We start from the raw sequence: 116,092 nt of genomic DNA, 5'->3' as shown, positions 1-116,092 counted from the left end.
AAGTCTGTGGTGATAAGTTACATGTCATAACCTTCAACATGTACATTCAGGTAAAAAGGTGCAGTAAGATTTCTTGTTAGCTGGCAATTCTGAGAAGAATTTAGGATGTAAGGTACTATTCTCTATCAAGGTCAGTCCTAAGGTTAGATCTGGTTGTTCAGGATATTTGTTTAAATGAATTCAAGTAGGATATTAAATGGTCTTCCTCAAGCATTTAAATAAGTAGGGGGGATGCTTACAGATTAGATGTTGCTTACAAAAACTATTTCCCTGAAGGCCTGGAAGTTTCATAATCTGTCACTTTTCAGTGTTTTGTCTTAACTTGGATACTTCCCAATTTTGAAAATTTATCTCTTTAAGAAAAATAATTAAGAACTAGCTTGTTAAGTACCTCTTAACTCAAATGTTTCCTAGGTTGAATCATAGTATCATTGTACTTCTCCCATTTCCAAACTTTACTCTCTCCTATGTAACCCTCCCAGCTTGCCATCTGTGGGCAGTTTATTTTGGTGAGGTGGAAGGAAGCTGTTAGCAGCTCTGAGAACCGGTGCTGGCACAATCATGTGTCACTGTACTCAGAAAATGCATGATTAATGGTGTGATAACGTCCAGTGCAGCACTTTCCCAGCCTACTTTCACAGCTCTGTCCTCCCAGTGCTTCTTTCAGTGTCTTTGTTCTGGAAAACAGCAATTTTCTCTGATGGCTGAAGTTCACCACTGTAAACACTTGGAGGGGATAACCTGTGCCTCAGAGATTTCTGATTCAGGGCACCAAATAGATCAGAACAGTATTAACTTTTTAGCATTAAAGCATTCATTTGGAAAATGTAAACGGTTATAAGAAGGAAGCATGTATTATATCTTTTATTCTGGAGACAGTTAAATTAAGGATGCTTTAGAGCAGTAGGTTGTGATGTCCTTTTTTTCAGGTGCAGTATAAAAAGTTGAGAGATGGATTTAGTCCAGCTTCTTTCCAACCTGGCTCTTGAAAACAGGCACAGGAACTGCAGAACTCTTCACCAGGTAGAGTTAGTCTCTTTTGGGAATTGTCCAAATGTATCACCTGCACAGCGACTGGTGCAGTTCTTCATACATTATTTGATCCTAACAGTGCCAAGAGAAGAAGAAAAATATCTCAGACAGTGATAAAAAATTACACAACATTTAAAAGTGACTTTGTGTATTATTTAAGCAAGTGAAACAAACCAGCTCGATGAGTCACTAGCTGCATTTTAAAACATTTACAAACAAAAACCTAAATAAGGTTAAGCCCGCTACCCTGGCTCATAAATGAGGTTCTGCAGGGAGAGTCACCGATGGTGTGTGCTGCCCAGAGGCCTCAGGCAGAGTCCTTACAGTTCCTGTTGCCATGCTAGATTAGGTGGCACCTTCACTAAGAAGGCTCTGCCCTCTTCACCACAGGAGCTGCTGAACTGACATTTTCCTCCCCCATCCAGTTCTGCACAATGAACTGACAAGATCATCCTTTGCGTCTGACTTAACTGTTCCTTAACCCTTTTCTCTCAAAAGGAGAGTCTGAGGAACAGAACACTTCCACTGAAATAACTGGCTTCAGAAAGTGATGTTTGTCCACAGCTTTAGGAATTGTTTTTGTTTATCTTGGGTCAACCAGTTAAACCAGAGATGTATATTGGATAGGAGAGGTAGATGCACTAGATCAGAAAGATGCAGCTCTTTTATCCTCTTTTTTTAATTTTTCAGTATTCATAGTAAGGTCTGTAGAGTTTTTGTCAGACTGAATTTGTCGAGCAGATAGGAAGTAGCATCTGGAAATGGAAGATGAGTATCTTGCACTGCAAAAGGCATTTCAAAATACCTAACTGAAACGTCTTCAGATGAATATAACTGAAATACAGGAGTCTCAGACATATGATATTTAAGCTGCCTTTGAGATGCAGAATAATATTTTTTGCTAATCAGGAGAAATATGTTCTAATACTTAACAGTCTTTGCTACCTTAGTGGAGATGTTTTAAATTTTTGTGGCTGTTTGCTTAGTGATTAGCAAAGGGAAAACAACCACCAATATCATCTTTAAAGGTTCCTGAAGGCACAGATCACCTTTAAATTTTATGAAAGGTCACTGACTATTAAAATACAATAATAATGAAAGGAAATAATTTACTAACTTCTCTCTGGCTAGTGTTACATGTGAGTACATTAATGTGTTCTGGCTGCAGTACACTCTTGGCAACACATGGAGACCTAGACTCAAGCTCTGCAATAATAGCAATTCCTATATATTAACTTCAAAATTATAGCTATTAAGATGATTGAACAGTTTTCCTTTCAGTCATCAAAAGGAACAAGGCATAAGGAAACATTTACAACAAACTTCCTCGACAAATCCAAATAATGAAAAAAGTGACAGGAAATAACTAAGATAATGAAGTGTGTTTTATGTCCCATCTCAAATTTACATCTCTTGAACATCAACAGAAGGGGCTGAGTATCTGTGTGTGTCACCATCACGAGGCAGGAAAGGCTGTGGCAGGATGTGTTGCACTCTAAAGGCCTTTGACTTCTAACTGAAAACTCAGCAGACATAAGAGCTTAGGGACAGGTTAATAATCAATTTGGGAATCTCAGTGAAGTCCAAGGCACCACACTAAACAATGACCTTGGTATGTTGGTAAGCCATCTACGTGCAGTGCATCATCTGCAGCTGAAAAGGGAGGCTTTAATTTCTGACCTTAACACAAACAGCAGGTTTGTTTAATGCAGAAACAGGTAGTGTCAGTTTGAAATCCATCTGAGTATGCTGCAACCTTAAACATTCCCACCAGTCTCCAGCATCAGAAGATTGTCCTTCCCAAGGGAGTAATGAGCCTTACATACCTGAATATTATCTTACCTGTTTGGACACTGAAGACTTCACTTTCCTGAAAGCTTCTTCAAAGTGTTTACGAGAAATCTTGATTTCTCCTTAAAGAACAAAGCATAGTAAATCACTAAAATTGCAGACAACTGACACTCAAATGACTGTTGCAGGTATCTCAAGGCAGCATTCATGAAACCTAACTAACTGAATTCCTTTAACGTTTCTGGAAGTGAATCCCTCAAATACTGCTGCTTCCAGTTCTGGACTTTTTTTTTTTAAACATAAATTCAATATTAAACTTCCCTGTTATTAGGAAGTGCCTAGAAAATATTTTGCTATCATTCCAGTTCTACTCAATTTCTAAATAATTGGCTTCATATCATTGCCTTCTCTGGCATTACCCAGAATGAAAGCTTTCACTGCCACAACTCCCTGCGTTTAAGTTTATGCAAATTGCCTTTTTGACCTTAATGCAACTATCCACAGTAATTATTCCTAATAATAACCTTTAGAACAGGTTTTTGTAGTATGTTAAAACATAAGCATACCCCAAATAAATAATGGATTCCGTTGCTCTCACAAGGAAGTAGCTTGTCTAATCTGGATTTAAGAATCCCAAGATGCCAGTAGTATAAAAGGTTCATTACAAGCTAACACTATGCACAGGTGTCAGATATGACAGAAATACAAACTGTAGTCTTGTTTGGTGCATTCTTTTCATCTCTTTCATTAGGATGATTATTGCTTTTATTTCCACCTCTGCCATATGAAATAGGATGTGCCAACATAAAAAAACTTAAAAATTTATGTATTTTGAGTCTGAGTTGAACAAAAATCTTCTGCTGATACAGTAAAAGACTAAATAGCAAATGGAAGATACTAAATTAAAAATGAAATATGCCTTGTCTAAGGTATAAAGCAGAAGAGCAAATAGCCTACAATTATTATTACCTGTTTTAGAAATAAAGATGAAGATTAAAGTTCACTGAACTAAACATACAACCTCACTGCTCTCTCATCTCCCTTCTCTGGAGCTCATGGTCAACATTCCTATTACCAAATAAAGTTAAACCTGGAAAATCTGAAGATGCAAGTTTAAAATAGCAGGAATTTAACCTACTTCCTCCAGGAAATGCTATTTACAGTAAGGAAAAGGTTAAAATTGGGACTTTCCCAGAAGACAGACTACTTTTAGACTGAGTCATTAAAACTCCATAAAACAATAAAAAGAAGCTACGAGAATTTAATGTTGCTTTCACTTTTGTTTTAAGGATGTAATTTTTAATCAAACTGTGATAATGCTATAGGGAGGCAGAAAATCTCCTGCTAGGGAGTTGACCTCTCATTGCAAATAAGTTAGACTGCTTTATGCTTATTATGTGATAAAAGCTTGCCCAAAGCTTGATCATGTAGAAAATGTAGCTGTGAGTAATCTAGACTGTGGCTACTTCCGTTAACATACTTTGCCTCGATTTCTGATGACAAAACCATTTAGTCTGAATAAGTAGGTACAAATACTTTATTGTTTAAAACCATTTATATTGCTGAATTAAAATAATGGAGTATATCAACACGTGGAATCTTTTAAAAATAAGACAATACACTGAAAACTCTAAATATGAAATAGGTGTTTTCCTGTTTACATAGATGAGTGAGGGATAGGTGGTTCCTATCAAACAAGGACCAGATCTTGCTTTTCAAATTCAACTGCAAAGAAGCAAAACTTTATTCTCACTTCTTAAACCACACTTGCTCTTAACTGCTCTAAGAAAAAGTCTCATAGATTCTCTGCTTAGGATCAGCCTTACAGACTGCAGGTCTGGGACCACTGGCTATCTTTCATAAAAATGTACAAAAAGGGCCATAGTTCAGAAGGTCTGTATTAGTCACTGCAGCTGAAAAAGGAGTAAGACTCTTTCCTATTATTTCTCATATCCTGTACATTCTGTGTAACTAGATCTCTTTGAAATAAATATACAAGATTAAGCTAAACAGGCGAGTTAAGATGTCAATGGGAAGAAGTCACAAGGAGCACACGGTTCCAAAGTTTCTGAGGAACATGACCGGGAAACTGCCCAACTGCTGCAGTAGGGTGGGTCCCACTCTGGCAGTGGTGCTGAAACCACTTTTATTCAGCATCTTCAGTGGTTTGGAAAAGGGAGGCAGAAGTGAAACTCCAAGTTTGCAAATGTCAGTGAACCTTTCTGGGCAGTCAATGCTGGCCCAATGATGAGGAAATCCAGGGGCACTTCATAGAAGTGGAAATCTGCCCAATTGTTAGGAATTCCCCCTACAAACTTCTGTATCTGGCAATTCTCAGACCATAGTGACTAACATGATCAGCTTGCCTAGGCCTGTTCAGGTTGGCAGGAGAATTTCTGAATTCTGCTAAGAAATATCACACAGAGGATACCTTTCCATTTCACTTTCTGAAAGTAGCTTCAAGCAAACCACTGCTGAGCCTTAAAAAAACCACACCCCTGAATTTATTTCAGAGGGAAACTATCAGGTGTAACAAGAAGTTGCAACAGTTTCTCCAGAACAGAATGGAGCAGCCCTGATTCCAAAGGACTGACTGAGGAGGACACTCAGCAGCCATCTGCAGCCAAGCAGAGCGTGGGAGGGGAGGCAGCTGAGCATGTCCTGCTGAACTCTGAGGGAAGAAAATCCCCAGTCCTATCTTGGCGATAAAAGTGAACAGGGTCTCAAATCAGGAAACTCCTCACATGTTTTCATACCAATCAGGGCTGAAATCTTGAAAACCCAAGGACAGTTCAAGCAAACAGTTCCTATAAACATGCAAATCAAATTGTATATATACTATGGACTTGCTGGCTGCTTACACATTCACACAGTGAGTGCTTAGGCTGCAATTCTAACTATGAAGGCAGAATTCAAGGGATGAACAGCTCTGAATAAAACCTGTTGTATTCTGAGCAATTATAAAAATGACCAGGATAAACTCAGATACTTCTGCCCCAACTCAAGAGTTTTATCCAGCTACAGCAAGCAAAATGGGTGACCAAGTCTTAGAACAGGGAAGGTTTTTATAGCTCGGGTTTTTTTCCCCCTCTAGTTGAACGTGCTTGTTGCCTCAGAACAGGGAATACAAACACTGTGCTCTGGAAACCTACTGTTGCTAAAAACCAGACAAGACTGGATAGGTACTAGATCAAAAAGAATCATTCAAAGCCATTAAAATACCAGTGTTGCTCTTAGAAATCATAATGAAAGCCTACGATATTTTCCAAGGACACAATCTGAAACGTCACAATTCCATCTTAGCTTTGCATTTTGACTCAAGGGTAAAATAACAAACAAAATTACTGGGAAAAAATTTAAACAGACAGACATTTTATATAAAAGTTTCAATCTATAATTTAAAAATCCCTAGGAAAATACAACTTAAACCAGCAGTTCAGACAGATAATGAAAGGGCAGAGATTGTACTTTACATCAATTTATAACTCCCTGTTAAAGTCCTGGCAAGAGGCACTGATGAGCTAAGCATCAAAGATCAAAAGTGGCACTGAGATTTTTCCCAGCTCTCTCAGTGCTGGATGTACCTGTTCAGTTACACAACACAGCAGGGTGCCAAAGGTGGGAAATCAGGGAAGGTGCAGTTTACAACCCTCCTCCAAATACATCACCGTAATTAGTCTTTGGTAGTGACAGGGAAAATTGGCAAAGGGTAATTAGTCTAGAAAATAATCAGTTTACATAACCATTTAACAGAAACTTTTCTTCAAGGTTGCAACCTTCAATTCTTTAAAAATAAGAATTATGCTGACTTCTAGCATAACCATTTTTCCTGTACCCTCCCTTACCCCCCCTTATGTAACTTTATTTTTGTTTGGCTCAGAAGTCAATCAGTCAATGATGTACAGCTTTCACAGCGTTATGCTTGTCTTCAACTACTTTAAATACTTTATGTTCCATTTATCTTGTCACTGTTCAGTTAAGATTTTCTTTTTAAAGCTTTCTTACCCTTCTTGCTTTGACTGTTCTGCAGGGCCATTTCCTGTCTCAAGGCACAAACGGAAGCCTCACGCACGAGGGCTGAAAGGTCTGCCCCTCTAGGGATACAAACAGCAGGTTATTTGGGGGTACATTTTTCTTTTGCTGATGGCATGTAGAAAGACAAGACACTAAGAATGACATTAAAATTTGGTTGTGCTGTCACAAAATTTCATCTTAAGAGCCCTGGAAAGAGGTCTGATGATTCCGCAGTCTGCAACCTTCATTATGGAGTGACGCCCTTCAGATTTTAGCCACAAATTAAGATCAAATTAATGAGAAACAAGGAAAGTGGCAAAACCCCCAGCCAGCATTTTTGAAAATGCCAAAGGGTTGATCAATACTGTGCCCCTTCCCAGGAACGTAACTTCTTTTTTTTATAAATCTTGTGAAAGATTCAAATGAAATCCTTCACTATAACAAAAAGGAGCTGCTCAAAGCTGCATCAATAATAAAGTTAACAAGCTTTTAAAATAATAGTATCCACAAAACATGGTCAGATCAGTTTAAGTATTGCTTTCCAGTTTCCTGGAAATGGAACAGCTGGAACTTTTCACGTTTTTCAGCTGGTGAAGGTCATTGAACAAGAATAAATTTTCAAAATTAACTCCCCATGCTTCATTTGGGGCTTCTATAAAAATCAAAAATTAAACCCAACCAGATAAAAGAAAAACCCCAAACCAACCAAAACCCACAACAAAAACCCAAACACACACACACACACACACACACAAAATGCCCAAAGTCAAATTACAGATAAACCCAAGCATCAAAAAACCCACAACCAAACAACAAAACAATAAACAAAAAACCTCCCCAAAACTCCACAACAAAAAACCAAACCAAAACCCCCACACACTGAACAAAAAAACCACTGGACTATAAACCAGATAGTGAAAGGTATAGAAAGAAAAATTACTCATCTTTTCCAAGTAATACTGTGGCAAGCAGCCTGTCATAAACTTTATCTTCAGTGAACTCCATAAAAACATTGAGTATTATTAAATTATTGAATAGCTTAAAGATTTTTAAGTTTTATGGACCATAATTGCAAATTATTCTGACGGGTATGGCCATCAAGCTTTCCCTAAAGCCACACCTTGCCATTCCCAAAGCACATGCTGAAATAGGCCCTCATTACATTGTCAAACAAATTGCTCTCAGCTCTGTGACAGAACAAGTTAGTTATGGCTGTTTAACCAATTTGCTTTATCACCATTGCGTACGGGCCCACAACTTTAAAAGGGCTCTTTGGTTCTCAGATGGTGCAAGAATTATAAATAAAACCAAAGAAAACCCAAAGGGCCTCCACTGTTCTGTATTTGCAACATGAAGACTATTCCAGATGAAGAAGACTTTAGCATCCATCTATTCCTACCAACTTCTTGGAAAAAAGCACGAGGGAAAGTAAGAAAAATACCCTAAGGGAAAGGTTTATAAAGTTAAGAAGCCCATTTAATAATACCAGCAAAACACAGCTGACCATGCATCAAAGACTGCAGGCACTGCACATAAGCATGTAAGTCAAAACTGGAAGATACTCACGTGTAACAGTCACAGTGCTGACTGTGAGCAATTTCCTCCAGGCTCACATCACTGTCTAGGGGAGGCCGGGTGCCATCCTAAAGGAGTTAAGGAAAAAGAGGAGGTAAGAAAACATTAATTTTTTTTTCATCTACCATTTCTGAAGTGATTCAGTTTCTTTAATCAGGAATCATATAGGGGTCTGACAAGTTTCCTGCAATATCCACAAATACTAATATTTTTAATCTCGAACTGGCAAGAAGGATAATCAGCCTTAAAACCATTTAATTAGAAAATGTTAAGCAGCACTAAATTTTAACTTGCCACCCACTGATTCGGATTTTCTCTAAGGAAATGATGGCCAGCCTGCCCCAGGGCATTGGAACACCAACACTATCGCCATATGTAGGCTTATTTTTAATAACAGTTGGTTGCTTCAGCAGCTTCATTTAGCTGAACTTCCTCTAGTTGTATTACTGTGTGTTGAAATCAAACAGCTAAGCAATAGGCATGTCAGTTTAGTCTGATCACCTTTAAGACTAAATTAATTGTATATCTTTTATACTGTGGATATATAGTTTTTCATTTAGATTTCATAGGAGTTTAGATGTACTGTAGATTTTTGGACACTATTTTTCCATATTATTACTGCTTCCTCCACAAAGATCCCAGAAGTGGTTTCTTTTATTATTGTCTTTGCATCTTGAACAGCAAAAGTTTTAATGACATAAATTGTATTTGAAACTAGCCAAGAAAATTTCCAAACACTGTAAGCTTGGAGATCCTCCTGTTATCCTTAGACAACAGTAAAGTATTATCATGATAGTACAGAGATTCAAGATGTCTCTTTGATGAAACAATACCTGAGTTTTGACAGGAAAGAACACTTTTAATTCAGGAGTCAGAATTATTTTCTGACTCCTTCAGAGGAATTAATATACTGTATACCTACAATACCTTCAAGACAAAAAAAAAAAAAAAAGTATAGTAACTCGCTAGTTAAAACACTTGAATACTTAACAGACAGTGGAACAGTCAAGGACTAGGCAGAGTAAGGAAACAATCTTGAATGAATCTTCAACAGTTAGAAAAGAAAAAAATCCAGAACACCAAAACAAAAAGATAAAGGAGCAGCCTGATTTAAAAACATTTTGAAAAGGGAGACTTTAACCTGGAAACAAGGAAGCTTAATACAATTTCATATGGGATACTCTAGCAATTCTTACAGGAAAATTGCAAGCCAGAGAGATGCCTCTTCTGCTAAAAAGAAATTTTTACCTATTGCTTTGTGGAACAAATACATTGGGCATTTTTTGCTGTCCCTGCTCTGGTGCCAAGCTCTGTGCAGCAGAGGAGCTTGATGCAGCTTGCAGGAATGTTTAATTACAGTAGTAACTGAAACATGTAAAGACAGGCTTCTCTTGCATAATATGCACAGTTGGGAATGACTGATTTGTACAAGTTAACTGAAATAAAAGTCTTTCACAACGAAGTACATTTGTACTGTCTGTCTGTCTTGCTGACAACCTGTTCCTCCCCCAAGACCCTTTTCTACCCCTCATGCTGCCTTTCTAAGCATCCATGTTTTGATTCAGCAACAATTCTGCTTCCACATGCTGTGCATGTATCCCTTGGAGATTTCTGGGAACGCATGCCATCATCCAGAAGCCACTCACATCTGCACCAAACATTTTGTTTTCCCTGGCCTTGAGCAAATGTGTTCTCAAATTTTTTAGACTTCCTCACCTAGAATGCATGGATGAAATCTGATAAAAAATAAAGCATTTCAATTAATTTAACACATTGTCCCCTCTTCCTACTCCATGTTCTTCTCTCATATAACTCCTACACATCTTAAAAGATTTAACTCCTCACTCACCACAAGTCAGACTAGTGTGAATTAAGCAAGCATGAAAGCATCTTGCATTCTGAAAAGCATTACAAGCAACATGGTAACCAGTGGCAGGATCCACAGAAACCAAGCTGAAAAACACTCTGCAATGTATTCCTGCTCTCAAGAAGGCCTATAAGCAGATAAGGTCACATCAAAGTTGATTTGTCAGCAGAAGACAAAAATATTTGGCAGGGGGATAATAATAGGGTTACCACATCCCATTGCCACTCCTCTTGGTGTTATCCCAACAGGAAGATAAGACTGTGGGCACAAAGATTCCCAGCAGAAGGGAGCAAAGATGCTTTTCAGTGACCTCACCCAAGGTTTATAGCAGTAAACACAATTCTGAACTTGATTCCTGATGGAAAACTGCAAACAGTTCTCCCTAACAACCAGCTGGTCATTGACAGACACGAGGAAGCCAAAACAAGAAGTGAGTACAGTTCCTTGTCCTCAGTGTTGCCCAGGAGTGATCCTGGGCAGGTCGGTTCCTGTATCTTGGTGCTTATGTGTGGCTGTGAGAGTGTGAGCAAAGGAAATCTGTGAGAGTGAGAGAAATCAGCTCTGTTTAATGCCACCTCTGCTCCAGTGAAGGGAGCAAAGCACCAAGCTCTGCTGCACTACTCCCCTACACCCCTAATTACCTTTAAAAATAAATTTGGTAAAATAAAAATCATGATTCCTTACAGTATTCACAGATGTTACACTCAAATCCTCTCAACATCTCATGAAGAACATTAAGAACAGGGATGTAAAAAGTATTAACTGAAGTATTTCTGTAAAACTTACAAACAAGAAACTGGTCAACTGCAAATAGCAAATGGGGGAATACTTAATCTATTTTCATCCATGAAGCAATGCACAGAACAAATGAAGGAAAGTCTAACATCTTGAATTTGTAATGAGAGGTCACCCTCTGAACATCCATTTTGGCATGAAAGAACAGGCTGCAACAAGTTCTCACCTTCTGAATCAGCTATTGCCTATACACCACAACTTTTAAGGTTGCACAAGTCTGGATTATCTTTTATTACAAACACACTAAACAATCTTTGCCAGACTTCTCATAATGCTATCTTTCCTCCATAGTAAAGACTTTGTCTGCTTTGCAGCTCAAAAAAAGACCTGCTAGTACACCTGGTCTTAACAATCAAGGTTGATCTACTGGAAAAAAGTAGGAAATATCCAAGTAATTCAGAATGCATTTTATGTTCTTTTTTCAAGGCCTTGGTTCCTGCTGTGCCATACTTGGAGAAACACACACACACAATTCTATAACCCAAGCCTCTGAAGTGGCAGATTGTGCTGTCCACCACAGGGAGGACCCATGAAAGCACAGATTTTACATTTTCACATTTGCTTTAACCTACACCCTCAATCATCACAAGCTTCTTTAAATCCTAAAGCCAATTAGGTGTCACAACTACTGTTGGGCAAATAGAGATGGAGCTTGTGAATCATTCTGCTGAATGTCTGGAACCCCCCAAAAAAAGCTTACAAAACACTTCTAGGCCCATTACTGACTCAGATAGGAATCTTATAATTAAATCTGTTCAAACTGTGACTATAAAGTCAGCAACCTCCATGTTTAACAGGTTTGCTTTCTCAAGATTCATCAGCCCCTTGCAGTCCCAGAGCAAATTTAACAGCAGATGAACTAAGGGATTATTTTTATGACCTCATGGAACAGCTGAAAGTGCTTCATGAGACAGGATCCTGCAATTGTCTGTAACATTTAATTTGTCTTACATCACTCCACCAAGCTTCAATATCAAGTATATTTCCAAATACTCACTTTGGTGATGGTCTTTAAAATAGCAAGTCGATCTTCAGGTGGTGGCAAACCCACATAGAGTGTTTTATCCAGCCTACCAGGACGCAGGATAGCTGGATCAATTATATCTTAGGGAGGGGAAAAATAGAAAAGAATTAATCCAGAAATGAGATGCACCCTTAGGAATATCTGCACATGAGAAGGAATACATGCATATTTGTACCAAGACTCAAAGAAGTATTTGTGCCATGACTGAAGCTCTGAGCATTAAAAGAGCTGATTTTAAAAGTTTAATTTTTGTCCACAAGTCTTTAACATCCAGTACAATTAAGCCACATCTGATCAATGATGGCTCATAAATACCAGTTTCATATCTTCAGATAAGAAGACAACTCTATATTTGGCAATACAGAATTAGAACATTTTTTTGCTGAAGAATTCCACATTAATTATTAGCAGTTTGTTCTACTGGAAGGAACTCTATCCAAAGGGACAATGGTAAGTCAAGCACACAGGGTAAATCACAACCATCCACACTCAAACTTAATTTTGTTGGTCATTTGCATTTCTGCTATATAATGGTTATCTGCATGGTAAAACAGGAAACCCAGGAAAACACCAAAGATAGCTACAAAGTAAAGAATTTGTTTTGCAGGGAGAACTACAGACTCCAAATTTATTACGTGTGGAGAAGTAAGAAAACAAAAAGGATCATATATGTTTCTAGAAAACCATTTCAAGCTTAAATGTAACAGAAATGTGTAGCAGCCTTTTAGCACCACAGGCTTTGATACCAAACGTACACAAAATAAGTCAGGATATAAATACTGACTATTGGTATAACAAGAGATACAGACAGGGCATATAACCTGGAAAAGGCCTCAATTCCTGTCTGTATTTCAGCACAAACTGCCTGCATGATGTTTCTTAATGCTTCTTGATGCCCTATTTCCCCATCTACCAAAACCCAATAATGGCATTAATTGCTCTGTTTCACTAAGGGATTCTCTGGAGTCACCATCCCTGGAGGTACCAAAAAGACCCGTACATGTGGCACTCGGGGACACGGTTTAGTGGTGGACTTGGCAGTGCTGGGTTAACAGGTGGACTCCACGGTCTTTGAGGTCTTTTCCAACCCAAATGATTTTATGGTTCTCTGATACCCTACATGCCACAGTAATGTGAGCAGTAAAGTCACAAAAGCACTCACAGAAGATACAAAGAAATCTATACTGTTACTATAACAGACTATTTTAAAGTATATAAATTACATGAATGTGTGAGGTAGCTGCTGCAAGAACCTCTCCTAAAAGTGGCAGATGATAGTTCTACCTAGGTCTAAAGCTGGAAATTATCAAGGTCTCCCAATGAAGCTGCCAATACCCTGCATTGGCTCTGCCCTCCTGACAAAACAAGCCAACAGACAAACTACTGCATTCCTGTACATTAAAGGTGAAAGACTGGAAAAAGTGGAACTGCTTATCTTTACTGTACAGATGTTTTAAAGAAAACAGGCACCACCCAAACCCTTAAACAGTAGTAGGGAAGTAAAATTATTGCTTTTTTGCAAATGAAAAAAGTTTGCTTAACTCGGTCAACACTTAAACTACCTGATACTACCACAGTATGGTCTTGATCCACTTTTTAAAGATGCTCATGGTTTTGTACAAGTCGCTTTCTCAGTTATGCTTAAAGAACAACTCCATTATCTTTTTCTTGGACAAAAGTATTTTTTTCCCCTAGGATACAGCAGCCATGGGCAGAAGCATCTATGGAAGAAAAATCAGCTACTGCAAATGTGATGTGAATGGTGAGAGGGAAAAAAATGAATTACTTGTTTTATTAATTTAATCCAGACCAGATAAAACAAGGATTAAACAGAATCCCTGCCATGGCAGGCACAGACAAAACCACATTACTTATACATCTGTGCATTGTTCCAGATGACACTTTGTCTTGCTTTTGACACAAGTGCACTTTCCTGTTTCTGTGTTTCTTGTCCCATTATTAATAGGAGATGACAAAGTTCACTCAAAGGATCTGTTACAAACACCAAACCAAATACTCTCAATAGGGTCTGCATTACAACACCAGGCACTTGCTGATTTCCCCATTCTAATCTTCCAAAAATAAAGTATTAAATAATATTTTAAAATATTAAGCTTGCTATGGAAAATACTGTTTCCACCTTGTATGCTGAGAACACGGTACTTGCTATTTGTCCAACAATATGAAGACAGCAAATGTGGTCTGAAGTTGCATTCATCTTTTTGTATGGAAATGATCACACTGCCTGCATTCAAAAAGTTACCACAACTGACAGAACAAGATAAACTGCAGTAATGGTGGTTTACAGCAACAAGACCACACCAAAGTCTGAAACATGGATGTACACTCCCCATCTCCTTATGAGTCAACTCACTTTATTCTTCTGGTTCAGACCTGGGCCTGAAGTTCTTGAAAACTCAAAACACATAACCCAGAAAATTAGTATTTACTCGTTGGACAAACTCACTCATTAGATGCACTTCATATCCATTTAAAAGAATGGAATGAGGTACCCCTTTAAGGAATTTCAAAGCATGGTAAATCTTAACACTCTCTCCATATCTATTATCTTAAAACTTATCTAAACAGAAGAGAGTCAACTCATTTTAGATGCATTTACCATTTTAAAGAAATTAAGGTAATTATTGCAGATACCTCTTTCAAAGCCTATTATTATCCCCCAAGTTGGAAGGAAGGTGAAGCATGGAAATGTGATAAAACACAGCACTCCTTTTCCAAGCAGTTGTCTCACAGACAGAATATACTTCTGTTGGGAGAAATGTCCAGTTAATAATTTCCTGCCTTTCTGAGGTGGACAGTGGTGTTGACTGCCATTAGAAGACAGTAGTATAATTTTCCAAATAATTTTCCAAAATTACATGAGAAGATATTTACAGTACATCCATTTCTTGCTTTGTTTTTAAGGGTTCAAACAGGCACTAACCTCTAGAGAATTATGTCACATTTCAGTTTGCCACACTACTCTTCAAACTACTGCAAATTTTTACAGAATCATTATGTTCCATTGAAAGTATCCGTGCATGAATTCCTATACAGTGACCTTCTCCTGTTCTATAATAGAACCCCTTAGTCTCACATGCATTTCCAGTTGATTATTCACGTCTTATCTCAACTGTACAGGAGCCAAGCACACTTACAGAAGGTCAGTGCATACCAGCAATGACAGCTGTTGTGTGAGTCCATCAAATTTCTCCCACGTTCTCACTCCAGCTTTCAAAAATATATTTGACATTCACAAGATCTAGGCCCTCCCATTTGTGATGTTCTGAAATGCAGGCTCAGAAGCCCTGAGAGGTCTTCTGAGACTCCGGATGAACACTGCACTTAACAACAGAAGTTACTGTGAAAGATACACAACACTAAAGGGCTGCTGAAATGCAGAATATAATTTGTGTGAACTAGAACTATTACGAAAGAAATTGTTCCATGCCTCAAATATCAAGTGCTTTTCTTAGATCTTATCTTGCCTTTAATTCAGCAACATGTATAAACAGGTGAAAACATAAACAATGCCCAAATCCAAACTGTAACTATTGTTAAAGACTGGTGATTATTTTTTTATTGTGTTTCAAAACATGTGGTTCAGGTGAATAGCTCTAAAAAAATGAAAATAAACTTGCTAACAAAAATAGAACTCACGGAAACTAGGACTGTGCGCAAAGGTAACAGCAGAAGAAGGGTTTTGCAAGAATTAATTTAATAAAGGTAGAGAAAGAGGCCATGAATGAAAGCAAGACATCATCACAATTTATGTCCAGTTTAAAAATCACTGTCTTGTCTGTTTCCTCACGTTACACAGTTCCCTATATCCCAGGGGAAATCCTGCTGATGCCTTGGTCAACATTTCTCTCAGGAGTTAATAAATGTTCAAAGCCTGGGGAAGTAAGAGAAGAGTAGAAAGCAGCAGTATCCCATCCTGAAATTCAAACTGGTAGCTAGAAAATTGTGGGAAATTATAAATTTCATTCAACAGTAGTGTTTGGCAGTTGTGTAGCATTTACTCTTGAATTTGGGGAAGGAAGCAGGCTGGAAAAGAATATAATTATTCTAACCCATAAAGGTGCTAACAAGACATGACATTTCTGCCTCTGTTTTTTTCTCTCTCTCTCTAACAATATTGAGTGCTTTAAAAGTTTAATCCTCTTCAGACAAAGTCTGACATTGATTCTGCATTTAGGTGGAAAGAGATTGAGTTGGGAATACTGCATCCCTGCTAATTTAGAGACGTCAAGAAGTATCTGCAGAGGACGTTCAAAGTCATTGAGTAAGTGCAAAAAACACTCAAATATCTTGCTTCTTAGGGCACATCAAAGGCTTTTTTCATCACTGCCAGAAGAAGAATTACCACTTGCAGATTGTAGATGGTAAACAAAGGAACCAATCTATTGTGCCAACCCTTTTGCCAAAATGGGAATTAAAGCCTTCCAAGTGTTTGAAGGCTATATAAAACAGACTATGGCAGTTCTTCAGCCATGGGGTATAAACTACCACCATTTCACAGTAATACCTTATCCCAGGTGCCAACACCTCACCGGAACAACTGTGCCAGCAACATACCTTGATGCCAAAAGTGGTTGAGCCACTGCTATCCTAACTGCACCTACTCCTAAATAATAACAATAATAACAGCAATAATAATAACAACAGTAATAATAATTTATGAGAGAAGACTCTTCCTATTGCACAATTTCAGGCTACAAGGCTGACAACAAACACAACAGTCATGTACAGTACAAGCAACCAACATCAAAGCTACCAGGCATGCAATCACTCTAAAAAAATAAGCACATTGAAAAGAAGCATCTTGAAAATTATACTAACATGGATTAAAAACCATGAGATCTCACACTTCACAGCACTGGCTCAGTGGAAGACTGCAGAAGTTCTGCTGGGACACATATGTTATTTAGATTTACATTCCACAACTCCTCTCCCCAGCAGCACCTTTACTCACCACAACTATGACAGAAAAACTTTTCTTACAAAGATTCAAAAACCTTTTCAGGCACCACAACTTTAATTGTTTAGGGGAACTACTTCAGTATAGTAGCCAGACTCAGCTATGCCTGTCCTACAGGTCTCTGCTTGGGCTTTGCATTCTTAAGGTGGTTTACTAGCACAGACTCCGCTGCTCTCTGCCTGCACTCTGCTCCTTTCAACTAGCCAGACCACACCAGCAAAACTCCATTTGGTGAACATTGCCTCCTCCTAGGCCTCATGAACAGTGAATAAATTACAGGAGAGAAAAATCAGTTTCCCCAACTTAACCACAACTTCAGTAGAAATTGCTCTGATGAAACTCTGTTTCCTCATACTGACAAATGCAGATATCACAGGAAAAATTTATGGTCTAAACCTCTCCAAAATGTTATGCATACACATAGTCCTTCTGAAGCAAGACATCCATCCTATCCAAACTACATCTTCCAGCCGAAAAAAAATCATTTTATTAATGCTGGCAAAACAACTCCTTGTATCTTTATCAAGAAAAAATCATCAAATTGAAGGATATAAATTCATCTACAAATTCAATAAATAGAAATTAATTGTATTTGATATCCCCGCCTTCGCATTTTCTTTACATTTGGCATTTTTACCTCAAATCCCCTTTTTTCAATGTCACTGACTAATAACACATTGCTGATTTCATGCCTTACACATTTCCCAGCTGCCCTCCAATATGAGCCCAAACCTCATTACTTGGTAAAATTTTGTCATTTTAACTATTCCTGTATGGCCAAACAGTACATCTGCCACTGCAGCTGAAAAAGGCAATAGTGACTTTTTAAAACTGAAGAAAAAAAAAAAGGAAAAAAAAAAGAAAAAAAAGATCCTCAAGCCATTCCAGAGGTACTTTCTAACCACATAAGGGTAAAAATGCACCCAGTATAAGGCTTATAGAGAGGAGAATTAACAATTGTACAGGTGTCTATTTCACACATGCATGAAAAGCAGACCTGCAAGCAAGCACAGAATCAGTGCAAATCTAAATCAAGGAATTAGGACAAACCTGCTACATGTAAATATTTATATTTTGAAATTAACAGCTGAGCAATATTTACCCTAACCTGGCCCTGGTGAAGCTGCTGGAGTGCTTGCACTCAGCTGCCTCCAGGAGAGGAATCCTTAGCTCAGAATAGTGACACAGAGCAGCCCAAAAAAGGATCAGCCCTGTGCCCAACCAGCTGAGGAGGCACTGCAGGAAGTACAGCTGGATGTGTCCTCACTTCAAAAGTGCTGGAATTCCCAGCCCAAGCTACCAGACAGAGATAATGACAAGTCAGTAATTAGATATGACGCTCCTGAGAAACACTTCCAAATAGGGCTGCTTGATACAAATGCTTGCAACAGCACAACTAATGTAGGGAGAGATCTCTTTCCTAAGGCAACCTGATGACACTCCCACCAACACTCTCGGTACATCCACCTGCACATACACACAGTATAACATTATTTTCTATTCTGCATTGCATTAGCAAGCCACGCCAGGAAAACCTGCCATTTTAAGCCAAAGAATTTCTACAAGCAGGTAGAGATTTAAGCCTCTACTGCTCACACTTCACCACATGGAAGGCTTGAAAGTCTGTCATGGTGCAAAAAATTTCAGACACTGGAAGATATTCCTCCAAATCTTTGAAGCTTTTGACCATTGGAATTAAAACCACCTCATAGTTGCCTATTATAGATGATTTCTGACCAAACTTTCCTTAATTTATAGAACACAACCAATATCAAGTATTTTAACTTTCTCATCTTCCAAATTATATGCAAAATAGCTACGCTACTATTTTTCCTGTTAAGCATTTTTTCAGCAAAACTCTACATCTTAATATATGCAGGTAAGAAACAACTATCTCACTGTAAGTAGGAACTTGCCAAATACCTGTTCTAGGTGCAAAAGTTCTTTCCAGAATTTAGGTACCCACACCAGTATGGTTTTACCAAGACAGACTTGTAACCCTGTATTTCATTTCAGTTAAAACATCCAGAAAAATGCTCATAACCGAGAAAGTGCAACACCTTCACGCTTGTTTGTTTCTAAATTGACAACAAATTCCTTTATTTACAACCCACAGCTTCCTCGTGGAATTCCAATTCAAGAAAGACAAGTTTCTTACTATGTATAAAACACAAGACTCCTCCATAATACTAAACAAACAAAAAACAGACAGAGACAGAAAGTTGCCAGTAAAAAACACCATGTTTGTAAAGCAGACATCAGTGTTTAGCTTATTAAACGAGAAGATGCTGCTGGAATTGCAAGAGCTACCAAAAACTGAAGAGCCAGCGAGGGAGAAAAGACAGCTGTTGATATCCAAGCTGGACGGAACATAAGAAACAGGAGAGTAACTGTTCCAAACAAAATCTAGTATGGAACACAGAGCCAAGGAAGCAAAACATAAGCAAATGGAAGAATGACTTAACATGAGACAGATGTCTTAAGGCAAAAAAAAAAAAAAAAAAAGATAGCAGAAAACTAAAAGGCTGTTTTGGGTAGAAAATCAATTTAAACAGTTAAAAAGAAAAAAAAATACATTTTAGGCTTCTTTTCTGCTTTTACATTGCAAGGAGATAACCCACAGCAGTCAAAGGTCTATCAAAGCATTTTAACAGCAAGGGTATCAGATGCTAAGTGAAACACATTTTAAAGAGATTGCTTTATCCACATGAACATGGAACAGATCAAAAAAGCTTTGGATTTGAGCAGACGCAGTAATTTTAAATACAGAACAGGCTTAGTTACAGAGTTCAAATATTTAGGAACACGTGATTTTGGTAGGAGAGAACCAAGGAGGTCTGACTTCTTGTTCCTGACTTCTGGGTCCTTACCTGGCCGGTTTGTGGCAGCCATGATGAACACCTGCTGCCGATTCTCCAGCCCGTCCATCTCTGTCAGGAGCTGGTTCACTACCCGCACACTGGCGCCTGACTTTGGAAGGAGAAATTTGGCAACAAAATCAAAGAAACAGTGGGAACGTGAGTATTTCAAGGTAAAAGAAACACAAGATCTACTAATTCCATGCACTGAAATATTACTCAAAGAAAAAGTTTCTTTTTCACACTTTCAATATAGATTGTAGATCCTTCTCTCATATTCTTAATACGTCTCCATCCCAAATTCATGCTATCTACACACTTCCCACTTATTTTAACACGTGGCAAACCTTTTCTTTCCCATCAAAACTAAAGGATCCACATAAAGGATTACATATAAATGTTAGTAGTAGTTGTTCTGATATCTACCTCAACAAGAACACACAAAATTTCTCAATATTCAGTTTTTTGAGAGAAAAGAGTTCTTGAATACTGAACCTCTGAAACAACACTTTAAGCAGGTGAGATACTGAGAGGTAAATAGTAATTCCATAGCAATGACATCCTATAACTAAACTCAAAACCTTAACCTAATTTTCTCTGGATATTTCTCTATATAAGCATATGAAAAAAGGTATTAAGCTTTATAAAACTTGACCAACATATTTCCCTCAAACAAAAGGCTAGCGGACTGCATTTCTTGGGAGACACTCTTCTGGATACTTCTGTTACCTGCAGCATCCCAAAAGCTGTAACTGAGAGCATTTATTTGTGGAGATATCTCAAGGCCCACTCACCTCACGGTCAGACCTCCGAGGGCACAAAGCATCCACTTCATCAAAGAAGATAACACAGGGGGCTGAATTCCTGGCACGCTGGAATACCTGACGCACAGCACGTTCACTTTCACCAACATACTAAAAAAACAATAATGAAACAACGTAAGACACTAAGATTTTGCTTGGAAAACAAAATCAATAGTTTTAAACAGTATTTAAGGTACTTTGCAAGGGAGAAATGCAATCTACTAATCTGTTTTTTTCTGACAACATTCTTTTATCTCTGTTTCCTTACTGATCTTAATTTACATGGGAACTGTCACTCACTGAATTTTGACAAATTGCAGTACATTCAGAGTTTAATAGAATTCCTTTTTTCCTGGGCAATAACTCTAACATGCCCTCATTTTGGTGATGAGAATTAACAAATACAGTCTTAATTAAGGACCCTGTTGTTCAGCTGTTCATAAACAAACCCAGTGAGCAATGTGAACGCAATGAACATCTGAAGTTCACAGAGTTGTTGCCTGAAGACAGGCACTTGGTGGTAGGGAACAGAAAAGTCACCCAGAATTTCACTTTGAAGGCTGAATTGTAGGAATAGGGGCTGTGAAGTTGTAAATGCAAACACTTAATTTTTTCCAAACATGTTTTGACACAATTTATATGTTAACACAGTCTCTGAACCACAGCCAACCATTTTCTCTGTATTCCCCAAGGAAGTTGGGCTCCTCATTAATTTAAGTGTTGTTATTTCCTGCCTGTATCAGTACTTGAAGCAGACATATAAAAATGTTTGGGAAGAGATCAATCAAACCCAGTATGTGAGTTTCAGCTTCCACATTACTGATAATGGCCTCCCCAGATGGAAACTGCAGCCACCTTGCTCAGTTCAACACATTCTCTTGACTCTAAAAGAGACTGAAGTTACATCACAGCACTTCCGAGTCCAGTGCTTCAAAAATTTGAATTACAGCACTTTTACCTGTTGACATTTAAAATCTCCATGCTACAGAAACGCAGTGATGTATGTAGCTGGTCATTTAGAAACCCTACTTCAAGTCAAGAAGGCTCCACCTGCCAGGTAATTTGAACTAAGATAAATATTTAAGCTACACAGGTGACTTTTTTCTTTTCATATGAACAACTTCACTACTAAAAACTTTAAGGAGAGGTTAAATAAGGCAGTTTCAGCTGCACCAGTACCAGTTGTGTAATTATCAGGAATTTTGCTTGCCCCACATTTTGGACAAGAATTCCATAAATAACAAAAGCCCCATGATTAGCACATACCATATTTAGCAGCTCAGGACCTTTCACAGAGATGAAGTTCAGTCCAGACTCATTAGCCACGGCCTGTGAAAAAGGTAAAGCCAGATGGATATAGATATATATAAAACACACATTTCTCATGTGTCTGCTTGGCTTCTGCCCATGGACTGATAAACAAATACAAGGGAAGGAACACAGTTAGCAACTGTTTGCAAAATACAGAAAACAGTACAAAGCATAATTATACGCAATTAAGAGTGGGAGGGGCATGGCGAATTTAGCAATGTACTCTCTCTCTCTCTCTCTGATGAGGCAGTTCCAGATTCACACCCCACCCCCCACACCAGCTGAAGAATGTCCAATAACTATGGGAGTTAAAGAGATAATCAACTCCATAAGAGCACCTGAAGACAAAAAGAGAAACAATCTGAAATTTGCACAATTGTCTGCATTTACGTGGAGATGCAGTAAGAACTGAAATGCTCAAGAAGCAAAACAGAAGTATTTTCAGTAAGAGCTGCAGAGTACTCCCAAACATATAATTTAGTTGCAGTAAAATATCCCACAGAGTGGTTATCCAATAGTTTCTACTTGTCTTTGCTACTTTTTCCTTAACCAACTTCATTCCTTCAAGTTTCGCAGGAATTCCCTCTCCATTCAAGCAAAGTTGTAACTTTATGCAAGAAAAATCAAATCACTTCAGCACAAAGGCCTACATTTAATTTTCTGATGAGATGTGGTACAAAAAGCCAACTTCTTGCACTATGATCCAGACTCATCCTACAAAAACATCCATCTCAAGAAGATTCTTCAGTGTTTTTAATGATGTTTAGAAAATGCATTACCTTTGCTAACAGTGTTTTGCCACACCCTGGAGGCCCTGCAAGCAGGACACCAGCTGGAGTAGTCAGGCCCAGAGCTTTAAACTGCTCTGGGTTTCTCACAGGTGCCTAAAAAGAAATCATCGTTGTTATCTCTGGCATAAAGAAAACATGAAACTTTTCATTTTAGTTTCAGCTGGATGAAAAATCGTTCATAACAATTTCTTAATTCCAACTTTTTATAGACTAAAAGAATAAATATTTGATCAGCACCCTAGTATCTTGCCCTGCTAATTACCCCTAAATGGGAGAAATATCCTTATTCAGAGGTAAAGATTTTATTCACCGAAGTTACCTAAAGGTGTTAATGTTATGTTTCCCTCCGTCTGGCAGCAAGATTGCTAGGCTTCCAGCTAAGTAGTCCCCAGTTCTTTGTGTGGCAGTTGCATAACCAAGGTTATAGGTACATAACTTTTAGAATACTTAAAGATTAGCAATACAAACATGCTGAAAGCATGAATACAAAAGGAAAATATTAAATACAAATGCCAGACTTGAAACAAATTCAGAAGTGAATTATACAAGCTTGACTGTTTTAAATAAAGATATTACAAAATACCCCTGCACCTTAAATAAATATTGAAAACAGTTTTATTTCCTGCATAGGGGGAGTGCAAAAGCTCTTTGGAAGTAAGGTTAGGACATACCAATATTGCCATGGTCAGCTCCTCCCGAACATCCTCCAGGGCTCCGATGTCTGCCCATGTCACATCAGGGATTGTGACAAAGCCTTCTCTCTTGGCAGAGGGCTGTACTGATGACAGTGCAACAATAAAATCATTCATCTCAATGCACAGCTTCTGCAGCTGCTCCTCAGGCAAGGGGGCTTGCTCCTTCAGCAAATCCAAAAGTCTCTGCAATTCATCCTTAAGGTACGTGGAAAGGGAGAGAAAAGATTATGCAACTGGGTTAGACTTCCAGACTCTTTTCAGGGATTTTCCAAAGCCACACTTCAACTATCAATCAGATTATTACTTACAGTACACATAAATTATATAAATTACTATTAATGACAAAAATGTTTCAGGGAAGCTCCGTGTACATTTAACAGGTTTGAAAGCACCAAGCTGAGCCTAAAATCTTGATTTAGATTCTACAGAAAATGAGCTAGCACTTGTATTTTGCCTTTCAGTTATTCCTACTGTTTCTCTCACATTGACGAGAAGAAAGGTATTTCCATGCTGAAATTTCCAAAATATGTATTATTTATATGTATTAATTCTGCTTTAACAAGAAACTGTTTTCAAGAGAAAGTCAAAAACTGCTGGACAGCACAATTCCAACGATTCGCAGATTATTCAGTTTTGTATAAACTGTTAAAGCTCTCAACACACTTCTGGAATATACACTTTGATTTAACACCATCTAATTTCAAGGCAACTCATTTCCTCAGCCTGGTTAGACATGGTTCTGCAATCAGGCCCTGATAAAGTCTGGGCAAACAGGACAGAGATGCAGAGTAATGCTTTGCTGCACTGCCCCATGCTGCAGGCCCCAGTGACCAAGGGAGGTACATTCCAATTTCTACAATCAGTTCAATATTGGGAACTGAGAAAATATTTCATCAAAGAACTTTAGATCGTCACAACATAAATGCAGCCCCATTCTAATACAGAAAAGCAGTATCAAAGCAAACTGGTACTGCTGCTGTTTTACTACAAGTAAAACTATCAGGATTTTCATTGTAAGACTGAGGGAGAAAAAATAAATGTACAAACTCTTATGTTTCAACGTTTTCCCTACTGGAGTATAAAGGAAAAGTATCACTTCCTATCAATTTCAGCTAGGATAGCTCTAGAACTGACCACAAAGAAATACAAGTGCTTAGAATGCCTGATATTCCTTTTAAGTCCTCTCTCCTCTTCTTAACAGAGCCATTGAGAGAAACTCTGAAATAGCCAAGACCACTGGGTTTGTTTACTCGAATTGTGTGAATGATTTTTAAAGGTTTTGTATGTTTATTTTTCCATTATAAACATAATACAAGGGTTTTAATGACAATACCCTGTATTAGACTATGTCAACCTCCTGCCAGCTATCAAAACATGGCTTTGTTAGCATTAGACTTCCTCATTCTCAATGACCCCTTTGATCATGGTGATGCTGATAAAAGCTGCAACTACCTGCCCCTCCCCACTTTCTTTTGGCTATAGCAGGCCTCAGGAAGCACTGGGAGGTATAAGCACCATGCTTATGTTACACTAATACAAAGGCTTACTACAGCTTTTTACACTGATTTTTGTCATCACAGCAACAGTGCTCTTTGACAGCCCTCTTAAAAACAGAATTTGAGCACAATGTGCATTTAAGCCCACTTATCTCCAGACAAATCTTTAGGAGGCCTGCAGATAATGAAGGCATATACAGACTCCAAATTTTGAGAAGCAAGACCAAGGATTTCTTTATAAAAGTTGTTCTGCTTCACTAACCTTCATGTTATTTAGGCCAGAGAATAATTCTAGCACTTGAAATACTATTTTCTGCACCAGCCTTCCAGTTGTGCTGCACATTAACAGCTCCTCCTTTCCTCAAACCTGCTACAGGTACTAGGCACCACGTGTGATTTACCTCAAGTAATCACATAGCTGGAAGGCAAACAAAGGCTGCATAAATACTTCTAGACTTTGGCTTACTGTAACTCTACCAGGCCAGGGAAGAGCCTCAGGCATCATCACAGACATTTCACCGAGGGCACAGCAAACAGCTGGTGCAAAATATTCAGTGCCAAGTCTGATACTTTTAAATTCTGTTACAGTCAATACACTTTTGAAGAGAGATACAGACACTCTTTGAAGCTCTGCTCTGCTAGAAGACAAAACAACACAGCACAAACAAACCAAAAAATCCCAGGGAGAAAACACACCTTGTATAAAACATGAACATAATTTTTAGGAGGACGGGATTTGGGATCCACTTTTCCAGACCCATTATATGGGTCATTAGGAGTTACACTCCTGCCTTAGAAGCTGCCATTTCTAATTCTAAATTTAATATTGGGGTGGCTGTGGATGTTTGAGAACTTATGAGTAATGACTTTCACAACTCTAAAGCAACTCTCCAGATGTCAAAAACACACACTTCAAGGAACACAGACCTTAGGTGGAAGCTCCGGTTGGTTGGTGCCCTCCTCCACCAGGATGTGTGTTCCCGTCCCCAGGCTTCCTTCAGCTGTGTTCCCCCCAGAGAGTGTGCGACTCCTGCCGTGCTCCTCAGATGTTATCAGGACCCTGTTGACCGTGCCCATGGCCGCCTCCCGGCACAGGGCCATCAGATCAGCCCCCACATAGCCCGGGGTCAGCCGCGCTAAATGGCCGAACTCAAACGACTCAGGGAGCTTCAGTTTTCGACACAAAGTCTGAAGAATCCTAATCAAGTAAGGGGGAAAAAAGAGAAAAGATAAAGCTGGAGAAAAAACTATTACTATTTTTTTTCACATGAAAATAAACAGCATTTAATGTCTTCTTCAGTCCACATGGACTGAAGTAGCACAGTGGGAAGTTTCTGCTCAAGTAGGAAGTAACCAACACTGAAACCCACAGAACTGTGCTGTAAACTTCCTGTCTCTTCTTAAACAAAAACCAACAGCCTCAACCAGGCACTGCTAATCCATGGTCTTGGTGACTCAAGTATTACAGGTCACCTTTCAACCCTAATTTATACCCAAAACTGACAGGCTAGGTTTCAGTGTACCACGGAGATGCACACAAGTTATCCACTGATACATTTAACCTTGTATTGCTAACAACCTAAGCTTGCACTGCCTGTTCCACGCCACTTTTAATTTTTTTTTTACTGGAGAACATACACAACTAGCTATTCTGCAAGAAGCAAATAAAATTAGACTGTGTGAGGAGCTCTGGTTTAATCTTCAGTATTTTTCCCTGACCACTGAAAGCAGAATACAATACAACGGCAAAATATCACTTCATTGGGAAAATATTTTTAAAAGGCAGCACAAACCAAGGAAGTCCAGATCAGTAACATACTTCTAGTTCAAATAAAAACTAGTTCAAATTATTTCTAGATCAAATAATATAGCTACAGAAAAGTTATGAAAAAACCAAGTGATTAAACTCTTCAAAACTCTAAAATTATAATATATTTCATCTGTTTCCCTCCGCACTAGCATGTTCCATCATCTCTCCTTTTGATCTTTATTAGGGATAATAGCCTGTTTCTCAAGATTTTTTCAACCTGTCTGACAAGAGCTGTAGTTAATCAATTGAGTCCAAGTGTAAACAGTTCAGCACTACAAATGGCTCAGTCTGAATTTTCACAAGAAAACACCAGGTAAAGCAAGATCTCCAGGTACACTTTCTCATCTCACTCTACTCCTTAAGGCTGCAGAACCACAACTAAGCAGTTCAAATCTTGCCTTCAGCAAGACTCAGCCTGTAAATCAGCACACCATGAAGACTCAGGCCTATGCAACCCTTTCATTTTAAAATAAAGGAACAAAGCAACACCACCATACCTTCCACAAAACAAAACAGAAAACAGGAGGAGGGAAGAATTTGAAAAAGAAAATCATCAGTCCCTGTAAGTCGACACGTGTAGGAACACAAATACAAATAAACAATAATATGAATGTCTGTGACTCCACTCGAACCTGTGAACGATCACTACACACCACAATGGCTCTGCCATTCACAACTCCGGTCCTTCAACACTGTGCTATTTCTGGGAATATCAGCATTTTAACGTGTTCCTAGGAACTGTCAGAGATCACAACTCTCCTCAGGTGACTCCTTAGGTCTCTAACCATCTGCATGTCTCGCCCACAGCCAAGAGAACACAATTACTCCAGGGCACTAAACCTGGAGGAAGAAGGAAGGAAAGAGAAAAAACATAAAAGGAGGTATGGCCAAAAGGGGGGAAAAATCCCTAGGGTGGAATAATGGCCTGAGTGCTGACAACACAAAGTGGGCAATACTGCAAGCAGAAGTGCTGGCCTCTTCAACTTAGAAATATAATTATTTGAGAATAAGAAGAAACTTGCCCTTCGACCTTTCTTTCCTTTTCATAACAAGTTAAGCTGTAAGTTTTTCAAACTTCCCGTCCTGTGTTTTTTGCTGTTGAGGAAATGAGTAGCAGTTCTTTTTTAATTAAAAATGCAAAAATGGACTTCTAACTTAGTCTGATAGTCATAGATCTTTGGAGAAAAAAGGGACAGTTACACAACACAGGATGACTGCAGCTCAGCTTAATGCTTGGACTGGTGTATTTCCATGAGGAACAGAATGGAGGAATCCAGGCCTGTTGCCTAAGGTACAAACAGGCTTCACTTAATTTATGTTCCTAATATAACAGTTACACAGAAGCACCAAAGAAAGAACGTTAACTTCCTGAACATGAGGAAAGATACATTTGACTCCACCATCTATACTGTCAGGCACTTGGAAAGCCATTAACATAATATTAAAAGCAGATCTGCACTCAAGAAAGAAAATTACTCCCAGTTTAGGCACAGCTACCAAGACAAATAGTCTTAATGTCTTCTGTGACTTTTCAGTGTGTGCTGACCCTCAGGTGTGTACAGGTACAAACAGAACTAAACACAATAAAGTACTTGTCCTTAATTTGTATGTTAACTTATGCATGGTTTTCTTACTTATCAATGTATCAAAAAGCAAGTTTAACTTCACAACACGTACTTCTCTCTTGCCCCTTCATCTGGGATCCCTAAACAGATTTCTCTGTCAAATCTCCCAGCTCTCCTCAGTGCAGGGTCAAGGGAGTCGGGTCTGTTTGTTGCTCCAATAACAAGGACCTGGGTGGTGGCAGCCACATTATTCAAGTCTAAGGGAAAGAAGGAAGGAAGTCAGTACTCATACTTACTGTCCAAACTTTGTTCCCATATCTGTGGGACTCTGCAGCACATGATAGTAGTCAACAGAGATAAACTAATCAACAGTCAGACCGAACTGCTGCTCTTCTCTACTACTTAAAACTTACATTTTGCAGAATCAAGCAAAAATTTAAAAATTAACAGATTCATTAATTATTAATAAATTTAACAGGTTCCCCCATTATTTCTGTTTGTACAACAGACAGGCTTATATAATGCTGTACAGACCACTGTGAAAATATTGTAGCATTATGATCTTCCCACCACTCCCCAGGCAAACTGTGCCAAAACAAGATAAATTATTGCCACTATCTCCTCTGAAGTAGGCACAAGTCACTACTGAAGGGAAGCAGACAGTGAGCCTGACAATTATAATCTGGTTTTAGCACAGCTGCTCCTGAAACCCACCATCCATACAGGTCAGGAACTGAGCTACAATCCTCCTCTCCATGTCCTTGGATGCGACTTCTCTCTTTGGGGTGATGGCATCGATCTCGTCAATGAAAAGGACACATGGAGCACTGGACTGGGGAGCAAGAAAGACTCACAATTACAAAACCATACTGACAGAGTGTATTACAAGAAAGAAACGTTCCAGGTTTTCTGATTTGTAACTCTTACAGTAAATCTGCTGTACAATCAAGCCCTGGAACAATTCTGTTGTTCTTGCTGACAATCTGGAGAGTAACCAGACTGTGAAACTTCACTGATCTGAAGCTACAGAATAATTAAGGCATGAGATTTAAAATGTCTCTACACGCTGTCTAAAACTTAAATATACCTCTGTGTTGCCGTATGTTTTCCCTAAATATTCGATTGTGACTGCCTGCTGAAGTCCATAAATGAAAATCACACAAGAAAGGTCTGGTTTGGTTTGTTGTTTGTTTTGTTAGTGACATTAGAGCTGTGGAATTTCAAGAGTAGCATTACTGACACACAGAACTAAACAAAAGGAGCAGCAGGTGGTCATGGAGCTTCAGGACTACTACAGGGCCTGGCCATGTTCAAAGAGTAAAACAGAGCAGTGAGAAACTCCCACAAGTGTTCTAAAATGCCATGAACTTCATCAAAAGCCAACAAAAACACAGATTAATAATCAGTGTAACTAATAAAACGATGCTTAGCTGATTTAAGATCATTAATACTCCTGAAAAGCACTAGTAGTGCAAAGGAATACTTGAAAACACTGGAATCTTGTTCCAAGAAAGTCCCAGGTAAAAAACCCACGTCGTCCAGGCGCTGCACTGGGTGTTCCCAGGCAGCGGCTGCGCCATCTCGTGGTCATTCCCTTTCCCGCTGTGCCATTGGGGGAAAGGCCGTACACAACCCACAGCGCCCAAATAACGAGGAATCGCTGTCTTTTCCTCTGCACAAAAACTGCTGCGAAAACTAAGGGGAGAAACTACTTAAGAGAATGTAAGAGACTAGCAGAAAGGCAAGAGATTTTATTGTAGACATACTTCATGCAATAGATGTTATTTCTGTAACAGTAATTTAGAGCAACCTCCTCTTGATCACAACATACACAAAACATATGTAATTTCTAAAAACTCCTTGCCGTAATCTATGTAATTTTATGCTAAAAAACTTCTTAACAAGGCTCTCTAAAAATTAAAATTTAGTATGAACAGGAAACATAAGCAACAGCTTCGCAGTCAACTTTTTTGCCCTTGTTTAGGGGCATACTTTAAATACCTACATACAGTAGAGGAGAGTAGAAACATGAAATAAAGTCAAAAAACCAGAACATTCTCAAAGATCAGGAACAGAAAGCTGACCTCAAGAAATAAAACATCATCCCCACACTAAAATCCAGAAACATCTGCATTTCTTTAAAATAAAATTGTCTCAACCTCTCTCGTTCTCTTTGTTTCCTACTACATCCAGAGGTCACACCAAAGCAAGACTTTAACTTTTTTCCTGCTCTTATCACGTCTGTTCCAAATTTCCTGCTTTCTACCTAGACTGCCAAAGCCTAAAATCTACATTCACTCAAATTCCATGCCATACAAAACTAGCAAAAGCCCCTTTGTAATAAAAAAGCACAACGAACTACTCCTATTTTTTTTCTTTTATATATCAAGCCAAGCAGATCCAAATATACAAATAATTTATGTTGCTCTCTACATTGCTATGATGAACCACCTTTTGTCGAGGCTTCAGAATAGTAAGCTTTGTGCTCTCTGACATCATGACAAGTACAATGGAATTCTGCTCCCAGAAGGGGAGACCAGTCATGTGTGTAGCAGGATAAAGATTCACTCACTCACATTTACTCAAATTCAAACCACAGCAACAAAGTATGAATCTTTACAAAGAAAAAGACAAACAATTCACAGAGCTATTTCCAGTGGATGTCTTACCACAGCCTGCTCAAACAGCTCCCTCAGTTTCTGCTCAGATTCCCCCGACACTCCAGACACAATCTCTGTTGCTGCCACCTTCAACATCGGGAGTTCAAGCTCCTGGAAGGAACAAGGAACATTTTATGATATATCCAGGGGTTAGAAATGCTGGCTGCCCTTGAGGACAAATATTTTTTAATATGACATCTTTCAAACCTACAATTGACATATTCAAGACTAAATCTTTAGGAATTTTAAAAAAAGAGAGGGAGCATACTCCAACTCAAAATGAGTAACAAAGCATTGCTTAGGAGTGTGGAAGGTATTTCCCACCAGATTTGGTTCCCAGAGTCCTGTTCCAGAAATATCTATGCAGGACTGTACAGTAAGACACTTGAAAAGCTCACACTCAAAGTTTTCTGCTATTAAAAATACTGCAACTTTAATAGACTGTAGCACAGTATTGCTACAGGTTGTTGCAGTCTATTTCAAGCTCTTGGAATTACATATAAAAGAAAGCTATCCCTAATTTAACATATAGAAGAAAATTAACCCTAATTTATGCAACTCAAGGCCACCAGAGACCCTATGGTGTTCAAAGAAGATACTTTGCCTAAAAGAGCATCACTGAAAATCTCTTACTTAAGAAAAAAAAATATTAAAAAGAAGTCATTAAATTTAATTAATCTCAAAGTTTTTCACTTGTGACATGCTTCTTTCCTCAAATGTAGTACCCTTCCAGCATACAAATACTTATTGAAGCATTAAATGTCTTAAATTATTTGAAGGGTTCAATTTTACAATAAGGCATTAGAAAGAAAACATCCAAATCTTCTTAATTAAAACTTTGGAAACAATGTCAGAAGGGTGTTACCTACATTTCAGGAATAAATATCAGTATTTTCTTTATCTGCACTACAAAAGTCAGTAGTTTACATACATTTAAATTTAAGCTTACAATCAGTAACATTTAAGGAGCAACTGTATTAAAGGAAATGTCCATGGTTACCACTGAGAGCCCTTAAAAGTCCTTAGATTTATATTCGAAACAGGAACAGTGGCACAGCAGCTTCACCATCACCCCAAACTATTAACACCAGTAGTGCCATGTGCTCTGAAAACATCAGTATGACACAGGAAAGGCAAGATTCAGTTTTGGAATTCAGAAATCAGCTGTTTAACAGATACCACCCAACAGAATCAATGTAATGCCTCATAAAGGTGGTATAGTTGGGTCTAGACTTAGAACAGTATGGTAAATCTAACCAAAATTATCTTTCATTTATACCCTTCTCAAAACACCTGTGCCTATGTTGTTTTGTTCTGGGAATGCCCAAAACAGTTGTATCATACATAAAACCTTGTCACTATGACTCTTTATGTATGAGGTTCTATCAAGTAAAGATTCAGATGGAATTTGAACAAAGGAAGTCAAGATCAACATACATCAGACTATCATAGGATGGCTAAAATGCAAAGTTTTAGTCTGTTCTAAAAGAAGATTATTCTCTTTTCCTCTAAAAGTATCTCAGAAAAAGAGGAAGCTGTAAATGTGAGGCCATCTCACCCCAGCAATTGCCTGTGCCAGCAGTGTCTTCCCACATCCTGGTGGCCCATGTAAAAGAAAGCCCCGGGGTGGAACCACTCCTAAGTGGGTGTAGACTTCAGGATGGCGGATGTGAAGGAGCATCTTGCAGATTTCCTGGTAAGAGCAAGAGAAATCTCCATTCAAATTGCAGAAATTAGTATTTGCTGTTCTTATAGGCAGGGCAAAATAAAGCAAGTTCTGTTTAACAATCTGAATTCAATGACTGCTTACAGAAAGATTAATCAGAGAAAAACCAACAGCCTCGTTGCTGTTGGTATAAGCAGCTTTGTTCAGTGCCATGCAGATGAACTCTGCAATCTTTCTTCTCTGTCATTTTTCATGTCACATTTTATTCAGTGCATCCTGTAGCCCACCAACAAAATTTTAACTAACCTTTAAAGTTTCATCATTGCCTCCTACATCCTCAAACTTCACTGAAGGGTAGTAAAGCTCTGACCCCTTATTTCTCACTGTTAAGGAGGAAAGACACATTTAATCATGGTATAAATGTATTTGCTAATACTGAACAAAACGTACTCAGCCTAAACAAACAGCTAAGCACACAGAGTAATATTTTTTTTTATTAGTAGTAGACACAGGACTGAAATATTTTTTTAGTACAACATTTTTTTTAAGGCTAAATTTCTTTTTAAAACTGCCTGGGGTCACTTCTCCGCACATTAGAAAATACTTCTTTGGTAACAGATTCCATGGTCTGATATTATCTCTTTGTTTGGAGTAACACACCAATAACACAAAAATAACTTCTCACCTTTCTTAAGTAACATGGATTCAATTTCTCCATCTACATCTGGAAATTCTCCTTTTTTTCTTTTTGCTCTCCTGCCCTTTGTCTTCTTTCTTTCACTCTCCAAGACAGAAAATTCTGTTGATTTCTAAGACATAAAAGCAGAATTATATCCACAAGACCTTCCAAGTCAGTGAACTTCTGCAAAAACTTAAAAGAACAAAATGCGTGTCTATGATGCTTAACTTACACAAATTAAATAAATAAAGACAAACAAGGCAGGAACCTACACCTTCTTTTAGTAGAAACTCTTTTTCGTACTTTGAATTTGCCTTATTTTTAAATGGGTTAATTACAATAGTCACTTTTTTTTGTTAAGAGAACACAGTAATGAGCAAAAAAAACCAAGCCAAAACCAACCGAACACCCTCAAAACTACTAACCAAGATCAGACACCAGTTGTTTGCATGCCATGGAGGAATCCACTTTGGGGATGAATACAACCATACGAATGTATTTACCCCATTGGAAACAATTTTTATTTCTAGTAAGACACAAGGGAGTGTAAGAAAATGTTATTCAGTGCTAAGACAAGTTAAATGCATGTGAGAGAAGGACTATTACAGGATAAAAGGAATAAAAAGAAGTTTCCTGTTTCCCCCAGGGTCACTAAGACTTTACCACTGGCTAAGGAAGACCACCTGCTGTGGCTGCAGCACGCCACAGGCCAGGTAGGCTGGCCACTGGCACATGCAATACACAACAGCTATGTTCCACTCATCTTTCTCTCATTATGGGCACTAATCTGGGGTTCCTTCATACCAAGAACTACATTTTCCTCAAACAAATCTGGAAGAAACTCATTATTTGGTGACTTTCTACCTTCTGTACAAACAGGCTTGAAATGGACCAGTTCTGTTCAGGCATCTACTGAGAACACCTTTGGTTTGTGAAACATAAAGTACCTCAGAAATCAGTTTCTTTTCCTCTCCTTCTCCATCTTCAGAAAGGTCAATGAAGAAGTCTTTCCCATCAGGAGTTTTATCAATGAACCAGCCACCATCAGAGATTCGTCTTTCACCTCTGGATTCTGGTGTGAGGGTGCTTGTTTGAGGTGCTGCTCTCACACGAGGAGAGGTCTCCACTGGGTCATTTTTTGGGGTGGGTGGAACAGAATCAGGATTTCCTTTCTTGTATAAGCTCAGCAGGGAACTGTTCATCTGATTTGCCGACTGCAGATTTACGTATTTGTAAAGGAAATACGTGGGACAGGTTTTAACTTGGATTATTTATATTTAGAGGTCAATGAAATCTATTTTATAAACACAATTCAGCATTATCCCTGCCAGAGAAAATAGGAAACGCATTTTCCAATCCACTCCTCTGCAAACCAAATGACTGCATATAAACCTGCATGTGCTGGCTGAAGGGGCAGCAGCCTTTGCAATTTCCGCTGGAATGACTCCTGTTAATGGGCAGGCACCTCTTTTGACAGTAGCTGGAGATGTCACTTCCTTCAATCACTTCATCCATTTGATAGCCAAGTCCTTCAGGCTCTCATGGTCCCTTCCCAAAAGTGATTCCCCACCACAAGTTCCTCTTTTCCCTTCAGAAAACAGCCTCCTTCCAGCTCCACAGATTCTCACCTGGAATTGCTAACTCTGGCTAGACCTCATCTCTATCTCCCCTTTTGAACTCTTCTAGTGCAATTTCAAAACATAGAATCATATATTATACAAATACAAACACAATAAAATACAACTTACTAGGTCTCCTGGATAATCATCATAGTCAGAGTCATCTGTGCCACTTCCACTAGTCCTTAACAGGGAGGGAAGACAAAAACTATTAATTTATCAGAGCACAACTGCAAGTAAGACATCTGTAAAATAAACCAAAAGCGATTTCCACAATGTGGTTCCCCAAAATCATGGTATGTAGCCTAATGCTGGAGAGAAATTCCTGACTCCCATGCTCTCAATCTTCTACTATGAATAGTTTAAAAATGCATCCTTTCCAAGTGTGTGATGATTTGGATCAACTTGCTAACCTGTCTGAAAGACATATATAAAATTGATGTAGGTTCATTCTGATTCAGTTCACTAAGAGAAACAGGAGCAAATCACTGCTGAACCAGACCAATCCTTCTGACAACTGCGTCCTACTTTCCCGTGAGATCCTCAATATCTATCCCAGGTTAGAGAAAACAGAACACTCCATGAGATTATGGACAGGGTTGGGAGTCAGGAAATCTTCATTCCAACCTCACGCCCACTGGTGGTTTACTCTGAACAGTCTGTCTGGTAGTTTCATCTCTCAGATGTGGCCAGTATCTCTCACACCCAAGAATGATTCAGAACAAAACAAAAGAACTGAAACACATGAGGAACAGGGCATTATGTGGAAAACTATCAAGGAAGCCATAAGGTTGTCCACTAATTCAGGGCTGTGTGTTCCCCACAGCAGAGAAATCACGATTGGCTCAAATATCTGCTTGTCTTCAGCACCAAAAAAGTTTCCAGTAACTACAGCTAACTCCTGAAGAAGACAAGCCTATGTGAAATCAAGGATCCACCTGCAACCTTGAAACAGCCAAAATAAACCAAAACCAGAAAGCCTTAAAGAAACGGTAACAGCAATGGCATTATTAATCTAGTGCTAAAAATTCTTCTTACTCATTTTTCTCTTGTTGTCTTGCTCTTTTGGCCACATGTTCAGATTCCAAAACTGCCAAATCTTCACGTTCTTTTTCATTACTGATTATTTCAAACACTGAAAGAAAAAGTTCAGCCATGGTAAGAATTAACAGCCAAAGCACAATCAAAGAATTTGTCATCTTGGACACAATATTAAAAGATCTACCTTTTGCAACTTGTATTCTAAAGGCGTTTCTTTTTCTTCGTCCATAATCTACACTGAAAAAACCCAAAACAAACAGGTTATACCAACTGATTTTTCCCTCAACACAATGTCACTGTCATTCCCAGTGGAAAAAGTACATGGGCAGTTGATTCCCAAGCTTCCACAGAGGTTCTAATTAAAAACTACCGGGGTGAAAATGTGTTTGTCCTGCTAAGCAACCGAGCAAGGTAATAGTGTATTACTGGATCCTCCATCTCCTCCCCATGTCTGCACTAAAAGTGTTATTTTCCCTCATACTTTAAACTCACTGAAGTAAACCCCTACATGCTGCAACGAACCTCCAGCTTTTTATTCAAAACAGAAAAAAAATCAACCCATCAAAATCGAATCCACAACTAGATCTGGTAATGCCAGTGCATTAATAAATGAGTCATTTAATGTATCAGCAGAGGGAAGGAATTTTATTGCTTCAATCAACCTCAACAAACAACTGGTAATGAGGGTAACATAAAGAAAATTGTAACTTTCATAATGAATCCAAGTGAACAAATATTCTAATTTATTCTACTTTATTTATTCTAATATATTCTACATTTTGAACACAGGATGTAAGAAGACAACTCTTGGCTCACCTGTAGGTTTTCTGCAAATCAGATGCTAGAATTCCAATGTCAACATACTCCCCACATTTACTGCTTGCAAGATACTGAAATGAAGAATTTTAAGCAGGGAATAAAATCTTTGTCAATCACTTCACCAGAACAGCCCCACCAAATATGCCTATTTTAAATTCTGCCCTCCTTAAAAGTTGAAATGAAAGTCAGAATCAGCTTTTCACTGCCTTGCAACCAACACCCCAGACAGTATTTCCCAATGAAATGGGAAATGCTAATTAAAGCACAGATTACTGGGCAGCTGTGCTTCCTGGGGAAAGGCAGCACCCTACATCTGGGGGCTTTGATGACTTCTGCTGGGTCAACTCTGTTACTTTTATTTAGCAAGAAAGAGCTGACTTTGTAGCCCCCATACCATCTTATTGCTCTGGTCCTCTCAGTTACACTCTTTTTGGTTTAGATCTCCCACCCTAAAAATGAAACCATTTCTATGAATCAGAATGGATACTCTCATAAGAACAGCTTTAATCTTTACAGGATGCTTTAGGGAATATTATAGAGAACTATGTTAAAGAAGTGAATTCCATCAAGTCTTTTTATTGCTCTGACAGCAGCTAATCCAACCCATTTTCAAGCCCAATTATGAAAGTGTGAGAAAATGTACTAAATTCCATGTACAACTGTACTCAATTTGCTTTCTTCCCCCACTCTCCAAATCAGCAGTGAGAACTTTTGATAACGTAAAGATGGGTTCCTTCTTAAAAAAGAGGAAGAAAATCCAGAATCATCCACAAGTGTCACAGCAAGGAGGATTTCAAACCCTCATTTAAATCAGTAACTCTATACAAAACAGTCAAATAGAATACATATTTAGCTTTTAAAATTATGTTGCACTTCAGATCACCCATGCACAGCTCCTGCCCTGCACGAAACATCAAGGCTACCATAAACCCATCTGAGTTTTCCACTCTGGAATAGCCAAGACACGCTCAATGTGATCTTGTGAATTAAACCAAGCAAGTTCCCTTGAGCAGTCACTGCCTCATTTTAAGGAATTAGAAGTGGATTACATTTATACACAGGCTCAGAGACCTGGTGTTCATGGTGCGAAGTCATTATAAAGTATCATAAGATGTGACATAGCACTGAAGGAATCACAGTCGTTCCCACATGTATTTGGTAAATAATCCCATTTCCCCCTTTTCTCAGCTATTCAAGAAAACCACTGTATATGTTTCCAAGTACAAACAGCATCAGCCATTATCACAGAATTGCGTGATCATTTAGGCTGGAAAGACCTCAGAGATGATCAAGTCCAACCCATGACTGATCACCACCACGTCCAGCAGACCACGCACCGAGTGCCACATCCAGTCCTTCCTTACACACCTCCAGGGACGGTGACCCCACCACCTCCTGAGCAGCCCGTTCCAATGTTTAACCACCCGTTCTGTGAAGAACTTCTTCCTAAGGTCCAAATACACACACACACACACACACATATACACATGCATTTACATACACACACCATATACCACGTGTATACCATACACCATATACCACACAGATTCACACCGTGTGTGCGTATATATATACACACATATACATATAGATATATATAGATATAGATATATAGATATATAGATATAAGAAAACTTGAGTATATGCCTTTCGCCCTACTCATTTCTCATGTGAAGCAGCAGCAGCCAGCCTCAAGACCAGAACTACTAAAGAGGACAGAAGAAAGACAGAAAAAAAACACCCCGATTTTACAGAAAATTAAAATAAATAAAGTAAACCAATACACCTTTCTAAAGCCTTTTTAAGCCCTTTCTAAAGCCCTCAGAGGCAGGGCCGGGGTTTGGCCCTCTCCTGAGCAGGCCGGATGCTCAAGGCCCCTCAGCCAGAGGGGGACAGACGAGCCCCCCGCCGGCTGCCGGTGTCGGTGGTACCGGGGGTGCCGAGGGTGCCCCGGCGGGCGAGCGGTACCTGTTTGATGCGCTGCTTCAGCCGGGGATCCGAGACGCGGCCGGGCCGGCAGCGCATGGCCGCCACCCCGCCTAAGAGGGGACTCCATTTCCCAGCGTGCCGCGCTGCGCGGGCCCGCCCGGGCGGGGCGGTGCCTACGGCGGCCGGGAGGGCCCGAGCGTGGCGGGCGCGGCGGCGGGATGGAGTCGGTGGTCTTCATCTTCTCGCTGATCGACTGCTGCGCCCTCATCTTCCTCTCCGTCTACTTCGTATCCTGCTCCTCCGGCGCGGGGGCCGCGGCGTGGGCCCAGAGGGGCACCGGGGCGGGCCGGGCCCGCTGAGGCGCCGGCGGGGCCGGTGGGCTGAGGGCGGCGGGGCCGGGGGGCTGCGCTGGGCGGTGGCCGCGGGGCCCGGCGGCGGCGGGGCGGGTTCGCGCCCGGAGCGCTCGCTCGGCGGGGCCGCGGCTCCGGGGGCGGGCGGCGCGGCTGAGGAGAGACAGGCGCGGCACAAGGAGCGAGCGGTGCTCGGGGGCCACAGGGGCCTAAAAGTGCGGCCAGCAGTGCGTTCATTGCAAGGACGCCGTGCTCTGTGTTTGCTGTGGGGCTCCGAGTCCCTCGGCAAGCTGGTTTGCCGTGCTCTTTTGTTAGAGGCTGGTCCGCAGTCTGTGCTGGCTGGCGTTGTTGCAGTGCAAAGGCACAGATTTGACTTCTCCTTACTTTTCTAAATAAAAGGGAACGGGCTTTCACATTCTTTCAATCCTGATGGGATTCTTCAGGGTACACCCAGTTCTTCTAGCAAAACCACTCGAAAAAAAATTCATCCTAGAGGGATAAATTGTTTGTTGAAAAAAGAACGGCCTTTGCGCATTTTTTAGGGATAGGAAAAAGATCTCTTAGTGTTCATTTCCTTGGAGAAAAGAACCATGAGCTCTACAGGAGACAGCATGGCGAGGTGCATACGTGCATCCCAAGCCTTTTTTGAGAGGATTTTTCTGTCTGAAAGATTCATATTTCAGTCTGAAAGTTCATTTAGTAATGATGGTACTCTATCATTTCCTAGTAAAGTATTGATTAATTCAGTACTGTTGTAAATGTTGGGGGGAGGGAGGGGAGGGAGATAGTAGATTCACTGTTTAAAACTGCACAGTTTTGTGAGGAGAGTTTAAGTACATTAACTTGTCCTACCCATTAGTTTGGTTTCAAGAGTTGTAGTAATAGTTTTGATACTAAAAGCACTGAGTTTGCCTCCCTGGCCTGTTTTAAGGGCTGAACTGAACTTTAGCACTTGTGTAACTGTTGCCTTTGGGAATGTATAATAAAATCACTTGGCCTGATGATAAAATGTAGCCAAGCCTTCTATCTAAAATAGCAGTGAATTGTAACTAATTGAAATATGCCTTGGACAGGGCAAGGTAGAGCAAGGCAGTGAATGCTGAGAGCAGAGGGGTCTCTCCAGTTTGTTGGCTGAAAGTAAAGCTTTGTGTAGTCTGAATTACCAAACACTGTTTCCTTATCCCGAACTTCAGATAATCACATTATCAGATCTGGAATGTGACTACATCAACGCTAGATCGTGCTGCTCCAAGCTCAATAAAGTAAATTGTTCTTCTTTGCATTTGCTGTGGTTTGAGAAAACCGTATCCTTCATCTGAGCATTGCAAACAGCTGGGGGGTGATGGGTATCTGAGGAGCCTTGTCTGGCAGTATTTTGCATGTATCCCTTACTTCACCCTGCTTGTCTTTTTTTGGATGTCGATCTTTCAGCAAATTCCATCACAAAAGTACCATTTAAAAGGAATCTGCTTAAAACTTTTAGCATTAATTCAATGTGGCCTCTCTGTGTGTGTGTTCATTTTGATTTAGAGGTATTTTACCTTAATGTGAGAGAGAGTGGTACAGGATCCTGCCAAGCTAAGAACGTGTAATTGCCAGGGGCTGACCCAGTTTAACAATGCCAGTTTTTATATTGATCAGCTTTCTTATCTGTTCCAAGCCTGGGGCTGTTTGTGCACGTTTTAATTATCTGAATTCCTAAACCCACTCTTCTCTGCAGTGATTTCAGATGAGCTCTGCATACTTTCTCAGTTCTCCTTCTTGAATGCTTGTGTAGTGTATTTGTGTTCAGGCTGTGCTGCTCTCTAGAAATGTTTGTAATGCTTGGGAAAAGCACCTCTGTTACAATATCTCAGGGCTTGATTTCTGCTTGCTTGTGTGGAATCTGCCTGGAGGTATTAATTTGTCCATGCTGTGATGGAACCACATGCCTCTGCTGTCAGTTTTTCAGATTTTACGTGGTTATAATCAGATTATAATCCCAAATAGATGTCATTTTCATAAAGGAATTTACATTTGTGCATGTAACTCTTTCCTCTTTCCCCTTTTTGCAGTGGGTGGTGCCTGAGCTGATTGGCCATGCTGTTGTTACAGTTTTAATGCTCATTTCATTGCACTGGTTCATCTTTCTCCTTAACCTGCCAGTGGCCACATGGAATATATATAGGTAAGTGCCCAAGGATTTGTGGGGTTTCTTTCTAGCACTGTTTCTAGTTTAGCTTTAAGTGCAGTACAAAGATGAACAATATGTGATGGAGAGATGTTTCAGCTCTGCTCTTGAGCTGCTAACAGTCTTCATTGATCAAACTGACGTAATTTCTTGTCATTGAAATGACAAGGAACCCAACAGTGTAAAGGACATGAAACGTTTGGCCTTTGCTTGCATTCTCTTGAGTGCCCAGGAATCTGCATTTGTGGATATGAATTCCCAAATTCATAGGAAATAATAGCAGATTAATTTGGATTATGAAATAGTACTGAAAAGAGAGTTAATAATGTTCTCATGCTGTTCCTGATAGTGCTATCAGTGTGAAACTGCTTAGGTTGGCATGGCTGATGGTTGTAAAACCATGGGGCTGTGGTGTCATCCCCTGCACCCTCCTTCATTTACTGACCTGTGTAAATGCATTTACACATTCCCCTCATCTGCTTTGGTCTTGGGCCCCCATCCTGCAGGTTTGTATTTGGGAAGGTTTGCAGCCTTTTCAGCCCAGGACAGCTGTCAGTGTTTCTGCTCTTTGTACATTGGGCTGCCACCCTTGGAAATGGTTTAGTTACCAGTGGGGGGTTCCACGTGGCAACACTGGGACTGTCAGTTCACACCATGTTCTTTTTATCTGGTATCATTTGGTGCGTGGAGAACTGACCCTTCACAGGTGTTTAGCTGGCGGAAACTGGATGTGGATTTGTCACAAATCATCTCCAGTCACTACACTGAGGGAACCCAAAAGCCCAAATGTTAAATGTACAGGTATGGAAAGCTGGCTGTAATTCTTGTTTGCCTGAACCTGCCAGGGCTAACTGTTTGCAGGGAGAGGTTGAGTTGCTAGAATTAAGCAAGAAGTTTCACAGCTCTCATTAAAACAAAGTTGAGGATCTCTGTACTGATAACCTGGCTGTTCTTGGGCAAAATAGCAGTGCTATTTAAATATTGATAAATATCACCCTTGTCTTCTGCAGAACTGCCAGCAAAGCCTTCAAATATTCCTAAGCTGGAGAAACATGAGACAGTAAAACTTTATGCTTAATAAATAAATGTTGCCTAAATACACTCACATAGGTCATGGTTTTGCCTGGTTTTCTTTGCCCCTCCCTATGTAGAGCTGTGACCCATAGTGACCAGTATTTGGTTTGGGATCTGCTGGCAGGTTTGGGGTTTGTTGTTTCATTTAGGCAAGGCTGAGACACCACAGACAGAATGCATTTTCTTTGAAGCTGTCAAAATTTCTTGTGCTGGTTACCACTTTGCTGCTTCATTTTGTGTACTTATGTTAATTTTTAAAGCAGCCACTTGCTTTCCCTTCTAAAACTGGTCAGAGGGAGTTTTAAAAGAGAAATTCTATTTCTACATGTCAGGCAGTAAGCTTTGATTGCTGTTCTGTATTGACAGCTCTCATTTTATTTATGTCCTATATAGCGTAAATATTCTGAATATCCTAAAATTCAGGATTGTTCCCTTAATTTTAGATGTGCAGTGCAGCAATAAGAAGTCAAAATATTAGGCCTGTATCACTAATCCTCCTTTCTGTGGATGGAGGAGTTTCTCCCACATTAACAGCCTGGACTGTCCCATCTCTAGTGAAGGAGTTGGAGGCCTGCAAAAGCAAGTGTGGGGTTTAGCATTTTCAGCTCATTAGAAACTGTAGTGATAGTGCAAGGAGAATGGGTTCAAAGTAAAAGAGGGGAAATTTAGGTTAGAAATACAGAAGAAAAATAATTCTGTTGTGATTGAAGAAGTCCCTGCTTTGCAGTGTAAGTGAAAGAAAGGTAGGATAATCTCTTCCTCTTATTCACTTTCCTTTAAAACCTCCTTAATCCCGATGACTACATGGCAGCTACAGGCAGTACTGGCTTAATTTAGTAATTCTCCCAAGGATTTCAGTGAGACGACAGAGGTTTTGTGCAGGAAAGGTATCAGAAACAAATCCCGGGAAGGATAAGTTAGATAAAAACAGCATCAAGAGAGACTTCCAAAGTTGCAACATGTTTATTGTCACATCCTACTGGCCCTTCTTGCTCAGCCCACTCAGATGATACTTAATTTTTTTTTGATGAATTTTGTGGTGTCTCCAGTGAGACAGTTTTGTCTTACATTCTCCTTGTTTTAAAACTCAAAGAGAAGCATTCAGCTTTTTTTTTCTTCTTTGTTGTATAGATCTCCTTGAGAGAATAAGTCCAAATAATGAGATTCTTGCCATGCCTTTAAGAAGATAAAACTGAAAGAGTAAAAAAAAAAAAAAAAAAATTTACAATTCACTGAAAATTCTGGTCAGAACTTCTACATGCCTTTAAAAATTGGGAAATCTAGAGGGAAGTGTCCTGTTGCTGCAGTAGCAGGTTCCACTGAATGGAAATCCTGGAGGCACTAATGTGTGTATTTATTAAAGGTGACAGTTTACTTGTTTGCTGCAGCAGTTGTTTTTTTTTTTTTTGCTGTGTAGAGGATGACAGCTGGCTTGAGCTGGGTTTGTCAGCATCTGGCAGCATTGTATCCATGGCTCAGTTCCTTAGATCTAGAATATAGGCTGTCCTGCCTTGTGGGCCTCTTGGAAGAAATGCCTCACAGCTTACGCAGTTAAGTTGCATCATTTAAGTGTCACTACTTTTTAAAAAAACAAAATCAATGCATGCTGTCTTTATGGCACTCATATCCCAGACAGGTAAGAAAATGATGCATTCTGTTTCTAGGATAAATTGGTACAGGAAACATTTTCCTCTTTCTATTCCAATAAAATGTGTTGCACCCCCAGGAAATGGACAGTAATTTGTGTTGTAACACTAAAAACAGAACAAGCATTCAAAACTTCAAATTTAGAAGAGAATTTCAAACTGGAATTATTTAACATGAACTATTTTTAATGGGACACAACTGTCTTGAATATTAGTCAAATATGCTGCAGTGCTTTTCAGTGCCTCTGTGACAGACAATTACTGTTTTTTTGAAAGAAGGGCTGGACTTCTTCTTTCCCAATGTTCTACTGCTGCTAGAAAACCTCTCTGTTGCTTGTTCCCTTTCCTTCCCCTCCTGTTATGGAAATGAATATTGTAAGAGGTGGGGAAGTGCCTTTTGGACTACAAGTGGTGCCATTGGAGCAAATTAAGAAAATTGAACAAGTGTTCTGTTCTGAGACCATGTTTCTGCTCCAGCTTTAAGACAAAGAGTTAAATTCCTGTATAGAAAGAGTCTTGATTCCAGGAAGGTAGAGCTTGTATATCATCTTATGGAAGTGATGTTCTAGCCTGAGCTCAGCTGGAGTGAGAACTTCATGTGCTCCCATGTGCTCCCTCAAGAAATTCTTCTGACAAGAGAACATGCTGCTGGCTCAGTTGTCACAGGACATAAACATTTGGTTTGCTGGTTTTATGCTTCCTTGGCTTACATTCCACTTGGCTTCACTCAACTTTTGTTCTCATGTGGGTTCGGACAGCAGGATTTGACATCTTCAGTTCTGCCCAACTCATCCTGTCAGCCTCAGTGTGCTGAGGTGTCCCAGGATGGCTGTGACAAAGTCAGGAGTAACAGCACAGATCCTTTGCCTTGGCTTATGCCTTCTCGTTGTGACCACTAGAGTTTGTGGTTTTCTATGTGGTTTTTTGCTGAATAGATTACTGATTCTTAGTTAAATTAGGTTTTTTTTCCAGTCCCTTTCATCTTAGGCATCTTTCCACTGTGGGTGGGTGTTTACCCCATGACAGCAACTAACTGTGAGCAGCAATTAAAATGAACTGGAATTGGCTATTACCTGGAATCTCTCACATTTATACATGGGAAGCTGGGCTGATGTTTTTAGTACTTTTTGTTCTCTTATTATTTGTGGGTTGTAGTGGCAGAGATAGCTGCAATATCCAGAACTCCCTTACCTTGAATTGTGAAACGGCTCTTCAGATGAAAGTCCCTTCTTGGCAAGCTTTCCCCCACCTCTTGCCCTTACACTCCCTAATGTTTTGGTAATTACATTTTTGGGTTTTGTTGTTTGGGTTTTGTTTTTGCTTTTGTTTGTTTGTTTTGTGGTTGGTTGTGTTGTTGTTGTTTTGTGGGGGGTTTTTTTGATGGTTTTTGTTGTTGACTTTTTTTTGGTTTTGTTTGTTTGGTTGTGGTTTTTTTTTTTTATTCTTTAACTTTCAGGTACATTATGGTGCCAAGTGGAAACATGGGAGTATTTGATCCCACAGAGATCCATAACCGAGGACAACTGAAATCACACATGAAAGAAGCCATGATTAAGCTGGGCTTTCATCTGCTCTGTTTCTTCATGTACCTTTACAGGTTAGTTTCAAAAATTGCTCCCAAGGAACAAAGGGATTGCCTGCCAGCTATTTTTATCTCCTCTATTCCACTGGTGTAATTGCTGGTATTCACGTCTCAGCTTTTTGCATCCTGCTAAACCTCAGTAATATATTTTGACAGCTATCTCTGGGCTCAGTATATGCCTTTATTCATTCTGATCAAAGTGGAAACTCAGGCTATTCCTTAATCTCAAACCGACAATGTAAAGAGTTACATGCTTTCAGCACCTACAGTAAGTGGCCTGTTTAGCAAGGAAGTACTCTTGAGGACCAAGTTTATTTTACAAGTTCTGTTTTTAAAACATGAAGTTGATCTGGCTGAGTTAGAACTAGATGTGTTTGTGATAAGGCCACTTACTCCAAGGTGGCAGAGCTGCTCTTCCTCTGCTGCAGTATTGCTTCTGCAGCCTGGTCTTCCTCTGCAAAGCACACAGCAGGGGTGCCTTGACTTTCTATTTCAGGTTCTCTCAGTGCAGTTCTCTCATGACAGTGAGAGCTGCTCCTGCTTGCACAAGCTTCAGTAATCCACTGGTGTCATGTTCTCTGTTTTGTCACAGTATGATTCTGGCTTTGATAAATGATTGAGAAGTTGAAAGAGAACCATTAGCTGCCAAATTGGGTCATCACTCCAGTGACTGGTTGTGGAGCCACAGACACCTCCCGAACACACCTAGATCAGTGTCGTCATGCAGTATATTTTTCCTCTTTGAACAAGAAATATTTTTCTGTATTTTTAACATAAAATATTTTCAAAAGACATTGGATCTGTGTAGCAGTTGTTTTTGTTCCTTTACGAGGCAAACTGCTGGAGCTGCTGTTTCTGTAAGATGAAATCCTTGCTTACAGAAGTGACCTCATAGGAATTAAATGGCGATAAGGGAACATCGTTTCAGCAGCATGAGCTGGTAATGATGGTAGTTCCAGAACACATTTAAGTGCAGCAATGATATCTGATTCTTGCTGAGAGGTGTCAGGATAAGACTCTGGCTGCCAAGCTGTCCTATCAGAGCCTAATTTGAAAGAGCACTTGGAACAGAATTCAAAGTGGAACAGGAGCACAGCTTGCATCTTGATGTTGGTATTCTTTCCAGACAAAAATCAATGGAATGAAAGTTACATTTTCCTCCCTTTGCCCACCACCCTGCAGCAACCTATATGAATTCTTGTATTCAGATGGATTAAGATCCCTGTGGTGGACATGACACTTGTGTGTAAGAGTGCAGATAAACAAGAACCATGCTTAATACTTGCTTTTTCCCTTCAACTCCTATTTTGTCATTGAAGTACATCATGGACATTCAGATAAAGTAAAGATCATATTGCACTGGGGTGGAGTTGGTTAAAGAGCAGAAGACTATCTGCAGCTGCTACTCCCTGAACCTGCTGTTTGCATAGCCAGTGGGGTGAAACAAGAGTCTGTCTAGCTCAGGGAAATGGTCTGGTAACCCATATCCCCACTTACTCCAGTTCTGATGTGACTCTGCTTCAGTGACACCAGCAAGTTCTCTTTGTGCAGTTCTTGCACTGGTGATAAGTGTTTGTACCCTCACTGTCCAATAACTGTCTTTTAGTTTTTTATATGTGCTTGCAAACAGGTCTCTTGGAACAAACACATCAATTAAAACACTTTAAAAAATACACTTCTGTAATTATGTCCAAAAATTTATGAGCTTTTTCTTCTTAAGTTTTGGGTTTAAGTGTACAGCTGGAGTTAACAATTGTTTTCAGGGCCAGCCATGAAAAGGCGACACTGATACTTTATTGCTGTAGATACCTTGTGTTCAGTGTTTGTTCTAGGAGAAGTTTGTCTTTAAATTTTTGATGGATGGAGTCCAAGTTCAGCTGTGTTTAAGATGAAAAACTGCTGAAAATCCTGCTCATTAAAAAAATAACTAAGGAAACAGCTACCCCAGCTGGATGCCACTGACTACCTGACAGCACAACATCAAACTACAGAAAGTACTGCCCTATAAAGCCAAAACCCAGACGGGAGGTAGGTCTGGAGAAAATAAAACTTCAAAAGAGTAGAAAGTCAGTAACTTTTTTAGCAGATTATAGTAGGCAATTAAGTTTGTGTGTGAAAAAAACCTACTACACATATTTTGGGTGTTAGAAGAAAGGGCCTAAGTCAGGTCCTTGCTATATGGACAGTAGATACATTTCACTAAACTTGTTTCACACTGAGAAACAGGAGCATTAACTTCATTTAATTTGAAGTCCATTACTCAAACTAGCAGCTTGGTATCTTATTCTAAAAACATGATGAATAAGTTCTCTGTTCATTTGTATCCAACAACTGATCATAAGAGTTGTAAAAACCTCAGCAGCAGGTTTCAGAGACTACAATTGTGCTGAATAAATTACAGTGGTAATGCTGAAGCCGCCTTACTGTACAGGGTCAGTACCTGTTTCAACCGAGACCTTCAGAGGTCCGTGTCAGCTACAGAAAAATGTATTTTTAATAGCTAAAAACATGATTAATTAGCTAGAAATAGGGATACTGCAGCCAGGGAGAGCCACAGAGCACAGAATTTTTTATGGCGGTAAAAATAAAAAAAGCCTCCCTATTTTCCAGCAGAGAACAGGGTAATTTAAACCCAAGCCTATCACACAGAATTCGAGACAATCTCAAGAAACTTGAGACTGATTTTTTAAAAAAATTCATCTGACTATCACTGTACATTGGGTATGAGGTCAAATACAGATTCTTTCCTATTCACTCAGACTATTTCCCTTTGGACTTGAAGTACCAAAGTAAACTTTGTGATGAACCATTAGCTATGATTGATAGAAAACTCCTAATCAGTGAAAATAAATCAAAGTCCTGCAGGGATTCCAACTTTGAACTGATGTAACTGAGCCCTTTTCCTCACCCACAATCTACAGCAAGAGGCTTGCAAAGTCCTGCATCGGTTTTCAGAGAGATTGCATAATAGATAAGAATTCTGCATTAGGGGGGTTAGTTAAAATGTGTAGAGTTACATGTTTCTCCTTAATTAATCATTAATTACAAACTGTTGGTTATTGAGCCTGTTTTTTAAGGAATATACTTGCCTCCTCAATCTAGTAAATGGTTTCGTTTTCTAAAGTGGTTCTGTATTATTGAACACGGTCAATCAGTGGAGTGGTCTGACCATTAAGAACAATTCTACATACAGGTGTTAACAACCAACCAGAAACCCTGATAAGCCCAAAAAAGCAAATCTTTATCTGTTCAGGATTGTCAGAGCTTTATTCTTTCTTCTCACAAGAAGCTCTCTAGGATTTTGTACAAGTGCCCAAAGGCCATCTATGCCTTTAAGTATAGGGAATGATGGATGCTGGAGGTAGCAGTAGGGAAATCTGGGCTGTATATCATGAACCACCATGCAGTTATCAGTACATTCACCACCTTAGCTTTGGCAGAAACAGAGGCATACAAGCCCCAGTGCTTACCCTTCAGAGCATTACAGGTCTTTAAAGTGAGGAGACAACTGGCACTGCCACCCTGCTGGGATGAGCTGACAGCCTTGGCAGGGAGGGGACCAGGCAGCACAGAGAGCACAGCACAAGGGGTAAGGAAGGGCTCTCCTCAGGCAGAGTTTGGATTTAAGCTAATTAAGAAACACACACCTACTCTCAGGTTCCTTGTGGAATTTCTTTGAAATAACCTGAATGATTTTAAAAAAAGAACAGAAAACCCCCGAAAACACACATCAGAAAAAAAAAAAAAAAGAAAAAAACCAAAACAAACCCCAAACCTACAGGACTAAAATTTTACAAATGCTGAAAAGTCACAGACCCATAGAATTCATATTCCTGTTTCTCTTGCACTCTTCTGACCATTAAAGGCAGAGAGGATGGCAGCTTTTTTGGCTGGGTTTGTTAGTAACTTCCTTCATTTGCTGTGTGAATAATTTATGGCTGAAGTGGGTGTGCAACCCAAGAACCCTCCTGCAAATACCAGCAGCCAAGGGAAGTGGCACAACGAGGACATGCAGGGGAATAAAGCACATCCCTTCTCTTGGCAGCTGCATTTAAGCCGTAATTATCTGAATACTGCCTGAACTGAAAGGGAAAGAACAAAGTTAATACAAAAGGGCTACTGGAGGGAGTGAAGACTTATTCTAATCAATACATAATTTAAGAGAATTCAGAAATTGAATGCATATCAGCAAAAGGTTTGAGTTTGGAAAAGCTACAGGGAGTGGAAATTCAGGCACAACTTTTAAACACAACATAAGCTAGACCTGACTAAAAATGCAGGACAAAGATGAGGTTCTGGTTTAAGGCACAGGGAGGAGGGGCAAGAACGCGGGGTCAGCTGGAGGGAACACAAAGGCAGGAGATCAAAGTACTTTAGGAGCAATTTTTTAATATGAAGTATCAAAAACCCCCATAAAAACTCAAGGATCACCTACAACAACCAGAGTCTGGTATTTAAGCAAGCTGCAGCATTAAGAAATGATAGATTTCACAGAGCCTCAAGGGAGCAGATGTTGAGCAAGTGAGATAAGCACAGCCTGGGACACGGGCAAGTGGAGTGCTAAAGTACAGCACAAACACAAGGGTGAGGTGGATTAGAGCCAGACAACAGAGCCTGGAGAGCCTGAGCACAGCACTGAGTGACTCGGCTGCAGCTACACTGCCACAAATTAATTTTCCTAGCAAGGAAGTGAACTACTATGGAAGAAATCTATAATTAATGATCAAGAAATTAACATCCAAGTCAGTCATGTAAGTGAAGTTAGGGAAACTAAGAACTGTTCATTCCAGTTATTTATTGTTTATTGAATTGAAAGAAAGGGAATACAAACATTTCTGTTAAGTGCTGTGCACCAACATGGAAAAAGTGTATTTTCTTTTAAAAATCCTAATAAAAACAAATCAGAAGTTAATGTAGTTCCAATTGAACAATTTTTAAAGATATGTTTAAAATACTACACATTTATAAAATAAAAAAGTTAAAACGGTGTTCCGTAAATAATTAGTAAAACAGGTGAAAATAAATACGAGACCCAAAGTTCTTATGTTTTTAATGTAATATAGCAAAGAAATTTTTAACTACTTAATAATATCTGAGGAGAGTAACAAAAATCCAGAAAGTTTAAGAACGCAATCCTTTGAAACATTTAATATCAGTCCATAGCAAATAGTCATTACATACCAAAAGCTCTAAGTGTTAACTAGTTCCACCACAACTCCATATAAATCTTGACAATTTAGAAATCTTGAGATCAACAATAAAGTTCTTTTCTTGATCTCTACAGCTTGGTTTGTAAGTACATACATGCTTTGAGGATCCATTTTGTCCCATATGTTTTCAAGGAGCCAATAACTTTTTCCATCTGTGCCTAAAAATGTTAAGTTTCAAATCTAGCACATATACCCTAAGAATGTAAAATGTTTATGAAAAAAGATGGGGCACAATGAATTTCAAATTTATAAAAATATACTGATATTAACCAAAACCTTCTGGTCAAAGGACACTTCACATACACACGACTTAAAGTATGCAATAAACATGACAAGTACCTAGAACATTTGGTTCTCTGTCTGTTTGTGGAACACATGCACGCACACACTCATACCAGATGGGAGGAACACTCTCACAGATGTTTTACTGAATCCAGATTATCTGGATGAATAGACAGAAAACTTGGCTACAGTTTATTTCAACTAGAGGCAGCTACTGCAGCAGTAGTTCAACACTGCACACTTCAATTAAGTCCACCCTGTTTAAAAAAAGTGTCATAGTTAATGATTTTGCTTTCTAGACATTGTTAGAAGTAGCAGTTTTCAAAAATCAAGTATGGCAGCTGAAAATGGACTCAAGCCAACGTGGAAAAGACAGGAGGAGGGCAAAAGGAGGATTAGCCATTTAGGGGATGGGTGTTCCTCTTAATAGTCGTCTCTAAAAGAAATTAGATACAAGTGTATTTTGTAGCTAAAAATATGGACAAACTATTGAAAGTGCATTTTTCCTCCTCCCCCTTGAGTTACAGTAGTTTGTTTGTTGGTCAGTAAATCCTGCTTTTTATGTCCATTCTTTTTTCTCTACCTCCCTCCCCATTTGGATCTACAACATATCCCCTCAAGCTACAGCAAATTGTACGAGTCCTGGCTTCCTGCTAAGGAAGTCTTTACAACTGATTTTGGGTGGGAGTATCACTTAGCAGTGTAAAAATACACAACTAGACACCAACTCCCAACAGCAGACAGAGTTTTATTAAACATTACCTGGTTGAAGCCAAGCTGAGAAGTAACTGGCAAGATCTGGGCAGATTTCTAGCTTGCATCTTTGCTCCAATCATAAAGAGAAGTTAACTTTAAAGTTGGAGAACTTCAGAAAAGACAAAGGGAATTTAAAAACAAAAGGTGTCATTTCGCCCACTTCCCTCCCCTCCAAAACATGAGCAGAGCTACCATTTTTCCCTTTTGTGTTCCATTGTGCCTTGAAAATTACTTACCTGAACAGCTAAAGAACATTTGGATAATAAAATGCTTCAGCTTTTTTTTTTTTTTTCTTTTGAGATCTGCCTTGATAATAACCTGGGGCTACTGTGAATATTTGAAGCCAACAGGTGACCAGAGAAAGTTACAAAATGAGTACACACTTACAGCATTTTTCTCTCTAAAACCATGAGCCTGCTGACTGGAAATACAGTAATTCATTGTGGGTGTGTACTTGTTCCAGCCTTACACTCCAGCCTACGAACATTTTTAAGCACATGGAAATCTGTGTATTGCAAATGAGCAAACTGGTTTGGGTTTTCCCCCCCCACCCCACCCCGGTCTCATTTCATTGTCTGTGCACAAAAAGTATTGGTACTTTTCAATCCACATAGTGTGAATATGCAACGTGTTGGAAATAGTTTAGGTTGCTCTTTCATCTCCAAGTTAGGATGATACTCTCATTGCTACATCTCTAATGGCAGCTGCTGTGGGACTGAGTAGTGTGGCAAAACGAAGATTAGTCTCACCTCTCTGTCCTGCCTGCTGGTGGCCCACGAGATGCAAACAGGCTGTCACTGAGACACTCTGGAAGCAGTGCCACCTGCTTGGAGCTTGCCTTTACATGGCATGGCTGCACCAGGACACGAAGGGACAGAGACCCCACACGTGTTTCTCCCTAACTCAGCTTCTCAATACCTCAAGTGTCCTTCAGAGGGACAAACCAAGTCCAGAAGAGAGGGGCAGTGCTTTGGCAGAGGTCCTACATTTAAATTCCTAATTGCACTGCCATGGAAAGCAGGCAGCCCCCTGCAGCTGTACCAGGAAAGGAGTCTCACTCTGGTTAGTTGTGGACACCACATGAGAAATCCCTGAAGTGCATATGAGACTTTAAATCTACACTTGAGATTTGAACCAGTCTTCACCACCTGCCTAAATTTCCCACTTTATTTCCATGAATACATAGTGCCAGACCATTGTATGAGACATTAAGACACATCAAAACCATTATTCTCCTTACCCTCCCTAGACAATGTTTGGTTTGAAAATCTAAGTTCCAGAGTAAGACAATACTAAAGTAACTTCCAAAGATTCACATGCTGGCATTGCTTATGAATTATACCATGTTTTGAACATGTAAAACACTTTTACAATTTACTGTTTACAATTTAGGTAATTAATTTCTCCTTAAGCTCCAAGGTTTAGCTTACTCAAATTTGACCATGGGAACTTGTCTGTTTTCCTGCAACATTAAGGCCACAGGCCTGACTCATCTTATACTGTCTGAACTAGAAAGGGAAATAAAGACCTTCCTCTGGAACTGATTAAAAGAAGAAAGAACTGATGTATAATCTTAAATATACACAAGTATACTCAGTGCTGTGAAACAGTAATTGCTATCAAAGCTGTCACCTTAGTTTTAAGGCTGAACATTAAGTTCCTACCTGTTTTTGGAGGTATTAGAAAACTTGTATGTCAGACTCAGGGCTGGTTTCAACTACAGCATCAGAATCTTAATTCATGCTTAAGTCTGCACACAAGGCAAGACAAACACACACCACCGGATGGCTGGAATCTAAAAGAAAAAAAAATCTAACCTGACAACCTTTGTTTTCCTGGGAAACACTACACTCCCATTCATCAAAGTGGCTACACCTCTCTTCCCAGGAATTCCAGCAAACCTTCCCCCACCCTTCTTCCACACGTGACTAACAAGGACACTAAATCATTATTTCATGAAACGATGAAGTCCACACTTCTGCTCACATGACTCCTGGTGGCATGCCCTTCCCTGCTCCTTCTTTACTTCATAGTAGTACCAACACTACCTTTCCACCCAAGGTGGCAAAAGGGAATCCAATGCCATCCCATAATGGATTTGTGTGTAGTGAAGAAGCACAGAGGTGCCAGGCCATCTGTTTATGTCAAAAATAATAAATATTTAAATTATAAATGTCTTTGCTTTTTCTTAACACGGGACATTAGTGGAACTACTCCTAGATGTGTCAAGATGTTCACAGCACCAGCTTGCAACAAGGTCTGGGAGAGGCATTTAGATCTGAAAACTTTAAAGTATATTCTCAACAACAAAATCTGTCCACCCTTGTTTATCAAATAAAGAAAAAATTTCCATCATAATACAAGTGTTTAATTATGATTTGTACGTAAATTACTTATACAAAGTGTTGACTTTGTGAAGAAAGGACTCTTTCAACACATTCTTCCCTCAAAGTGTAGTCTACCTTTTACACCAGCATTGTTGCATATATTTATGTAATTAAGAAAACCAGAAAGACCTTTTCTCGTTTCAACTCTTAGACTGGTGGTGCAGTCTGAATGCTTTTTCTTCCTAACTAATACAGTTTATCTGTTAAGATGGACAGTGAATTCCTCCATCTGAAACAAGCTTTACTGCCTACATAAATCTCTTTCCAGCCACTGCTTCTGATTGGGTCTCAGGACACTCCAGAAAAGCATCAGTGATACCATGTTTCACGACACTTCTTGCATTGTTTTAATTCCAAATGTATACAAATGAAGTCATTTTAATCCTATAAATAATTTATTTTTAAAAAATTGTGCTGTTAACCCCTTTGCAGGGCAACGAGCTATGTGAAAAGTACAAAACTTTTTGTCAAATGTGATACTGAGAGTGCTTTTGACATAGTTCATTGGTTTATCCTCTCAATTGATAGATATACTGCGCAACGGGCAAGGCTAGAATCCATGAACCAAGCTGCAAAGATCTCAAGCTAAGTAAGGCGGAGAGAGACTTGAGAAACAAGAGAAGGAAATACTTTCCTATCCAATGTATACTCTTCAGACTAAAGCACTCTTTCTATCAAGCCTTCTAAACTGTTAAATAAAGTGTTCCAAACAAGCATTTAAACTTCATTACACAGAAGAGCAACAAGAACAGTAGCCTGCCAGACAAAAAGGCAGGAGGGAAAAATATATATACTGAGTTCAATGGTTAGCCTGAATGTAGCACAGTTCTTCACAACCGATGGGGGGGTAATTTCAACACGGTGTCCAACAAAGTTCTAAAGACGTGCTTCATCTCGACTGGTTACTATGAAGCAAAGGTGGTAAATGTTTGGCCCCAACCGGGCTTCAGAAATGGTTCTTTTTCATGACGAGCATGTCTGTCCAGCTATCAATCATGTTTGTTTGCACCAAATCCCAAGCCATTTAAAATACGACTAATTAAGTTAAACTGAAGTCGTCTGCTCCAAATTCGCCATCAACTATCCATGCTACTGCATTCCTCTGAGCAAAAACAAAAACACAGAGAGAAAGAAAGATATCACAGCTTGAAGATCTTAGCAACAGTTCATATTTCTATCACAAGGTAATTAATACAGTGTATTTACATAAATTTTAACTGGACATGCACTAGTTAATGTATCTTACACCATAGCTAAATTCCATGCTTGAAATTACTTATTTTAGATAAAATTATTCATAACAATCTAGAAATTATTTTAGCATGTTAGGTGTGGGTACTCAAAAAGCATCTGGTCCAAAAAGAAGTCACACACATTTACATACAAGTTCATGGGGAGTGTGCTAATTACAGAGTTGTCTTGTCACCCATTCAGGATTCCTAAGTGGTTAGGTATTATTCCATGCACCTACACCTCTTGCAAAAGCACTGCTGTGAGAAATCCATTTGCAGTTGGTTTTGTTTGGATGGCACTTACTGGTTCATTTTCTGGAGGAACTAAGAAAGAGTGAGCAACAGCTCACTGGAGAAAACCAAACAATAAAGCCATGAGTAAAACCAGCTGAAGGACAGGCTCTGACTCCTTATGGGGGCATTCCAGGTGTTACAGATTAGCCAGGCTGGTCCACCTAGTCCAAGACTAGAAGCAGATGTATCAAAGCACTGGAGCAGGGAGAGGAGGCAATTCTTCCTCCTAATATCCTTCCAACTTTCAGACTTTTTTTACCTAAGAGACATTCTGAACTAGAGGTGTTTACTTATCTACCAGCACTTCATGGATTTCTCTTTGATTACTTTGCCCAGGTTCCCCTTGAAGCCACATCCATGAGGTCCTGTGGCAATAGGATATACTATGTATCATTTTAATGTCTCCTGTAAATTCTTACTGCAAGGTTGAACACATAATGACAGAAGCATATAAAGTGCACAACTCCCCAGCAGTCATCTCCTTAACAATCCTGGGGGAGGCAAGAAGGGCTGGGAACACCTGAAGGCATTTGGACAGCAAAAAAAAAATGAGCATTGTCTCTCTCTCCCCTGGACACATACGGTTACTGATGGTTAGTAAAGATTCAATTTTGTACAGATTTTCTGAGGTAAAACTTTACGCTTTCTCTAGACATCGGACATTCCTTTTGTAACCATTACAATACTATTACTCAATTGGCAGTGTGGTTCAAAGGGACTGTTTAAATTTTAATAACATTGTGCACTACTAAACCTAAGCATTGAAAACAAGGTTTTTATGGAGTCTGCATAAATAAGTTAATATAATCCTAAGATCTTAGTGACACCACGGTTTTCTATAGGGCCATATCAGAATAACGTTGGAAATACCGGCTGTGTCTTTTTTATGCCACAACATGCCTAACTGATAAAAACCAACAGTCATACACTAGAAAAAACACAACAAAGCAGTGACTAATTTTTCAGCAACGCATTTCTTTACCTTCAATATCCTGGTTGTCTACAAAAGGCGCTGGTCCCCATATCCTAACGGTGCCGTCGTCAGAGGCGCTGGCCATCATGGCCGGGACCTGCGGGTTCCAGCTGACGCAGTTCACCGTGCGCGTGTGCCCCGTCAGCTCCGCGATGGGCAGCTCGCTGCGCTTGTGCCAGATGTACACTTTGTGATCTGAGCCAAACACAGGGACACGCAGTGTGAGCAGCACTGCTCTGCACACATCCACCCACCTGTGGAGCCAACAGCACTTCCACACCAGTTCCCATTAAAATCCACATTGAAAACCCGAGTCTTGAGCGTGGAACAGCACTAACAAAAATTCTTTTAAAAGCGATCAAAAGAACGCAGACAAAGCTCTTCCATTAAGAGACACATTCTTTTTTAACATCTGCAAGTCTACTACATTTGGTGTTTGAAGAAAAACGTTTGACTGCAATGCAAATAAGACAATACAAGGCAAAAAAGAGAAACTAAATTACTCTTTAATTACAGGTATGGAGTTGTAATCTTATTCAAAAGGAAGACTTGCAGATTTTTTTCCCCTCAAATAATTGTATTTGCAGATTAGTAAATGCATTATAAAGTGATGAGTACTAATAATAATAATAACCACCTCCTGTTGATGAGTACCAGATAAGATCACAGCTCTATAGTTTATGAAAAACATCTTAATACTAAAAACCTATAACACTCCAGTGAAAGTGCAAACAGAGCAAATGAGGGAGGGCAAAGCTTAATGGCTCAAATTGTGAGCTACTACTGTCTTTGACAACCAATTATTGTGTGGTATTTAAAAATATCAATTTGTACATATTAAAGTAGATGCAAATAAACCCTACACATCCTATTTTGTGATGGGAAACTTTTAATTACTTCTAACAACATGCTAGAAATAGAATACGGAACTGGTTAGACACTCTACTGCAATGTTTAGAGAAGAGTCATTCTTTATAACCAGCCATATAGAAGCACAAATGGGGAGAAGAAGTGGGAGGTGTCCCAGCTATAGACCACCAGCCTGTAACAAGTCTGTGGGTTTACCTGTCTGGGAATATCTGTGGGATATTCCAAACAGTGCTACATAAACTGGACAAGTATGTATTGCTAATATTACACAAAAGCCTAGCAATCTGGGGTCTAGCAATCAAATGGAAGTATTTTGATCTATTTGAAAGGCTTTCCCATAGATGTCACTCTGAAGGCTCAGCAAACCAATCTTCCTCTATTCCTCCTTCCAGCCCCTTATAAAACAAATTTGCTCTCTGACCTCCCTGCCAGAAAAGCCTCATGGCTTTTTCCCATGTGGTAACTCCCTTGTCTTGTGCTGAACCAGCTTGTTTGAGGGTACCACCTTCACATGTGCTTGTGTCAATGCAAATGTTCTGGCTGTGTTTCCATTCCACTGAGGATTTCAAAGGGACTACGCATCCATACCATTCACCAACCACCACAATTCATACAACAGACACACAAAGCCTTTGCTCTGTCAGGTAACCCAAGCCTAAAGACAAAGCAGTACTCTGGTTTGGAAAAAAACGAGACAGCAGCCAATTCCCCTCTGAGACAGAAATCTCTGTTTTCTTCCTATGGATGCAATTGTCAGGAAAACTCCTACCTAGCTGACAAGATGTTTTAAGAGGTTATGACAATGTGATCAACTACTTTTTAAAGCCAGCACTGAGAATGTGACCTGTTATTATGGTTTGCTTGTTCTTTAAAAATAGTCTCAGTAGCCACATTTGCAAAAAGGCGACAGCTTCAGACAGTTCAAATCCAAGGAACCATCAGCTCCGAATCATCAGTTCCTTACCGACGGTTTCAACTACTGTAGATTTTAAACAATGAAGACAACAAAGTCAATAAATGGGGGGGGGGGGGGGGGGGAGGGGGAGGGCTGGTGCACTACAGTATCTGCACCTACACATGCACATAGGTATCCTGAACTTTCAGGCACTCAGGTCTCAAACCAAGAAAGCTTGTCTAGCCATGAAAACAGCTTCACACTGGATTGGAGGACTGAAGGTCCTGCCCTTCAGACATATTCCACTGCATATAGTCAGAGGGTGAAACATGTTTTGTATTTTCCAAAAACAGACAATAGGAAATGCCTTGGCCAACCTTGTTTCCTAAGAACTCTGAGTTACACAGTACTCACAGTAATTTGTTTATATATTAAAGTGTAATTCTTAGCCCTGCATAAGCTTGAATTTTAAGTGACCTCTATGGCAAGTGATGCCACTACACCAGTGACAGAACTGAACCAATTCAACACATAAGCTTTTAATAAATTTCTACTCTTGCCACAGACAGCTGAATGAAAACATAACACAAAGCCTTTAATCACCAAGAAACTCTACCAGACTACGTCAACAACTGCCTAATTTGAGGCTACTCTGTCTGTAATTAAAATGATTCTATTGAAATTAAAATAACCTCACCACACCTGTATCTTCAACAGGCAAATGAAGCTGTTATTCCCCAGTAGTACATTTTATTCAAACGAGAAGTCTAAATATCATACCACAAAAAGAAAAATCCTCAAGAACACCCCACCCACTTCTAATTAAAACTGTGCAGATGCTTTTGCTTTGGAGGAGGAACACAAAAGAGTCATTAATGAGTTCTACCTCTGCCATCCTCTCAGAAGATTCTGCCAGCCCACAATTACTTCTTGAAGTATGCCACAATCTCAGCATGCCTCAAATTTATTTCATGAGCCAGTTGGTTTGCTTTTATAATGCTGTTGTTAGCAACTGTCATCTATAAGATGAAGGTACAGGAAGGATACAGTGATCCAGTTTTCTGCACAAAGGAGAACGGTGTTACCTTCACTGCCACTCGCAATGAAATCTTCATTATGACCTCCAAAACACGAGTGAATTGTGTAAAATCCTTGTGTAACACCTTGATACTTTCTCACTAAAACTCTGTCTTGTAAGTCCCATAAGTGAACTCCCTGGAAATAAGAAATATAAAAAGTGTTATTTTATAATTAAATATTAATGGCATTCTTCTGAACAATGAAAAAAAAATTACACATAGAAGTTCACAACTTTGGAGCAAATTTTGATACTGTTAGCAGGTGAAAAGAGTAAAGATGTATCAAATTACTAAACTAAACTTTTACCCTTAGATCCCTTCCACTCTGAAAGCTTTATTCTTACCAAAAGTTTCAAAAGCAGAAATAGACAAATAAAATCTATGCCCCCAGACATGCAAAGTGCCACAGTTCTTGCTGTACCTGGCTTCACAGTGCAACAGCCAGATAATAACACTTTATAGTACATACTTCCCAATACGAAACTCTTGACTATAAATCAGTCAAAAAAAAAAACCTAAAAAAAAACCCAAAAAAACAAAACCTCCAAACAACCCAAACAACCACAAAAAAACCCACAGGTCTCAAGACTGCCTTCTTGTCAGAGAATTCCATGCTGTATTTATGAATATGAAGGCCTTCATATTACACAATATACAAGTAGTTAATATCAAACATTTCAACTCACATCTAAATATTTAAAAACAGCTAGCAGTTGCAAGCAGAATTATCTCCATTTCCTTGCAAAATCCCCAACTCACCTGAGTTGCTACATTTAACAAAGCTAAACGGCCATTTTTTGAAATAGTAAACGACATAATAGGGTGATCCTCTTGTACTCTGAAATGGTAAGACATGAGAGTCAAGATAACCAGATAATGATGCAACACCAACACAACAGGCATGTCCTGTCTCTGCAGTATTATCAGGAAAAACAGTTCCAAATCTGAAATTAGGTATGACTCTATACATCAGTACAAGCCAGGTCTGCAATACCTATTTATACTTAGGCCAAACACCAAGTCCAAATGGGACTTCAGACCTCAACTCCTAAATTCAAGTCAGAATCTACTAAAATATGCCAGTAATTGAGAGGACTACAAGTACTTGTGATAATAGAAATGCCAAAATATACACCAGAAACCTACTCCAGTGCTTAGGAAGTTATTTCTAATACTTGATCTAATGCTGCTTGCTGAAACTTGCTCACTAATTAATGTGCCACCTTTTAATATTGAGAATATTTAATAATTACTTTCCTATCCTGCCCCCCACACCCTTCCTCAATTTTCTTCTCACACTAAGAAGCAGGAATTCAGAACCAAAAAAAGAGTAGTTACATGTTCCTGTCTGTGAGATCCTCGAAGTTATAACCCCGAATTCGCTGGTGTGTGTCTGATGCTAGAACAGTTTTCCCATCACTCAAGCACCAAAGGCATTGTACTCTCACCCCTTCCCAGGAGTCAAGGAGATTACCATCTAAATCCTGAGCAGAAGGAAAAAAACAACAGACATTCAACCATTAGTCTCAAGTTTCAGAGGAGCTGTGATACAAACAAAAATATTTTTCACTTTCTATTCAGGCAATTGCTACAGAAAGCAATCTGACTCTTTACAGGGGAGGGCTTAATGAATTAGGAGTCGGTTGTCTTAACCCAGGGCTTTTGTAGGAATCTGCCCTGGAGAGCAGAGAACCCTTTCTGTCACTTATTTTCTCATGCATGACATGTGCCACCTGCACCCCATGACTGAGCTGATCTTCACAGTGAGGTCTGCCATACTACATTATTATTCCGGGAACCAGTTGAAAAAATAATCAAGAATATGGTGAAACTGTGGACCACCATCCCAAACCAACATTAGTCAAGTAATGAGGGTTTCATATTTCTGTTTTCACTAAGCAAAGACAGCATGCAAAAACTAAGAAAGATCTAGTCAAAATTCTGTGGAATAAAAACACTTGGGGACAAAGGTACTGCTTTTTATTAGTATTTTTTTCTGAAGAAGCTAAGAAAAAAAATTCTAGACTACAAATCCTCCTTGAGGCACACCAAAGATGCTCAAACCCTTCAAACTGCTCCATACAAAAGTGCTGCTGAAATATCTGCATTAATGTATTGCTTCTTTGAATAACAAAGAATGAGAAGTTTTAGTGTACACACAGAAAACCTGAAAAAGCATCGACCAAACTTTAATTTCTTGCTTTGCTTTCAAAGGGACAGATGCAGAGAACTTACACACTGATAGAACTGTCCACGCTGCCCTCCCGTTACAAAACGCTTCCCATCAGGATTCCAGGCCACGCTTGTTAAACTGTCTTCATGAGACTGGCTCATCTTTGTCCTCAGCTCCCCAGTCTGGAAAATAAACAAAGGCAGGAGGGCCTTATACCAGAACACTTTCCCAAAAAGGCACTGGTTATTTTATCTGACATGAATAGTGTTTGGAAGTCTATATGTTCCAAAAGGTTTATTGAAAAGCAACACATGTATGAATAATGCAATAAAAAGGCAGAATTACTTTAGTATATCCAGTGAATCTGGACTTGATTTGGGAGAACTTCTTTTGTGTCTCAAATCAAGGGAGATGGAATAGCTGGTATGTCAGACAACTGAAAGGTTTTGAGTAAAGAGTGAAATGAAAAGAAATTACATGAACAAGCCAAGAGAATGACAAGCATTATCAAATGAAAAAAAACCCAAAACACTGAAAGAAAGAAGGCAGAGAGAGATTAGAAGAGGTGATAAAATACGTTTTAGTAAGAAGTTACGAATATCTCAGCAGTCAGAATATTTCCCTCCTTGAGCTGAAGTTCTCCATGCCAAAATTTAGTTTTCATGCCTAGTGTATAAAGCCACCATTTCACAAGACAGAACACCAATGAGTGGCATTGTCAGCAGTGCTCTTCACTGAGCCAATTTAGTCAATTAAATAGAAGAAAAGTGGTCTACGGGTGAAGAAAGGGAATGTTTTTGTTTTAGGAAACAAAATTAGTTCAGAGTCCAAGACAGCACAAGGAAGTCTATACAGCTCTCAACCAAGGCAAGGGAAGCTTTTATATCAACTCAAGTGCCCATAAAATTCAACAGCAGAAAGTGATTTTCAAATTCATGGAGGGAATGGCAAAATGCCCAAGTGCCTGACTGAAGGATGAAGTCCTGAAATCATAAATTGAAGCCTCTTTCACTAACGTCACGGAGAGACTTACATGAAGTGAAAACAATTTGCATCTTTTACTTCTTGTTAAAATCATCAATGAGCAACTGCTTCCCTTCAATGATAATTCTGCCCTCTACTTCTCTTCATTCATTTGCTGTGCTTCTCTTCAGGAGCTCTCTGACATCCTAGGCATTTATGCCACCCCTTCTCAGAAAGAACAGTAACCACACACACCAGAATTGCTGCACAATCCCAGACATTTAGATCTGAACTCCAATTTCAGTTCTGTCCCAAGTGCAAAGAGCATTTGCAGGCTGCCATAATTATTTTTTCAAACTGAGAGGAGGACAGCAAGATCAGCATCTCTTCTTTACATTCCCACCTTGGCACGAGTTTGCAGCAATTACTTCTTTCACGCCTGAGGTATCCAGATATTGAAACAAAAGCAGCAAGCAGACCACAAAGCTTCCTTTTTCTTTCTTAGCCACCACTTACCTGTACATTCCAGAGCCAAAGCTCAGAACAATCATCTGGGCCACAGGCAACAAGGTAGTTGTCATCTGGACTCCAGGCAATGTAGGAGACCCCGTACGCGTGACCTTCTAACGTCTTAAGTAGTTTTAGCTGGTGAGTGTCCTGCAATGAGAGAGGTGTTCTTGAGACAATGCAAATGAACTCCCACTACAGTTCACATTTCCACAGCATCCATCTACAGCACAACAGGTTTGCCACTTTACAGGGCCAGAAAATGAAAGCTCCTAACTTTCAACCTTCAAAACAAGAACACTCATAGGTATTTCTGTTCTAATCTTCTGTGACTGTGAACATAAAACTCAAGAAATACCACTGTGTACAAAGTTTTACACTACATTACACTTGCCTTAGTACAGAAGACTTCTGCAGTGCCAAGTCTTTCTCCATCTACTAGAATATGAAAGTACAACTATCTATATTTTACAAATTAAGTTACTTTCTTAAAAGCAAGACATGATGGAAACCTGTTACGGTTAAATGGAGAACAAAAACCTTCACAGATGCTGACAAGGAAAAACCTTGAAGTGCCAATATTTTTATAAACTTGCATGTATCTTGTGTGTGCTGCTCAAGGAAGGAGATTTACAGAAAGATATTTTTAAAAACCTCCTTGAGAGGTGTTCTTATTTCAGAAGTGTTGCCTACAGCAAGCTGTTTTCTGCCAGATTTAGTGAATGAAGCATACTTGGCACATGCAGCATCTTATATCATCTCTGTATTACAACTGTTTTACTGCTGCCTTGTTGGAGGAACTTGACTTTTCAAGAAGCTTGTAAAAATAAATAGTACAGCTAGATACTGTGAAACAACCACACACTGGCTTCCTAAATACAGAAACATGCTTCAGTACAGTATTAGCACTGATTCTTGGTAACGGCATACATATAAGCAAGTAGAACAGAGCTTGCTAAAACGCTGACAAGAATTATTTTGAAGCCTGTTCGAAAGGGCAATCAAATTGTCCTCCCTCTACCCACCCTCCCCCATTTTTTTTCTCATGCATGGCAGATGCTTTTATCTTCAACTTCTTTTCAAAAAGGGTGACTAATTTGAAAATCTAGCTTGATTTCTCTAATTGTCCCTTCTGTCTCTTTTTTTTTTTTTTTTTTCCCAGTATTAATCAACAGAGCACTTCCTGATTCTAAAGAGAAAGACCAGAGGACGAGTGACACAAAGGACTGTTTCCTGGGATCATCTGTGAGAGATTTGGTGACTCTCAGCCAGCCTGCAGCACTGGGGGTTCCGCTGGCTAGAAAAAGTAAATTCCTTAAAAAAAAAAAGTGAGTGAATAATCTTCAGAGTGCAGAGAAAGAGGGGCAAATGAATGGAACCCCTCAAGACCCTTTTCCATTCTAATCATTGTTCCTGGGCTGCATTAGACACTGCTGTGTCTATAGCTAAAGTGATTTTCAAGGAAACCGAGTCATGTCTGACATCATCACACATCCTGGAGCTTGTCTGGAACAGATACACTTCTTTTTACAACAGGATTAAAGTAGCCTGTCACTTCAGCATATTTGAAACTCATGAGGAACAAGATATATAAGATATTTCTCTTCTAATGATAGCACTCCATGGCTGTTACTATCTTTCCTACTGCTCTCATTCTTCTCTCCAAATACCATAAAGCTGCTATACCATGCTCTAAAACAGCAGTCAGCGGTATTTCAGGCAAACATCCCCAAATGTAGTCAACCTGCCTCCCACCCACCACCCAAAGAAATCTCAGCACTTCTATCTCCTACATAGAGCTTCCCAAATTTTTTTGTGTACAACAAGCAACTATTCAGGCATCAACTCAAGTCTGCAGTAGCTGAGCTCCTTGGCTGAAACGCCAAAAACCTGTCAACTATTTTCAGAAAATGCAGATGGGATTTTTGTAAGGAGCCAGTTAAAGGAGAACTCTTAACAAAGAAGATGCATGTTAGACAAGGTGATGCACAGTGTGCTTATCCCTTGTGCTCCACAGAGATTCTGCCCCACTTCCTGACAGTCAAATAATGCATCCCACACAAACCTAGTCAACCCAAGACACTATTTAATGCTGCTGAGTCTGTGTCAGAACTTTGAAATTTGCATACGAAAATGACAACAGAAGCATAGGTTAAGACAGCCTAGACATGTAGCTGGGTCTTAGAAAGGAATAAGAAATTCAAGGTATGAAATTAAGAAAACACATTGCAGCAGTGTCCTTACACTTCAAGAGGGATAATGAAGAAAGAAAGGAAGAAATGAAGGATTCTCACACACGTCAAGTGTGTGTGGAAAAATCAAACACTGTTTATTCAAAACAGGGCTCTCCCAACACTTGCCCAGACATTGTTGGATACTTGTTTCCATGCAGTTTATGCAAATAATTCTGTATACCTAAAGCCTCGAAAATCAGATTAAATTTATGGGTCAAAAGACATTGTCAACTGCTACAGGAAACGTGAGAAGCATGTTCTGGGAAATATGAAAATGAATCACTTGATGTGGCCTAATGCTATTTAAATATCCACCTGCTTGAAAGAGTTCCAATTTTTTTTAAAGCACTCAAAAAAAGAGACAAGCCAATAAAACTCCACAAAACTGCTTTCCCACTAACTATTTTTAGAGACTTCTATCCTTTAGCAACCCTTGGTCAAAAGGCTTAGTCTAAACACTCACAAAACATTTATGTGGTTTTACTAAGCAGCTATTAGTTAACAATTCACTTTAAGATGTGCTAATCAAGATGTTTGGTATTAAAACCCATCAATATAAAAGGAAGATGTGCATCTACAGTCAAGTGACAAGTTAACACCAAAAAACTTTTGATCCTTAATTCACCTGAATTATTCTGCTAAAAAACCCCAAAAAACAATGAATAAAATACAGATAATTTCCAAATGAAATAACTAAGTAGAAGTCAGATTTGCTGCTATGCAGGTCTTGGCCCATAGCACACTGGTCCCACTAAGACACAAACCACAGCAGGCTTATGCCTGAAAAAGCCATGGTGCCTGCGGTTAGTTCTGGGGCTACATAACAATCATGCCCATGGAACAGGGTTTTTAAGTCCTCCCACCATTTTAATAGCAAAAAGGACTCAGATTATATGGCTTCCTAACCAGAAGAGAAAGTAAAGAAACTCAGCTTTCAAATCCTACTGAACACCAGTATGGAACTGCAGAAACCTTTCATTTTCCACTTCACATACCAGCCTGCAGGTGTGTGGTTAAAAAACCATAAGGATCTTATTTCTGATAGTGCTTCACAAGCATTAGCAACTGCAAATGCTGTCTGTATATGTTCAAGTTTATTCCCAGTCTTCAATTATTATAAAATATATGGACATACTTTCATAATCACTTCTACAAGTCAAAATAGGCTCAGACTCATCAATCAAGCTCTTTATTTATATACCAATAGATACGTGTAGGAAAGATGCATGAAATATCCCACAGCTACGAGATTTACAAGACTTCTCCAACCCAGGGAATGGGATGTAACAGGGCTACAGTCCATGTCAGCCTGTCCTACAAGAATCACATCATCCTAGCAGGAGAAAGCTGGGAGTAAAGGGAAAGACATACACATTTTCACAGTTTGCACACTTACTGGATCAACCTGCCATATAATAACAGTTGTGTCCTTAGATCCTGTTGCTAATTTAGTGCCATCGTTGGAGAATTTACAGAACCACACTTCATTACAGTGCTCCGTTAGGATTTGCTGGGTATAGCATGGGAACTGTTTCCTGGGAAAACAAAGGGATGCATTCACAGATTAGTAAGAGAGCAATAAAATCTTTTTAAGTCAAGCTATTAAAAAGAAAACCCAATCAAACAAAAAATTTATTTAAATGCAAGACCAGACAACTTTAAAAGCCCCTTTATTAACAGCTGCTTCAAGTAAGTACAGAATGAAGTGTCTTATCTGGCAACAAGCTCACACCATCAAGTCACTATAATTTACCATAATAACACAGAACTGTTCTTATTTCACTCACATATTTTGTTATGCTTTCAGTAACTTGGAATTAAACTGACCTCTTCAGGAGTGTAACAGTTTATTATTTTATAATTTTCGACTGTATAGAAAACACTAAATTATAGGTCTCTCTGAACCACCAGTGCAATGATTTTACTCATGAGATTTTTGTAGGTATCTAACTCAATTAGCTATATCCTATAAGAAATGATTCTTACATTAAAGTTCCTTTTCCTGAATGTGACCTTGCAATAAATTAGATGTTTCTTTGCCTTTGTTTCGTCATTTTTCACCCCCGCAGAGTACCACATATAATATCTAAGCGTAACTAGCAAGACACCCTTGGGCATTCAACTTGAACAGTTCTCCCTCCCAAAATCTAAACTATTTTGTAAGATGCTGTGTTTATCAAACAAAATATTACATGATAAATGACTGAAGAAGATTCAAACATTCCTCTAGAGCCAGTATTTCATACTCCAGTTACACACTAAAAAGCTAACAGTCAAATTATTAAGTTAGGTAAGAACTGGAGACAAATTTTATTTGATTTAAATCTGCCTACAAGCTCTCAAGTAAGAATTTCAGAGCTAAGATAAAATAAATGTAGGCTTTTACAGCTGATGTCTGCATTTCAAAGAAATACTGCAAGAAGTACAAGTTCACTGTTGAGATGCACTAAAAGATAGTCTCTAACCACAGACACTTTTTCAACTGCAGAGATCCTGAAGTGGTTTAGTCTTAGGCTGAGTTTTTATAGCACTCAATGCAACAGGGCAACACAACTCTGACAGGACACAGTGGTACTAAGGGAATGACAGTGCCCTGGAATGTACAGTTGTATTTATCACTGGAGATAAACTGGCTTAAAAAAAACCAATCAAAAAACATCACAACCCACCCACCAAAGAAAATAAAATAAAAATTACAGAAGTCAAACACCCTCCCCCCCCCCCCCATTAATTTAAGGGGAAAACTTAGTTCCTTCAGATTTGCGTTTACAAATACACAGTTTGGTGGCAGCCAGGCTGACAGACACCTAAAAAACCCCTGAAGCTAGAAAAAGTTCTGCTTCACATAGTGTCTGTACCCTCTCAGTCCATTTTCTTTTATTAGAAGAGACTTCCTAGTCTGTGCTTAAAGACTATCAAGCAGCACTGACCAACCATACAGCGTCATTTCCTGCCTTATGGTAGAGAAGGATAAATATATATATTTAGCTTCCTTGCGTATGTCTATACTTACTTGTTTATAGAGAAACACAAGTGAATTCTGCTCCTGCTTTCAGCTGACCAGGAACTGCCTGGCTGCCCCTGGAAGAACACTGAACCCAAGGTAAAGAGCCTCACCCATGAAAGAAGACTTCGTTTTCCTTCAAGTCTAGAGGAAAGCAGGCAAGCCCTTACACAGAGATGTGCACCTACAGGAGCAGTGTTTCATTATTATTTAGCCATATTGTTATAAATTAATGTTCTTGCTCAGAGCAGCAACTTGCCCTAGGAGGTGAGGCTGCATCCATAAGTCACACAAAGTACAAGGGGCATGCTTGTCCCAGGAAAATCTTTTCAGTACATTTAATTTCAAAATAATACTCCACGGAACAATAGCTCTTCCATCCATCTTAAAGCTTAAGAAAAAGCAGCCAAGGTTTTGTAGACATAAAAAGCAAGCAGGATAATGCTGGAGCATATAGTTTTTATAGTAAGATACCTTTAGGTTCCTAGAAGGGGTGACACAGTTATCAGAGCTGCTGCAGACACATCCTAATATTGAATTATGCTGCCCACAACCCAGTTAGATCAGAGCACTCCCACAAAAAGTCCTCTTCACTTAACTAGTGAAGCAGAACTCAGCAAGTTTGACTTCACAGATAGCAAAACCACATTAAATCACCTGGCTGTGGAAGGAAAGAGTGGCAGTCTTGAAACAAGAAACCTGAACCAGTTGTCTTAACAGTTTCTGGTTCTGCTGATTAGATAGTACTGAAGCTCAAAGGTTTTTCTTCATCTTTTTCAAGTGTTTCATTACAGATTGTTCTGTTCAGCACAAAACACCTGAACTATGTCATTCAATTATTGAGACAAAGCATCTAATAAAGTTTCCCTTTTGTTGTATTTACACAAGTTCAAAATTATAGAATAAAACATTAAATAGGTACCTTCTTATTCCCTGTACATACAAATATGGATTTATTCCTCAACAAAGAAAACCAAATGAACAAGAAAACCCCACCACACCAAACTAGGCCAAAGGCTCTCAAAACCAAAAATCACCATCCCCAAGAGCATCAATTCTCTACCATCAACATCTCTGGCATAATAAGATGAAACCCTCCACCCTCACTCCCAGTTGTGCCTCACTCACATCTCCCACTCTTATCAAGTGAGTTTTACAGTTAAACATTTTGCCTGTTAGCGCAATTCAAGCATGCTTAACCAAAGCCTTAAGTCTGAAAGGGACTAGTTCCAACTAAAAAGGGGAAACTTATCAGTGTTCCATCAATTAAGTAGCACAGGACTTGAATTGTCTAAGCTATCAGACTACTGTTACTTGCCACCTTCATCAAAATTTGGCTTCCACTGTCTAATTCACCTCACTGTGCCCAAGCATGGCAGCACATACAGCACACCACAAACTGGACTCAGGTAGCTAACAGGAGGCTACAACAGGAAGAGGACAGAATGGAAGCCATTCTTTACAGGTGTATTTTTGAGTATTTTTTTGTTAGGTTCTTGTGGTTGCTGGGTTTTTTTTAATTACAGTAGTCATGAGTATCTATGTACGTATATACACGGCAAACATGCAAGTTTGGCACGTACTGCTTTTAGTGGGAAAAAAGGAACCAACCAATCAAAAACCCAAACTATGGCCAAACTTTTATGTCAACAAATAGATTTAGGTGAGGGAAATTCAAACCCAGGTCTGTTGCATATAATATCTTTTCTATCTGGCTCTCTGTAGCCCGGCTTCAGTAAACCAAGCTCTTCACAGTGATCTTGAATGCTCCTTGGGATTTGATTAGTAATATCAAACCTGTTGCACAACATCCAATACTACTCATGGACTTGCTTAAAGGTTAAATCTCTTTTAGGTAGTCTGATTTTTAGAGCCACTTCTGAAGGAGGGAAATCACACCACCAGTATATGATCATTTCCAACAGCTCTTAAAATGGGCAGCATTCAAAGGTCTGCACACTCACACACAACTGCTGAAACAATGCAGTGCAGCAAAACTGTAAGCTAAAAGGCTACTTGAATACACAAAGTGCCAAAGACAGTAATTTTCAAACCTTAAGATGGCTACAGCAAAGTACTATGGAAGTCTGCATCTTTGAAAACTGACTCCAAGTAACCCAAGAATGCAGGTCAAAGCAGCTGAGTTCAGAAAATTTCTATAAGCAAGTTTATCAGTTCTTAATTAACTTCCTCAGTTGAGCTAACCTTAACTGAAAACAACTCCCCAGTACTAGCCTGTTACATGGACAAATATGTAAGGATATTCCATAGAGCCCTTATGTCCTAACTCTTCTTCCCTTAATCTACCATGCAGAGCACAGCAGTTTTCCATAAAAGCTACACTGAGTTTTTAGGTCCTTAGCCAAGTTTTGCTGGATGAGGAAAAACTGCTCAAGTCAGCCGTTTGTTAAAAACAAACATCTTCCTGTTTCATGTCTGTTAGAGTATTACATTTTGAAGGTTCAGAAGCAGCCTCCATTTTGTCACCAAAAAAAAGTTATCCAGACAGTCTGAAGAGCCAATACAAAGGTATAAGAGACACACAATTCCTACTACCCTACAAATCTGAGAAAATAGTTCTTTATATTATTCATGCCATATATTATGTAACTCAGAAAAATCTACTGTACTTTTCTCCTCTGTTTTAACCTTTGTGCCTAAAAGCATCTGTGTCCACTCCTAAAAGTTACAGCTGAAAGCTGAGTTCACAGAAGCATGCTTCAGCAGGCTTTTTGCATTCCAGTAACCTCAAAGACAGAGTCTGGATAAGCAACACACCACTGACTCTCCAGTGAAAAAAACCACAGCAATCCTGTGTTGAGGAATAAACAGACTGGCTGTCCAAAATGACAAGAAACAAGTGGCTATGGATTAGTATAGCAGTATCTTCTTTTTACACCGATCTGATTACAATTTTTAAGCTTCAGTCTGATCCCATTACTCCACATCCAGTTACCAAAATCTGCTCTACACACCTTCTTTACTCCCCACCTTCCATCACTCATTTAGCAAGAACTGCTTTTTCACAGTAAAATCCTATTAAACCAGCTCAGAACAGTCTTCACGTTTCTGCTAACAATCAGATTATTTTAAAAGGCCAAGAAAAGCTTGCCCACCTCAGAAGTCAGGAAGGTCTCTTACCTACTACAAACGTGATCTATTAGCAGCGAGACAGAATCTAGGTTGCTGTCTAGTTTGGTGTTGTGATATAGGCACCGGTCTCGTTGGAGTTCCACAGCCTGGCGCAGCAGGTTCTGTAAACGCCTCGGAGGAAGCATCACTGATGGGGGCAGGTAGGCTTCAGAGGAGTTAGGTAGAAAAAGCAAACAAATGAAGAAAAAAAGACTTACCAAAAGCAAGTTACAAGTAACAGCATACTTTGAGTGGTTTTGGAAGAGACCTTAGTAAATCATAGCACACAGCTTGTTGAATTTAAAGCTACATGCCTGGAATTAGAACCATGAATTTCTGGAAAGCAGAGCTGTATGCAAGGTATTTGTTGTTACAGAGTATGTTGCTCTGGCCAACAAGCACCATTTACACAAGCTAACTCAAAACTCAGTATTTAACAAAATCTATATTGCTCTATTAGGACTATGAAAAGAAAGAAATTCTGGTACAGAGTATTACAACAGCCACAAGAGAGAAGAGAAACCATAATTCAGAGCTAAGTATGAGACCACTATCAACCAGCACCAGTATCACTACTGGTGCTAGGCCACACTTAGTTTCCACCACTCACTGTGGCTGGCCTTTATAACACACACCCACCCACCCCAAACCAAAACCACACATTTAATCACCAAGTTATATCACTACTGCATGCAGCAGAGCTAAGAAGTAACAGGTTTTATTACAGACAGTTTATCAGAGACAGCAAAAGGTTAGGTACAGAAGACCAAAGGGTAAAGGCACCTAAAGGTATCCCCATGAACCAAGAAATACAAAAAAACCCCAACCAACCAGCACACACAGTCAATTCCCAGGGATGTGTAAGTTATACTGGATTTAACAGAGGTGAGAAGAAATTCTAAACACTAGAACATCTTACTCTGGAGTTTGTCCAAAAGTTTAGATCTGGAAGCTGTTCCTTTTCCTTCCCACTCTGCTTTTGCACGCAAGTCTTCTGCATGGCTACACATCAGGTACCTGTTTCAAAAGTGCACATACACCAACAGACCAAGTCTTTTTGGAATCATTCTTTTCACGTTTAAGCATGACACAGAGCATAACATTTTTAATGAACTGGGAACAGGTAACTTAAGCTTGAGACCAACAGGGAAAAAAAGGCAGGGAACTATTTCACACAAACACACATCTTCTGAACAAATGTCTGTAAACTGCCCATACAAAAAGAAAAAAAAAAAAACAAGCAATTTTAGGAAGGTAGAAATGTCTTATTTTTGTCTAAGAACAAACCAGATTATGCTCACTTAATTAAATTATAAGGTAACTGGCTAATAATTCCCAAGATCAGATGACCGTACATATGTATTAATTTGGGTTCTAGCAGTATTAATGTAAATCATCATCAGGTTGTTTTCGAGCATCTGAAACAAAATACTGTCTACTGAACAGCATTCTTTGATCAGCATTTATCACATCTCAGTACAGCTTATTGTTCACCAGGATAGTAGCTTTAATACAGCTTGAGTCTTCACAACATTAGCTACCAAAAGCTACAGAATTCCTTAAAAAACTTCTCTGCAAGAGCTCTCAAAGTCCAAACACTTACCCACTGAGAACATGAATGCGTTCTGTATTATATTTCAGAGGCGTCAGTTCACAGCGTAGAACCTGAAGTGCCTCCAGGACCTTGCCATCCTCCAGGTATTCCAGGTACTTCTGCTGCAGCAGCAAAAACTTCATCCTCTGACATGACAGAAAGCAGCAGTCAGGGGAAAAAGGTTGACTGAAGTTTCAGAAAACGTTTGAGCCTAAACAGAACAGTAGAAACCATTCTACTATGCCCTTCAGAAATACAGCTCTAAGTAATGTTTCATTACTCAATTTCTTTTGTTGGCTTTTCAACAACATTGCAGCTATCCATGAATTTCTTCCCGGCCTGAAGGGGCTCCAAGTATGTTCCTATCTCATTGCTCAGATCCCCCCTGCAACTGGTCCCATTTTCACCTGCTCTCTCTTCAATCACTATCCTTCAAACGCTGCATTGGACAGGCTTTCCAGTGAAAACATTCTATCAAGAAAAGGGCCCCAAATCAGCTATTCACATATTTAAGATTGCATGACAGCACAGAACACAACAGGACAACTCAAAAAGCTCTCACACTGCTTACATAGGTGTTGACACAGATTGTTTGCATAGCTGCATAATATATAACAGTAACAAACTGACACTGCCTGAGGTTTTGGGGTTTTTTTGTATTTCCATGTTAACTTGTTTTCCTTGGGTACTATTTTCTGGATTACAGAAAAAAATAGTTTCCTATATTTAGGAGTCACATCAACACTGAATTAAGTGCTGTAATTTCATAGAGTTCCTTTCACTTATACAGTTTTTGGTTGTATTCGTAAAAAAAAAAAAAATCACACCTGCTATTCTAACAACAAATATTTGTGGGTAAAAAAAAAAGTAAATTGGGCATTAAGTTACTATATAAAAAAAACCTGAAGGCCTAGAAATTTTAGTACTAATTTAGTAGAAACACACTGGCTGTTTCTGGATGAAACCAGTATCTTGTGTTTGTACACATTCTTTACTGCTACCAGTTATCAGACAAAAATGAAGGTTTAGCCCACAAAACTTACCAGGTTGAAGAGGAAAATAAGGAAAATGTAGATGCTTAGACAAACTGGTGAGACATAGAGTGGAGGTAAAAGTGTAGCAAACTACATTTGCTTTTCTAATGAATACACCAGCAGTTTCCTTTGCTTTCATCAGACCTCAGGCACCTCACTATTTTCATGCTCATATTTGGTCAATGTTTACTTAGTTTCAAACACACTGCCAGCCTCCTTAAGCAGAGGGATAATCAGGAAGTTTAAAATGTTCCTTTCCTATTAAAGCTCACATGAAAGTTTAGGGCTCAGTAGATGCTAAATCCAAAATTAAAACATAAAGCGCTCTCATTTCCAGAGACACTCAGCTCTTCAAAAGAATGAAGTTTCCACATATAGTGCTATTAACTTACCACACAGCTTTGTGAAGCATAAAACATGACACAGTAAAGATGATTTATGTTCAAACTCGTCTGCAGTGCTCTGCCGTCCAGTATCTGACAGGCAAACCTGTATTGCACTCCCAATCCAGCTCTTTAGTTTATTTAAATTTGGAATTATTAGACCATTACTGTACAGTTCTTCCAGGTGAGACAACTTTTTTCGATGTTCTGACGTGTGAAAAACCAAATGAAAGATATCCCAATTATTTACAAGCCCTGTGGTTGGCTCCATGCAGCAGGCCAGCAGACCCCACGCTGTTTGCTTATATACCAGCAGCAGGAGGGATGAGAACTTCCTCCACCAGCTGTGCACATGCTCTCCAGGATACATGGAGATGCCCAGGTAGCAGATACACATTATATTTCACTGCTCTTGGTCACCTCATGCTGATGATCACCACCAGATAAAAAATAGCCTGATATTTCCAGTTCGTAATAAAAACTGTAATCCCTCCCTGCCTTCCTCCTCCATTCACTGTGTATAATATTTATTCAATTTATACTGTATTTCCATTAAATGGGATAACCTACCTTTTCTTCCTCCTTACTTTCAGGACTTGGCACATTAATTTCATTTTATTAGAGGAAAAAGTAAAAAAGATCAGAAAACGCTATAACTGGGGTTTTATAACATCAGTCCCAGCAATTCCATGAAAGCATTACAGGAATACAACCACTCAGAATGCTGTGGCCAAAGAGGTGTAATTTCAGTCCTAGGCTACAAAGTATGTTTTAATAAAAAAAGAAGTCATCACTGCTATGTATGACTTAGGCATATCAAGAATATAAAGTTTTTCCTTCAGAAAAACTAAGTATTACACATTTCATGCAGCAATTAGAATAAGAGATAAGCAACTTGAAATAGTAACTTATCGATAGCAGAGGGCAGGGACTAAAGTCTCAATGGGGAAATTAAGTTGAATTGCTAAGCTATTTTGATAGCTACTCCCAAACTTGCCCTACAACATACTCAAACAATGTCATGAACTTTCTTAAGGCAAGAGTCACACTCCAGTAACATCACGCTGCAGGTCATTTTTTAACACTGGGGCACTCACTGCCTCCTACTTCCCATTTTTGTGCAATTAGAGACCTTGCTGACAAATAGATTTCTCTCAACTCCTCTGTGCCCTCCTAAAAGTATTTTCTTCCTAAAAGTAATTTATTCCAATACAACCTTCTACAAAATCCAAGACCATTTTGCGTACATCATTTCTTTTACAGCCCAAACAAACTCTTCTAGAAGGAAAGAGAACTGCTTATAATATTGACAACTGTAAAGCTCAGCTGATTAAGTAGCATAGTCTTCCTCCGTATTTTTAGATGCCTTACAAAGAAGGGAAATCAAAATGATCATAATCAAAACCGTACCGAAGTAACACAAGTGCCTGGGATTTGTTATCGTCTTAGTGCTTGCAAAGGAAATTCAACATCATTACATTCATTACTGCTGAACAATTTAAAATTCAGACACCACCACTGCTTAGCTTATAGCCAAGATTCCTCACCCTGAAGGACCCCGGAAAAGTCCAATCCAAATGTCAGCACTGCAGTCTGGCTGGTTTTGTTCAGTTATTACTACCTCATCCTGTCTTTCACCTCTACAGAAAAGATGAGGATAAAGTGCATTACTTTGTTGTTTCTACAAGGTATTATTTAAGTGTAAACTGAACTCTGATTACCCTGGGACAAAACTAAGAGTTAACAGATTTACAGGGATTTGCTTGTTTGTTTCAATGTATGCACTATTAGCATTTTTCTTTCTTCAAACAAAAGCCTTCGATTACTAACAAGAATGCTTAGTACTGTACTCCTTCCTTGTCCTAACTGTTAGTAGGAACGCCCCTTCCAGGATCCCAAATTCTAGGAAATCTGGCATGTATCATAACTCACCATCACTATGTAACCAAAGGTGAAAACCTCAGCAAACAAAACTGTGAAAGGAACAGGACAAACATACTGCCACAGGCAAGAAACTGGGCCATTCTGACCAGGAACTGTAACCAGCAGAGTATCTTCAGAAGTTTAATGAGCAAAATGCAAAATAACCTAAGTTTAGGTCTAGATTTTGGTGTTATTTTAAACCTGCGTATCTTAACAAGCTCCACAACAGTTTTATTAATGCACTAGAAGTCCAAAATAAGTAAACATTGCTGAAACAACTGCTCTTTGACATTAAATAGGTAACTAAAATACATGGTGAAATTATCAGCAGATGTTTCAAAACAAACTCAGCACAGTAACTATCAACTTACAGCCTGCAGAACTAGGACCTCAGTCTTCTTTATCCTGCAGTCCTTTACTTTGATAGTTTTGTAAAACACTGATGAAAGCACCTGAGAACAATCCAAAACTTAAACGCCCTGATTTGTAAAGGGCAGAAAACACTCTGCTCTACAGAATTCAGCAAGGAATTTAATGAGTCTTCAACCATACCAAGTCCTGCCACACAGGGAGTAATTAATTCCAGTAGGGAACTGCCCTTAATGCTGGTAGCAAGAGGGACACCATGCAGGCAGGTGGAGCACTTAACTCAAATGATAATATTTAACTCACTTTTTAGATTGTATTGTCTGCTGCAGGCTGTATACCTCTGGAATAAGTAAAGAGAACAATTTGAAGGTATTTTCTAGGTGGCTGTAGAGAAATACTCTCCAAGTTTCTTCCTAGGTGCAATCCAGTACCCAAGACAGATGCCATCACACACTTGAGTAGCCCCAAAGCAAAACCTCAGACTGGCTTGAAGTTGGTGTTTTCCAACTGTTACTCAAGGAAAAACATCATGCTTGATTCAATTACAAAATTTTCCTACAGGTTTTCTACGACAGCCGTATCTTATATGCTGGAAAAGTAAACGTGACTAATCACATACTGTACAGCACTCAGTTGTGTTGACACAAATAGAAACAGCAAACTGTCCTGTGTGCTGCCACGCCCTCCTCCCCCCCACATCAACACACTGCATCAAAGCTTTAAAAATTGACATCAGCCATTTCATATTTAGTATTTTCACCTGTAGAACTTAAAGCACTTTAAAGAAATCAAGAAATTAAACATGAGTAGGATTTTTAAAACACAGATACATCTCCCTTCACTGACCAGACATTTCAAAAGCAACTATGTATCCTGGTTATTTTGTCCAGGTCATATTAACTATAAGGAAAAAAACCCAACAAAACCACCCAAACCACAAACCAAAAACAATCCACAAAACACACACCCTACTTAGTTAAAAACCCTGTCATCTAAATTTTTAGGTACCCATTCTTCTTGTATGCACACATTTTTAAAACATCTAGTCACATAGTGTGAGTCACAACACAGGAAACGCAAAATCCAATTTTCTATTTTTAAGGAGTTACCTGCAGCAGCATCTTGTTTGGAGTTTTCCTGATCAAGACATTTATCACCTTCATTAGCCCTGACTTTACTGCAGTGGGGAATACCAACAGAGCATAAAGCATCCCTCCTTACCTGTAATGATCTCTCTCTACCTTCCCAGCTGCTGACAGCACTAATACCCACCCAGAACCTCAACCATGTACACAAAACCTGGACAGGGAGGGAGGGAGGAGACTCTGTGCACACAATGTAATACACACAGGCTCAACCTATCCTTGCAAACAATGCTGTCTTACATACGCAAGACATTCAAAACTGTTACCTGTTCTAAATTATATCAAGTTTATATAAAGGAGATCAACTTTAAAAAAAAAACCAAACAGTTAACATTGGTTCAGCTAAAGTTCAGTCTAAACCAAGCATTTTTTACTGCACTAAGCTTTACGGAATGAGTTAAGACATCAATATTAGAGAAGGGCTCTCGGAGCCCTTCAGAACAACCAAAGGAAAACATTATTTTTTCTCAGTTTGAGTTCTCCAAAAAGTACAATGTTGATAACTCAATTAAACCTCTTGACTCACTGACATGCAAAACACTTTAATACTACAGACAAACTTCATAACTTCGGAAGTCAGAAACATGAGAAAATTTGTTTCAAATGACCATTCATATTCCCATATAGCAGCTCCACACTTTCAGGCTGCACATACTATCAAAAATTGCATGCAATATTCTCAACTCCTTCAGGTCTTTGACAAAAGAGAAAGTGAACTAGTGGTCTAATTTAGAGGTGCTAAGCTTTGACCAAACCAATAGAACCAAATGTGAACTTCTGTCAAGTGCCCGCCGATGTTTTGTTAAACATCTGTTTTTCCCACTTCATTTCCGGTTCTCTCTTTCTCTCCCTCCCCCACTAGACAGGAAATTGTCTTGACAACAAATGAATCAGCTAGAAGTGGAACTAAGCAGCCATCAGCTGATTCCTCATTGTTTACAGTCACAGACACTTCAAAAAGCCTTGGTACCGTTTGCTTCCTAAGTGACCATAGCTGTTCTAACTTCATCTCATTAAAATAAACATTTAAACACAACAGAACAAGTTCTTTGAAGAGCCAAGTGATGATCTTCATCTTGACATCCAAAAATCAAAACAAGAAACACTTTACTCAAAGCAACTGAAATCATAACAACACATACTGTAGTTGTCAAGTCACAGGATCCACCAACCTTCTATTTCTAGGTTTATCTTTTTTTTAAAAAAAAAAAGCCACCCAAAGAGAAAAACCTCTAAATAAAATCCCAAACAGCAATACAAATGCATTTGCTCTTTAAAAGCCATCTGGAAAAGCAACAGTATTGTTCATGGTCTATGGCAGCCTCTATATTCCTGTAATGTGCCATTACAATGCCAACTCCACATTAGTATTAGTGCATTTTATTTCTAAACTTCTTTTCCCTCAAGAAAACCTTACTCCTATAAACACAGAGATTGTGATAAGCATTTCAAGGTTGAAATTAGTATTCAACATTGGCAGTTTCTACAGAAACTGACCTATTTTAGGACTGTGACAGGATTTATATTTTATCAGTTAGGTATGTTTAATAGAGTTTTAACATTCAGTACACCAAATCTTAGTCTCAATTCTTTTGGGCTGCCTATCTCACATTCTACAACAGAATACAAAAAGTTCAGATTAGTATGACATTTGAGATAGCATGCAAGCAGCTTAAAGTAAACAAAAAAGAGAAAACAAGAACTATGGACACCCAACTCCATAGTGAAAGATTACACCACTACAATTAGTCCAACTACACAGCTCTGAAAGAGTTCAAGTGTGCCTCTTACCACAATTGCATGCGGAGAATGCACTAAGGCCTTAAGTTCATTCAGGTCGTTCTCAGCCTGCAGAAATCGGCATAAGAAAAAAAAAGAAATATATAAGGAGGTTGAATTTTGAATTCTCTCATAGATACTATAAATTTCAACAGTGGTTAATACAGTCCTATAAGCCCTACGTTACCTTATCCCATTCTCCTTCCATGACATGATTGCGGAATTTGGTAGCTGAAGGATGTTCTAAACGACATCCTGACTCTTGCATGAGGAGATCAACAGTCTGGCTGCAGGAGAGATACAGTGTAAAAAAACCTGACCAGTTTCACCCTCACAAATACACCGCCTGCTATGATAACAGTTTACCATACTTTAATAAAACCAGAATACGATGACCAGATTCAGATGCTTGTTCAAGAAGATGAGCTCAGCTGCCTGGGACATGTAAAAAGCTACCTCTACCTAAAGCAAGTTGGCAAGGAGCTTGAAAGCTTTGCTGAAGTCCATAAAGTATGTGACTTACCAGCCACCACAAACAGCCAGCTCTGCACAGAAGATAAACTTCATGAAGGAAGATATAGTCTAGAAAGCTGTTAGCTACTGGCTGCCATCCCCTGCCCCCTCCCCCCTAAAAGAACAAGGAGAGCTACAACATCTGGCTCGGGCTTAATTTTTTTCTTCTTCATCACTTCTTAAAAGACTGGCTCCTTAAAAAAAAATAAACAAACTCGGGAACCTGTAGCCCTCCCCCTTTTATACTAAAAATAGCTTATTTACTGTGGTGTCGTCTATGAATAGTCACGAGTTGTCTGCTGCTGTAAACTTGCCTCTTGTGTCAGAGGCAATTTATTTTATGGAATATATCCTTTATATCTGACCCATTCTGCACTGTTTGGAAGACTTCTTTTGTGGCTACAGAAGCGCTCTGCAGGACTTCTCTATCCTCCTTCCAAAATGATGACATACTGGCTAGCTTTAGCTTTACTCACAAAATGTTATGATTAAATACTTAAAGACTTCCCCTATTCCACTGGGAAATTATTTTCTCTATTCTGATTTTAAGAAAGGGCCAACATTCTCATTTCTTGTTTACAAGTAAGATTATTAGGAAAAACACGTGTCCAGCACGAATCTAGAGAGGCCTCCACCATTTAGAGGGCCAAAGGTTTCCAGAGCGAAACCGAACAGGCTGCTCGAGCAGCAGTTTACTTTGTGTCGCTTCCTCCGAGCTGACAAGCCAAATCTTGGAGCTCATCTGCGAAAAGCCGCCCCCCCACGCCCAGCCGCGGGCTCCATTATGTTTACCAGATAACTTCTCCCCCACTAACACATTTGTATTGATCTACTCTTATCGGTGTGCAACTCGACTTCCATATTGCCATCCCTGCCAGGGAAAGCTTCTGTCCTGTCCCTTCGCTAGACACCGGCACAGCCTTGGAAAACACAGCTCCGGCTCCATTTTTCCGGGAGCGGGCCTGCCCCACCGCTCTGCCTCGCAGCCGGGCACTGCTCTCCCCTCGCCGGAGACCTGCGAGGGGGCAGTTCTGGCCACCAACCCACTCCGCCGGGGGTCCCTTCCTCTCCCCTCCTCCCCGCCTCGGGCTGCCCATCCTCGGCGGGGACCCCGCGCCGGACCCTCCCCGCGGACGGAGCGGAGGGCGGCGGGACGTGTGTGCGGGGCTGCCCCGGGGGGACCCTCCGGTCAGGGCGCCGCAGGAAACGAAGGCAGGAGCCTGCCCCCCGCCCCGGCCGCGCTGCCCCTCGCCCACCGCGGCCACTTACTTGAGCCCCAGCCCGTGGAGGTGCTGCCCGATCAGCCGGATCACGTCCTCGTCGGACTGCGAGAGCCGCTTCTTCTTCTTCAGGGCGCTGCCGCCGCCGCCGCCCCCCAGCTCGGCGGCGGCCGGGCCGGGCCCCCCGGCGGCGGGCACCCCGTTATTGACGCCGAGCCCGCCGGGGCTGCCGCCGCCGGGGCCGCCGCTGTTGGCCGAGGGCAGCAGCCCGTTGGCGTGGGCCAGCTGCTCACCGGCGGCCGTGCCCGCCGAGGCCTCGCCGTTCTGGGCGCCCAGGCAACCCAGCTCCGGGCCCTGCGGCGGCGGCTGCTGCTGCTGCTGGCCCCCTCCCGCCCCGTTGGCCTGCATGGCGCTGCTGGCGATGCCGCCGCTGCTGCTGCTGCCTCTGAGCGGGGCGGCGGCGGGGGCGAGCCCGGCGGGCACCGAGGGGGACTGGGACGAGGTGAGGCCTGCTCTGCCCGCGGAAGCCCCGGGCTCTCCTGCTCCCTCCACCGCCGCCGCCGGGGAGGCCCGGGCTTTCTTCCGCGGGGGCGGGGAGGCTCCGCCGGTGTCCGAGTCGGAGGAGGAGGAAGCGGAGGCCAGAGTTTCCTCGCCGAGAGCGGCCGTGGTGGGAAGCCGGGGGGGCGAGGAGGGGGAGGCGGCGGGGGCGAGGGGAGGCGGAGCGGGGCCCTGCGCCCGCCGGGGGTCCCGGAGGCAGCGCCGCCGCCCGCTCGGGGCTCCCTCTGGCGATGGCGGCCGCCGCTGCCCTGAGCCCCCGCCCGGCAGCCCCAGGCGCCCGGCCCGCTCCGCTCGCTGCCCGCCGGGTTTGTCTCCTCTCAGCCCAGCTGCACCTAATGGAGTCCGGGCCGGGACGTCACAGGAAATTCCTGCACTGCCCCCTACACACACTTCCGCCGCCCGGGGCCGCGGTGGGCACGGCCCCACGGCTGCCGGGGGGCGGCGGCGGGGCGGCCTGCGGGGGGCACGGGGAGGCCCCAACGGCACCGCCCGGGCCGCCGCCCGCCCGCGCGGGGTCCCGCGGCTCCTGCGGGGGCCGTGGGCGTCGTGCCCGAGGGGCTCCCGGGGGTCCCGGGCGTGTGCCCGGGGTGTGCCCGCGCCTGGCAGCTCCGCCGGGCAGAGGGGCGGGGGTGGCCGTGCTCGAGGAGCGGTGAGCGCCCGCTGCCCCGACGTGTCCCGGTGGGACCGGCCGTCCCTGTGACACCCTAGAGGTGACCGGGTAATTTCCGTCCTCAGGTAGTTTCCTGATGCAATTTGGACAGGGGGAAGTAGGTGCAAACTGAGAGAGGGGAAAAGTAGGTTGGGTGCGTGGAAGAAATTCTTTTATGTGAGCGATGAGACGCTGGAACAGGTGGCCCAGGGAGGTTTGGATGCCCCAGCCCTGGCGGTGTTCAAAGCCAGGTTGGATGGAGCTTTGAGCAACCTGGTCCAGTGGAAGGTGTCGCATCCCATGGCAGGGGTGGTTGGAATGGGACGATCTTTAAGGTCCCTTCCAACCCTGATTCCTTGATTCTGTGTTTGGGGATTTTTAAAAAAGGAAAATGCTTGATGAAGTTGCACCCTGGCGTTGCGCAGGTTGGTTACTGGAAGGTTTCAGACCCGCTGACACACTTGTCTTTTGTAGTCACTGCATGCGTTGACATGGAAAATGGGGGAAGTGGCAGATTTCCTGTAGTCTTACAAGAATGTTGAGAGTTGGGGCACATTTGTCAGGACAGGCTGTCAGAAGACAGCAGGAATTTTAAGGGTCCCAGTCTCTGCCCTGTGGTTTCTCTCTGCTAACCCTCCTGTGTGGTGAAAGACAAACTCAGATCTGAGCCAAGCCTCTGGTCAAAAGTCATGAGATGAGTGAAATTCTGGTCTTTAAAAATAGCATCTTGAAATAATATGCTTTATGTTATTTGGTTTAGAGCCTAGAATTTTTATCTTTGGTATGCTCGAACTTTTCTCCAAAACCCAAAGGGAAATAACAAAACTTTTTTTTCCTTATTGAAAGCTGAGGTTAATATCTAATTATCTTCCCCTTCAGAAGCTGAGGTTTTAGGAGTACTGGCTTAGGTTAAACTAGTAAGTTTGAACAACGGTGCTTTGTTTTGAGTGGAACTTTGGAAAAGCCCAGCTGAGGGAAACCACAGGCCCAAGACCAGTGGAGAACTCCACAGAGGACAAAATGCATGAAAGGAGTTAGGGAAGGAAATGAGACCTCATAAAGGTCTGGCCAGCTGAAGTAGATACCTTGACCCTGTTCAGAGGCTGCAGATGATATTTGGATGATAACAGCCAAAGCACTCTTATGCCGAAGGGAGGGTTTGGAAGGAGCTTTGTCCCTGACCTCTGCCCAGGTGTGGCTGTAGGGTTAAATTCAACATCGGTCTTCCAGAGAGGGGAACGCTCACTTTGTGTTTTTAGCTCACCAGTCATTGCTGGTGTGTGTTTTAGCCACTTCACTGCTGTATATACTCTCATTTCCATTGTTCTGTGTTTTCTGCATTCTTGAGTTCTTTCTTGGTCTTCCCCAGATGCCATCACTGGATCTATAGTTCAAAGACTTGGGTAAAGATGACAGGACCAGTTACAGAGAGCAGCACAGACCCTGTGAAGGTGCCTGAAAGTGAACTTTAAAGATCAAGACTAGGTTTTCAGGAAGGTAAAGTTGCTCATCATTCTTTTCTGCCTTGTGCCTCAGTGTCCAGGGGAAGGGGATGGTAAAAACCCCTTCCCACCATCTACTCCTGTCATCCTTTGTAATCTGTGGCTTTCCTAATCGTAGAGTTGGTTTTACATCTCCTAGGCTTTCCCTAGGCATCAGGAGGGCATCTTGGAAGACAGGTCTGGGGCTGGCACAGTCACAGGAAAAAGAGAATTGTGAAAGGGGTAATGGCACCAAGCTTTGTCAGTTTTTCATCAGCTAAGCCGTGATTTGTATCTGATCCTATTCTGCAGCATGGTAAGAGAGGGGAAATTTAATAATCCAAGTAAATGTGCAGCTTTTTGAGCATTTAGAGAATCAACTGGTAAACATGAAACATGTCTCACTTGTGACAGATGACTCTATTATAATAACAGTATGAGCTCATCATATTCAGGAATCTTTAAAGTTTCCCAAAAGTAGAGAACTAATGCAACAATTCAGCTATAAAAATGACAAACTAATAAACACTGAGAAGAGGAATTTTGATGAGAAATTTTGGCAACCTTAAATACAGTTCTTGTACCAGCCATGTTACTGAAGCAGAGGTGTGATGCATAACTGTGCAGAACATGTACAATTCTGACTATATTGTAATACAGACAACTTCCTATTGTAAAGATCCACATCTTTAACAGAAAAAATGTTGCAGAAATACTTCTTATTTATTGTGATGGTTTAGAAAACTGAAGAGACCAATCACTCCCATCAAAAACAACCAGTGGAATTACTAATGTAGAATATTTTGAGGTAGTGGTATCTCTTAAGTGTAAAAAACCTGTCTTGGGACATTTTAGACTAAATACAAATGCTTGAAGAGCAAGAAACACTTCCATTTTCTAGGTCTGGAAAGTCCCAACAACCCTTGGATTTATTATGAGCTGGCTAGAACTAATAAACTTTGGCTAATTTAGGTCTTTTTTACTTTTTTCTTCACCCCCATTTTGTTTTAGAGGAAGATGGAGCACATAGTCCAGATCTGAATAATGGGAAGGAACTCTCATTAGGGGCCTGGGTTATTTGTCAATAACCATGTGAGGCTGCTTCAGCAGAGCTGTAATACTACAAAATATTAGAGAAAATCCTTGAGAGATGGATTAGCAGTCAAAGCTACATGCTGAAGGTAATGAATTGTTTGATTCCCTATCAGGTGTGTATACTTTCCCTTTTCTTCTGCACCAAATTTGAGGTTACTGGAAATAAACCAACTAGCAACAAAGAACAAAGGAAGAAAGAATAATTTAGAACAATCACATTTTCCACAGTACCAGCTAAATAAATGCCTGAACAGGCACCTGGATATGCTTGCAACTTCCAAAAAACAAGATAAGGCTGTAAGATAGGCGCCTTCCCTAAACAGCATTTCTAGAAATCATTCAGCAGATAGTAAGCAAATAAAACTGGTCTGAGATTCCATCACTTCATGCAGAGAAGGATGATCAGTATTTTAGTAGAGCAGTGGAATATGGAAAGCCAAAACCTGGCTGGAGTTGCAACTGAAGGCGATGAAGGGCAACATAAAGAGCTTCTATGGGTGAATTGGCAGCAAAAGGGTGACAAGGGAAAATGTGGGCCTGCTGCAGAACTGGCCATAAAAGTCATGGAAGAAGAAGAAACCTCTTTCAACTTGGACTTTGCTGGAAAAAAACTCCCAAGCTTCTGTGGCTGGTAGCAGGGTTTGGGCAGAGGAGGGAAACTACCCACAGAAATACCACTTTGTCAATCTGGGCATGTACACGGCCACTGGACAGGACACCCATTTGAGTGTTGAGGGAGCTGGCCAGTTTTATTTTGTGCTCACACCCTGTGACATTTGAAAGTCCACGTCATTTAAAAGACTGCAGATGACTGAACAAATGCTGATATTACACATTTAAGTTCAGTTGTCTGACCCAGTGTCACTGACTTTGGGCTTAGTGAGCATGACAAAAGCAGAGGATGCCATTGAAACTTGTCTTTATGAGGGCTTTTGGTGGACTTCCTCACTAGCCTTGTAACTGGGAAGATGTGGGTGGGGTGGGCAGACCGTGTGTGTGAAAAATTGCCTGTACCCCCAGGCTTGAAGGTGGTGTCTCATTTGTTTGAAGTCTTAACTGATGCCTTATTAGGAGGGGTCAGGGATCAATACTGGGGCAAGTCTTGTTTGACCAGGTCACCACACAGCAGTGGCACAGAGTGCACCCTCAGCAAGTTTTGGGCTGATTCCCTGGCCGAGCTGGAGAGAGCAGTGGATACACAGGAGCCAGTCAGAGCAGGCTTGCCAAGCTGCGGGAGCGGGCCAGTGAGAACCTTGTGTTGGTCAACAGAGACGGGCAAAGTCCTGCATGTGCGATGGACAATCCTCATAGGACGCTACAGGCTGAGAACCAGCTGGCTTGGAAGCAGCCCAGCAGAAAAGGGCCTGGGCATCCTGGTGGACAAAAGAAGTTCTTCATGGGATTTCAACACCTGCAGGGCTGCATTATGCATACAGCCAGCAGGTACGAGCTCTCTGTGCAGCACTGGTGAAGCCACACTGGATACACGCTGTCCACTTTGGGAAGAGCTGTTTCAGCAGAGGCTGTTGAGGTGGGAGGGGCTGGAGCGCATGATGTGTGAGGAAGTGGGTTTGGCCACAGCAGGATCTAATTACAACGTGCACCTTACCAGAGAGAATCATAGGGAAGGTGGTGCAGGCCTTCTCTCTGGGATGGTCACCAACAGGATGAGAGACAAAAGTAAGAAGCTGCACCCAGAGATATTCCATTTGTGTGTAAGAAAGGAGAAGTTCAAGGTGAGAGTGGTCAAGTAGCAGAACACTTTCCCTGAGTGGCTGTGAATTTTGCATCCTTGGAAACAAAACTAGACAGGAAAAGACTTTGAGCAACCTAGTTTATCTTTGAAGATAGCTGTGGAGGGAGCACGAGGTTGAACCAGTGACCTGCTAAATATATTGCCTAACTTTAATTTTGCTGTGGTTATAAATATACTTTGTACAACACTATCCTTGTGTTAGAGGGGGAACAGTATTGGTGACTGGATAATTTTCTTGAGGGTTAGTGATATTATATCCCAAAGCTTCAGTACAACCATCATGTTGCTTTGTAGCTGAGCTTGCATGGTGAGGATAAGGGCAGTAGTGCTATTGTTGCAACCTAATTAAATATTAGGTAATCACACAATGTCTCCTGTCCACCAAATTCATGTGCATACACTGATGTTGACCTCTGCACTCTCCTGGGTAAGCACAGTGTGGTGTGGTCACAAAAATAAATGTCAGAAAGTGCTGAGGATCCCATTATGGGATGTACTGTACTGAGGACGTACAGAACATCCTGTTTAATGCAGGGTGTGTCATGTTGTTACACGGTCAGTGCAATTTCTCGTAGGAAGAGCGTACATGGCATGGTTTCCCCTGTATTTCCGTTGCCATAGGTGTCTTTCTGGATGTGCAGGACATGGTGTATTGGGAGAACTCAGACTTCCCTGTAAGGACAGATAAAACATGCATGTGCAAGGGGTGTGCTGCCAGATTGGTACTTACTGTGCAACTTCTCTGAGCTAGACAATATTGCATATGCTGTGAATCTGACATGTCAGACTTGCTTTGCATGCAGGATTTATCTGTCTGGGACTACCCTAGACATCACCTTGCAAAATCTGTCTATCCTGTGATGCATCAGGCATTTTCAGATATATTCAGAAGTTACATGCAGCCAGGATTTGGAAAGAGAGTATGCCACCGTGTCAGTGCTTCAGTGGATTGCAATGGACAGAATAACAGCGTGCTTGGATTTTTCTTTTTCTCCACATCTTGATAGGTGTAAATGTTCACTCTAACACTTATGAAATCCCCTTCTGACCACTGTGTGCAGCAGGAGCTGGCGGATACTCCACAGAAAAGCCAATTACTGATTTTATTCCGTGGAGGTTTCCAAGCTGCTTGTTTCTTCTGGTCTGTGTTCCTTAATATCAGCATGTCAATTTCATGTCCAGATCTCAGATGGGTTATCGGTATTTTTATGTGAGATTAGATTTGTCCTGCTATTGTTGCAGTTATTTTACTTTCCCTGCTTGAGGGCTGCTCCCCTGCCTTTTATTTTGTACTGGCTCTCAAGGCAATTGTTATTTCAGTCTTGTTAGTTGTGTCTGCCAACTCCCACATAGCTCCTAGAGCCTAACCCTGAGTGGGGTGGCACACCATCTTCTATTGCCTATCCTTAGAGTTAGGACATATCTCTCCCAAAATGACTTATACACTTTGCCTTTCTCTAGGCAACTGCAGTGAGCTCTCACACCTGGAACTAAACATTCAAGACCGGGCATGTAGACTGTAGTATCTCATATCCACTCTGGAATGGGCAGAGGGGAAATTATTACGTAATCACCAGAAGATTACATCTTAACATTAAGCTTGTGAATAGCTCCTTGGAGCCCTGGGATTACTTACTAATTTTTTCCCCTTCTTAATCAGGACTATATGGTTTTCCAAATCCGTGTTTAAAAAAGCAAGTGAAACAGACCCTCCTTACGTTGGGCAAAAGATTAAAGGCCAGTGTCACAAGAATGTCATTGCACTATTTAAGTGCCCCTTATTTTAAGGGACATCATTTGTTTTTCTTGTAACTGTACCTTTACTTAAAATACAACTTCCTGTGCAAGCTCCTCCTTCTTGTTGGTACATAGTATTTACATCAGAAATAAAGAGCCACAAAATTAGAGAAAAGATTCCTTTGTGTGGCTCCATACATTTATGCAGTAAAAAGTTTTTACCACTTCATCTAATGTTTTCTGGTACATCAGCTCTGGCACTTACTCTCAGACTTAAGACCTCAGGAAGTTTTGAATACCTACTCTGATAAAGAACCCAAGACGCCACCACTAGTCCAGCACAAAAATACTTTTTGTGCATGCTTGGAAAAGGGTCTTGTTCCCGACCTAGAATGGCCTGAGATGCAGGAGTGGGCAAGAGCATTACATGGTGCTGAAGACTGATCACTCAGGCTTTCAGGAGGACGCTCATGCAAGACACAAGTTCTGTCTGAGGCTAACACCAGGCAGTAAGATGATAAATCCATGTGATCCAATAACTTCTAAGCATTACATTTTGATTTCCAGAAGAGTTTCTTCAGATTCTTTTCCAAAGGCTCTTAGTATCAGAGGGTTTAGGTTTTTTTGTCTTTGACTAATGTATTTGGGTCTTTTGTACTAAACCAACCTGATTTCTCCAGCTGAAAGTGTAACATTCACCAAATTTTCTATACTTGGTGTTTTTTTGAAGAGGGTACAATCTGTGGAATGTAGGCAGAGATATTTTTTTACTGAGACATATTTGGAGCAACTAATATACCTTATCTGAATCTTTGCCTCATAAATAATATAATAATTTCAAATACATGCAGATTAAACCTTTATGCTTTCATGGCTTCTCTCTTAAAGAGTGCCAAGAGGGTTTCTGAAGCATGGTGTGGTAGGTAGGATTTACTGACATGCATTTGGCTGCATTACTCATCACCAGTTGGACTAATGGGCAGGACACCCTAGATATTGTCATTCCTATTTTTATCCAGCAGGACAAGTTAATACAATAGACACAATTACATCTGTAGAATTTCCGAGGTAGTTCCTCATATTCTATAAATACCAACACCTTCTTTGTCAGTAACTCCAATTTAATACTGCTTCTTCAGAGCACCACATCTGAGAGAGGAGTGTGTCCTGCTGGATACTGACAGTGCTGGGAAGTAGTTCCAGCTGGAGGGAGGAAAGGGGAGTTTTGTAAAATTAGCACCAAAGGCTTGGTCTTTTAAATATTTCAGTGCATGCATAGACATACTTCTGTGGGCAGTACTGTTTACTGCATTTTCGCAGTTGGAACCTGGTTTTATGAATTATAGCAAATCTGTCACCTCAGAGTAACTAATTATATTGCACACCATGGCCTCTCAAAACCTCACAATGCATCCTGAAATGAGCTCAAGCTTTCTGTCCTAAAAGACAAAGACTCCTCTCCCTGAAGCTAAAAGAATACCCATGTGTTGTTAGGAGTCCCCTGCCAAAGATGTGCAGTGCCAAAGACACAGCTAAACAGAACTAATTTCATTTTGCCAGGAGCATTGACACAAATGCAAAATAGATAGCTTGATAAATCTGCTTTGCTGTTATTGTTGTAACAACAGTGTTAGCAGGAAAGCCTTGATAGAACTTTCTTTTTGAAAAATATAGTTCACAGCATTAATCTAGCCTGACTTTGTACATCTGTAAGTTAATCAGTTGGCCCAAGCTATTTTTCTAGGCTTCCCCTGGAGAGGTGGAGGCAGCCACGAAGGTGATTCATCCCAGATCCTTATCAAAGTTGGGATGTGTCGCTTTCTGGTGTCTTGCAGTGACACCGCAGGAGCCTAGCCCAGCAACTGTTGTGTAGGTGAGTGGAGTTAAAAGAGGTGAATTCTGGCCTACATTCTACCACTGTGATTGTAAATTTGGAAATTCAAACAGTGTCACATTGGCTGAGAGATGCCAGTGTGCCACTGACGGCCACAGTGAGCTGTGGCAATGGAGCCCTTACTCCAGTATTACTGGGAGGCCAGGCTGTGGCTTGTGGATTGCGGAGTTGTGCTGTCACATCCCTTCTCGGTGATCTGTCATCATCTGTCCTCAAGGTCATAGTGGCTCCTTAGACTCAGCTGTGGATGGAAGACAGACAGCCAGGGATGTTTAGGCCAGTATTGACAGGTCACCTAAAGAAGCAGAAGGTCTCCAAGGATGTTAGCAGGAAGGATCTGAGGATGACCTTTGGGGATCTCTGAGGGTCTAGACCTACTACATCTTATCTTGAAACTGCTCCCAGAGCTCTCCATCCTCTTGATTCTTCAGGTGGTGTGTATCCACAATGTGTATTGTGACTCTTTGGCCTAACTAGAGCCTATGTGCAGTTCATGAGATAGTAAAAGGTAGTCACTGATTCTTAATTAGTTTTGTTACTTTAAAAATATCCACACTATTAAAATTATAATGGAAATATTATCAGAGGAACAAAAAGTGAGGTCGAAGCTTAAAAACCTTTCCTGATTAAATGCAGTAAGGAATCTGTGTATACAGAACTACCAGCAGCTTCTCTTTATTCCTGTCTCTTATCCTTTGTAAAAATAAAGAAGAAATACAACTATCCCATCTTGAAAATAAGGCCTTTTCAATAAAACTATGAAATAAGCACTTTTGTTCTCTAAACACATTCATTTTTCATATTAATTTTTATATTTTATAATGTCAATTACCCCAGAAGACATACTTGCATGCCTTCTTCAACAATATTTTGATAGCATTTCAACACTGAGAAGAGACTTAGGATCACCTATTTTATTGTTTAAAAAGTTTGACCATGCAGATATCCTAAAATATCTGGTGTAAACACATTATGACTTCCCTGAAATCTTTTGAGTTATTTGATGCTAAAACATCCTTGACCTGTCTTCTACACAGAACTAATATTTTACTCTACATCTTACTTTTATAATGTATAAATATTTGTGTTTTATCAATGTTGTTAACAAAATATTGATAATGAAATACTTTGCAAATATTATGTGAAAAATAAGACTATGCTACTTCACATATATTCTGAAGTTTGTCACAGAAATAGCAATTTTAGCTATGCCTTTCAACACCTTTAATGGTTTTTATCATTTTATCTGTATAACATGACTACCTATAGACATTAATTTAAATTGTAAATAGTTTAATGTATGGAACAAACCCTATGGATATTTGGTCTGGATTTTTTCAGCTGGAGGACAGTAAATTGAGGCAGACTCACATTGTCAACAACTGCTTCCATGACTTGGCTTTTGAAACAAGTCTTGAGGAAAAATATTGCATAGTTATTATGCTATCAAGAATTTTCAAAACATAATTAAAATACTAATATTTTTTAATGAAACCTTCTAGAATGCTCAACCTGCTGAATTTTACATTGCACCTTTGTATTCCTTAGGGAATAACACTAGCAGTGTTTCAAAAAGGAGCATTTTCAGGGGCAAGGCAATATAAAGCCTCTGAGACGGGGAATTTTTGCCGCTTGGATAAACATGAACAAAAATAGACAGAATAGTAGAAATCATGTCTTCTGTGGTATTCAACCTGTGCTGATTTATGCTTTTTGTTTCTTTATCAGTGGGTATCAGACTGATACTAGTCTTCTCATTTCTAAAGATGTTTTCATCAAGGGCTTTCAAGTTCACCTATCATTTTTATTTGTCATTACATTGAATTTGTTTTTGTCCAGATCAGGCAGAAAATTTTTATTTCAGTTTTTTCAAGGTTTTCATAGGGAGGAAAGAGGATTGCATTGTTCTGAGTGACATTGGTATGCAAATAAATAACACTGAAACTTGGAAGAGTGTTAATTAAGAATTATTATAACCTGACTGACCTGACTTGGCATCATGGTATCTCGCCAAACTGGCTCTTTATTCTTACGCGTGTCTGATTTGTGTTTGTGGTGTGAAGCTAATGAGCTCATGGAATTGTTTGGCCTAATTCTGCTCTCTTTACACTGCAAAAGTTTTATGTGAGGAAGAACAAGGAATATCAGAATGAGGCTCACTGGGTATGACTCACAGTGATTAACCCAAGTAATGTTTGGGTATTTTAATAAATTCATGTAGATGACGTATTGGGCCTGTTGTTTGTTTACCTAAATGAGATTTACATTGTTTTAAGACTGGCTTACACCTGTGTGTAAGCTCTACTGGCTTCAGTGCACATTTTTTGTGATTCTTACCTGTGTGGGGCCACATAGGTTCCACTGAAACGAACTAGAATGTGTTTAATGGTGTAATTAATCATCAACAATGTAACACTCGATTTGCTGTGACTTCTGATCACACTGCCATCATTTTAGCTCTGCAGAAGAAGAGCAATCTGGGTGATTGTGAACAAGAAGGACTGGTATCTGACTTAGAGAGATGTTTCAGTTAAAAGAGAAGCAGATCTTATCTTTACATCTGTATGTGCTACATACTCATCAAAAGCTGTTTCTTGAAGTCTTTGAAGTGAGATGGGTCTAACGACAGTCCTGTTCCTCATTCCCATTCCCAGGGGGCCACTGGGCTGTAGGCTGGAGCTGTGGAAGATGCAGGTCTCCCATCTCAGCATGCCTTCCCAGCTGGCTGCTGTGCTCATTATCCGGGGTGGAGCACCCCAGTGACACACCTCTACAGCATCTTGTTTTGGAGTTACTTGGTAAGAGTGCTACACTGAGCTGTGCAGCCATATCCTGCATTTAACTATAGGGTTACATGACTAATAAGTCAGGTAGTTCAACCAATGTTATTCAGAATATGTAGCACAGGTGATGCAATTACCAAACACATGCTGTGGGACCCCACTCCGTGGCCAGTTCTGTATTTGGTAATTGCCAGTGTAGTTTGACATGTGACCAGCACATTCTCAATATGATTTACCACACTGTCCTTTTTTTTTGCATCTCCTTTTTTTTATAACTTTTTGTAATATTTCAAGAAGAATTCGTGGAGGTTATTTTCTCTGTTTCCTGAGGTATGCAGTAGTAGCCACAATCTGACATTACATTACATTACATTATTTACAGTACATAAGTGCAATGTCTTTAACATTCATGTACCAGTAATCCCAGCAGGCCCAGGCAAAGTGAGTCCTATTTTTGTAAATACTTAGTTTGAATTTATGTCTGTCTATGCCCCTGCAAGCTTACAATATAGAAAGAGGAGACAAAATCGAAAGGTAACATGGACAGAACAGGTTGAATAGGGGGGATTCCCCTGTAGGTTCAGTCTTTCAAACTATTGGAAGTTATTGCTGAGAGGTGATGGGAATGGAAAAGAAAAGACAAATAGTGGCACAGTAGTGTGAAGGGAAAGGGCAGAAAGAATGAATTTGACTCAGAGAAGCTTTTGGTGACTGAGTTCATAGAAATAATACAATACAAAGTGAAGAAAAAGTCCATGGTCAAATCACATGAGGAGTTGGTCCAAAATTTCCAAATAGGTCGCTGATGTTTGCTGGCAGCTTTTAACTTCAGCTGGAAGAAAAGAGCCTCTTTTCTCCACAAACCAGAATTAATCTGTAATGCTTTTCTCCTCCAACTCAAGTGACTTGTGTTAAGAGGGCAGCTTTCAGACAAGGACCTTGGACCAAGTCCTGTTTGGGTACAGTGGAAGATTTCCAGCTGTATTTTAAAGCACCATTCACCTCTTATGTCTGAACTGTTAATTTGCAGTGGGGTCACTCCCAACTTCCACTACTCTAGGACATTAATGGTCTAAATAACTGCACCTGCTATGTTAATGAAAGTATGCAGAAAAGCTCAAGTAATTTAGAAAATTATGTATTGTGTTGAGGTGCCAAGAAGGACAGAATGGTACTAGTGGCAAGAAGTTGGTCAAAAGAAATGGGGATTTCAGATCACTTGCTGTATTATTGCTGCAGTGTTAGCAGTGCTGCTAATGCTTTCAGTATTTTACTGACTATTCAGCCTTGTTGTTGAATGTGTTGCAGAGTGGGAGGGCTTTTTGACTAAGAGAAGGAATTGGAATAATGTTTATTTTTTAAGAAGTCCTTCCTATTATTTTGGTGGCAGGTTTTTAAGATTGTGAGATTTGTTTAAGACAAATCCCTAGCAAAAAAAAAAAAAAAAAAAAAAAAAAAAAGGTCATTAGGCATCTTTGGATCAAAAAAATTACAGGAAAACAGAACTGGAATGGACTTTAAACAATCCATTCCTTGCTCTAGTCTGCAAACATGTATACTAATATGATTCCTGATAAATGTTTGTCTGACCTGTTTTTGAAATCCTTTGCAGCCTCTTCAAGCAATCTATTCAAGTTCTTATTATGCCAACTGTTAAAAGAAGCCATTTCTAATGTCTAATCTAAAACTCCCACCTGCAGTTCACACCCATTACTTCTTATCGTGCCATGCTGGGCATGAAGAACAGCTTAATTCTCTTCCTCTCTGCATCCATCTTTTATGTATTAGATAATGCTTGCATTCTCCTGCATGTGCCTTTTTCTGTGCAGCTGGACTTGGATGAATATAGATTAAAGGAAGAAAAATAAGAAAAAAAATCACATTTCTGGCTGAGACAGTCATTTTAGGTGCTCAGGCAGCAAGTGGCTGAAATGGAGGAGTTAGAAAATGCAGGGCAGGGCAGGGTGATTTGCTTAAGGCAATCTGAGGCCCTAAACATAGTGCATGAGAGAGAGGCTGGTGCCTGCCCTGTGTTGCACATCTCTCATGACAGTGCCTGTTTGGCATTTCTGTCTCACCTGCCCATGTCTCAGCCTGCATCTCTCACCCATCACCTGAAATGTGGCCAGGAACCAAAGGTACTTCTGTGGAGCCTGATTTTCAGGGATTAGGGTTTGTTCTCTGCTTTCATTTTTAGTTTTCCCCAATTTTTAACTCAGAGATGAGTAAGAAAAAGTAGGGAATAAATGTGGCAGCTGGTAACTGACCCATGCCCCTTAATTCAGCCCTCAAAAGTCATACTCCAAGATACAGGAGATATCCATGAAATACTTTCTTTCTTTCTTTCTTTCTTTCTTTCTTTCTTTCTTTCTTTCTTTCTTTCTTTCTTTCTTTCTTTCTTTCTTTCTTTCTTTCTTTCTTTCTTTCTTTCTTTCTTTCTTTCTTTCTTTCTTTCTTTCTTCCTTCCTTCCTTCCTTCCTTCCTTCCTTCCTTCCTTCCTTCCTTCCTTCCTTCCTTCCTTCCTTCCTTCCTTCCTTCCTTCCTTCCTTCCTTCCTTCCTTCCTTCCTTCCTTCCTTCCTTCCTTCCTTCCTTCCTTCCTTCCTTCCTTCCTTCCTTCCTTCCTTCCTTCCTTCCTTCCTTCCTTCCTTCCTTTCTTTCTTTCTTTCTTTCTTTCTTTCACATCCTACAGGTCCTGGTAAACATCCCCAAAACCCTGTTGTCCAGAATTATCCCAAACATGAATCCCTGACTGCTGTTGGCATCTGCTCCAGGCCAGTATCCCTTAGCATGGGTACAACAGAGGCTTCCCAAGTATGCTGCAGACATGCCTAGGCACTTAGGAGCACCAGTCCTTTGGCTGTCCACTCTGTCTTCTCCCAAGCATCCCAGCCATGCTAGCCTTTCCTCATGGATCATTTGGATCACATATATGGGGATAGAGTCTCTAAAATTGCGAGTTTGCTTGGTGCTTGGTGTACTTGGTGCTGCCTATGCTTTGGATGCGTGGAGCAGCTCTCCAGTTCTCCAGGTGTGAGGCACACATGTAGGTGGGTGAAATCCTCATCTCATGGGGAATTTGTGGGGTGAACAGTGCTTTGTTCCTTTGGGGCTGACAACTGAACGAAGACATGGAGCAGTTCACGTGATTTAAAGCTCTTGTTTGCAAACCTGAATAGTCACTGGTGTCACATTTTCTTTTCTGTGATGAAGAGCATAAACTTACATTTAAATTAAGACAACTCACATTCTTCTGCTAGTTGTGTGATTCTGAGAGCTGGGACCCGAAACATAAGGCTTTAGTGCTGTTTATAATGCCAAAATATTTAGAGTGTATGGGATTCTTATTAAGTGGAGAGGAAATAATTGTTTCTCACGTCACCTAATTTTTGAAAGAGAAAGCCTATGAAAATTTTTCCTCAAGTCCATGAAGTCTAGAAGTGCCACATTCCACTCCAGTAGTGAACTTCACAAATGTGCAATATCACAAAATCTTACCTGTAAGCTAAATTTGAAAGTCAAATCTCCATTTTGCTACATTTTCTAAAAGAGCACAGTTTGTATTAACTCTGATTTTTTTTTTTAATTGAGGAAGCCATTTTCTCATCTTGGAATGGGAGTGGGTATTAACGTTACAGGTATGAGAAGTGGTATTGTCTCTGATGATATGAATTCCAATTGAAATGAACCTGGAAAAGTCCCCCAAGCATTTTCTGTTGATAACTGTGACACCCAGTGGTTATTTACAGAAGTATTAAAATGTAGCACAGTAGGATTGCAGTGAACCTAAAGGCTGCACAAAATACTGAGGTTTATACAATAAGTATGTGCTCTTAGAGTAGTACTCTTTTCCTTGGTAATGCATACAGATACTAAATCTAAGCTATTTTAGGAGCTGTGAGGCTTTATTCCATTAGGTTCATGTTTTGCTATATTTAAAACACACACACATATATGTATGCATATATTTATATATTTATGTGTACAAAGCTTTTTAATACATTGTGAGGCTGAGATTATAACTCTGGTGAAGCACTGAGAAAAAGTAGCTATGGAGTATGAAATGGCTTTTAATTCCTATTGGCAAGAAGCTGGTTCAGAAGAAGTCTGGGAGATAAAGGAACCTTGTTTCCTCTCCTTTGTTTGCCACTGACTCATTGTGTAGCTTAGAACAAATTGCTTGTGTGCATGGCTGATAAGTGCTTCAGTCAGTCTGTTCATAAAGGTGCAAGGTGTAATTAGTATTAATCTAGGTGGCATTCACCTCCAAGCATTTATGGCAGAGTCAAGAATGATTGAGTTATATGCTGTGTATAATGCCTCATGTTTATATTCCAAAGCATAATATTACTTTATGAGCTGTGTTTTATTACAGAGCACTGAAATACAGATTTACTCCCATATACCTGGTAAATGAGAAATTAAACCCTATTGTTTAGGGATCACTGACCATTAAATATTTACTCTTGGTGGCATGTTTAAAATAAAGGAATGCCATCAAAATTCAGAATGTATAATTGCAGTGGACCAAGCAGTAGGTGCCCCTTATAAATAGATTACTATATCTATTGTTTGGGAATGTCTCAGGGAGCTGCTGAAGCTTTTTCTTACAGGTAAGAAGAGTTACACAGCAGAAGGAGCAATGTCAGAAGGCATCCATTTATAAGCCTGGAGATCAGACAGAGCTGCAAAGTCAGTTGCTGCCTAAGGCCCTGTCTTGGCTGCATTAGCTGTGGTTATAGTGTGTGCCTCAGCAGTGCTCTGCAGCTCCCCAAGTGTGTGCCTTGTCTTCATCCAGAACTGGGGTGACATCTGTACTCACACCCTTTATTCATCTCTACCCTACCCAGTTTTCATGCCGGGAAACTGCAGCCAGAAAGGGAGAAATGAGACATTCTGGCAAGTCTAGCTGTAGCAGGGTGAGGAGAGAACCAAAACACACACACAGAAACACAAGCTGAATGGCTGTGCTACAACGTCCCATTGCAAGAACATCAATATTATCTATTTTACACTATTTTTTTATTTTTATGATCATCAGTGTTTCATTTTTAATAGGATCACGTGAAATACCGAATTGTCATTAAATCCTTAAATGCTGAATTCAGGTTTAAAATACCTTAAAACAACTGCCCATGTTGGAGCTAAACTTGTTTATCATGAAAAAGATGGGGTTTGGATGTCCTTGTTTCACACCTGCTGCCTCAGTCTTTACAAGGACACAAAAGCATGGAAACAGAAAAGTGAAAACGAAGTAATGCTTGATCAAGTGCACTGTTTACCCTGTTGCTAACAGATTGTCACCCATTGTTGTTAACTGCAGGATGAAGAGTGCTTTTGTCTTCCAGCTTCTGATAAGAACAAATGCATGTCATAATATGTTGTTCTAACATAAGGATATATACACATGCTTACTGATATACTAACTTATATATACACTTGGCTCAATCCTGATTTAGTCTCCAGAAGGATATGGTGAGCAGATCTTTTGCTCTTTAACCTAGCCCTGAAATAGTGATATGCAGAAATTTGTTTTTGCTTGGTGTCCCTCCACTGTTTATTCTATACTCAAATGACTTGAATTCTGGCTCTGGGTCATTGATGCCTACTCTTAGTTTGGTTTTTGAATTATATGTAGCTCATTTCAGTCCTTCCACTAGTTTGGCTGGTTGATGGTGTTGGGTTTTAGCCTTAAAAAGTTTGGTTTTATTCCTCAAAGACTGAACAAATCATGTTAGAAACCAGTTTGTCTTTTGCTTTGTTTATAGCATATTTTGCTAGCCAGCATAAACAAAGCCTAGGGCAATTTGCCATCCTATTCTAGACAGGATGTCCAACAAGCGGAGTAAATGCAAAGTCTTTTGTTTACACTGTGAACTGAGTTTGGAGTTTTTTTGCTTGTTCTGGATTCTTTATCCTAAAAATGATTTCTTATCCTATGAGGAGAAAATTACAACTCACAGTGTGCAAACCTGCATTTTTAGGTAAAAGATATGCAGTAGGTGGAAGAAATGTGTCCCAATACTTGGATTACAGGAAAAAGGGTATGCTGAGAGAAGAAAGAAGTCTGCCATGTGTGTTGATATTTACTTTAGTTTCTGCATTGGGAAGAGCATACTTGAAAGACATGAGTAGTGATGTGCTTTATCCCTTCCAACACACTGGGGCTTGGAACATGGCCTGGAAGAGAGTCTCCCAGTAATTAATTGCTCTGATGCAGCACTCCAGTGGCTCATGGAGTGTCTCTGGTGTCTCACTGAAATGGAATGTTTCAGATACAGACATGAATATCATAAAAGACACTTTTCCCAATAAAGCTACACCCCTGCTGATTAGCCAGTGCCCTGAGGTCTTGTGATAATAAGATCTGACTTAGACCTCCCCACTCATCCCTCTGCACGCCTCCCTTCTGTGTCAAAGCAGCTCTTCTAGCACTCAAGTTCATTTCGGTAGTTAAAATTTGGCTCCTCACTCTCAAGAACATAGAGGTCTGGCTCTTTGCAACCAGTGGCTATTAGACATGCACATTAATTTATTAATTTCAGGGAGAAAAACAAGAAAAGGGGAGAAAGAAGAGAACTTAGGAGTGGAAAAGCAGCAAGAAAAGTGGCTGCAGGAGCAGCCCCACAGACTGGTGGTAGCAGGGTGAGCCACAGTGCTCTGTCGGGAGATCAAAACAAGTGGATCCACCCTCATAATCTTCACCTTGCACAACCCCTGACATGGCTGTGTGTGGCTGTGTTTCACACTGAAAAGAGGTGAATAGAGGACAGACTGCTGGCTTAAACAGCATTTAAAGGAGATAGAAGTGAATTTTTAGACAGTCTCTGCAACTGAGTAAACTGATGAATATAAAGGATGCAAGTTGATTTTGCAAGTAAGTAAGTTGATTTTGTATCAGAGTGCAACTAATTTAATAGTTACCAGACCAAACTCCTGCCTCCTGTTGTTTTGAATTCTGAGGTATGAAAATAAAATGTGTGAAGTACAAACCAGGATTTTTAGATGGTGGGAGTGAGCAAGATTTTAAGGATGATTGTTTAAATACTGCTACAGCAGATGTAATACAGATCATATCATCTCACTAAGTCACAGGAGTTCAAGAGTTGAAAATGGCCATTTAAAACTTGTGTGTATAAAAAAGTGTCAGAGAAACTGAATAAATTCTTTTCTCTTGGAGCTGAAAAACCTTCTCAGACACTACAACGACAGAAATTTCATGTTATTCACCAGTAAGCCTTTCCAGAATAGTTGATGACTCGCAGATTCAATGTCAGTCCTAAAAGCCTTCCAACTTGAGGAGAGTATGAAATGATGAAGCATCCTCTGCTGCACATCTGCTTGAAGCACAGCATAATGCTGTTTTAGCACCCATGATTTCTGGAATACAGGCACCAGTCTCAAGTCACTGAGGACCCCTGTTGTGGCAAGACAGGACTGTCCCTTTTCTGTGGAGTTTTTGTTTGGGTTGGTTTGTTTTGGGTTTTTTTCCCCCATCTTCAAGCAAGATAGCCAAGGGAGGAAGTAACTGATGGATTGATTACTTGTGACTACTGAATGAAGGCCCCTTTAAAGAAATGTCTTTGAACTTAAGCAGACAAAAGCATCACTTGATAACCTGTTGATTTGCAGTATGAAATCACTTAAATAGATATTCTTCCTGGAAAAGTCCTGTCTGCTGCTTTGCAGCAGCTCAAATGGAGCACTGTGCTTTGCTTCATCATCACTTACATGGTGTAATATTCCTGTAGGAGTGCAAAGAACGGGCAAGAGACCAACAGAGAAATTTTTAAAAGTTAGTGACATAATATCTTGGCCATTGATTATAGCAGGATTTCAATCCAGCTGTTCTGGAAATATGTTCTGTTAGTTTGGACAAGCCATTGCATCCATTGGCACCTCACAGCCTTGTTTGATTTAGGACAGAAGTTTCATTATTAGCTTAAGCCAATCTGAGACTGTACTGCTGCCAAAGGGACATTCCTCTCCCTCTTATATCAGACCAGGCATCCACATGACCATACAATAAACTGATCCATCTGAAAAACAGCCCTGGGGGGGAAAAAGAGGGAGAGATTACTTTTTTAAGTCAGAAAGTTAAGCAAGAAGCCAGGAGGTTGCTGAGGCTTATGAAATGGGTGGACTGCCAACAAGCATCTGGGGGACGGAGAGGTGAGACAGCCACCTTTGAGGCAGTGGCATTCAGCAGCTGAGTCTCATTTGAAGTCTCTTTAGCATGCAGTGTGCCCAAGAAGGTTTGCTCTGGAGAGAGATGCAGGTTGTGCCGTCACAGCAGCAGCTGTGCTGAGTGTGTTGGAGGGGTTGTACTTCAGGTTAGCTCTGGGCTTGTCCCATGCCTGAGCCTGCTGTACTGGGTGTGCTCCTGGAGCGTGTCTTCCACTTCAGTTGATAACACAAACTTGTGTAGATGCACCCAGTGTGTACCTGTACCACGGTACTCATGTTTTTTGAGACTTCGAGATGCTCCCGTCATATGAAAGTATTTAGAGTCTGTTTAAACTCTCCTGTTTGGGGGTGAGAGACAGGAATATAGCAGAGTTGGTGTTGAGCAAGAAAAGAGAGACCACAGGGATTTCATGTGGTTTTATCCCCACAAGAAACTGAGTCTTTTCTGTGGTCCTGGTTTGAAGCAATGGAGGTGTGCCAAGGCTGAAGCTCAGCTCTCTGTGTGGTTCCTGTTGGCCATGGTGCACTCCATGTTTTTCCTTTTTGGTGATCATTCCCAACATAGAGCTCTGCTCTTCTCAGCTCCTGGGTGCTTCCAAAGCAGCCTGCGAACTCACACTCTAGTTTCAATGTGGCTTTTTGAACAGCATCCTTGATTTGCCCTTTGGGGGTGTTTTGTGCAGTTCAGTGTGTTTAATCACTTACGCATATTTTTCATGGGTCACTCTGGTAGTAAAAGACAGCAGGGGGCACCAAATCTGCATAATTCTGTTAAAATTGCAACATCTAGGTCCATGATCATAGAATTAAAATTATTATGCATACTTTCAGTTTAACATTTGTAATTTCATTCTAGCACAGATATTTTCTAAGATACTTCCTTGCTTCTCAAGAGTTGCAGTGGTGAAAGTTTGGGTTGAATTTCCACAAAAGTATACGTTTGGGCCAGTAGCAGACTTTTCACCTGCAATTGTCATCCCATTTCCTTCCCTACTTAGTGCTGTAGGCTCCAGGGTTCATGCCCAGGAAGACACTCTCTCTAATACGTAATTCAGGAAGCTGTTTGTATTTGCAGAATTGGATTAACTGTGGGCTTCGCTTTTCAGCTCCAAAGTATCCTGATATTGGCATTGTGAAAAGATTTTATGCTGAAATCCGTGTTGGACTATCTAAAGGACTTCTCAGTGGCCATGCAAAATGTTTTCAAGCCTAGAATAAGCAATGTAGCTGTCTCTGTTCTTTTGGAGTAGCTGGAACTCAACTGTCTTACAGGTTTTTAAGAAGAAATCCTCTGCAAAATAAAAATGAAACACAAAATATATTCTCTCATGGTTCTTTGAATATTGGTTAAAAAGTAATCTGTGAGCATGGATCTGACTCAAAAGCCTTCCTAAATTGAGTGGTTCACACTCATGGAACAGCTGTGTGTACACTCAAAGAAGTTAATCCTATTATTTGTGTATATAGCATATAAGTATTATTTGTATTTTGGAAGGGCTTCAGGGTAGGATCCTCATTTGATAACATACAAAGAAAAGTAACATTGCAATTGGACAGACACTTTGAGAAATCTATGAATTGTGAGCTACTAGTAGTGTATTTCTGTAACTCAAGCCTTGCTGAGATGGTCATCACTTTTTTTTTTTTTTCTGCCCTGAATGTTCAGTCTTGGATTTCTATTCTCCTAAATTTTAAATTCTTCTTTGAAAAATCAGACCATAAAGAGAGAGAACAAGTCATGCAACTAAGAAGAGAACCTTCGGAGGTTCTGAGGTCTGAGATACGACTGCTTGTCCTGTACCTTCTGGTAAGTCATTTTAGTGTCAGATTCCTAAAATAATTTGGTTATTTGAATTGTAATTTCAGCTGGGTAGGTGCATGCCTAAATAAGTAGCATTTCCAGGCTTAGATATCTACTTTAAATGTAATCACTCATTGGATAAAATAGGCAAACAACAAACCTGCTGAGCTTTCTGGAACAGCATGTTCTTACAGGCAATTGCTATTGTTTCAGTCAGCGGGAAAAGAATGTCTTGTCAGATGATCAAGACTCAGGTGAGAGCAATTAATGTGCGTATGAACAGCTTGGTGAGTGTCTAACAGCACCTGTCCTGCTCTGTGCTGAACTGATGGCACACGCTCCACTGATCTGTGCATGTACAGATCTGAAATGTTAAAAGCAGGCACTAGAAGTGTGATTTCCTCCAAGGAGATACCCCTGGATTACTCTTCATGATTTTTTTACTGAGCATTTTCTCTTTGGGTTCACAAATCCTGTCTGTTTTTGATTGTGTGATTTCACAGATTTGCTGACTGTACAGCATTATTGTGAAGAGAAGTACATTAAATATTGGGAAGAGTACTAATACTGCCATAATGGGGATTGCATAAATATCTTGTGTGGATAGACTCTACATTACCACTGATTTCTTTAGAGAAAGTTTACACCCCTGAACTTTTGGCTTCCCAATAGCAGGTTAAAATAATTATTTCAAACCCGTATTTTACAGTCACCTGTCAAAAACTGTGTAAGACTAAATAATAGATTTGGATGGTTCCTTAATCATCGGTAGGGTTGCTGTGTTTTTTCTGTCTCCATAGCTCTTAAACCTTGTCAGCTGGAACATCCCTGGAAGCATCCAAAGTCATGTTGGATGGGACTTTGAAGAACCTGATGAAGCAGAAGATATCCCTGCCCATGGCAGGGAGGTTGGGCTAGATATCTTTTAAAGACCCTTTCAACCTAAACTTTTATTTTATTCTATAACTTAAATGTGTTAGGTAAGGTAACGAGTCTCCAGTTTGTAATTTATAACCAAAATCTAGCTAAACACGTAGTCTTAGACCTTGGATGCCATGTGCATGACAGTTTTGAAGGTGGGTTATGGAAGAATGGTTTGGTTGGCATTTTTACATTACCATTAATGTCATGTCAGGAACATGCAAGTTTAGTGATGTATTCTCACTTTCATTTCTTTGTAGTCTTTCTAACTCCTAATTTAAATAACTTTTTGTAGTTTCAGACCTTTGCATTTTACTCTGTCTGTGTTGGACAAAGAATATTATATTTCCACGCTCACTACCGCTTTACATTTATATTTTCATGTGTCTCCAGAGTTTGCTTTCAATGGAATGAGCTCAGTTCTTTCTGCTTTATCTCCAAGGCCAATAGCTCTAATATCTCCTGATTTATCTCAAATATGTGCATGCAGCTTTCAAAAGTGTAATGTCCCAAAATATCACTTCTTCACATCTTCAGAGCTACATTTTGGCTCACGCATCCCAGAACAATTTTTTCTGTTTTCATTCTAGATTGATATTATTCTGTTTGTTCCATTTGTGATAAAGCATGCAGCCATTTTTCTGAGTACTGCTGCATTGTGTTGGGAGAATGCAGCTGGTTTTGCTAACCATGATTCATCATCAAAATGAAAGGATTCTGCACATGGGATTGTGTAGGATCCTACCTCAGGTCTACCACTAGTCTATACTTCCATTACTATGTTGGATAACATGGTACAGAGGATTATTAAATAACATCCAGCCATCAGCTGCAGAGGATCCCTTAACTGCCTGTGAAAGGGTAGGATGTAAATGGAGAATCATCATGAGAGTTCAAGAAATCAGTGTGAAAAGTATACACATCTCAACAAATTAAAATGAGAGCTACTTCATTTAGTAGGAGTAATTAAATACACAATAGTAAGAGTGGGAACAATCAGACAGCACTGTGAAACAGATTGCAGAGCTAGCATATATGACTTTAATTGCTCATTCTTTTTTCCAAGACCTGTTACTTTGTGATAGAAGGGATTTTGTTTAGTTTCATACAATTTTCCTTTGGTTAATCATTGGTCCTTGCTGTTTTTTTATTTCTCTCTTCTGGATACTGGTTTAGTTTAAATCATTTTTAATATAAATCAGAAAATAATGGAATAAACAATTAAACATGCCAAAATGTTGACTATTCCAAGGGTATTCCTTTTTCTTAAGACGTTTTTTATCTTTAACAGTCTTCTAGAATCTCATCTGTCTTTCCGGATTTCTCAAATATGTAGTCAGTCTGAGATTACAGCAACTTCTTAAATATAAACCAGACTGGAAATGTGTGCCAGTCTCCTTAAATAAACTCACTTTCCTGCAGGGACATTTCATGCATATCTCAGACTGCCTCACAATGTTCTATAGTATGTAAGAAACATTTTTATTGCTGTCAAAGATAGTAAAATATTACTTTTTTGGGGAAGCACATTTTCACAGTATATAGAGATGCCATAAACTTGCATATTGAAGCAGAATCTCATTGAAGAAGTTGTATGGGCAGAAGGGAGAATATCTGCTGTTAGCACTTGTGAATTTGAGAAATATTCAGATATGAAATTGTGTGGCCATCCACTTTCACAACATAATATGACAGTAAATTCAGATACCTCAGATTTGCAGGGTTTGGAAGTCACATATATTCAGAGACAGAAGACACTAAATAACTTAACCAAAGAGACTGCATAAAATTAGTTTGTGCAACTATGATCTGTGCAGTTTTGGACTGAAATACAGTCGGGATTGCTCTTGGTTTATCTGGAGACTCCCCGCCAGTTTGGTTTCACACTTTGCCTAGGAATTCAAACAAGCTGAATGTATCTTTGCCTTGCAGCACTGTTAAATTAATGTTCCTACAACTGAAATTTCTAAACTCAAAGTTATCTTTTTAAAGAAGACCCTGGCTGTGTAGTGGGGAACAATGGAAAATTTCATGCTGTTTCCATGTGCTTTTGTAGTTAGGAGCATATTTTTATTGATTTGAAATTAAGTCCTACTACACCTGACAACAAAGAATATTGATAAATACAATCAAAGAACTGTGATCAGTCAATGTGTTTGGGTTCAATTCAGGCCTGGCTGTACTGCAGGATGAAATAATCCACGTAGCAAAATTCTGGAATGGGCAAAGGCATAGACAGTCCCCAGTGCAGCCTCTGGATTTTAGTGTGGAGGTACCATTTGTTGGAGCAGAAGGATAATTAAGTTTTTGTCCCTCTTTGCTTGCACCAAGATGATTAGCAGGGGAATCTCATGCTACTGAGTTTTGCAAGGCAGACACTTTTCTGATAAGAATTGAATTTGCTCATTTCAGTCAGTCTGGTAAACAACCATCAGAGGACAGCTTCTCCCAGCCACTCTGCCAGGCTGGCGGCAGTGAGGGCACACCTTGCCGTGCTCAGCTCTCTTGGCTCCTCAGGTGAGTAGTTAGTTAGCAGGCACATCAAACTGTTTACTCAGCTACTCAAGGTCATTTGCAGTAATTCTGCCTTCCCTCCTTGGGATGCACTACTTCCTCCTCCTCAAGGTGAAATGAGCTCAGTAACACCATTTGTGGACATAGCTCATCTTAATTCATTTTCCTAGTGACTTATGCTACTTTTGTGATATTTTTTTCCTTTCTGGGCATCCAATACCCTGTCAGTCTGCTCCAGCCGCCTGCCCTATTTATGGGCCTTTTAACAGAAGGAAGTTAATAGAAACTCACATTGGGTGTGAATTTCCATTTCACTAATTCACACTTTTCTTGCTAGGGGCACTTCAGGGTTAAAGGAAAAATAGCTTACAGTACTTTCAAAGCCAGATGACTTTCTCCCAGCTAGACAAAGTGGCCTTAGTGGGAACTAGGGCAGCTAAGCTGCAGTGCTTGGAAATTTACACCCTAATTATCACAAATTAGCTTCTCCATCCGGGCCAGAACAAATATGTGAAGAAACCCAGAAGGTTGTCCAGTGTGTTACCTTTTCCTACAGGATGATCTCCACTGAGTGCACGTGGGTCATACTGAGAGCATCGCAGTGGAAAACCCTTTTGCAGTTCAAATTAGCAGAAGTGCTTTCTGATTTTCAGTTACTTGAAAGTTCAGAGTACCTCTCAGAAGGCAGCATGCATGTAAATTACAACAGTTATTGGTGGATTGGAAACACCAGTACTGCTAAAATGTCGTATTTGCTCCCATTTCAAGCCTGAGTCCTCCAGGTTGGCTAGCTTTGCTTAACTCAATGGTTTTGCTTGTGTTAATTGCTTCAGTGGACACAGAATTATTGTCACTAAAATGTATGCTTCAGAAGCCAAAATAACCCTTCACTGGAATAATGGTTGAAAAGGATTTTTCTTTTAGAACACTGTGTCCTCAAAGAAAACCTACCAGGAGTTCATTTGATTTGAGAGTTGCTTTACTTGCAATCCAAAGCAAACGCTTACAAAATCTCTTTGGGGGAAAAAAAAAAAAAAGAAAAAAAAAAAAAAGAAAAAAAAAGTTAATTTCTGTTTTCTGTTCTTGCACAGAAGTTTATAGGTCAACAATTTATGTAGCCCAGTCAGCAAGAAACACACATGTAGCATTTACTTCTCTGAATCAGAGAGCTGGCTGATGTCAAGGTAATTACATTGATATAAGGCTATTGTAGGTTCAAGGAGATGAGAGATGAGTTTCTCTATAGAAGAATTAAATGCCTGGAGCAGAGAAGAAGACTCTGTGTGTATGACTGAGTGTGTGTGCAGTACTTGTGAGTCATGATAGTTTCTAAAAGGCTGTTTAACTTTCTGAAGTTGATGTGAGTCATTGTTCTCTTCCAAGGTAATGACTAGTTAAGATCACATTTAGCTCTTCCATTTCTCTAGTAATCTCTGAGACCTGTGTTTCATTGATCTTCCAGTGAACAGCTGCTTCAGAGCTCTGAGTGACGAGTGAAAACTTTATGAAACAACAGAGATCATTCCATTTGGAGAGCATAGATGACTAGAGCTGGTACCTGTCACTACTCAGCCACTTTTGTCACATAAAAGTGACAATTGGTTTAACAAAAGAAAGCTTGTACTAAGTGTTTAATGTAGGTACAAAGCAAACGGTATTGGGAAAAAGGTGACTTGGAATGATACAGAATAAAAATAGGCACAACAAGGGCAGGTTTTTTACTTATGACATCACAAACTCTTTTTCTCCTAACTATTCCTAGAGTTAAACTGAGTATTTCAGAGGGCATCCTGAATATATTAAAGATCTAGACCCAAACCTAACTTGTGGTTTAGGCAAGTTTATCTAAATGTTTCAAAGTTACAGAGAGAAAAAGAATCACAGAGTGAGGGTGAGGTTGGACAGTGTTGGCATGCACCCCACACTCCCAGCAGGTGTTTCATACAGGGAAAGGTTTAAGACTCACCCCTTGCATTTCTTATGAGGTAAAGGACCCAGAAACGTCTTTGCTGTCCTGACAGTAATTGACTCAGTGCCGAGAGAGAAGCACCTGTTGAATCTTGTCCCTGTTCGTCAAAGCCTGTACCTCTTTCTATTGGCAGTTTGCCAGTAGAACCACCCTCAATCGTTAGAGCGATAAGTGACAGCACAGAGAAACTCAAGGGCTTTCTAGGGTGTCTTAGCAGGGTGTCAGAAGCTTCTCTAACACCTGTGCTCAGCTTTCTCTTTTGTTTCTGTAACGTTTATTATTTTTCATTTATTAAACCTTTTTGCAAAACACACCCGAAGAGCAGTCTCGCTAATTATTTTAAGTCAATCTGTAAGGGCTGGACCCTCAGAGGTTTGATACATTTACACGGGGCTCATAACACTCTGCCCACCTGTTAAATTGTATCAGGAAAGGACCACAGTGGGTCATCTCATCCAACCTCCTTGCTCAGGCGGGGTCATCCTAGAGCCGGTGGATTGTGTCCAGATGGCTTTTGAATATTTCCAAGGAAGGAGAATCCACAGTCTCCCTGGTTGACCTGTCTCAGTGCTGTGTCACTTACACAGGAAGAAAGTTCTCCCTCGTGTGCAGGGTGGCCTCCCTGTGTTCCAGCTTCTGCCTCTTGCCTCTTGGCTTATTGCTTGGCACCAGTGGAAGGCTGAACAGAAATTGAAACACTTGCAATACAAAATGCGCTGGAACCTTCAACCAGGATTTCAAACCTTCGCTTCTTGGTAAGAGATAGGTAAATTGCAGAGAATCACCTTGTCTTGCTGCTTCTTCTTCAGACTGGCAATGAAAACATATTAGGATGTTAAAGCCAGGATTGCTAATGTATTAAAGATTTATATTTAGAATAAAAATGATCTTTCAGCACAGCGTTCTCCTGAGATTTCTTGCTAAACATGTTCCCAACTCCTCCAATTGCCACCTCCAACCTTTTCTTCTGGTATTTTTCCAATTTACAATATGAATTCTTCAGTACTTGTTGTCAAATGCTAAAATAGTTTTTATAAGGGATTTTAGCTGAACTGACTAGAAATTCTAAGTGATACAGAGTGCTATAATCATTAGCTTTACTCCTACAGTTAAAAATATCCCTATTTATGGGTTTTCTATTTTCTCTGGTTTAACATGAGGAATATGTTTCAAAGTTACAAAAGCTTAGGGGATCAGTTTGGAGAGGCTTTAAACTCAGTGTTTCATAAAGAGTTGCATTGCTGATGTGCTAATAATACAAGCTGTGTTTTTTTGGCAACTACTTTATTTATTCCCTTTAAATAGAGGTCAGTCAAACCTGTTACTAATTTAATGCATTAGAGAAAAAAGGAGAGAGGGCTATAGGGGTCCTGAGCTTATGGCAACCAGGTAATTCCTTACTGTTACTGCGGCACATACTGCTGTACACCTCCATGGCCTCTCCTTCCTTTTGTACCCCAGATGAGCCCACCCCTCTCATAAAACTGCATCAAAACCAACTTTTCTGAATAAATAAAGCCATAATTTAATGTTTATGTATTCATTAGTCAACACTGTTAGTTATGCAGACCATATTGTAGCTATTCATTTATGCGTGCAAGTTAAAAATGACTAAGACCATTAATTCACTGAGAACACATATGTCAGTTTGGTGAAATACTGATTTTTTTTCCTAAATTATAGCAAAGACACCAGGTCTAGGTTTTCTGCAACAGATTGTTGTTTTTGGGACAGCAGGGATGAGCATTCAGTATCAGTCTCAGTACAGAAAGACAAAGAGGAAGAGCATTTGGTTTAATAGGAGATAATTTAATCATCCTCTGAGAAGGAGAACTTTTGAAGGGCATTGCATATTTGACTTTGTTCTGGCATTTCTGTTCAGAATGATGGAGCCATGGGGTGTGATCTGATACAGCCTGCAGTGGGTGGGAGCACCAGCAGGTCTTGGAGATTAGCAGAGTATTACAGGGTGGGAAAAAAATGAAACGTTGTCGAAATCAGATGAATCTGCTCCAGAATGTTATTGCAGTGTTTGGACAAATGCATATGTTATGTAAATTGTCTTATTAGAGGTCTGCAGGGTCTTCAGTGACTAATGAAGGATTTCTTATGAGAAAGCTTATTCAGAACATTTGTTATTCCTTTTTCATTTCTTTGATGGAATTCAGTTATTCAGAATTGATGAAGTTGTAACCCACTCTCTCCCTAGCACAGACACAAATTAAATTCCTTCTTGGCAAAATTAAGCAATGTTAGCAAGAATTACTTCTGTATGCTTTCCATGTATTGATTTGGAGCAAAATAGGTAATGTCAAAGGCAATTAAGAATGTTTCGGATATTCCATGTTAAGATCTTACTTTCTATTCCTTTCATTTTTATGCTGGGTTTCCCCTCCAAACTAAAGGTCTTGACCAGTTCAAGAAAATCTTCTTGGAAAAATGCACAGATGCTATTTTGCCAATGCTGCAAACCTCATTACTAATTTATGGAAGTTTCCTGCCTTCCACATATTGGTAGGATTTCACATCTGGAAGGAGGTAACTTTTGTGTGATGAAGATGACTCCTACAAGTTGCCATGAATAATTATGGTTTTGTCTAATTCTAGTCCTTCTGAAAATTACACACATAGTAATTAGAGATGTGTTGTAATTAAGCAAATCCTTTCTCCAATCCATTTCACTTTAAAGCAGGACCTCCCCTGCAATTGCTTTTTCCACTTCTTTTTTCTACTCTGTCCTGGAACCAAGGGCAGAGATCCTGTCTTTTTGGGGAGATTGATATCCTGTCAGTGACTTCATCACTGGTGAGGAAGCAGTCTTGATGAGCTCCCAGGAGACAAAATCTGGATTTTGAGGAGGTATGGAAGCAAGAGGCAGTAGATGGACCAGGCTGAGACTATGAGGTAGCAAGAAGAAAAGGGAAAAACAGGCTAATGGGAAAGAACTGTGCAGTAGAGGGATGGAGGTGACTGGAGCAATAGAGGTGAAAATCATGTCTTAAGAATTAAGAGGTGGAATGGTGTCTATGCTCACAATGTTGCTCCACTAACCCTGCAGGTAATGGGAAAAGTCACAGATTCTCTGATGACAAACACTCTTCTCTTTGCCAAATGATCATCAGTGATATGAAGAATCAACATGTGTGTCCTGCCTCTGTGGTGCTGGGTGTCAGAGCATGGCACAGAACAGTACTGAGGTCACTTAGTTCAGGAGAGTGACCTCAGCTGCAAACCTGAAGCCCCAGTTTTGCCAGTGGCCATTGTGGACACGAGTGGGATTCTGTATAATTCTGATATTGGCAAGGGAAGGGTAGAAGCAATACACTATAGTGTCATGCTCTGAACAGTCTTGCTTTGCTCTTTAGGAACATTTCTGTATCATATATTAATCCATGCTTTTAAAAGTGGTTTTCAATAATATGGAGTTTATAGCCTAACAGGAACCCTACAAACTTCACTGGGAACAAATGTGAAGTTGTGTACTAAGCACGGAATAAGCCCTGGCAATGAAACAGGCTGGAACCTGACAATTCTGCTGAAGATGACCTGAGACAGGCAGTGGAACAGGTTGCCCAGAGAGACTGGACTGTCTCTGTCCATAGAGGCTTTCAAGACTTGTCCGGATGAAGCCTTGAGCACTAAGCCTGACCTTGCGTTTGTCACTGCTTTGCGCAGGAGGTCAGACTAGAGATGGCCTGAAGTCCCTTCTGACATAAACTTTCCTGTGATCTTATGAAAATATATTTACAATTTATTCATCCAGGTCCTACAAAAAAAAAGTGGGAACAGCTGGCAGTAAAATGAGATTATTGTCAGTGGGTTTGTGAACTATTTTATTCTTGGTATCTGAAAATGAGACTTCATTAACAAAATGTCACTTGCCTTTATTATTGCAAAGGTAACCTTTTGAAAATGAACTGACCATGAAATAATAGAGTAATTTCATCTAGAATCTGCAGATAATCTGAAATAATCATGCACAAGGGTATGAAATGCTTCTATTAATCTCTGTGGGATATTAGCAGTAAAGCCCAATGATAGCAATTTGTATATAAGCATTGTTAATAATTTAGTATTACTTAAGGTTCACAAAAGAGAGAGTCGTATCATGTATTATTAAAAAATAATCTATGAATGAGAGTTCTCTACTATAATTAATATAATGGCTTTTACTCTAACAGGCACTCAGTAACATATTACACTTAAACAACAAGAATGTAACAATAATGTATGAATCTTAAAGCTATGAATGACTTTGGCTGGGGGTGTATCACCTTGTGGGTAGATTTACGGTGATTTTAGCCTCCCACTTCAGACACTTCAAGCCTTACAAAGATTAGTCCTTTAAGTTTATCCAGTTGTAATTATTTGGGAGTTGAAAGGACCCATTAGCAGTCCCTTCTCATCTCTGATGCCGTTCTGTCAATTAGCCACTGGAAATTTCTTTAAGTACCTTCGAATTCTTTCATTATCTAGCACAAAAGGTCATTTCAAATAAAATCAAGTGCTCTGAGACCCGCTAATGTAAGGACATCCAGAACTCATGAATCTATTAAATCTGTTTTCACAATTTGTTTTCACAATTGAGTGTTGTTTGGTTTTGAAGGCTGTCTGCTGCTCACCAGATATACTCTGTTATTATTTACCTAGTGACTGAATTTTTATGGTCCCTTCATAGAGATCCTCACAAAGTAAAAAAAACCATCCTTAAGTAAAAATGTCCCCGATCCTGTTTGTGCTTTGAGCTGTGGTCATATTTGCAGAGTGATGGATTTTAAAATCAGCATCTCAGTACTACTTGTACAAATGCAGCACCACCATCCATCCTCTTGTGATGACTCTGTGCGAAATCGGGATCAGACTGTACTGCAATCATATTTTTCAGCTATTATGCAAAATAAAGAGAAATTCTTTCTGTTTACAAGCACCAAATCCAAAGAGGGATATCTGGCATTTTAAAATTTAATCTGCTCAAGGAAAGTAAGAGCCCTCACTCACAATGTTCTGTAAAACCCTTCTCTCCACAGGTTTACAAATGCACAGTCTCGATCTGTTAGTGGGTACTGTGGGACAAAACCATCTCATGTAAAAACTTGTGATAGGAACTGTTGTCTAGCTTGAAATGCCTTGTGTACCCATCATCAAACATATTCAAAAGAAAGAGCCTCTGGTTAAAGATGAGAGGAGAGAACACAAACCCTTTTTTAATCAGTCTGAACAGAATTTACTTTCCGCTTCTTACCGACTTTCTACTTGGTCTGCAATTCATCTCATGGTTCAGCTTTCTGACTGTTTTTTCTATTGCATTCCTGTGTTACAGGTGTGAGCCACAGAGAGAGAGCAGCAATCCCTTCTGGAAATGGCTTGGGAATACCATGGAGGAAGCAGGAGCATTGGTGAGATTTTGAAGACAGAAGAGTGAAAGATGAGGTGCTAAATCTGAGACTGTGGCTGCTAAAATGAGCTGCTGAGCATCAGAGAGCAGGAATTACTGCATTTCTTAAGAGTGCTGCAGAACCTCTGAGCCTTTTATTTCTAGTAATAGAAATCCACATGGGTCTCAAGAAGTGTTAAAATAACACTTTTTGAAAGCAACAGGTTTTCATAAAGGCATATATATATATATATATATATATATATATATATATCTTATGCTCTGTATTTATCTGGTTTGCCCATTCCAGGTCCCCTGAGCAGATAATGCTGCATCCTCAGCTTCCACAACCTCCACCCTCAGCTCCTTGCCCTCCATCCTGGCTGCTGTGCTGTACATTATTTCAAAGGAGCACAGCTGGGCCTGGACTGTAATTTCTCATGCAGCTCAGATCAGGTCCGTTCCTTTATTTGAAGGTTAGGACCAAGACCATAGAAGTGTATGAGAAGCTAATAGACAGACTGGTGTTCCTGCTGTGTTCACCGGGGCTTAAACCAAGGAGAAAATAGTCAGCCACATCCATATTATTTTCACCTTTTGCTTCACGATTTGCAGTAGTCTCATTCATAAATGACAAAGAAACAGCTCCCTGCTGTGAGGTCCTCATACCACAGAGAGCTGTAATGAGTTTGTAACGAGATGGAGATAAGGAAGATTTTTAGTGATTACTCAGACAAATCTCTGAGTGAGAATCAGAGATGTGCTGAGTGAGGGGTATATCTTTCCATCACTCTCCATGGCTTGAACATCTGAGGATACTTAAGGTATTCCCATGGTATTATGTAAGAAGAACTCAGTAAGACAAAAATGTCCTAAATGCATCTTTATGGATTTTTTGCCTTTGCTGTATGTCAGAAACTTTTGTAATTTGACAGCCACCAGCAGTGATTAATGGCTAGCAATATGGCTAGGGGCAAAGTGTGTTTCAAAGTCAGTATCAGGAAAGACTCTGTGATCTGGGAAGTCTTTGGCTGTGGAGCTGTCTCCTTTCAAAATCAGAAACAAGTATTTTGCCTGTGTGCTCATTGAAGAGCTCCAAATAAATGGCTGGAGTATAAATGAAGAGGAGTGAAAAACAGGAGAATATTTACCTTGGAGTGTGGTGCTAAACTGAGATTTAAGGGTTGTTTCTATTTTGGTCTTTTATGATAGCTTCAGTATTTTTTTTTTTCATAGGTATGCATATATATTTGTGGAGGTGTATACATATAAGTGCTCCAGAAAGAAATGTTTTATTTTCATTTTCTTAGAAGCATCAGGTGTTTTCTGTGTTGAATCTTAGCATAGGTAATATATATCCAGATACCAAAGTAACCATGGCAAAATAAAAAAAATAAATATTTCCAAAGATGACTCCTGTACCTCATTTACTGCTCTTTTCAAAAGGTGTGGTTATGAATAAACCATTTACTTCCACAAGTATATGCTCTGCAGAATTTCTGGTACAAAAAATTAAAAGGTCAAAGAATTACAATAAATAGGTTTATTGCATAGATGTATAACATAAATTTTGTTTTTTATTTGCCATGTTCTGTCCTTTTTAATTAAAACATCCGACCACATGTACAGTCTGGAGCAGCTCAATTATGAAAAATTAGATCCATTAGTTTATTCCTGATTGGCTTATTAATTTCTGGCCTTGACTCTTGATTCAAATCAACACTCCTCAGGATAAAAGTGCATATTTTGTTACAAATAATATACTGTACTTTCAAACAAAA

The 116,092-nt window shown here is 40.0% G+C and overlaps 3 protein-coding genes across 6 annotated transcripts; 1 reads left to right on the top strand and 2 right to left on the bottom strand.

Moving 5' to 3' along the window:
- Positions 1 to 835: 835 nt before the first annotated feature.
- On the bottom strand, positions 836 to 38,943 carry NVL (nuclear VCP like). 3 transcript variants are annotated; one of them, XM_066178185.1, is made up of 23 exons: positions 38,861 to 38,943; positions 36,890 to 36,963; positions 36,258 to 36,310; positions 36,071 to 36,167; positions 35,162 to 35,216; positions 34,361 to 34,627; positions 33,420 to 33,543; positions 33,041 to 33,117; positions 32,627 to 32,761; positions 31,078 to 31,179; positions 29,123 to 29,240; positions 28,521 to 28,665; positions 25,961 to 26,231; positions 23,514 to 23,732; positions 22,831 to 22,935; positions 22,007 to 22,069; positions 20,732 to 20,851; positions 19,950 to 20,049; positions 12,072 to 12,178; positions 8,404 to 8,480; positions 6,829 to 6,917; positions 2,875 to 2,945; positions 836 to 1,104 (listed from the first exon to the last, which is right to left on the bottom strand). In XM_066178185.1, exons 1-23 carry the CDS (start codon positions 38,915 to 38,917, stop codon positions 1,060 to 1,062), a joined length of 2,571 nt encoding a protein of 856 aa, XP_066034282.1. In that variant the 5' UTR covers positions 38,918 to 38,943; the 3' UTR covers positions 836 to 1,059. The 3 variants fall into 3 exon arrangements, with proteins under 3 accessions (XP_066034282.1, XP_066034283.1, XP_066034284.1); XM_066178186.1 differs by lacking the exon at positions 34,361 to 34,627; XM_066178187.1 differs by lacking the exons at positions 836 to 1,104; positions 2,875 to 2,945; positions 6,829 to 6,917; positions 8,404 to 8,480; positions 12,072 to 12,178 and having other exon boundaries at positions 19,953 to 20,045.
- A 32-nt stretch (positions 38,944 to 38,975) lies between these two features.
- On the top strand, positions 38,976 to 65,977 carry CNIH4 (cornichon family member 4). 2 transcript variants are annotated; one of them, XM_066178184.1, is made up of 5 exons: positions 38,976 to 39,108; positions 40,365 to 40,433; positions 41,226 to 41,338; positions 45,518 to 45,658; positions 64,427 to 65,977. In XM_066178184.1, the coding sequence occupies exons 1-5, from the start codon at positions 39,040 to 39,042 to the stop codon at positions 64,449 to 64,451; spliced, it is 417 nt and encodes a 138-aa protein (XP_066034281.1). In that variant the 5' UTR covers positions 38,976 to 39,039; the 3' UTR covers positions 64,452 to 65,977. The 2 variants fall into 2 exon arrangements, with proteins under 2 accessions (XP_066034281.1, XP_066034280.1); XM_066178183.1 differs by lacking the exon at positions 64,427 to 65,977 and adding an exon at positions 46,236 to 46,440 and having other exon boundaries at positions 38,983 to 39,108.
- WDR26 (WD repeat domain 26) lies at positions 54,203 to 82,487 on the bottom strand. The gene is made up of 14 exons (XM_066178182.1): positions 81,644 to 82,487; positions 80,049 to 80,148; positions 79,874 to 79,930; positions 73,238 to 73,374; positions 72,554 to 72,651; positions 71,644 to 71,800; positions 66,895 to 67,033; positions 63,274 to 63,414; positions 61,857 to 61,976; positions 60,960 to 61,105; positions 60,381 to 60,459; positions 59,628 to 59,757; positions 56,787 to 56,972; positions 54,203 to 55,380 (listed from the first exon to the last, which is right to left on the bottom strand). The coding sequence occupies exons 1-14, from the start codon at positions 82,000 to 82,002 to the stop codon at positions 55,355 to 55,357; spliced, it is 1,875 nt and encodes a 624-aa protein (XP_066034279.1). The 5' UTR covers positions 82,003 to 82,487; the 3' UTR covers positions 54,203 to 55,354.
- Between the last annotated feature and the right edge of the window lie 33,605 nt (positions 82,488 to 116,092).

The sequence above is a fragment of the Chamaea fasciata genome, unplaced genomic scaffold (genome assembly GCF_029207755.1).
Source record: "Chamaea fasciata isolate MVZ Bird 193981 ecotype frontalis unplaced genomic scaffold, bChaFas1.0.hap1 SCAF_3, whole genome shotgun sequence".
In the NCBI taxonomy this organism is placed as follows: Eukaryota; Metazoa; Chordata; class Aves; order Passeriformes; family Sylviidae; genus Chamaea; species Chamaea fasciata.
Note: the sequence above shows the minus strand (reverse complement) of the source record. Positions and strands in the feature narration are given on the sequence as shown.

What these genes read in the sequence shown, in the direction of transcription:
- CNIH4 (XM_066178183.1), top strand. Translation starts at nt 39,040, where the DNA reads ATGGAGTCGGTGGTCTTCATCTTCTCGCTGATCGACTGCTGCGCCCTC. An exon ending in GCCACATGGAATATATATAG is followed by an intron (nt 41,339 to 45,517) that starts GTAAGTGCCCAA and finishes TTTAACTTTCAG; the next exon opens with GTACATTATGGTGCCAAGTG. An exon ending in TTCTTCATGTACCTTTACAG is followed by an intron (nt 45,659 to 46,235) that starts GTTAGTTTCAAA and finishes GTTTTGTCACAG; the next exon opens with TATGATTCTGGCTTTGATAA.
- NVL (XM_066178185.1), bottom strand. Translation starts at nt 38,917, where the DNA reads ATGCGCTGCCGGCCCGGCCGCGTCTCGGATCCCCGGCTGAAGCAGCGC. An exon ending in ATCCATGTTACTTAAGAAAG is followed by an intron (nt 33,118 to 33,419) that starts GTGAGAAGTTAT and finishes CCTCCTTAACAG; the next exon opens with TGAGAAATAAGGGGTCAGAG. An exon ending in CAGCACTGTGACTGTTACAC is followed by an intron (nt 6,918 to 8,403) that starts GTGAGTATCTTC and finishes TTGTATCCCTAG; the next exon opens with AGGGGCAGACCTTTCAGCCC.
- WDR26 (XM_066178182.1), bottom strand. Translation starts at nt 82,002, where the DNA reads ATGCAGGCCAACGGGGCGGGAGGGGGCCAGCAGCAGCAGCAGCCGCCG. An exon ending in TTTGGCTCTGGAATGTACAG is followed by an intron (nt 61,977 to 63,273) that starts GTAAGTGGTGGC and finishes TTTATTTTCCAG; the next exon opens with ACTGGGGAGCTGAGGACAAA. An exon ending in GATCTCACAGACAGGAACAT is followed by an intron (nt 60,460 to 60,959) that starts GTAACTACTCTT and finishes TTACCATTTCAG; the next exon opens with AGTACAAGAGGATCACCCTA.